Here is a 144,179-nt window from a genome sequence, read left to right as displayed (position 1 = left end):
CACTAAATGAGGGACTAATATGTGTGAGGGTACCCCAAGAGAGTTCCAAATGTGTGTGGCAAGTATATATATGCCACGCGGGTAAAACTGAAAAAAGTTGAAAAAATTTTTTTTTTGGACTTAGTGATTTTTCTGGCGTTTATCAGACTTTCAGATAGGGGAAATATCAGTGAGCGTTCCGATTTCCGTTCCAGAGCAATTCGCCCAATGACTCCTTGTTATTTAGTCGTTTTCAGCCAATTTTCTGGATTTTTGAAAATGTCACTTTTTTGTGAAAATATCCACTAAATGAGGGAATAATATGTGTGAGGGTACCCCAGGAGAGTTCCAAATGTGTGTGGGTAGAATATATATCCCATTGGGGTAAAATTGAAAAAAGTTTAAAAAAAATTTTTTTTGGACTTAGTCATTTTTCTGGCATTTATCAGACTTTCAGATAGGGGAAATGTCAGTGAGCATTCCGATTTCAGCTCCAGAGCGATTCGCCCAATGAGTCGTTTTCAGCCAATTTTCTGGATTTTTGAAAATGTCACTTTTTTGTGAAAATATCCACTAAATGAGGGAATAATATGTGTGAGGGTACCCCAGGAGAGTTCCAAATGTGTGTAGGAAGAATATATATCCCACGCGGGTAAAATTGAAAAAAGTTTAAAAAAATTTTTTTTTGGACTTAGTGATTTTTCTGGCGTTTATCAGACTTTCAGATAGGGGAAATGTCAGTGAGCGTTCCGATTTCAGTTCCAGAGTGATTCGCCCAATGACTTCTTGTTATTTAGTCGTTTTCAGCCAATTTTCTGGATTTTTGAAAATTTCACTTTTTTGTGAAAATATCCACTAAATGAGGGAATAATATGTGTTAGGGTACCCCAGGAGAGTTCCAAATGTGTGTGGGTAGAATATATATCACATTGGGGTAAAATTGAAAAAAGTTGAAAAAAATTTTTTTTGGACTTAGTCATTTTTCTGCCGTTTATCAGACTTTCAGATAGGGCAAATGTCAGTGAGCGTTCCAATTTCAGTTCCAGAGCGATTCGCCCAATGAGTCCTTGTTATTTAGTCGTTTTCAGCCAATTTTCTGGATTTTTGAAAATGTCACTTTTTTGTGAAAATATCCACTAAATGAGGGAAAAATATGTGTGAGGGTACACCAGGAGAGTTCCAAATGTGTGTGGATAGAATATATATCCCACGGGGGTAAAATTGAAAAAAATAAAAAAATAAAATTTTTTTTGGACTTAGTGATTTTTCTGGCGTTTATCAGACTTTCAGATAGGGCAAATGTCAGTGAGCGTTCCGATTTCAGTTCCAGAGCGATTCGCCCAATGAGTCCTTGATATTTAGTCGTTTTCAGCCAAGTTTTTGGATTTTTGAAAATTTCACTTTTTTGTCATAATATCCACTAAATGAGGGAATAATATGTGTGAGGGTACCCCAGGAGAGTTCCAAATGTGTGTGGGTAGAATATATATCAAACGGGGGTAAAATTGAAAAAAGTTTAAAAAAAATTTTTTTTGGACTTAGTCATTTTTCTGGCGTTTATCAGACTTTCAGATAGGGAAAATGTCAGTGAGCATTCCGATTTCAGTTCCAGAGTGATTCACCCAATGAGTCCTTGTTATTTAGTCGTTTTCAGCCATTTTTCTGGATTTTTGAAAATGTCACTTTTTTGTGAAAATATCCACTAAATGAGGGAATAATATGTGTGAGGGTACCCCAGGAGAGTTCCAAATGTGTGTGGGAAGTATATATATGCCACGCGGGTAAAATTGAAAAAAGTTGAAAAAATTTTTTTTTTGGACTTAGTGATTTTTCTGGCGTTTATCAGACTTTCAGATAGGGGAAATATCAGTGAGCGCTCCGATTTCCGTTCCAGAGCCATTAGCCCAATGACTCCTTGTTATTTAGTCGTTTTCAGCCAATTTTCTGGATTTTTGAAAATGTCACTTTTTTGTGAAAATATCCACTAAATGAGGGAATAATATGTGTGAGGGTACCACAGGAGAGTTCCAAATGTGTGTGGGTAGAATATATATCCCATTGGGGTAAAATTGAAAAAAGTTTAAAAAAATTTTTTTTTGGACTTAGTCATTTTTCTGCCGTTTATCAGACTTTCAGATAGGGGAAATGTCAGTGAGCGTTCCGATTTCAGTTCCAGAGTGATTCTCCCAATGAGTCCTTGTTATTTAGTCGTTTTCAGCCAATTTTCTGGATTTTTGAAAATGTCACTTTTTTGTGAAAATATCCACTAAATGAGGGAATAATATGTGTGAGGGTACCCCAGGAGAGTTCCAAATGTGTGTAGGAAGAATATATATCCCACGGGGGTAAAATTGAAAAAAGTTTAAAAAAATTTTTTTTTGGACTTAGTGATTTTTCTGGCGTTTATCAGACTTTCAGATAGGGGAAATGTCAGTGAGCGTTCCGATTTCAGTTCCAGAGTGATTCGCCCAATGACTTCTTGTTATTTAGTCGTTTTCAGCCAATTTTCTGGATTTTTGAAAATTTCACTTTTTTGTGAAAATATCCACTAAATGAGGGAATAATATGTGTTAGGGTACCCCAGGAGAGTTCCAAATGTGTGTGGGTAGAATATATATCACATTGGGGTAAAATTGAAAAAAGTTGAAAAAAATTTTTTTTGGACTTAGTCATTTTTCTGCCGTTTATCAGACTTTCAGATAGGGCAAATGTCAGTGAGCGTTCCAATTTCAGTTCCAGAGCAATTCGCCCAATGAGTCCTTGTTATTTAGTCGTTTTCAGCCAATTTTCTGGATTTTTGAAAATGTCACTTTTTTGTGAAAATATCCACTAAATGAGGGAAAAATATGTGTGAGGGTACACCAGGAGAGTTCCAAATGTGTGTGGATAGAATATATATCCCACGGGGGTAAAATTGAAAAAAATAAAAAAATAAAATTTTTTTTGGACTTAGTGATTTTTCTGGCGTTTATCAGACTTTCAGATAGGGCAAATGTCAGTGAGCGTTCCGATTTCAGTTCCAGAGCGATTCGCCCAATGAGTCCTTGATATTTAGTCGTTTTCAGCCAAGTTTTTGGATTTTTGAAAATTTCACTTTTTTGTCATAATATCCACTAAATGAGGGAATAATATGTGTGAGGGTACCCCAGGAGAGTTCCAAATGTGTGTGGGTAGAATATATATCAAACGGGGGTAAAATTGAAAAAAGTTTAAAAAAAATTTTTTTTGGACTTAGTCATTTTTCTGGCGTTTATCAGACTTTCAGATAGGGAAAATGTCAGTGAGCATTCCGATTTCAGTTCCAGAGTGATTCACCCAATGAGTCCTTGTTATTTAGTCGTTTTCAGCCATTTTTCTGGATTTTTGAAAATGTCACTTTTTTGTGAAAATATCCACTAAATGAGGGAATAATATGTGTGAGGGTACCCCAGGAGAGTTCCAAATGTGTGTGGGAAGTATATATATGCCACGAGGGTAAAATTGAAAAAAGTTGAAAAAATTTTTTTTTTGGACTTAGTGATTTTTCTGGCGTTTATCAGACTTTCAGATAGGGGAAATATCAGTGAGCGCTCCGATTTCCGTTCCAGAGCCATTCGCCCAATGACTCCTTGTTATTTAGTCGTTTTCAGCCAATTTTCTGGATTTTTGAAAATGTCACTTTTTTGTGAAAATATCCACTAAATGAGGGAATAATATGTGTGAGGGTACCACAGGAGAGTTCCAAATGTGTGTGGGTAGAATATATTTCCCATTGGGGTAAAATTGAAAAAAGTTTAAAAAAATTTTTTTTTGGACTTAGTCATTTTTCTGCCGTTTATCAGACTTTCAGATAGGGGAAATGTCAGTGAGCGTTCCGATTTCAGTTCCAGAGTGATTCTCCCAATGAGTCCTTGTTATTTAGTCGTTTTCAGCCAATTTTATGGATTTTTGAAAATTTCACTTTTTTGTGAAAATATCCACTAAATGAGGGAATAATATGTGTGAGGGGACCCCAGGAGAGTTCCAAATGTGTGTGGGAAGAATATATATCCCACGGGGGTAAAATTGAAAAAAGTTTAAAAAAATTTTTTTTTGGACTTAGTCATTTTTCTGGCATTTATCAGACTTTTAGATAGGGGAAATGTCAGTGAGCATTCCGATTTCAGCTCCAGAGCGATTCGCCCAATGAGTCCTTGATATTTAGTCGTTTTCAGCCAATTTTCTGGATTTTTGAAAATTTCACTTTTTTGTGAAAATATCCACTAAATGAGGGAATAATATGTGTGAGGGTACCCCAGGAGAGTTCCAAATGTGTGTGGGTAGAATATATATCCCACGGGGGTAAAATTGAAAAAAGTTGAAAAAAATTTTTTTTTGGACTTCGTCATTTTTCTGCCGTTTATCAGACTTTCAGATAGGGGAAATGTCAGTGAGCGTTCCGATTTCAGTTCTAGAGTGATTCTCCTAATGAGTCCTTGTTATTTAGTCATTTTCAGCCAATTTTATGGATTTTTGAAAATTTCACTTTTTTGTGAAAATATCCACTAAATGAGGGAATAATATGTGTGAGGGTACCCCAGGAGAGTTCCAAATGTGTGTGCGTAGAATATATATCCCATGGGGGAAAAATTGAAAAAAGTTGAAAAAATTTTTTTTTTGGACTTAGTCATTTTTCCAGCGTTTATCAGACTTTCAGATAGGGGGAATGTCAATGAGCATTCCGATTTCAGTTAGAGAGCGATTTGCCCAATGATTCCTTGATATTTAGTCGTTTTCAGCCAATTTTTTGGATTTTTGAAAATTTCACTTTTTTGTGAAAATATCCACTAAATGAGGGAATAATATGTGTGAGGGTACCCCAGGAGAGTTCCAAATGTGTGTGGGTAGAATATATATCCCACGGAGGAAAAATTGAAAAAAGTTGAAAAATTTTTTTTTGGACTTAGTCATTTTTCCGGCGTTTATCAGACTCTCAGATAGGGGAAATGTCAGTGAGAGTTCCGATTTTAGTTCCAGAGCGATTCGCCCAATGTGTCCTTGATATTTAGTCGTTTTCAGCCAGTTTTCTGGATTTTTGAAAATGTCACTTTTTTGTGAAAATATCCACTAAATGAGGGAATAATATGTGTGAGGGTACCCCAGGAGAGTTCCAAATGTGTGTGCGTAGAATATATATCCCACGGGGAAAAAATTGAAAAAAGTTGAAAAAATTTTTTTTTTGGACTTAGTCATTTTTCCAGCGTTTATCAGATTTTCAGATAGGGGAAATGTCAATGAGCATTCCGATTTCAGTTCCAGAGCGATTCGCCCAATGAGTCCTTGATATTTAGTCGTTTTCAGCCAATTTTCTGGATTTTTGAAAATTTCACTTTTTTGTGAAAATATCCACTAAATGAGGGAATAATATGTGTGAGGGTACCCCAGGAGAGTTCCAAATGTGTGTGGGAAGAATATATATCCCACGGGGGTAAAATTGAAAAAAGTTGAAAATTTTTTTTTGGGACTTAGTCATTTTTCCGGCGTTTATCAGACTTTCAGATAGGGGAAATGTCAGTGAGCGTTCAGATTTCAGTTCCAGAGTGATTTGCCCAATGAGTCCTTGTTATTTAGTCATTTTCAGCCAATTTTCTGGATTTTTGAAAATTTCACTTTTTTGTGAAAATATCCAGTAAATGAGGGATTAATATGTGTGAGGGTACCCCAGGAGAGTTCCAAATGTCTGTGGGTAGAATATAAATCCCACGGGGGTAAAATTGAAAAAAGTTGAAAAAAAATTTTTTTTGGACTTAGTCATTTTTCTGGCATTTATCAGACTTTCAGATAGGGGAAATGTCAGTGAGCGTTGCGATTTCAGTTCCAGAGCGATTCGCCCAATGAGTCATTGTTATTTAGTCGTTTTCAGCAAATTTTCTGGATTTTTGAAAATTTCACTTTTTTGTGAAAATATCCACTAAATGAGGGAATAATATGTGTGAGGGTACCCCAGGAGAGTTCCAAATGTGTGTGGGAAGAATATATATCCCACGGGGGTAAAATTGAAAAAAGTTGAAAACATTTTTTTTCTGGACTTAGTCATTTTTCCGGCGTTTATCAGACTCTCAGATAGGGGAAATGTCAGTGAGCGTTCCGATTTCAGTTCCAGAGCGATTCGCCCAATGAGTCCTTGATATTTAGTCATTTTCAGCCCATTTTCTGGATTTTTGAAAATTTCACTTTTTTGTGAAAATATCCACTAAATGAGGGAATAATATGTGTGAGGGTACCCCAGGAGAGTTCCAAATGCCTGTGGGAAGAATATATATCCCACGGGGGTAAAATTGAAAGAAGTAGAAAACATTTTTTTTTTGGACTTAGTCATTTTTCCGGCGTTTATCAGACTTTCAGATAAGGGAAATGTCAGTGAGCGTTCCGATTTCAGTTCCAGAGCGATTCACCCAATGAGTCCTTGTTATTTAGTCGTTTTCAGCCAATTTTCTGGATTTTTGAAAATTTCACTTTTTTGTGAAAATATCCACTAAATGAGGGAATAATATGTGTGAGGGTACCCCAGGAGAGTTCCAAATGTGTGTGGGTAGAATATACAGTGCCTACAAGTAGTATTCAACCCCCTGCAGATTTAGCTGGTTTGATAAGATGCAAATAAGTTAGAGCCTTCAAACTGCAAACGAGAGTAGGATTTATGAACAGAATCATAAATCTTACAAACCAAAAAGTTTGTTGCACAGTTAAATTTTATTAAATTTTAAACATAAAAGTGTGGGTCAATTATTATACAACCCCTATGTTTAATATTTTGTGGAATAACCCTTGTTTGCAATTACAGCTAATAATCGTCTTTTATAAGACCTGATCAGGCCGGCACAGGTCTGTGGAGTTATCTTGGCCCACTCCTCCATGCAGATCTTCTCCAAGTTATCTAGGTTCTTTGGGTGTCTCATGTGGACTTTATTCTTGAGCTCCTTCCACAAGTTTTCAATTGGGTTAAGGTCAGGAGACTGACTAGGCCACTCCAACACCTTGACTTTTTCCCTCTTGAACCAGGCTTTGGTTTTCTTGGCTGTATGCTTTAGGTCGTTGTCTTGTTGGAAGATGAAATTACGACCCATCTTAAGATCCTTGATGGAGGAGCGGAGGTTCTTGGCCAAAATATCCAGGTAGGCCGTGCTATCCATCTTCCCATGGATGCGGACCAGATGGCCAGGCCCCTTGGCTAAGAAATAGCCCCACAGCATGATGCTGCCACCACCATGCTTGACTGTAGGGATGGCATTCTTGGGGTCGTATGCAGTGCCATCCAGTCTCCAAACATCACGTGTGTGGTTGGCACCAAAGATCTCGATCTTGGTCTCATCAGACCATAGAACCTTGAACCAGTCTGTCTCAGAGTCCTCCAAGTGATCATGAGCAAACTGTAGACGAGCCTTGACATGACGCTTTGAAAGTAAAGGTACCTTACGGGTTCGTCTGGAATGGAGACCATTGCGGTGGAGTACGTTACTTATGGTATTGACTGAAACCAATGTCCCCATTGCCATGAGATCTTCCCGGAGCTCCTTCCTTGTTGTCCTTGGGTTAGCCTTGACTCTTCGGACAAGCCTGGCCTCGGCACGGGAGGACACTTTCAAAGGCTGTCCAGGCCGTGGAAGGCTAACAGTAGTTCCATAAGCCTTCCACTTACGGATGATGCTCCCAACAGTGGAGACAGGTAGGCCCAACTCCTTGGAAAGGGTTTTGTACCCCTTGCCAGCCTTGTGACCCTCCACGATCTTGTCTCTGATGGCCTTGGAATGCTCCTTTGTCTTTCCCATGTTGACCATGTCTGAGTGCTGTTCACAAGTTTGGGGAGGGTCTTAAATAGTCAGAAAAGGCTGGCAAAAGAGATCTTTAATCCACACATGTGAAGCTCATTATTCTTGGTGCCTGTACTACTTCTTAATACTTTAGGGGGACCAAACAGAATTCTTGTGGTTTGAGGAGTTGAATAATAAATGACACTCTGAATTAACTTTTAACGTTTTAAAAAAAAAATAAATAAATATTTGCTGCAGTGCATTTCCCACTTCCAGAATGATCTACAGTACAAATGTCACAATGCCAAGTTAATTCCGCATGGGTCAACCAGCTAAATCTGCAGGGGGTTGAATACTACTTGTAGGCTCTGTATATCCCATGGGGGTAAAATTGAAAAAAGTTGAAAAAAATTTTTTTTTTGGACTTAGTCATTTTTCCTGCGTTTATCAGACTTTCAGATAGGGGAAATGTCAGTGAGCATTCAGATTTCAGTTCCACAGTGATTCACCCAATGAGTCCTTGATATTTAGTCGTTTTCAGACAATTTTTTGGATTTTTGAAAATTTCACTTTTTTGTGAAAATATCCACTAAATGAGGGAATAATATGTGTGAGGGTACCCCAGGAGAGTTCCAAATGTGTGTGGGTAGAATATATATCCCACGGAGGTAAAATTGAAAAAAGTTAAAAAAAATTTTTTTTGGGACTTAGTCATTTTTCTGGCGTTTATCAGACTTTCAGATAGGGGAAATGTCAGTGATCGTTCCGATTTTAGTTCCAGAGTGATTCGCCCAATGAGTCCTTGATATTTAGTCGTTTTCAGCCAATTTTCTGGATTTTTGAAAATTTCACTTTTTTGTGAAAATATCCACTAAATGAGGGAAAAATATGTGTGAGGGTACACCAGGAGAGTACCAAATGTGTGTGGGTAGAATATATATCCCACGGGGGTAAAATTGAAAAAAGTTGAAAAAAATTTTTTTTTGGACTTGGTCATTTTTCTGGCGTTTATCAGACTTTAAGATAGGGGAAATGTCAGTGAGCGTTCCGATTTCAGTTCCAGAGTGATTCGCCAAGGAGTCTTTGATGTTTAGTCGTCTTCAGCCAATTTTCTGGATTTTTGAAAATTTCACTTTTTTGTGAAAATATCCACTAAATGAGGGAATAATATGTGTGAGGGTACCCCAGGAGAGTTCCAAATGTGTGTGGGTAGAATATATATCCCACGGGGGTAAAATTGAAAACATTATTTTTTTTGGACTTAGTCATTTTTCCGACGTTTATTAGACTTTCAGATAGGGGAAATGTCAGTGAGCGTTCCGATTTCTGTTCCAGAGTGATTCGCCCAGTCAGTCCTTGATATTTAGTCGTCTTCAGCCAATTTTCTGAATTTTTGAAAATTTCACTTTTTTGTCAAAATATCCACTAAATGAGGGAATAATATGTGTGAGGGTACCCCAGGAGAGTTCTAAATGTGTGTGGGAAGAATATATATCCCACAAGGGTAAAATTGAAAAAAGTTGAAAAAAATTTTTTTTTGGACTTAGTTATTTTTCCGACGTTTATCAGACTTTCATATAGGGGAAATGTCAGTGAGCGTTCCGATTTCAGTTCCAGAGTGATTCGCCCAATGAGTCCTTGATATTTAGTCGTTTTCAGCCAATTTTCTGGATTTTTGAAAACTTCACTTTTTTGTGAAAATATCCACTAAATGAGGGAATAATATGTATGAGGGTACCCCAGGAGAGTTCCAAATGTGTGTGGGTAGAATATATATCCCACGGGGGTAAAATTGAAAAAAGTTGAAAAAAATTTTTTTTTGGACTTGGTCATTTTTCTGGCGTTTATCAGACTTTAAGATAGGGGAAATGTCAGTGAGCGTTCCGATTTCAGTTCCAGAGCGATTTGCCCAATGAGTCCTTGATATTTAGTCGTTTTCAGCCAATTTTCTGGATTTTTGAAAATTTCACTTTTTTGTGAAAATATCCACTAAATGAGGGAATAATATGTGTGAGGGTACACCAGGAGAGTTCCAAATGTGTGTGGGTAGAATATATATCCCACGTGGGTAAAATTGAAAAAAGTTGAAAAAAATTTTTTTTTGGACTTAGTTATTTTTCCGACGTTTATCAGACTTTCATATAGGGGAAATGTCAGTGAGCGTTCCGATTTCAGTTCCAGAGTGATTCGCCCAATGAGTCCTTGATATTTAGTCGTTTTCAGCCAATTTTCTGGATTTTTGAAAACTTCACTTTTTTGTGAAAATATCCACTAAATGAGGGAATAATATGTATGAGGGTACCCCAGGAGAGTTCCAAATGTGTGTGGGTAGAATATATATCCCACGGGGGTAAAATTGAAAAAAGTTGAAAAAAATTTTTTTTTGGACTTGGTCATTTTTCTGGCGTTTATCAGACTTTAAGATAGGGGAAATGTCAGTGAGCGTTCCGATTTCAGTTCCAGAGCGATTTGCCCAATGAGTCCTTGATATTTAGTCGTTTTCAGCCAATTTTCTGGATTTTTGAAAATTTCACTTTTTTGTGAAAATATCCACTAAATGAGGGAATAATATGTGTGAGGGTACACCAGGAGAGTTCCAAATGTGTGTGGGTAGAATATATATCCCACGTGGGTAAAATTGAAAAAAGTTGAAAAAAATTTTTTTTTGGACTTGGTCATTTTTCTGGCGTTTATCAGACTTTAAGATAGGGGAAATGTCAGTGAGCGTTCCGATTTCAGTTCCAGAGTGATTCGCCCAATGAGTCTTTGATATTTAGTCGTCTTCAGCCAATTTTCTGGATTTTTGAAAATTTCACTTTTTTGTGAAAATATCCACTAAATGAGGGAATAATATGTGTGAGGGTACCCCAGGAGAGTTCCAAATGTGTGTGGGTAGAATATATATCCCACGGGGGTAAAATTGAAAACATTATTTTTTTTGGACTTAGTCATTTTTCCGACGTTTATTAGACTTTCAGATAGGGGAAATGTCAGTGAGCGTTCCGATTTCTGTTCCAGAGTGATTCGCCCAGTCAGTCCTTGATATTTAGTCGTCTTCAGCCAATTTTCTGAATTTTTGAACATTTCACTTTTTTGTGAAAATATCCACTAAATGAGGGAATAATATGTATGAGGGTACCCCAGGAGAGTTCTAAATGTGTGTGGGAAGAATATATATCCCACAAGGATAAAATTGAAAAAAGTTGAAAAAAATTTTTTTTTGGACTTAGTTATTTTTCCGGCGTTTATCAGACTTTCATATAGGGGAAATGTCAGTGAGCGTTCCGATTTCAGTTCCAGACTGATTCGCCCAATGAGTCCTTGATATTTAGTCGTTTTCAGCCAATTTTGTGGATTTTTGAAAACTTCACTTTTTTGTGAAAATATCCACTAAATGAGGGAATAATATGTATGAGGGTACCCCAGGAGAGTTCCAAATGTGTGTGGGTAGAATATTTATCTGACGGGGGTAAAATTGAAAAAAGTTGAAAAAAAATTTTTTTTGGACTTGGTCATTTTTCTGCCGTTTATCAGACTTTAAGATAGGGGAAATGTCAGTGAGCATTCCGATTTCAGTTCCAGAGTGATTCGCCCAATGAGTCTTTGATATTTAGTCGTCTTCAGCCAATTTTCTGGATTTTTGAAAATTTCACTTTTTTGTGAAAATATCCACTAAATGAGGGAATAATATGTGTGAGGGTACCCCAGGAGAGGTCCAAATGTGTGTGGGTAGAATATATATCTGAAGGGGGTAAAATTGAAAAAAGTTGAAAAAAAATTTTTTTTGGACTTAGTCATTTTTCCGGCGTTTATCAGACTTTCAGATAGGGGAAATGTCAGTGAGCATTCCGATTTCAGTTCCAGAGTAATTTGCCCAATGAGTCTTTGATATTTAGTCGTCTTCAGCCAATTTTCTGGATTTTTGAAAATTTCACTTTTTTGTCAAAATATCCACTAAATGAGGGAATAATATGTGTGAGGGTACCCCAGGAGAGTTCTAAATGTGTGTGGGAAGAATATATATCCCACAAGGGTAAAATTGAAAAAAGTTGAAAAAAATTTTTTTTTGGACTTAGTTATTTTTCCGGCGTTTATCAGACTTTCAGATAGGGGAAATGTCAGTGAGCGTTCCGATTTCAGTTCCAGAGTGATTCGCCCAATGAGTCCTTGATATTTAGTCATTTTCAGCCAATATTCTGGATTTTTGAAAACTTCACTTTTTTGTGAAAATATCCACTAAATGAGGGAATAATATGTATGAGGGTACCCCAGGAGAGTTCCAAATGTGTGTGGGTAGAATATATATCCCACGGGGGTAAAATTGAAAACATTTTTTTTTTGGACTTAGTGATTTTTCCGGCGTTTATCAGACTTTAAGATAGGGGAAATGTCAGTGAGCGTTCCGATTTCAGTTCCAGAGCGATTCGCCCAATGAGTCTTTGATATTTAGTCGTTTTCAGCCAATTTTCTGGATTTTTGAAAATTTCACTTTTTTGTGAAAATATCCACTAAATGAGGGAATAATATGTATGAGGGTACCCCAGGAGAGTTCCAAATGTGTGTGGGTAGAATATATATCAAACGGGGGTAAAATTGAAAAAAGTTTAAAAAATTTTTTTTTTGGACTTAGTCATTTTTCTGGCGTTTATCAGACTTTCAGATAGGGCAAATGTCAGTGAGCGTTCTGATTTCAGTTCCAGAGCGATTTACCCAATGAGTCCTTGATATTTAGTCGTTTTCAGCCAATTTTTTGGATTTTTTAAAATGTCACTTTTTTGTGAAAATATCCACTAAATGAGGGAATAATATGTGTGAGGGTACCCCAGGAGAGTTCTAAATGTGTGTGGGAAGAATATATATCCCACGGGGGTAAAATTGAAAAAAGTTGAAAAAAAATTTTTTTTGGACTTAGTCATTTTTCCGGCGTTTATCAGACTTTCAGATAGGGGAAATGTCAGTGAGCGTTCCGATATCAGTTCCAGAGTGATTCGCTCAATGAGTCTTTGATATTTAGTCGTCTTCAGCCAATTTTCTGAATTTTTGAAAATTTCACTTTTTTGTCAAAATATCCACTAAATGAGGGAATAATATGTGTGAGGGTACCCCAGGAGAGTTCTAAATGTGTGTGGGAAGAATATATATCCCACAAGGGTAAAATTGAAAAAAGTTGAAAAAAATTTTTTTTTGGACTTAGTTATTTTTCCGGCGTTTATCAGACTTTCATATAGGGGAAATGTCAGTGAGCGTTCCGATTTCAGTTCCAGAGTGATTCGCCCAATGAGTCCTTGATATTTAGTCGTTTTCAGCCAATTTTCTGGATTTTTGAAAACTTCACTTTTTTGTGAAAATATCCACTAAATGAGGGAATAATATGTATGAGGGTACCCCAGGAGAGTTCCAAATGTGTGTGGGTAGAATATATATCCCACGGGGGTAAAATTGAAAAAAGTTGAAAAAAATTTTTTTTTGTACTTGGTCATTTTTCTGGCGTTTATCAGACTTTAATATAGGGGAAATGTCAGTGAGCGTTCCGATTTCAGTTCCAGAGCGATTCGCCCAATGAGTCTTTGATATTTAGTCGTTTTCAGCCAATTTTCTGGATTTTTGAAAATTTCACTTTTTTGTGAAAATATCCATTAAATGAGGGAATAATATGTATGAGGGTACCCCAGGAGAGTTCCAAATGTGTGCGGGTAGAATATATATCCCACGGGGGTAAAATTGAAAAAAGTTGAAATAAATTTTTTTGGACATAGTCATTTTTCCGGCGTTTATCAGACTTTCAGATAGGGGAAATGTCAGTGAGCATTCTGATTTCAGTTCCAGAGTGATTCACCCAATGAGTCCTTGATATTTAGTCGTTTTCAGCCAATTTTCTGGATTTTTGAAAATTTCACTTTTTTGTGAAAATATCCACTAAATGAGGGAATAATATATGTGATGGTACCCCAGGAGAGTTCTAAATGTGTGTGGGAAGAATATATATCCCACGGGGGTAAAATTGAAAAAAGTTTTAAAAAATTTTTTTTTGGACTTAGTCATTTTTCCGACATTTATCAGACTTTCAGATAGGGAAATGTGAGTGAGCGTTCCGATTTCAGTTCCAGAGTGATTCGCCAAGGAGTCTTTGATATTTAGTCGTCTTCAGCCAATTTTCTGGATTTTTGAAAATTTCACTTTTTTGTGAAAATATCCACTAAATGAGGGAATAATATGTGTGAGGGTACCCCAGGAGAGTACCAAATGTGTGTGGGTAGAATATATATCCCACGGGGGTAAAATTGAAAACATTTTTTTTTTTGGACTTAGTCATTTTTCCGACGTTTATTAGACTTTCAGATAGGGGAAATGTCAGTGAGCGTTCCGATTTCTGTTCCAGAGTGATTCGCCCAGTCAGTCCTTGATATTTAGTCGTCTTCAGCCAATTTTCTGAATTTTTGAAAATTTCACTTTTTTGTCAAAATATCCACTAAATGAGGGAATAATATGTGTGAGGGTACCCCAGGAGAGTTCTAAATGTGTGTGGGAAGAATATATATCCCACAAGGGTAAAATTGAAAAAAGTTGAAAAAAATTTTTTTTTGGACTTAGTTATTTTTCCGACGTTTATCAGACTTTCATATAGGGAAATGTCAGTGAGCGTTCCGATTTCAGTTCCAGAGTGATTCGCCCAATGAGTCCTTGATATTTAGTCGTTTTCAGCCAATTTTCTGGATTTTTGAAAACTTCACTTTTTTGTGAAAATATCCACTAAATGAGGGAATAATATGTATGAGGGTACCCCAGGAGAGTTTCAAATGTGTGTGGGTAGAATATATATCCCACGGGGGTAAAATTGAAAAAAGTTGAAAAAAATTTTTTTTTGGACTTGGTCATTTTTCTGGCGTTTATCAGACTTTAAGATAGGGGAAATGTCAGTGAGCATTCCGATTTCAGTTCCAGAGCGATTTGCCCAATGAGTCCTTGATATTTAGTCGTTTTCAGCCAATTTTCTGGATTTTTGAACATTTCACTTTTTTGTGAAAATATCCACTAAATAAGGGAATAATATGTATGAGGGTACCCCAGGAGAGTTCCAAATGTGTGTGGGTAGAATATATATCCCATGGGGGAAAAATTCAAAAAAGTTGAAAAATTTTTTGGGGGGGATTTAGTCATTTTTCTGGCGTTTATCAGACTTTAAGATAGGGGAAATGTCAGTGAGCATTCCGATTTCAGTTCCAGAGCGATTCGCCCAATGAGTCTCTGATATTTAGTCGTTTTCAGCCAATTTTCTGGATTTTTGAAAATTTCACTTTTTTGTGAAAATATCCACTAAATGAGGGAATAATATGTGTGAGGGTACACCAGGAGAGTTCCAAATGTGTGTGGGTAGAATATATATCCCACGTGGGTAAAATTGAAAAAAGTTTAAAAAAATTTTTTTTTGTACTTGGTCATTTTTCTGGCGTTTATCAGACTTTAATATAGGGGAAATGTCAGTGAGCGTTCCGATTTCAGTTCCAGAGCGATTCGCCCAATGAGTCTTTGATATTTAGTCGTTTTCAGCCAATTTTCTGGATTTTTGAAAATTTCACTTTTTTGTGAAAATATCCACTAAATGAGGGAATAATATGTATGAGGGTACCCCAGGAGAGTTCCAAATGTGTGCGGGTAGAATATATATCCCACGGGGGTAAAATTGAAAAAAGTTGAAAAAAATTTTTTTTGGACTTGGTCATTTTTCTGCCGTTTATCAGACTTTAAGATAGGGGAAATGTCAGTGAGCATTCCGATTTCAGTTCCAGAGTGATTCGCCCAATGAGTCTTTGATATTTAGTCGTCTTCAGCCAATTTTCTGGATTTTTTAAAATTTCACTTTTTTGTGAAAATATCCACTAAATGAGGGAATAATATGTGTGAGGTACCCCAGGAGAGGTCCAAATGTGTGTGGGTAGAATATATATCTGAAGGGGGTAAAATTGAAAAAAGTTGAAAAAAATTTTTTTTTGGACTTAGTTATTTTTCCGGCGTTTATCAGACTTTCAGATAGGGGAAATGTCAGTGAGCATTCCGATTTCAGTTCCAGAGTAATTTGCCCAAGGAGTCTTTGATATTTAGTCGTCTTCAGCCAATTTTCTGGATTTTTGAAAATTTCACTTTTTTGTCAAAATATCCACTAAATGAGGGAATAATATGTATGAGGGTACCCCAGGAGAGTTCCAAATGTGTGTGGGTAGAATATATATCCCACGGGGGTAAAATTGAAAAAAGTTGAAAAAAATTTTTTTTTGTACTTGGTCATTTTTCTGGCGTTTATCAGACTTTAATATAGGGGAAATGTCAGTGAGCGTTCCGATTTCAGTTCCAGAGCGATTCGCCCAATGAGTCTTTGATATTTAGTCGTTTTCAGCCAATTTTCTGGATTTTTGAAAATTTCACTTTTTTGTGAAAATATCCACTAAATGAGGGAATAATATGTATGAGGGTACCCCAGGAGAGTTCCAAATGTGTGTGGGTAGAATATTTATCTGACGGGGGTAAAATTGAAAAAAGTTGAAAAAAAATTTTTTTTGGACTTGGTCATTTTTCTGCCGTTTATCAGACTTTAAGATAGGGGAAATGTCAGTGAGCATTCCGATTTCAGTTCCAGAGTGATTCGCCCAATGAGTCTTTGATATTTAGTCGTCTTCAGCCAATTTTCTGGATTTTTTAAAATTTCACTTTTTTGTGAAAATATCCACTAAATGAGGGAATAATATGTCTGAGGGTACCCCAGGAGAGGTCCAAATGTGTGTGGGTAGAATATATATCTGAAGGGGGTAAAATTGAAAAAAGTTGAAAAAAAATTTTTTTTGGACTTAGTCATTTTTCCGGCGTTTATCAGACTTTCAGATAGGGGAAATGTCAGTGAGCATTCCGATTTCAGTTCCAGAGTAATTTGCCCAATGAGTCTTTGATATTTAGTCGTCTTCAGCCAATTTTCTGGATTTTTGAAAATTTCACTTTTTTGTCAAAATATCCACTAAATGAGGGAATAATATGTGTGAGGGTACCCCAGGAGAGTTCTAAATGTGTGTGGGAAGAATATATATCCCACAAGGGTAAAATTGAAAAAAGTTGAAAAAAATTTTTTTTTGGACTTGGTTATTTTTCCGGCGTTTATCAGACTTTCAGATAGGGGAAATGTCAGTGAGCGTTCCGATTTCAGTTCCAGAGCGATTTGCCCAATGAGTCCTTGATATTTAGTCGTTTTCAGCCAATTTTCTGGATTTTTGAACATTTCACTTTTTTGTGAAAATATCCACTAAATGAGGGAATAATATGTGTGAGGGTACCCAAGGAGAGTTCCAAATGTGTGTGGGTAGAATATATATCCCATGGGGGTAAAATTCAAAAAAGTTGAAAAATTTTTTTTGGGGGATTTAGTCATTTTTCTGGCGTTTATCAGACTTTAAGATAGCGGAAATGTCAGTGAGCATTCCGATTTCAGTTCCAGAGCGATTCGCCCAATGAGTCTCTGATATTTAGTCGTTTTCAGCCAATTTTCTGGATTTTTGAAAATTTCACTTTTTTGTGAAAATATCCACTAAATGAGGGAATAATATGTGTGAGGGTACACCAGGAGAGTTCCAAATGTGTGTGGGTAGAATATATATCCCACGTGGGTAAAATTGAAAAAAGTTGAAAAAAATTTTTTTTGGGACTTGGTCATTTTTCTGGCGTTTATCAGACTTTAAGATAGGGGAAATGTCAGTGAGCATTCCGATTTCAGTTCCAGAGTGATTCGCCCAATGAGTCTTTGATATTTAGTCGTCTTCAGCCAATTTTCTGGATTTTTGAAAATTTCACTTTTTTGTGAAAATATCCACTAAATGAGGGAATAATATGTGTGAGGGTACCCCAGGAGAGGTCCAAATGTGTGTGGGTAGAATATATATCTGACGGGGGTAAAATTGAAAAAAGTTGAAAAAAAATTTTTTTTGGACTTAGTCATTTTTCCGGCGTTTATCAGACTTTCAGATAGGGGAAATGTCAGTGAGCGTTCCGATTTCAGTTCCAGAGTGATTCGCCCAATGAGTCTTTGATATTTAGTCATCTTCAGATAATTTTCTGAATTTTTGAAAATTTCACTTTTTTGTCAAAATATCCACTAAATGAGGGAATAATATGTGTGAGGGTACCCCAGGAGAGTTCTAAATGTGTGTGGGAAGAATATATATCCCACAAGGGTAAAATTGAAAAAAGTTGAAAAAAATTTTTTTTTGGACTTAGTTATTTTTCCGGCTTTTATCAGACTTTCATATAGGGGAAATGTCAGTGAGCGTTCCGATTTCAGTTCCAGAGTGATTCGCCCAATGAGTCCTTGATATTTAGTCGTTTTCAGCCAATTTTCTGGATTTTTGAAAACTTCACTTTTTTGTGAAAATATCCACTAAATGAGGGAATAATATGTATGAGGGTACCCCAGGAGAGTTCCAAATGTGTGTGGGTAGAATATATATCCCACGGGGGTAAAATTGAAAAAAGTTGAAAAAAATTTTCTTTTGGACTTGGTCATTTTTCTGGCGTTTATCAGACTTTAAGACAGGGGAAATGTCAGTGAGCGTTCCGATTTCAGTTCCAGAGTGATTCGCCAAGGAGTCTTTGATATTTAGTCGTCTTCAGCCAATTTTCTGGATTTTTGAAAATTTCACTTTTTTGTGAAAATATCCACTAAATGAGGGAATAATATGTGTGAGGGTACCCCAGGAGAGTACCAAATGTGTGTGGGTAGAATATATATCCCACGGGGGTAAAATTGAAAACATTTTTTTTTTTGGACTTAGTCATTTTTCCGACGTTTATTAGACTTTCAGATAGGGGAAATGTCAGTGAGCGTTCCGATTTCTGTTCCAGAGTGATTCGCCCAGTCAGTCCTTGATATTTAGTCGTCTTCAGCCAATTTTCTGAATTTTTGAAAACTTCACTTTTTTGTGAAAATATCCAGTAAATGAGGGAATAATATGTATGAGGGTACCCCAGGAGAGTTCCAAATGTGTGTGGGTAGAATATATATCCCACGGGGGTAAAATTGAAAAAAGTTGAAAAAAATTTTTTTTTGGACTTGGTTATTTTTCTGGCGTTTATCAGACTTTAAGATAGGGGAAATGTCAGTGAGCATTCCGATTTCAGTTCCAGAGCGATTCGCCCAATGAGTCTCTGATATTTAGTCGTTTTCAGCCAATTTTCTGGATTTTTGAAAATTTCACTTTTTTGTGAAAATATCCACTAAATGAGGGAATAATATGTGTGAGGGTACACCAGGAGAGTTCCAAATGTGTGTGGGTAGAATATATATCCCACGTGGGTAAAATTGAAAAAAGTTGAAAAAAATTTTTTTTTGTACTTGGTCATTTTTCTGGCGTTTATCAGACTTTAATATAGGGGAAATGTCAGTGAGCGTTCCGATTTCAGTTCCAGAGCGATTCGCCCAATGAGTCTTTGATATTTAGTCGTTTTCAGCCAATTTTCTGGATTTTTGAAAATTTCACTTTTTTGTGAAAATATCCACTAAATGAGGGAATAATATGTATGAGGGTACCCCAGGAGAGTTCCAAATGTGTGCGGGTAGAATATATATCCCACGGGGGTAAAATTGAAAAAAGTTGAAAAAAATTTTTTTTGGACTTAGTCATTTTTCCGGCGTTTATCAGACTTTCAGATAGGGGAAATGTCAGTGAGCATTCTGATTTCAGTTCCAGAGTGATTCACCCAATGAGTCCTTGATATTTAGTCGTTTTCAGCCAATTTTCTGGATTTTTGAAAATTTCACTTTTTTGTGAAAATATCCACTAAATGAGGGAATAATATGTATGAGGGTACCCCAGGAGAGTTCCAAATGTGTGTGGGTAGAATATTTATCTGACGGGGGTAAAATTGAAAAAAGTTGAAAAAAAATTTTTTTGGGACTTGGTCATTTTTCTGCCGTTTATCAGACTTTAAGATAGGGGAAATGTCAGTGAGCATTCCGATTTCAGTTCCAGAGTGATTCGCCCAATGAGTCTTTGATATTTAGTCGTCTTCAGCCAATTTTCTGGATTTTTTAAAATTTCACTTTTTTGTGAAAATATCCACTAAATGAGGGAATAATATGTGTGAGGGTACCCCAGGAGAGGTCCAAATGTGTGTGGGTAGAATATATATCTGAAGGGGGTAAAATTGAAAAAAGTTGAAAAAAATTTTTTTTTGGACTTAGTTATTTTTCCGGCGTTTATCAGACTTTCAGATAGGGGAAATGTCAGTGAGCATTCCGATTTCAGTTCCAGAGTAATTTGCCCAATGAGTCTTTGATATTTAGTCGTCTTCAGCCAATTTTCTGGATTTTTGAAAATTTCACTTTTTTGTCAAAATATCCACTAAATGAGGGAATAATATGTATGAGGGTACCCCAGGAGAGTTCCAAATGTGTGTGGGTAGAATATATATCCCACGGGGGTAAAATTGAAAAAAGTTGAAAAAAATTTTTTTTTGTACTTGGTCATTTTTCTGGCGTTTATCAGACTTTAATATAGGGGAAATGTCAGTGAGCGTTCCGATTTCAGTTCCAGAGTGATTCACCCAATGAGTCCTTGATATTTAGTCGTTTTCAGCTAATTTTCTGGATTTTTGAAAATTTCTCTTTTTTGTGAAAATATCCACTTAATGAGGGAATAATATGTATGAGGGTACCCCAGGAGAGTTCCAAATGTGTGTGGGTAGAATATTTATCTGACGGGGGTAAAATTGAAAAAAGTTGAAAAAAAATTTTTTTTGGACTTGGTCATTTTCTGCCGTTTATCAGACTTTAAGATAGGGGAAATGTCAGTGAGCATTCCGATTTCAGTTCCAGAGTGATTCGCCCAATGAGTCTTTGATATTTAGTCGTCTTCAGCCAATTTTCTGGATTTTTTAAAATTTCACTTTTTTGTGAAAATATCCACTAAATGAGGGAATAATATGTCTGAGGGTACCCCAGGAGAGGTCCAAATGTGTGTGGGTAGAATATATATCTGAAGGGGGTAAAATTGAAAAAAGTTGAAAAAAAATTTTTTTTGGACTTAGTCATTTTTCCGGCGTTTATCAGACTTTCAGATAGGGGAAATGTCAGTGAGCATTCCGATTTCAGTTCCAGAGTAATTTGCCCAATGAGTCTTTGATATTTAGTCGTCTTCAGCCAATTTTCTGGATTTTTGAAAATTTCACTTTTTTGTCAAAATATCCACTAAATGAGGGAATAATATGTGTGAGGGTACCCCAGGAGAGTTCTAAATGTGTGTGGGAAGAATATATATCCCACAAGGGTAAAATTGAAAAAAGTTGAAAAAAATTTTTTTTTGGACTTAGTTATTTTTCCGGCGTTTATCAGACTTTCAGATAGGGGAAATGTCAGTGAGCGTTCCGATTTCAGTTCCAGAGCGATTTGCCCAATGAGTCCTTGATATTTAGTCGTTTTCAGCCAATTTTCTGGATTTTTGAACATTTCACTTTTTTGTGAAAATATCCACTAAATGAGGGAATAATATGTGTGAGGGTACCGAAGGAGAGTTCCAAATGTGTGTGGGAAGAATATATATCCCACGGGGGTAAAATTGAAAAAAGTTGAAAAAAATTTTTTTTTGGACTTGGTCATTTTTCTGGCGTTTATCAGACTTTAAGATAGGGGAAATGTCAGTGAGCGTTCCGATTTCAGTTCCAGAGCGATTTGCCCAATGAGTCCTTGATATTTAGTCGTTTTCAGCCAATTTTCTGGATTTTTGAACATTTCACTTTTTTGTGAAAATATCCACTAAATGAGGGAATAATATGTATGAGGGTACCCCAGGAGAGTTCCAAATGTGTGTGGGTAGAATATATATCCCATGGGGGTAAAATTCAAAAAAGTTAAAAAAATTTTTTTGGGGGATTTAGTTATTTTTCTGGCGTTTATCAGACTTTAAGATAGGGGAAATGTCAGTGAGCATTCCGATTTCAGTTCCAGAGCGATTCGCCCAATGAGTCTCTGATATTTAGTCGTTTTCAGCCAATTTTCTGGATTTTTGAAAATTTCACTTTTTTGTGAAAATATCCACTAAATGAGGGAATAATATGTGTGAGGGTACACCAGGAGAGTTCCAAATGTGTGTGGGTAGAATATATATCCCACGGGGGTAAAATTGAAAACATTTTTTTTTTGGACTTAGTTATTTTTCCGGCGTTTATCAGACTTTCATATAGGGGAAATGTCAGTGAGCGTTCCGATTTCAGTTCCAGAGTGATTCGCCCAATGAGTCCTTGATATTTAGTCGTTTTCAGCCAATTTTCTGGATTTTTGAACATTTCACTTTTTTGTGAAAATATCCACTAAATGAGGGAATAATATGTATGAGGGTACCCCAGGAGAGTTCCAAATGTGTGTGGGTAGAATATATATCCCACGGGGGTAAAATTAAAAAAAGTTGAAAAAAATTTTTTTTTGTACTTGGTCATTTTTCTGGCGTTTATCAGACTTTAATATAGGGGAAATGTCAGTGAGCGTTCCGATTTCAGTTCCAGAGCGATTCGCCCAATCAGTCTTTGATATTTAGTCGTTTTCAGCCAATTTTCTGGATTTTTGAAAATTTCACTTTTTTGTGAAAATATCCACTAAATGAGGGAATAATATGTATGAGGGTACCCCAGGAGAGTTCCAAATGTGTGCGGGTAGAATATATATCCCACGGGGGTAAAATTGAAAACATTTTTTTTTTTGGACTTAGTCATTTTTCCGACGTTTATTAGACTTTCAGATAGGGGAAATGTCAGTGAGCGTTCCGATTTCTGTTCCAGAGTGATTCGCCCAGTCAGTCCTTGATATTTAGTCGTCTTCAGCCAATTTTCTGAATTTTTGAAAATTTCACTTTTTTGTCAAAATATCCACTAAATGAGGGAATAATATGTGTGAGGGTACCCCAGGAGAGTTCTAAATGTGTGTGGGAAGAATATATATCCCACAAGGGTAAAATTGAAAAAAGTTGAAAAAAATTTTTTTTTGGACTTAGTTATTTTTCCGACGTTTATCAGACTTTCATATAGGGAAATGTCAGTGAGCGTTCCGATTTCAGTTCCAGAGTGATTCGCCCAATGAGTCCTTGATATTTAGTCGTTTTCAGCCAATTTTCTGGATTTTTGAAAACTTCACTTTTTTGTGAAAATATCCACTAAATGAGGGAATAATATGTATGAGGGTACCCCAGGAGAGTTCCAAATGTGTGTGGGTAGAATATATATCCCACGGGGGTAAAATTGAAAAAAGTTGAAAAAAATTTTTTTTTGGACTTGGTTATTTTTCTGGCGTTTATCAGACTTTAAGATGGGGGAAATGTCAGTGAGCGTTCCGATTTCAGTTCCAGAGCGATTTGCCCAATGAGTCCTTGATATTTAGTCGTTTTCAGCCAATTTTCTGGATTTTTGAACATTTCACTTTTTTGTGAAAATATCCACTAAATGAGGGAATAATATGTATGAGGGTTCCCCAGGAGAGTTCCAAATGTGTGTGGGTAGAATATATATCCCATGGGGGTAAAATTCAAAAAAGTTGAAAAAATTTTTTTGGGGGATTTAGTCATTTTTCTGGCGTTTATCAGACTTTAAGATAGGGGAAATGTCAGTGAGCATTCCGATTTCAGTTCCAGAGCGATTCGCCCAATGAGTCTCTGATATTTAGTCGTTTTCAGCCAATTTTCTGGATTTTTGAAAATTTCACTTTTTTGTGAAAATATCCACTAAATGAGGGAATAATATGTGTGAGGGTACACCAGGAGAGTTCCAAATGTGTGTGGGTAGAATATATATCCCACGTGGGTAAAATTGAAAAAAGTTGAAAAAAATTTTTTTTTGTACTTGGTCATTTTTCTGGCGTTTATCAGACTTTAATATAGGGGAAATGTCAGTGAGCGTTCCGATTTCAGTTCCAGAGCGATTCGCCCAATGAGTCTTTGATATTTAGTCGTTTTCAGCCAATTTTCTGGATTTTTGAAAATTTCACTTTTTTGTGAAAATATCCACTAAATGAGGGAATAATATGTATGAGGGTACCCCAGGAGAGTTCCAAATGTGTGCGGGTAGAATATATATCCCACGGGGGTAAAATTGAAAAAAGTTGCAAAAAATTTTTTTTGGACTTAGTCATTTTTCCGGCGTTTATCAGACTTTCAGATAGGGGAAATGTCAGTGAGCATTCTGATTTCAGTTCCAGAGTGATTCACCCAATGAGTCCTTGATATTTAGTCGTTTTCAGCCAATTTTCTGGATTTTTGAAAATTTCACTTTTTTGTGAAAATATCCACTAAATGAGGGAATAATATGTATGAGGGTACCCCAGGAGAGTTCCAAATGTGTGTGGGTAGAATATTTATCTGACGGGGGTAAAATTGAAAAAAGTTGAAAAAAAATTTTTTTTGGACTTGGTCATTTTTCTGCCGTTTATCAGACTTTAAGATAGGGGAAATGTCAGTGAGCATTCCGATTTCAGTTCCAGAGTGATTCGCCCAATGAGTCTTTGATATTTAGTCGTCTTCAGCCAATTTTCTGGATTTTTTAAAATTTCACTTTTTTGTGAAAATATCCACTAAATGAGGGAATAATATGTGTGAGGGTACCCCAGGAGAGGTCCAAATGTGTGTGGGTAGAATATATATCTGAAGGGGGTAAAATTGAAAAAAGTTGAAAAAAATTTTTTTTTGGACTTAGTTATTTTTCCGGCGTTTATCAGACTTTCAGATAGGGGAAATGTCAGTGAGCATTCCGATTTCAGTTCCAGAGTAATTTGCCCAATGAGTCTTTGATATTTAGTCGTCTTCAGCCAATTTTCTGGATTTTTGAAAATTTCACTTTTTTGTCAAAATATCCACTAAATGAGGGAATAATATGTATGAGGGTACCCCAGGAGAGTTCCAAATGTGTGTGGGTAGAATATATATCCCACGGGGGTAAAATTGAAAAAAGTTGAAAAAAATTTTTTTTTGTACTTGGTCATTTTTCTGGCGTTTATCAGACTTTAATATAGGGGAAATGTCAGTGAGCATTCCGATTTCAGTTCCAGAGCGATTCGCCCAATGAGTCTTTGATATTTAGTCATTTTCAGCCAATTTTCTGGATTTTTGAAAATTTCACTTTTTTGTGAAAATATCCACTAAATGAGGGAATAATATGTATGAGGGTACCCCAGGAGAGTTCCAAATGTGTGCGGGTAGAATATATATCCCACGGGGGTAAAATTGAAAAAAGTTGAAAAAAATTTTTTTTGGACTTAGTCATTTTTCCGGCGTTTATCAGACTTTCAGATAGGGGAAATGTCAGTGAGCATTCTGATTTCAGTTCCAGAGTGATTCACCCAATGAGTCCTTGATATTTAGTCGTTTTCAGCTAATTTTCTGGATTTTTGAAAATTTCACTTTTTTGTGAAAATATCCACTAAATGAGGGAATAATATGTATGAGGGTACCCCAGGAGAGTTCCAAATGTGTGTGGGTAGAATATTTATCTGACGGGGGTAAAATTGAAAAAAGTTGAAAAAAAATTTTTTTTGGACTTGGTCATTTTTCTGCCGTTTATCAGACTTTAAGATAGGGGAAATGTCAGTGAGCATTCCGATTTCAGTTCCAGAGTGATTCGCCCAATGAGTCTTTGATATTTAGTCGTCTTCAGCCAATTTTCTGGATTTTTTAAAGTTTCACTTTTTTGTGAAAATATCCACTAAATGAGGGAATAATATGTCTGAGGGTACCCCAGGAGAGGTCCAAATGTGTGTGGGTAGAATATATATCTGAAGGGGGTAAAATTGAAAAAAGTTGAAAAAAAATTTTTTTTGGACTTAGTCATTTCTCCGGCGTTTATCAGACTTTCAGATAGGGGAAATGTCAGTGAGCATTCCGATTTCAGTTCCAGAGTAATTTGCCCAATGAGTCTTTGATATTTAGTCGTCTTCAGCCAATTTTCTGGATTTTTGAAAATTTCACTTTTTTGTCAAAATATCCACTAAATGAGGGAATAATATGTGTGAGGGTACCCCAGGAGAGTTCTAAATGTGTGTGGGAAGAATATATATCCCACAAGGGTAAAATTGAAAAAAGTTGAAAAAATTTTTTTTTTGGACTTAGTTATTTTTCCGGCGTTTATCAGACTTTCAGATAGGGGAAATGTCAGTGAGCGTTCCGATTTCAGTTCCAGAGCGATTTGCCCAATGAGTCCTTGATATTTAGTCGTTTTCAGCCAATTTTCTGGATTTTTGAACATTTCACTTTTTTGTGAAAATATCCACTAAATGAGGGAATAATATGTATGAGGGTACCCCAGGAGAGTTCCAAATGTGTGTGGGTAGAATATATATCCCATGGGGGTAAAATTCAAAAAAGTTGAAAATTTTTTTTAGGGGGATTTAGTCATTTTTCTGGCGTTTATCAGACTTTAAGATAGGGGAAATGTCAGTGAGCATTCCGATTTCAGTTCCAGAGCGATTCGCCCAATGAGTCTCTGATATTTAGTCGTTTTCAGCCAATTTTCTGGATTTTTGAAAATTTCACTTTTTTGTGAAAATATCCACTAAATGAGGGAATAATATGTGTGAGGGTACACCAGGAGAGTTCCAAATGTGTGTGGGTAGAATATATATCCCACGTGGGTAAAATTGAAAAAAGTTGAAAAAAATTTTTTTTTGGACTTGGTCATTTTTCTGGCGTTTATCAGACTTTCAGATAGGGGAAATGTCAGTGAGCGTTCCGATTTTAGTTCCAGAGCGATTTGCCCAATGAGTCCTTGATATTTAGTCGTTTTCAGCCAATTTTCTGGATTTTTGAAAATTTCACTTTTTTGTGAAAATATCCACTAAATGAGGGAATAATATGTGTGAGGGTACACCAGGAGAGTTCCAAATGTGTGTGGGTAGAATATATATCCCACGGGGGTAAAATTGAAAAAAGTTGAAAAAAATTTTCTTTTGGACTTGGTCATTTTTCTGGCGTTTATCAGACTTTAAGATAGGGGAAATGTCAGTGAGCGTTCCGATTTCAGTTCCAGAGTGATTCGCCAAGGAGTCTTTGATATTTAGTCGTCTTCAGCCAATTTTCTGGATTTTTGAAAATTTCACTTTTTTGTGAAAATATCCACTAAATGAGGGAATAATATGTGTGAGGGTACCCCAGGAGAGTACCAAATGTGTGTGGGTAGAATATATATCCCACGGGGGTAAAATTGAAAACATTTTTTTTTTTGGACTTAGTCATTTTTCCGACGTTTATTAGACTTTCAGATAGGGGAAATGTCAGTGAGCGTTCCGATTTCTGTTCCAGAGTGATTCGCCCAGTCAGTCCTTGATATTTAGTCGTCTTCAGCCAATTTTCTGAATTTTTGAAAATTTCACTTTTTTGTCAAAATATCCACTAAATGAGGGAATAATATGTGTGAGGGTACCCCAGGAGAGTTCTAAATGTGTGTGGGATGAATATATATCCCACAAGGGTAAAATTGAAAAAAGTTGAAAAAAATTTTTTTTTGGACTTAGTTATTTTTCCGACGTTTATCAGACTTTCATATAGGGAAATGTCAGTGAGCGTTCCGATTTCAGTTCCAGAGTGATTCGCCCAATGAGTCCTTGATATTTAGTCGTTTTCAGCCAATTTTCTGGATTTTTGAAAACTTCACTTTTTTGTGAAAATATCCACTAAATGAGGGAATAATATGTATGAGGGTACCCCAGGAGAGTTCCAAATGTGTGTGGGTAGAATATATATCCCACGGGGGTAAAATTGAAAAAAGTTGAAAAAAATTTTTTTTTGGACTTGGTTATTTTTCTGGCGTTTATCAGACTTTAAGATAGGGGAAATGTCAGTGAGCGTTCCGATTTCAGTTCCAGAGCGATTTGCCCAATGAGTCCTTGATATTTAGTCGTTTTCAGCCAATTTTCTGGATTTTTGAACATTTCACTTTTTTGTGAAAATATCCACTAAATGAGGGAATAATATGTATGAGGGTACCCCAGGAGAGTTCCAAATGTGTGTGGGTAGAATATATATCCCATGGGGGTAAAATTCAAAAAAGTTGAAAAAATTTTTTTGGGGGATTTAGTCATTTTTCTGGCGTTTATCAGACTTTAAGATAGGGGAAATGTCAGTGAGCATTCCGATTTCAGTTCCAGAGCGATTCGCCCAATGAGTCTCTGATATTTAGTCGTTTTCAGCCAATTTTCTGGATTTTTGAAAATTTCACTTTTTTGTGAAAATATCCACTAAATGAGGGAATAATATGTGTGAGGGTACACCAGGAGAGTTCCAAATGTGTGTGGGTAGAATATATATCCCACGTGGGTAAAATTGAAAAAAGTTGAAAAAAATTTTTTTTTGTACTTGGTCATTTTTCTGGCGTTTATCAGACTTTAATATAGGGGAAATGTCAGTGAGCGTTCCGATTTCAGTTCCAGAGCGATTCGCCCAATGAGTCTTTGATATTTAGTCGTTTTCAGCCAATTTTCTGGATTTTTGAAAATTTCACTTTTTTGTGAAAATATCCACTAAATGAGGGAATAATATGTATGAGGGTACCCCAGGAGAGTTCCAAATGTGTGTGGGTAGAATATTTATCTGACGGGGGTAAAATTGAAAAAAGTTGAAAAAAAATTTTTTTTGGACTTGGTCATTTTTCTGCCGTTTATCAGACTTTAATATAGGGGAAATGTCAGTGAGCGTTCCGATTTCAGTTCCAGAGCGATTTGCCCAATGAGTCCTTGATATTTAGTCGTTTTCAGCCAATTTTCTGGATTTTTGAAAATTTCACTTTTTTGTGAAAATATCCACTAAATGAGGGAATAATATGTGTGAGGGTACCCAAGGAGACTTCCAAATGTGTGTGGGAAGAATATATATCCCACGGGGTTAAAATTGAAAAAAGTTGAAAAAAATTTTTTTTTGGACTTAGTCATTTTTCCGGCGTTTATCAGACTTTCAGATAGGGGAAATGTCAGTAAGCGTTCCGATTTCAGTTCCAGAGCGATTCGCCCAATGAGTCCTTGATATTTATTCGTTTTCAGCCAATTTTCTGGATTTTTGAAAATTTCACTTTTTTGTCAAAATATCCACTAAGTGAGGGAATAATATGTGTGAGGGTACCCCAGGAGAGTTCTAAATGTGTGTGGGTAGAATATATATCCCACAGGGGTAAAATTTAAAAAAGTTTAAAAAAATTTTTTTTTGGACTTAGTCATTTTTCCGGCGTTTATCAGACTTTCAGATAGAGGAAATGTCAGTGAGCGTTCCGATTTCTGTTCCAGAGTGATTCGCCCAATGAGTCCTTGATATTTAGTCGTTTTCAGCCAATTTTCTGGATTTTTGAAAATTTCACTTTTTTGTGAAAATATCCACTAAATGAGGGAATAATATGTATGAGGGTACCCCAGGAGAGTTCCAAATGTGTGTGGGTAGAATATATATCCCATGGGGGTAAAATTGAAAAAAGCTTAAAAATTTTTTTTTTGGAATTTAGTCATTTTTCTGGCGTTTATCAGACTTTAAGATAGGGGAAATGTCAGTGAGCGTTCCGATTTCAGTTCCAGAGCGATTCGCCCAATGAGTCTTTGATATTTAGTCGGTTTCAGCCAATTTTCTGGATTTTTGAAAATTTCACTTTTTTGTGAAAATATCCACTAAATGAGGTAATAATATGTATGAGGGTACCCCAGGAGAGTTCCAAATGTGTGTGTGTAGAATATATATCCCACGGGGGTAAAATTGCAAAAAGTTGAAAAAAATTTTTTTTGGAGTTAGTCATTTTTCCGGCGTTTATCAGACTTTCAGATAGGGGAAATGTCAGTGAGCATTCTGATTTCAGTTCCAGAGTGATTCGCCCAATGAGTCCTTGATATTTAGTCGTTTTCAGCCAATTTTCTGGATTTTTGAAAATTTCACTTTTTTGTGAAAATATCCACTAAATGAGGGAATAATATGTATGAGGGTACCCCAGGAGAGTTCCAAATGTGTGTGGGTAGAATATTTATCTGACGGGGGTAAAATTGAAAAAAGTTGAAAAAAAATTTTTTTTGGACTTAGTCATTTTTCCGACGTTTATCAGACTTTCAGATAGGGGAAATGTCAGTGAGCATTCCGATTTCAGTTCCAGAGTGATTCGCCCAATGAGTCCTTGATATTTAGTCGTTTTCAGCCAATTTTCTGGATTTTTGAAAATTTCACTTTTTTGTGAAAATATCCACTAAATGAGGGAATAATATGTATGAGGGTACCCCAGGAGAGTTCCAAATGTGTGTGGGTAGAATATATATCCCACGGGGGTAAAATTGAAAACTTTTTTTTTTGGGAATTTAGTCATTTTTCTGGCGTTTATCAGACTTTAAGATAGGGGAAATGTCAGTGAGCGTTCCGATTTCAGTTCCAGAGCGATTCGCCCAATGAGTCCTTGATATTTATTCGTTTTCAGCCAATTTTCTGGATTTTTGAAAATTTCACTTTTTTGTCAAAATATCCACTAAGTGAGGGAATAATATGTGTGAGGGTACCCCAGGAGAGTTCTAAATGTGTGTGGGTAGAATATATATCCCACAGGGGTAAAATTTAAAAAAGTTTAAAAAAATTTTTTTTTGGACTTAGTCATTTTTCCGGCGTTTATCAGACTTTCAGATAGAGGAAATGTCAGTGAGCGTTCCGATTTCTGTTCCAGAGTGATTCGCCCAATGAGTCCTTGATATTTAGTCGTTTTCAGCCAATTTTCTGGATTTTTGAAAATTTCACTTTTTTGTGAAAATATCCACTAAATGAGGGAATAAAATGTATGAGGGTACCCCAGGAGAGTTCCAAATGTGTGTGGGTAGAATATATATCCCATGGGGGTAAAATTCAAAAAAGTTGAAAAAATTTTTTTGGGGGATTTAGTCATTTTTCTGGCATTTATCAGACTTTAAGATAGGGGAAATGTCAGTGAGCATTACGATTTCAGTTCCAGAGTGATTCGCCCAATGAGTCTTTGATATTTAGTCGTTTTCAGCCAATTTTCTGGATTTTTGAAAATTTCACTTTTTTGTGAAAATATCCACTAAATGAGGGAATAATATGTATGAGGGTACCCCAGGAGAGTTCCAAATGTGTGTGGGTAGAATATATATCCCATGGGGGTAAAATTGAAAAAAGCTTAAAAATTTTTTTTTTGGAATTTAGTCATTTTTCTGGCGTTTATCAGACTTTAAGATAGGGGAAATGTCAGTGAGCGTTCCGATTTCAGTTCCAGAGCGATTCGCCCAATGAGTCTTTGATATTTAGTCGGTTTCAGCCAATTTTCTGGATTTTTGAAAATTTCACTTTTTTGTGAAAATATCCACTAAATGAGGGAATAATATGTATGAGGGTACCCCAGGAGAGTTCCAAATGTGTGTGTGTAGAATATATATCCCACGGGGGTAAAATTGCAAAAAGTTGAAAAAAATTTTTTTTGGAGTTAGTCATTTTTCCGGCGTTTATCAGACTTTCAGATAGGGGAAATGTCAGTGAGCATTCTGATTTCAGTTCCAGAGTGATTCGCCCAATGAGTCCTTGATATTTAGTCGTTTTCAGCCAATTTTCTGGATTTTTGAAAATTTCACTTTTTTGTGAAAATATCCACTAAATGAGGGAATAATATGTATGAGGGTACCCCAGGAGAGTTCCAAATGTGTGTGGGTAGAATATTTATCTGACGGGGGTAAAATTGAAAAAAGTTGAAAAAAAATTTTTTTTGGACTTAGTCATTTTTCCGACGTTTATCAGACTTTCAGATAGGGGAAATGTCAGTGAGCATTCCGATTTCAGTTCCAGAGTGATTCGCCCAATGAGTCCTTGATATTTAGTCGTTTTCAGCAAATTTTCTGGATTTTTGAAAATTTCACTTTTTTGTGAAAATATCCACTAAATGAGGGAATAATATGTATGAGGGTACCCCAGGAGAGTTCCAAATGTGTGTGGGTAGAATATATATCCCACGGGGGTAAAATTGAAAACATTTTTTTTTGGGAATTTAGTCATTTTTCTGGCGTTTATCAGACTTTAAGATAGGGGAAATGTCAGTGAGCGTTCCGATTTCAGTTCCAGAGCGATTTGCCCAATGAGTCCTTGATATTTAGTCGTTTTCAGCCAATTTTCTGGATTTTTGAAAACTTCACTTTTTTGTGAAAATATCCACTAAATGAGGGAATAATATGTGTGAGGGTACACCAGGAGAGTTCCAAATGTGTGTGGGTAGAATATATATCCCACGGGGGTAAAATTGAAAACATTTTTTTTTGGGAATTTAGTCATTTTTCTGGCGTTTATCAGACTTTAAGATAGGGGAAATGTCAGTGAGCGTTCCGATTTCAGTTCCAGAGCGATTCGCCCAATGAGTCCTTGATATTTAGTCGGTTTCAGCCAATTTTCTGGATTTTTGAAAATTTCACTTTTTTGTGAAAATATCCACTAAATGAGGGAATAATATGTATGAGGGTACCCCAGGAGAGTTCCAAATGTGTGTGTGTAGAATATATATCCCACGGGGGTAAAATTGCAAAAAGTTGAAAAAATTTTTTTTTGGACTTAGTCATTTTTCCGGCGTTTATCAGACTTTCAGATAGGGGAAATGTCAGTGAGCATTCTGATTTCAGTTCCAGAGTGATTCGCCCAATGAGTCCTTGATATTTAGTCGTTTTCAGCCAATTTTCTGGATTTTTGAAAATTTCACTTTTTTGTGAAAATATCCACTAAATGAGGGAATAATATGTATGAGGGTACCCCAGGAGAGTTCCAAATGTGTGTGGGTAGAATATATATCCCACGGGGGTAAAATTGAAAACATTTTTTTTTTTGGACTTAGTGATTTTTCCGGCGTTTATCAGACTTTAAGATAGGGGAAATGTCAGTGAGCGTTCCGATTTCAGTTCCAGAGCGATTCGTCCAATGAGTCTTTGATATTTAGTCGTTTTCACCCAATTTTCTGGATTTTTGAAAATTTCACTTTTTTGTGAAAATATCCACTAAATGAGGGAATAATATGTGTGAGGGTACCCCAGGAGAGGTCCAAATGTGTGTGGGTAGAATATATATCTGACGGGGGTAAAATTGAAAAAAGTTGAAAAAAAATTTTTTTTGGACTTAGTCATTTTTCCGGCGTTTATCAGACTTTAAGATAGGGGAAATGTCAGTGAGCATTCCGATTTCAGTTCCAGAATGATTCGCCCAATGAGTCTTTGATATTTAGTCGTCTTCAGCCAATTTTCTGGATTTCTGAAAATTTCACTTTTTTGTCAAAATATCCACTAAATGAGGGAATAATATGTGTGAGGGTACCCCAGGAGAGTTCTAAATGTGTGTGGGAAGAATATATATCCCACAAGGGTAAAATTGAAAAAAGTTGAAAAAAATTTTTTCTTGGACTTAGTTATTTTTCCGGCGTTTATCAGACTTTCAGATAGGGGAAATGTCAGTGAGTGTTCCGATTTCAGTTCCAGAGTGATTCGCCCAATGAGTCCTTGATATTTAGTCGTTTTCAGCCAATATTCTGGATTTTTGAAAACTTCACTTTTTTGTGAAAATATCCACTAAATGAGGGAATAATATGTATGAGGTTACCCCAGGAGAGTTCCAAATGTGTGTGGGTAGAATATATATCCCACGGGGGTAAAATTGAAAACATTTTTTTTTTTGGACTTAGTGATTTTTCCGGCGTTTATCAGACTTTAAGATAGGGGAAATGTCAGTGAGCGTTCCGATTTCAGTTCCAGAGCGATTCGCCCAATGAGTCTTTGATATTTAGTCGTTTTCAGCCAATTTTCTGGATTTTTGAAAATTTCACTTTTTTGTGAAAATATCCACTAAATGAGGGAATAATATGTGTGAGGGTACCCCAGGAGAGTTCCAAATGTGTGTGGGTAGAATATATATCCCATGGGGGTAAAATTGAAAAAAGTTTAAAAATTTTTTTGGGGGAATTTAGTCATTTTTCTGGCGTTTATCAGACTTTAAGATAGGGGAAATGTCAGTGAGCGTTCCGATTTCAGTTCCAGAGCAATTCGCCCAATGAGTCTTTGATATTAAGTCGTTTTCAGCCAATTTTCTGGATTTTTGAAAATTTCACTTTTTTGTCAAAATATCCACTAAATGAGGGAATAATATGTGTGAGGGTACCCCAGGAGAGTTCTAAACGTGTGTGGGAAGAATATATATCCCACAAGGGTAAAATTTAAAAAAGTTGAAAAAAAATTTTTTTTGGACTTATTTTTCCGGCGTTTATCAGACTTTCAGATAGGGGAAATGTCAGTGAGCGTTCCGATTTCAGTTCCAGAGTGATTCGCCCAATGAGTCCTTGATATTTAGTCGTTTTCAGCCAATTTTCTGGATTTTTGAAAACTTCACTTTTTTGTGAAAATATCCACTAAATGAGGGAATAATATGTATGAGGGTACCCCAGGAGAGTTCTAAATGTGTGTGGGTAGAATATATATCCCACAGGGGTAAAATTTAAAAAAGTTTAAAAAAATTTTTTTTTGGACTTAGTCATTTTTCCGGCGTTTATCAGACTTTCAGATAGAGGAAATGTCAGTGAGCGTTCCGATTTCTGTTCCAGAGTGATTCGCCCAATGAGTCCTTGATATTTAGTCGTTTTCAGCCAATTTTCTGGATTTTTGAAAATTTCACTTTTTTGTGAAAATATCCACTAAATGAGGGAATAAAATGTATGAGGGTACCCCAGGAGAGTTCCAAATGTGTGTGGGTAGAATATATATCCCATGGGGGTAAAATTCAAAAAAGTTGAAAAAATTTTTTTGGGGGATTTAGTCATTTTTCTGGCGTTTATCAGATTTTAAGATAGGGGAAATGTCAGTGAGCGTTCCGATTTCAGTTCCAGAGCGATTTGCCCAATGAGTCCTTGATATTTAGTCGTTTTCAGCCAATTTTCTGGATTTTTGAACATTTCACTTTTTTGTGAAAATATCCACTAAATGAGTGAATAATATGTGTGAGGGTACCCCAGGAGAGTTCTAAATGTGTGTGGGTAGAATATATATCCCAAGGGGGTAATATTGAAAAAAGTTGAAAAATTTTTTTTTTTGGACTTAGTCATTTTTCCGGTGTTTATCAGACTTTCAGATAGGGGAAATGTCAGTGAGCGTTCCGATTTCAGTTCCAGAGCGATTCGCCCAATGAGTCCTTGATATTTAGTCGTTTTCAGCCAATTTTCTGGATTTTTGAAAATTTCACTTTTTTGTGAAAATATCCACTAAATGAGGGAATAATATGTGTGAGGGTACCCCAGGAGAGGTCCAAATGTGTGTGGGTAGAATATATATCTGCCAGGGGTAAAATTGAAAAAAGTTGAAAAAAAATTTTTTTTGGACTTAGTCATTTTTCCGACGTTTATTAGACTTTCAGATAGGGGAAATGTCAGTGAGCATTCTGATTTCAGTTCCAGAGTGATTCGCCCAATGAGTCCTTGATATTTAGTCGTTTTCAGCCAATTTTCTGGATTTTTGAAAATTTCACTTTTTTGTGAAAATATCCACTAAATGAGGGAATAATATGTATGAGGGTACCCCAGGAGAGTTCCAAATGTGTGTGAGTAGAATATATATCCCATGGGGGTAAAATTGAAAAAAGTTTAAAAAATTTTTTTTTGGAATTTAGTCATTTTTCTGGCGTTTATCAGACTTTAAGATAGGGGAAATGTCAGTGAGCATTCCGATTTCAGTTCCAGAGCGATTCGCCCAATGAGTCTTTGATATTTAGTCGTTTTCAGTCCAATTTTCTGGATTTTTGAAAATTTCACTTTTTTGTGAAAATATCCACTAAATGAGGGAATAATATGTATGAGGGTACCCCAGTAGAGTTCCAAATGTGTGTTGGTAGAATTTATATCCCACGGGGGTAAAATTGAAAAAATGTGAAAAAATTTTTTTTTTGGACTTAGTCATTTTTCCGCCTTTTATCAGACTTTCAGACAGGGGAAATGTCAGTGAGCGTTACCATTTCAGTTCCAGAGCGATTCGTCCAATGAGTCCTTGTTATTTTGTCATTTTCAGCCAATTTCTGGATTTTTGAAAATTTCACTTTTTTTGTGAAAATATCCACTAAATGAGGGAATAATATGTATGATGGTACCCCAGGAGAGTTCCAAATGTGTGTGGGTAGAATATATATCCCATGAGGGTAAAATTCAAAAAAGTTGAAAAAAATTTTTTTTTTGATTTAGTCATTTTTCTGGCGTTTATCAGACTTTAAGATAGGGGAAATGTCAGTGAGCGTTCCGATTTCAGTTCCAGAACGATTCGCCCAATGAGTCTTTGATATTTAGTCGTTTTCAGCCAATTTTCTGGATTTTTGAAAATTTCACTTTTTTGTGAAAATATCCACTAAATGAGGGAATAATATGTATGAGGGTACCCCAGGAGAGTTCCAAATGTGTGTGGGTAGACTATATATCCCACGGGGGTAAAATTGAAAAAAGTTGAAAAGAATTTTTTTGGGACTTAGTCATTTTTCCGGCGTTTATCAGACTTTCAGATAGGGGAAATGTCAGTGAGCATTCTGATTTCAGTTCCAGAGCGATTCGCCCATTGAGTCCTTGTTATTTAGTCGTTTTCAGCCAATTTTCTGGATTTTTGAAAATTTCACTTTTTTGTGAAAATATCCGCTAAATGAGGGAATAATATGTGTGAGGGTACCCCAGGAGAGTTCTAAATTTGTGTGGGAAGAATATATATCTCACGGGGGTAAAATTGAAAAAAGTTGAAAATCAATTTTTTTTGGACTTAGTCATTTTTCCGGCGTTTATCAGACTTTCAGATAGGGGAAATGTCAGTGAGCGTTCCGATTTCAGTTCCAGAGCGATTCTACCAATGAGTCCTTGATATTTAGTTGGTGTCAGCCAATATTTTGGATTTTTGAATATTTCACTTTTTGTGAAAATATCCACTAAATGAGGGAATAATAAGTGTGAGGGTACCACAGGAGAGTTAAAAATGTGTGTGGGAAGAATATATATCCCACGGGGGTAAAATTGAAAAAGTTGAAAAAATTTTTTTTTTGGACTTAGTCATTTTTCCGCCGTTTATCAGACTTTCAGATAGGGGAAATGTCAGTGAGCATTCCGATTTCAGTTCCAGAGCGATTCGCCCAGTGAGTCCTTGATATTTAGTCGTTTTCAGCCATTTTTCTTAATTTTTGAAAATTTCACTTTTTTGTGAAAATATCCACTAAATGAGGGAATAATAAGTGTGAGGGTACCCCAGGAGAGTTCCAAATGTGTGTGGGAGAAATATATATCCCACGGGGGTAAAATTGAAAAAAGTTAAAAAAAAAATTTTTTTGCACTTAGTCATTTTTCTGGCGTTTATCAGACTTTCAGATAGGGGAAATGTCAGTGAGTGTTCCGATTTCAGTTCCAGAGTGATTCGCCCAATGAGTCCTTGATATTTAGTCGTTTTCAGCCAATTTTTTGGATTTTTCAAAATTTCACTTTTTTGTGAAAATATCCACTAAATGAGGGAATAATATGTGTGAGGGTACCCCACTAGAGTTCCAAATGTGTGTGGGTAGAATATATATCCCATGGGGGTAAAATTGAAAAAAGTTGAAAAAAATTTTTTTTTGGACTTAGTCATTTTTCCGACGTTTATCAGACTTTCAGATAGGAGAAATGTCAGTGAGCGTTTCGATTTCAGTTCCAGAGCGATTCGCCCAATAAGTCCTTGATATTTAGTCGTTTTCAGCCAATTTTCTTGATTTTTGAAAATTTCACTTTTTTGTGAAAATATCCACTAAATGAGGGAATAATATGTGTGAGGGTGCCGAAGAAGAGTTCCAAATGTGTGTGGGTAGAACATATATCCCACGGGGGTAAAATTGAAAAAAGTTGAAAAAATTTTTTTTTTGGACTTAGTCATTTTTCCGACGTGTATCAGACTTTCAGATAGGAGAAATGTCAGTGAGCGTTTCGATTTCAGTTCCAGAGCGATTCGCCCAATAAGTCCTTGATATTTAGTCGTTTTCAGCCAATTTTCTTGATTTTTGAAAATTACACTTTTTTGTGAAAATATCCACTAAATGAGGGAATAATATGTGTGAGGGTACCGAAGGAGAGTTCCAAATGTGTGTGGGTAGAATATATATCCCACGGGGGTAAAATTGAAAAAAGTTGAAAAATTTTTTTTTTGGACTTAGTCATTTTTCCGGCGTTTATCAGACTTTCAGATAGGGGAAATGTCAGTGAGCGTTCCGATTTCAGTTCCAGAGCGATTCGCCCGATGAGTCCTTGATAATTTGTCGTTTTCAGCCAATTTTCTGGATTTTTGAAAATTTCACTTTTTTGTGAAAATATCCACTAAATGAGGGAATAATATGTGTGAGGGTACCGAAGGAGAGTTCCAAATGTGTGTGGGTAGAATATATATCCCACGGGGGTAAAATTGAAAAAAGTTTAAAAAATTTTTTTTTGGACTTAGTCATTTTTCTGGCGTTTATCAGACTTTAAGATATGGGAAATGTCAGTGAGCGTTCCGATTTCAGTTCCAGAGCGATTCGCCTAATGAGTCCTTGTTATTTAGTTGTTTTCAGCCAATTTTCTGGATTTTTGAAAATTTCACTTTTTTGTGACAATATCCACTAAATGAGGGAATAATATGTATGAGGGTACCCCAGGAGAGTTCCAAATGTGTGTGAGTAGAATATATATCCCATGGGGGTAAAATTGAAAAAAGTTTAAAAATTTTTTTTTTGGAATTTAGTCATTTTTCTGGCGTTTATCAGACTTTAAGATAGGGGAAATGTCAGTGAGCATTCCGATTTCAGTTCCAGAGCGATTCGCCCAATGAGGCTTTGATATTTAGTCGTTTTCAGCCAATTTTCTGGATTTTTGAAAATTTCACTTTTTTGTGAAAATATCCACTAAATGAGGGAATAATATGTATGAGGGTACCCCAGTAGAGTTCCAAATGTGTGTTGGTAGAATTTATATCCCACGGGGGTAAAATTGAAAAAATGTGAAAAAATTTTTTTTTTGGACTTAGTCATTTTTCCGCCTTTTATCAGACTTTCAGACAGGGGAAATGTCAGTGAGCGTTACCATTTCAGTTCCAGAGCGATTCGCCCAATGAGTCCTTGTTATTTTGTCATTTTCAGCCAATTTTCTGGATTTTTGAAAATTTCACTTTTTTTGTGAAAATATCCACTAAATGAGGGAATAATATGTGTGAGGGTACCCCACTAGAGTTCCAAATGTGTGTGGGTAGAATATATATCCCATGGGGGTAAAATTGAAAAAAGTTGAAAAAAATTTTTTTTTGGACTTAGTCATTTTTCCGACGTTTATCAGACTTTCAGATAGGAGAAATGTCAGTGAGCGTTTCAATTTCAGTTCCAGAGCGATTCGCCCAATAAGTCCTTGATATTTAGTCGTTTTCAGCCAATTTTCTTGATTTTTGAAAATTACACTTTTTTGTGAAAATATCCACTAAATGAGGGAATAATATGTGTGAGGGTACCGAAGGAGAGTTCCAAATGTGTGTGGGTAGAATATATATCCCACGGGGGTAAAATTGAAAAAAGTTGAAAAAATTTTTTTTTGGACTTAGTCATTTTTCCGGCGTTTATCAGACTTTCAGATAGGGGAAATGTCAGTGAGCGTTCCGATTTCAGTTCCAGAGCGATTCGCCCGATGAGTCCTTGATAATTAGTCGTTTTCAGCCAATTTTCTGGATTTTTGAAAATTTCACTTTTTTGTGAAAATATCCACTAAATGAGGGAATAATATGTGTGAGGGTACCGAAGGAGAGTTCCAAATGTGTTTGGGTAGAATATATATCCCACGGGGGTAAAATTGAAAAAAGTTGAAAAAATTTTTTTATTGGACTTAGTCATTTTTCCGGCGTTTATCAGACTTTCAGATAGGGGAAATGTCAGTGAGCGTTCCGATTTCAGTTCCAGAGCGATTCGCCCGATGAGTCCTTGATAATTAGTCGTTTTCAGCCAATTTTCTGGATTTTTGAAAATTTCACTTTTTTGTGAAAATATCCACTAAATGAGGGAATAATATGTATGAGGGTACCCCAGGAGAGTTCCAAATGTGTGTGGGTAGAATATATATCTCACGGGGGTAAAATTGAAAAAAGTTTAAAAAATTTTTTTTTGGACTTAGTCATTTTTCTGGCGTTTATCAGACTTTCAGATAGGGGAAATGTCAGTGATCATTCCCATTTCAGTTCCAGAGCGATTCGCCCAATGAGTCCTTGTTATTTAGTTGTTTTCAGCCAATTTTCTGGATTTTTGAAAATTTCACTTTTTTGTGAAAATATCCACTAAATGAGGGAATAATATGTGTGAGGGTACCGAAGGAGAGTCCCATATGTGTGTGGGTAGAATATATATCCCACGGGGGTAAAATTGAAAAAAGTTGAAAAAAATTTTTTTTGGGACTTAGTCATTTTTCCGGCGTTTATCAGACTTTCAGATAGGGGAAATGTCAGTGAGCATTCTGATTTCAGTTTCAGAGTGATTCGCCCAATGAGTCCTTGATATTTAGTCGTTTTCAGCCAATTTTCTGGATTTTTGAAAATTTCACTTTTTTGTGAAAATATCCACTAAATGAGGGAATAATATGTGTGAGGGTACCCCACTAGAGTTCCAAATGTGTGTGGGTAGAATATATATCCCATGGGGGTAAAATTGAAAAAAGTTGAAAAAAATTTTTTTTTGGACTTAGTCATTTTTCCGACGTTTATCAGACTTTCAGATAGGAGAAATGTCAGTGAGCGTTTCAATTTCAGTTCCAGAGCGATTCGCCCAATAAGTCCTTGATATTTAGTCGTTTTCAGCCAATTTTCTTGATTTTTGAAAATTACACTTTTTTGTGAAAATATCCACTAAATGAGGGAATAATATGTGTGAGGGTACCGAAGGAGAGTTCCAAATGTGTGTGGGTAGAATATATATCCCACGGGGGTAAAATTGAAAAAAGTTGAAAAAATTTTTTTTTGGACTTAGTCATTTTTCCGGCGTTTATCAGACTTTCAGATAGGGGAAATGTCAGTGAGCGTTCCGATTTCAGTTCCAGAGCGATTCGCCCGATGAGTCCTTGATAATTAGTCGTTTTCAGCCAATTTTCTGGATTTTTGAAAATTTCACTTTTTTGTGAAAATATCCACTAAATGAGGGAATAATATGTGTGAGGGTACCGAAGGAGAGTTCCAAATGTGTGTGGGTAGAATATATATCCCACGGGGGTAAAATTGAAAAAAGTTGAAAAATTTTTTTTATTGGACTTAGTCATTTTTCCGGCGTTGATCAGACTTTCAGATAGGGGAAATGTCAGTGAGCGTTCCGATTTCAGTTCCAGAGCGATTCGCCCGATGAGTCCTTGATAATTAGTCGTTTTCAGCCAATTTTCTGGATTTTTGAAAATTTCACTTTTTTGTGAAAATATCCACTAAATGAGGGAATAATATGTATGAGGGTACCCCAGGAGAGTTCCAAATGTGTGTGGGTAGAATATATATCCCACGGGGGTAAAATTGAAAAAAGTTTAAAAAATTTTTTTTTGGACTTAGTCATTTTTCTGGCGTTTATCAGACTTTAAGATAGGGGAAATGTCAGTGATCATTCCCATTTCAGTTCCAGAGCGATTCGCCCAATGAGTCCTTGTTATTTAGTTGTTTTCAGCCAATTTTCTGGATTTTTGAAAATTTCACTTTTTTGTGAAAATATCCACTAAATTAGGGAATAAAAAGTGTGAGGGTACCCCAGGAGAGTTCCAAATGTGTGTGGGAAGAATATATATCCCACGGGGGTAAAATTGAAAAAGTTGAAAAAAATTTTTTTTTGGACTTAGTCATTTTTCCGCCGTTTATCAGACTTTCAGATAGGGGAAATGTCAGTGAGCGTTCCGATTTCAGTTCCACAGCGATTCGCCCAATGAATCCTTGATATTTAGTCGTTTTCAGCCAATTTTTTGGATTTTTCAAAATTTCACTTTTTTGTGAAAATATCCACTAAATGAGGGAATAATATGTGTGAGGGTACCCCACTAGAGTTCCAAATGTGTGTGGGTAGAATATATATCCCATGGGGGTAAAATTGAAAAAAGTTGAAAAAAATTTTTTTTTGGACTTAGTCATTTTTCCGACGTTTATCAGACTTTCAGATAGGAGAAATGTCAGTGAGCGTTTCGATTTCAGTTCCAGAGCGATTCGCCCGATGAGTCCTTGATAATTAGTCGTTTTCAGCCAATTTTCTGGATTTTTGAAAATTTCACTTTTTTGTGAAAATATCCACTAAATGAGGGAATAATATGTGTGAGGGTACCGAAGGAGAGTTCCAAATGTGTGTGGGTAGAATATATATCCCACGGGGGTAAAATTGAAAAAAGTTGAAAAAATTTTTTTTTTGGACTTAGTCATTTTTCTGGCGTTTATCAGACTTTAAGATAGGGGAAATGTCAGTGATCATTCCCATTTCAGTTCCAGAGCGATGCGCCCAATGAGTCCTTGTTATTTAGTTGTTTTCAGCCAATTTTCTGGATTTTTGAAAATTTCACTTTTTTGTGACAATATCCACTAAATGAGGGAATAATATGTGTGAGGGTACCCCAGGAAAGTTCCAAATGTGTGTGGGTAGAATATATATCCCACGGGGGTAAAATTTAAAAAAGTTTAAAAAAATATTTTTTTGGACTTAGTCATTTTTCCGGCGTTTATCAGACTTTCAGATAGGGAAAATGTCAGTGAGCGTTCCGATTTTAGTTCCAGAGCGATTCGCCCAATGAGTCCTTGTTAATTAGTTGTTTTCAGCCAATTTTCTGGATTTTTGAAAATTTCACTTTTTTGTGAAAATATCCACTAAATGAGGGAATAATATGTGTGAGGGTACCCCAGGAGAGTTCCAAATGTGTGTGGGAAGAATATATATCCCACGGGGGTAAAATTGAAAAAAGTTGAAAAAAATTTTTTTTTGGACTTAGTCATTTTTCTGGGGTTTATCAGACTTTAAGATAGGGGAAATGTCAGTGAGCATTCCCATTTCAGTTCCAGAGCGATTCGCCCAATGAGTCCTTGATATTTAGTCGTTTTCAGCCAATTTTCTGGATTTTTGAAAATTTCACTTTTTTGTGAAAATATCCACTAAAAGAGGGAATAATATGTATGAGGGTACCCCAGGAGAGTTCCAAATGTGTGTGGGTAGAATATATATCCCACGGGGGTAAAATTGAAAAAAGTTGAAAAGAATTTTTTTGGGACTTAGTCATTTTTCCGGCGTTTATCAGACTTTCAGATAGGGGAAATGTCAGTGAGCATTCTGATTTCAGTTTCAGAGTGATTCGCCCAATGAGTCCTTGATATTTAGTCGTTTTCAGCCAATTTTCTGGATTTTTGAAAATTTCACTTTTTTGTGAAAATATCCACTAAATGAGGGAATAATATGTGTGAGGGTATCGCAGGAGAGGTCCAAATGTGTGTGGGAAGAATATATATCCCACGGGGGTAAAATTGAAAAAATGTGAAAAAATTTTTTTTTTGGACTTAGTCATTTTTCTGGGGTTTATCAGACTTTAAGATAGGGGAAATGTCAGTGAGCATTCCCATTTCAGTTCCAGAGCGATTCGCCCAATGAGGCTTTGATATTTAGTCGTTTTCAGCCAATTTTCTGGATTTTTGAAAATTTCACTTTTTTGTGAAAATATCCACTAAATGAGGGAATAATATGTATGAGGGTACCCCAGTAGAGTTCCAAATGTGTGTTGGTAGAATTTATATCCCACGGGGGTAAAATTGAAAAAATGTGAAAAAATTTTTTTTTTGGACTTAGTCATTTTTCCGCCTTTTATCAGACTTTCAGACAGGGGAAATGTCAGTGAGCGTTACCATTTCAGTTCCAGAGCGATTCGCCCAATGAGTCCTTGTTATTTTGTCATTTTCAGCCAATTTTCTGGATTTTTGAAAATTTCACTTTTTTTGTGAAAATATCCACTAAATGAGGGAATAATATGTGTGAGGGTACCCCACTAGAGTTCCAAATGTGTGTGGGTAGAATATATATCCCATGGGGGTAAAATTGAAAAAAGTTGAAAAAAATTTTTTTTTGGACTTAGTCATTTTTCCGACGTTTATCAGACTTTCAGATAGGAGAAATGTCAGTGAGCGTTTCAATTTCAGTTCCAGAGCGATTCGCCCAATAAGTCCTTGATATTTAGTCGTTTTCAGCCAATTTTCTTGATTTTTGAAAATTACACTTTTTTGTGAAAATATCCACTAAATGAGGGAATAATATGTGTGAGGGTACCGAAGGAGAGTTCCAAATGTGTGTGGGTAGAATATATATCCCACGGGGGTAAAATTGAAAAAAGTTGAAAAAATTTTTTTTTGGACTTAGTCATTTTTCCGGCGTTTATCAGACTTTCAGATAGGGGAAATGTCAGTGAGCGTTCCGATTTCAGTTCCAGAGCGATTCGCCCGATGAGTCCTTGATAATTAGTCGTTTTCAGCCAATTTTCTGGATTTTTGAAAATTTCACTTTTTTGTGAAAATATCCACTAAATGAGGGAATAATATGTGTGAGGGTACCGAAGGAGAGTTCCAAATGTGTTTGGGTAGAATATATATCCCACGGGGGTAAAATTGAAAAAAGTTGAAAAAATTTTTTTATTGGACTTAGTCATTTTTCCGGCGTTTATCAGACTTTCAGATAGGGGAAATGTCAGTGAGCGTTCCGATTTCAGTTCCAGAGCGATTCGCCCGATGAGTCCTTGATAATTAGTCGTTTTCAGCCAATTTTCTGGATTTTTGAAAATTTCACTTTTTTGTGAAAATATCCACTAAATGAGGGAATAATATGTATGAGGGTACCCCAGGAGAGTTCCAAATGTGTGTGGGTAGAATATATATCTCACGGGGGTAAAATTGAAAAAAGTTTAAAAAATTTTTTTTTGGACTTAGTCATTTTTCTGGCGTTTATCAGACTTTCAGATAGGGGAAATGTCAGTGATCATTCCCATTTCAGTTCCAGAGCGATTCGCCCAATGAGTCCTTGTTATTTAGTTGTTTTCAGCCAATTTTCTGGATTTTTGAAAATTTCACTTTTTTGTGAAAATATCCACTAAATGAGGGAATAATATGTGTGAGGGTACCGAAGGAGAGTCCCATATGTGTGTGGGTAGAATATATATCCCACGGGGGTAAAATTGAAAAAAGTTGAAAAAAATTTTTTTTGGGACTTAGTCATTTTTCCGGCGTTTATCAGACTTTCAGATAGGGGAAATGTCAGTGAGCATTCTGATTTCAGTTTCAGAGTGATTCGCCCAATGAGTCCTTGATATTTAGTCGTTTTCAGCCAATTTTCTGGATTTTTGAAAATTTCACTTTTTTGTGAAAATATCCACTAAATGAGGGAATAATATGTGTGAGGGTACCCCACTAGAGTTCCAAATGTGTGTGGGTAGAATATATATCCCATGGGGGTAAAATTGAAAAAAGTTGAAAAAAATTTTTTTTTGGACTTAGTCATTTTTCCGACGTTTATCAGACTTTCAGATAGGAGAAATGTCAGTGAGCGTTTCAATTTCAGTTCCAGAGCGATTCGCCCAATAAGTCCTTGATATTTAGTCGTTTTCAGCCAATTTTCTTGATTTTTGAAAATTACACTTTTTTGTGAAAATATCCACTAAATGAGGGAATAATATGTGTGAGGGTACCGAAGGAGAGTTCCAAATGTGTGTGGGTAGAATATATATCCCACGGGGGTAAAATTGAAAAAAGTTGAAAAAATTTTTTTTTGGACTTAGTCATTTTTCCGGCGTTTATCAGACTTTCAGATAGGGGAAATGTCAGTGAGCGTTCCGATTTCAGTTCCAGAGCGATTCGCCCGATGAGTCCTTGATAATTAGTCGTTTTCAGCCAATTTTCTGGATTTTTGAAAATTTCACTTTTTTGTGAAAATATCCACTAAATGAGGGAATAATATGTGTGAGGGTACCGAAGGAGAGTTCCAAATGTGTGTGGGTAGAATATATATCCCACGGGGGTAAAATTGAAAAAAGTTGAAAAATTTTTTTTATTGGACTTAGTCATTTTTCCGGCGTTGATCAGACTTTCAGATAGGGGAAATGTCAGTGAGCGTTCCGATTTCAGTTCCAGAGCGATTCGCCCGATGAGTCCTTGATAATTAGTCGTTTTCAGCCAATTTTCTGGATTTTTGAAAATTTCACTTTTTTGTGAAAATATCCACTAAATGAGGGAATAATATGTATGAGGGTACCCCAGGAGAGTTCCAAATGTGTGTGGGTAGAATATATATCCCACGGGGGTAAAATTGAAAAAAGTTTAAAAAATTTTTTTTTGGACTTAGTCATTTTTCTGGCGTTTATCAGACTTTAAGATAGGGGAAATGTCAGTGATCATTCCCATTTCAGTTCCAGAGCGATTCGCCCAATGAGTCCTTGTTATTTAGTTGTTTTCAGCCAATTTTCTGGATTTTTGAAAATTTCACTTTTTTGTGAAAATATCCACTAAATTAGGGAATAAAAAGTGTGAGGGTACCCCAGGAGAGTTCCAAATGTGTGTGGGAAGAATATATATCCCACGGGGGTAAAATTGAAAAAGTTGAAAAAAATTTTTTTTTGGACTTAGTCATTTTTCCGCCGTTTATCAGACTTTCAGATAGGGGAAATGTCAGTGAGCGTTCCGATTTCAGTTCCACAGCGATTCGCCCAATGAATCCTTGATATTTAGTCGTTTTCAGCCAATTTTTTGGATTTTTCAAAATTTCACTTTTTTGTGAAAATATCCACTAAATGAGGGAATAATATGTGTGAGGGTACCCCACTAGAGTTCCAAATGTGTGTGGGTAGAATATATATCCCATGGGGGTAAAATTGAAAAAAGTTGAAAAAAATTTTTTTTTGGACTTAGTCATTTTTCCGACGTTTATCAGACTTTCAGATAGGAGAAATGTCAGTGAGCGTTTCGATTTCAGTTCCAGAGCGATTCGCCCGATGAGTCCTTGATAATTAGTCGTTTTCAGCCAATTTTCTGGATTTTTGAAAATTTCACTTTTTTGTGAAAATATCCACTAAATGAGGGAATAATATGTGTGAGGGTACCGAAGGAGAGTTCCAAATGTGTGTGGGTAGAATATATATCCCACGGGGGTAAAATTGAAAAAAGTTGAAAAAATTTTTTTTTTGGACTTAGTCATTTTTCTGGCGTTTATCAGACTTTAAGATAGGGGAAATGTCAGTGATCATTCCCATTTCAGTTCCAGAGCGATGCGCCCAATGAGTCCTTGATATTTAGTCGTTTTCAGCTAATTTTCTGGATTTTTGAAAATTTCACTTTTTTGTGAAAATATCCACTAAATGAGGGAATAATATGTGTGAGGGTACCGAAGGAGAGTCCCATATGTGTGTGGGTAGAATATATATCCCACGGGGGTAAAATTGAAAAAAGTTGAAAAAAATTTTTTTTGGGACTTAGTCATTTTTCCGGCGTTTATCAGACTTTCAGATAGGGGAAATGTCAGTGAGCATTCTGATTTCAGTTTCAGAGTGATTCGCCCAATGAGTCCTTGATATTTAGTCGTTTTCAGCCAATTTTCTGGATTTTTGAAAATTTCACTTTTTTGTGAAAATATCCACTAAATGAGGGAATAATATGTGTGAGGGTACCCCACTAGAGTTCCAAATGTGTGTGGGTAGAATATATATCCCATGGGGGTAAAATTGAAAAAAGTTGAAAAAAATTTTTTTTTGGACTTAGTCATTTTTCCGACGTTTATCAGACTTTCAGATAGGAGAAATGTCAGTGAGCGTTTCAATTTCAGTTCCAGAGCGATTCGCCCAATAAGTCCTTGATATTTAGTCGTTTTCAGCCAATTTTCTTGATTTTTGAAAATTACACTTTTTTGTGAAAATATCCACTAAATGAGGGAATAATATGTGTGAGGGTACCGAAGGAGAGTTCCAAATGTGTGTGGGTAGAATATATATCCCACGGGGGTAAAATTGAAAAAAGTTGAAAAAATTTTTTTTTGGACTTAGTCATTTTTCCGGCGTTTATCAGACTTTCAGATAGGGGAAATGTCAGTGAGCGTTCCGATTTCAGTTCCAGAGCGATTCGCCCGATGAGTCCTTGATAATTAGTCGTTTTCAGCCAATTTTCTGGATTTTTGAAAATTTCACTTTTTTGTGAAAATATCCACTAAATGAGGGAATAATATGTGTGAGGGTACCGAAGGAGAGTTCCAAATGTGTGTGGGTAGAATATATATCCCACGGGGGTAAAATTGAAAAAAGTTGAAAAATTTTTTTTATTGGACTTAGTCATTTTTCCGGCGTTGATCAGACTTTCAGATAGGGGAAATGTCAGTGAGCGTTCCGATTTCAGTTCCAGAGCGATTCGCCCGATGAGTCCTTGATAATTAGTCGTTTTCAGCCAATTTTCTGGATTTTTGAAAATTTCACTTTTTTGTGAAAATATCCACTAAATGAGGGAATAATATGTATGAGGGTACCCCAGGAGAGTTCCAAATGTGTGTGGGTAGAATATATATCCCACGGGGGTAAAATTGAAAAAAGTTTAAAAAATTTTTTTTTGGACTTAGTCATTTTTCTGGCGTTTATCAGACTTTAAGATAGGGGAAATGTCAGTGATCATTCCCATTTCAGTTCCAGAGCGATTCGCCCAATGAGTCCTTGTTATTTAGTTGTTTTCAGCCAATTTTCTGGATTTTTGAAAATTTCACTTTTTTGTGAAAATATCCACTAAATTAGGGAATAAAAAGTGTGAGGGTACCCCAGGAGAGTTCCAAATGTGTGTGGGAAGAATATATATCCCACGGGGGTAAAATTGAAAAAGTTGAAAAAAATTTTTTTTTGGACTTAGTCATTTTTCCGCCGTTTATCAGACTTTCAGATAGGGGAAATGTCAGTGAGCGTTCCGATTTCAGTTCCACAGCGATTCGCCCAATGAATCCTTGATATTTAGTCGTTTTCAGCCAATTTTTTGGATTTTTCAAAATTTCACTTTTTTGTGAAAATATCCACTAAATGAGGGAATAATATGTGTGAGGGTACCCCACTAGAGTTCCAAATGTGTGTGGGTAGAATATATATCCCATGGGGGTAAAATTGAAAAAAGTTGAAAAAAATTTTTTTTTGGACTTAGTCATTTTTCCGACGTTTATCAGACTTTCAGATAGGAGAAATGTCAGTGAGCGTTTCGATTTCAGTTCCAGAGCGATTCGCCCGATGAGTCCTTGATAATTAGTCGTTTTCAGCCAATTTTCTGGATTTTTGAAAATTTCACTTTTTTGTGAAAATATCCACTAAATGAGGGAATAATATGTGTGAGGGTACCGAAGGAGAGTTCCAAATGTGTGTGGGTAGAATATATATCCCACGGGGGTAAAATTGAAAAAAGTTGAAAAAATTTTTTTTTTGGACTTAGTCATTTTTCTGGCGTTTATCAGACTTTAAGATAGGGGAAATGTCAGTGATCATTCCCATTTCAGTTCCAGAGCGATGCGCCCAATGAGTCCTTGTTATTTAGTTGTTTTCAGCCAATTTTCTGGATTTTTGAAAATTTCACTTTTTTGTGACAATATCCACTAAATGAGGGAATAATATGTGTGAGGGTACCCCAGGAAAGTTCCAAATGTGTGTGGGTAGAATATATATCCCACGGGGGTAAAATTTAAAAAAGTTTAAAAAAATATTTTTTTGGACTTAGTCATTTTTCCGGCGTTTATCAGACTTTCAGATAGGGAAAATGTCAGTGAGCGTTCCGATTTTAGTTCCAGAGCGATTCGCCCAATGAGTCCTTGTTAATTAGTTGTTTTCAGCCAATTTTCTGGATTTTTGAAAATTTCACTTTTTTGTGAAAATATCCACTAAATGAGGGAATAATATGTGTGAGGGTACCCCAGGAGAGTTCCAAATGTGTGTGGGAAGAATATATATCCCACGGGGGTAAAATTGAAAAAAGTTGAAAAAAATTTTTTTTTGGACTTAGTCATTTTTCTGGGGTTTATCAGACTTTAAGATAGGGGAAATGTCAGTGAGCATTCCCATTTCAGTTCCAGAGCGATTCGCCCAATGAGTCCTTGATATTTAGTCGTTTTCAGCCAATTTTCTGGATTTTTGAAAATTTCACTTTTTTGTGAAAATATCCACTAAAAGAGGGAATAATATGTATGAGGGTACCCCAGGAGAGTTCCAAATGTGTGTGGGTAGAATATATATCCCACGGGGGTAAAATTGAAAAAAGTTGAAAAGAATTTTTTTGGGACTTAGTCATTTTTCCGGCGTTTATCAGACTTTCAGATAGGGGAAATGTCAGTGAGCATTCTGATTTCAGTTTCAGAGTGATTCGCCCAATGAGTCCTTGATATTTAGTCGTTTTCAGCCAATTTTCTGGATTTTTGAAAATTTCACTTTTTTGTGAAAATATCCACTAAATGAGGGAATAATATGTGTGAGGGTATCGCAGGAGAGGTCCAAATGTGTGTGGGAAGAATATATATCCCACGGGGGTAAAATTGAAAAAATGTGAAAAAATTTTTTTTTTGGACTTAGTCATTTTTCTGGGGTTTATCAGACTTTAAGATAGGGGAAATGTCAGTGAGCATTCCCATTTCAGTTCCAGAGCGATTCGCCCAATGAGTCCTTGATATTTAGTCGTTTTCAGCCAATTTTCTGGATTTTTGAAAATTTCACTTTTTTGTGAAAATATCCACTAAAAGAGGGAATAATATGTATGAGGGTACCCCAGGAGAGTTCCAAATGTGTGTGGGTAGAATATATATCCCACGGGGGTAAAATTGAAAAAAGTTGAAAAGAATTTTTTTGGGACTTAGTCATTTTTCCGGCGTTTATCAGACTTTCAGATAGGGGAAATGTCAGTGAGCATTCTGATTTCAGTTTCAGAGTGATTCGCCCAATGAGTCCTTGATATTTAGTCGTTTTCAGCCAATTTTCTGGATTTTTGAAAATTTCACTTTTTTGTGAAAATATCCACTAAATGAGGGAATAATATGTGTGAGGGTATCGCAGGAGAGGTCCAAATGTGTGTGGGAAGAATATATATCCCACGGAGGTAAAATTGAAAAAATGTGAAAAAATTTTTTTTTTGGACTTAGTCATTTTTCCGCCTTTTATCAGACTTTCAGATAGGGGAAATGTCAGTGAACGTTCCGATTTCAGTTCCAGAGCGATTCGCCCAATGAGTCCTTGTTATTTTGTCGTTTTCAGCCAATTTTCTGGATTTTTGAAAATTTCACTTTTTTGTGAAAATATCCACTAAATTAGGGAATAAAAAGTGTGAGGGTACCCCAGGAGAGTTCCAAATGTGTGTGGGAAGAATATATATCCCACGGGGGTAAAATTGAAAAAGTTGAAAAAAATTTTTTTTTGGACTTAGTCATTTTTCCGCCGTTTATCAGACTTTCAGATAGGGGAAATGTCAGTGAGCGCTCCGATTTCAGTTCCAGAGCGATTCGCCCAATGAGTCCTTGTTATTTAGTTGTTTTCAGCCAATTTTCTGGATTTTTGAAAATTTCACTTTTTTGTGACAATATCCACTAAATGAGGGAATAATATGTGTGAGGGTACCCCAGGAGAGTTCCAAATGTGTGTGGGAAGAATATATATCCCACGGGGGTAAAATTGAAAAAAGTTGAAAAAAATTTTTTTTTGGACTTAGTCATTTTTCCGCCTTTTATCAGACTTTCAGATAGGGGAAATGTCAGTGAACGTTCCGATTTCAGTTCCAGAGCGATTCGCCCAATGAGTCCTTGTTATTTTATCGTTTTCAGCCAATTTTCTGGATTTTTGAAAATTTCACTTTTTTGTGAAAATATCCACTAAATTAGGGAATAAAAAGTGTGAGGGTACCCCAGGAGAGTTCCAAATGTGTGTGGGTAGAATATATATCCCACGGGGGTAAAATTGAAAAAAGTTGAAAAAATTTTTTTTTGGACTTAGTCATTTTTCCGACGTTTATCAGACTTTCAGATAGGAGAAATGTCAGTGAGCATTTCGATTTCAGTTCCAGAGCGATTCGCCCAATAAGTCCTTGATATTTAGGCGTTTTCAGCCAATTTTCTTGATTTTTGAAAATTTCACTTTTTTGTGAAAATATCCACTAAATGAGGGAATAATATGTGTGAGGGTACCGAAGGAGAGTTCCAAATTTGTGTGGGTAGAATATATATCCCACGGGGGTAAAATTGAAAAAAGTTTAAAAAAAATTTTTTTTGGACTTAGTCATTTTTCCGACGTTTATCAGACTTTCAGATAGGGGAAATGTCAGTGAGCGTTCCGATTTCAGTTCCAGAGCGATTCGCCCAATGAGTCCTTGATAATTAGTCGTTTTCAGCCAATTTTCTGGATTTTTGAAAATTTCACTTCTTTGTGAAAATATCCACTAAATGAGGGAATAATATGTGTGAGGGTACCCCAGGAGAGTTCCAAATGTGTGTGGGTAGAATATATATCCCACGGGGGTAAAATTGAAAAAAGTTTAAAAAAATTTTTTTTTGGACTTAGTCATTTTTCCGGCGTTTATCAGACTTTCAGATAGGGCAAATATCAGTGAGCATTCCGATTTCAGTTCCAGAGCGATTCGCCCAATGAGTCCTTGATGTTTAGTCGTTTTCAGCCAATTTTCTGGATTCTTGAAAATTTCACTTTTTTGTGAAAATATCCACTAAATGAGGGAATAATATGTATGAGGGTACCCCAGGAGAGTTCCAAATGTGTGTGGGTAACATATATATCCCATGGGGGTAAAATTGAAAAAAGTTGAAAAAAATTTTTTTTTGGACTTAGTAATTTTTCCGGCGTTTATCAGACTTTCAGATAGGGGAAATGTCAGTGAGCATTCTGATTTCAGTTCCAGAGCGATTCGCCCAATGAGTCTTTGATATTTAGTTGTTTTCAGCCAATTTTCTGGATTTTTGAAAATTTCACTTTTTTGTGAAAATATCCACTAAATGAGGGAATAATATGTGTGAGGGTACCGAAGGAGAGTTCCAAATGTGTGTGGGTAAAATATATATCCCACGGCGGTAAAATTGAAAAAAGTTAAAAAAAATTTTTTTTTGCACTTAGTCATTTTTCTGGCGTTTATCAGACTTTCAGATAGGGGAAATGTCAGTGAGTGTTACGATTTCAGTTCCAGAGCGATTCGCCCAATGAGTCCTTGATATTTAGTCGTTTTCAGCCAATTCTCTGGATTTTTGAAAATTTCACTTTTTTGTGAAAATATCCACTAAATGAGGGAATAATATGTGTGAGGGTACCCCAGGAGAGGTCCAAATGTGTGTGGGTAGAATATATATCTGCCAGGGGTAAAATTGAAAAAAGTTGAAAAAAAATTTTTTTTGGACTTAGTCATTTTTCCGGCGTTTATCAGACTTTCAGATAGGGGAAATGTCAGTGAGCATTCCGATTTCAGTTCCAGAGTGATTCGCCCAATGAGTCCTTGATATTTAGTCGTTTTCAGCCAATTTTCTGGATTTTTGAAAATTTCACTTTTTTGTGAAAATATCCACTAAATGAGGGAATAATATGTATGAGGGTACCCCAGGAGAGTTTCAAATGTGTGTGGGTAGAATATATATCCCACGGGGGTAAAATTGAAAAAAGTTGAAAAAATTTTTTTTTGGATTTAGTCATTTTTCTGGCGTTTATCAGACTTTAAGACAGGGGAAATGTCAGTGAGTGTTCTGATTTCAGTTCCAGAGTGCCCAATGAGTCCTTGATATTTAGTAGTTTTCAGCCAATTTTCTGGATTTTTGAAAATTTCACTTTTTTGTGAAAATATCCACTAAATGAGGGAATAATATGTGTGAGGGTACCCCAGGAGAGTTCTAAATGTGTGTGGGTAGAATATATATCCCACAGGGGTAAAATTTAAAAAAGTTTAAAAAAATTTTTTTTTGGACTTAGTCATTTTTCCGGCGTTTATCAGACTTTCAGATAGGGGAAATGTCAGTGAGCGTTCCAATTTCAGTTCCAGAGCGATTCGCCCAATGAGTCCTTGATATTTAGTCGTTTTCAGCCAATTTTCTGGATTTTTGAAAATTTCACTTTTTTTGTGAAAATATCCACTAAATGAGGGAATAATATGTATGATGGTAACCCAGGAGAGTTCCAAATGTGTGTGGGTAGAATATATATCCCACGGGTGTAAAATTGAAAACATTTTTTTTTTTGGACTTAGTCATTTTTCCGCCTTTTATCAGACTTTCAGACAGGGGAAATGTCAGTGAGCATTACGATTTCAGTTCCAGAGCGATTCGCCCAATGAGTCCTTGTTATTTTGTCGTTTTCAGCCAATTTTCTGGATTTTTGAAAATTTCACTTTTTTTGTGAAAATATCCACTAAATGAGGGAATAATATGTATGATGGTACCCCAGGAGAGTTCCAAATGTGTGTGGGTAGAATATATATCCCATGGGGGTAAAATTCAAAAAAGTTGAAAAAAATTTTTTTTTTGATTTAGTCATTTTTCTGGCGTTTATCAGACTTTAAGATAGGGGAAATGTCAGTGAGCGTTCCGATTTCAGTTCCAGAACGATTCGCCCAATGAGTCTTTGATATTTAGTCGTTTTCAGCCAATTTTCTGGATTTTTGAAAATTTCACTTTTTTGTGAAAATATCCACTAAATGAGGGAATAATATGTATGAGGGTACCCCAGGAGAGTTCCAAATGTGTGTGAGTAGAATATATATCCCATGGGGGTAAAATTGAAAAAAGTTTAAAAAAATTTTTTTTTGGAATTTAGTCATTTTTCTGGCGTTTATCAGACTTTAAGATAGGGGAAATGTCAGTGAGCATTCCGATTTCAGTTCCAGAGCGATTCGCCCAATGAGTCTTTGATATTTAGTCGTTTTCAGCCAATTTTCTGGATTTTTGAAAATTTAACTTTTTTGTGAAAATATCCACTAAATGAGGGAATAATATGTATGAGGGTACCCCAGTAGAGTTCCAAATGTGTGTTGGTAGAATATATATCCCACGGGGGTAAAATTGAAAAAATGTGCAAAAATTTTTTTTTTGGACTTAGTCATTTTTCCGCCTTTTATCAGACTTTCAGACAGGGGAAATGTCAGTGAGCATTACGATTTCAGTTCCAGAGCGATTCGCCCAATGAGTCCTTGTTATTTTGTCGTTTTCAGCCAATTTTCTGGATTTTTGAAAATTTCACTTTTTTTGTGAAAATATCCACTAAATGAGGGAATAATATGTATGATGGTACCCCAGGAGAGTTCCAAATGTGTGTGGGTAGAATATATATCCCATGGGGGTAAAATTCAAAAAAGTTGAAAAAAATTTTTTTTTTGATTTAGTCATTTTTCTGGCGTTTATCAGACTTTAAGATAGGGGAAATGTCAGTGAGCGTTCCGATTTCAGTTCCAGAACGATTCGCCCAATGAGTCTTTGATATTTAGTCGTTTTCAGCCAATTTTCTGGATTTTTGAAAATTTCACTTTTTTGTGAAAATATCCACTAAATGAGGGAATAATATGTATGAGGGTACCCCAGGAGAGTTCCAAATGTGTGTGGGTAGAATATATATCCCACGGGGGTAAAATTGAAAAAAGTTGAAAAGAATTTTTTTGGGACTTAGTCATTTTTCCGGCGTTTATCAGACTTTCAGATAGGGGAAATGTCAGTGAGCGTTCCGATTTCAGTTCCAGAGCGATTCGCCCAATGAGTCCTTGTTATTTTGTCATTTTCAGCCAATTTTCTGGATTTTTGAAAATTTCACTTTTTTGTGAAAATATCCACTAAATTATGGAATAATAAGTGTGAGGGTACCCCAGGAGAGTTCCAAATGTGTGTGGGAAGAATATATATCCCACGGGGGTAAAATTGAAAAAATGTGAAAAAATTTTTTTTTTGGACTTAGTCATTTTTCCGCCTTTTATCAGACTTTCAGACAGGGGAAATGTCAGTGAGCATTACGATTTCAGTTCCAGAGCGATTCGCCCAATGAGTCCTTGTTATTTTGTCGTTTTCAGCCAATTTTCTGGATTTTTGAAAATTTCACTTTTTTTGTGAAAATATCCACTAAATGAGGGAATAATATGTATGATGGTACCCCAGGAGAGTTCCAAATGTGTGTGGGTAGAATATATATCCCATGGGGGTAAAATTCAAAAAAGTTGAAAAAAATTTTTTTTTTTATTTAGTCATTTTTCTGGCGTTTATCAGACTTTAAGATAGGGGAAATGTCAGTGAGCGTTCCGATTTCAGTTCCAGAACGATTCGCCCAATGAGTCTTTGATATTTAGTCGTTTTCAGCCAATTTTCTGGATTTTTGAAAATTTCACTTTTTTGTGAAAATATCCACTAAATGAGGGAATAATATGTATGAGGGTACCCCAGGAGAGTTCCAAATGTGTGTGGGTAGAATATATATCCCACGGGGGTAAAATTGAAAAAAGTTGAAAAGAATTTTTTTGGGACTTAGTCATTTTTCCGGCGTTTATCAGACTTTCAGATAGGGGAAATGTCAGTGAGCGTTCCGATTTCAGTTCCAGAGCGATTCGCCCAATGAGTCCTTGTTATTTTGTCATTTTCAGCCAATTTTCTGGATTTTTGAAAATTTCACTTTTTTGTGAAAATATCCACTAAATTAGGGAATAATAAGTGTGAGGGTACCCCAGGAGAGTTCCAAATGTGTGTGGGAAGAATATATATCCCACGGGGGTAAAATTGAAAAAGTTGAAAAAAATTTTTTTTGGGACTTAGTCATTTTTCCGCCGTTTATCAGACTTTCAGATAGGGGAAATGTCAGTGAGCGTTCCGATTTCAGTTCCAGAGCGATTCGCCCAGTGAGTCCTTGATATTTAGTCGTTTTCAGCCAATTTTCTTGATTTTTGAAAATTTCACTTTTTTGTGAAAATATCCACTAAATGAGGGAATAATAAGTGTGAGGGTACCCCAGGAGAGTTCCAAATGTGTGTGGGAGAAATATATATCCCACGGGGGTAAAATTGAAAAAATGTGAAAAAATTTTTTTTTGGACTTAGTCATTTTTCCGGCGTTTATCAGACTTTCAGATAGGGGAAATGTCAGTGAGCATTGCGATTTCAGTTCCAGAGCGATTCGCCCAATAAGTCCATGATATTTAGTCGTTTTCAGCCAATTTTCTGGATTTTTGAAAATTTCACTTTTTTGTGAAAATATCCACTAAATGAGGGAATAATATGTATGAGGGTACCCCAGGAGAGTTCCAAATGTGTGTGGGTAGAATATATATCCCACGGGGGTAAAATTGAAAAAAGTTGAAAAGAATTTTTTTGGGACTTAGTCATTTTTCCGGCGTTTATCAGACTTTCAGATAGGGGAAATGTCAGTGAGCATTCTGATTTCAGTTTCAGAGTGATTCGCCCAATGAGTCCTTGATATTTAGTCCTTTTCAGCCAATTTTCTGGATTTTTGAAAATTTCACTTTTTTGTGAAAATATCCACTAAATGAGGGAATAATATGTGTGAGGGTATCGCAGGAGAGGTCCAAATGTGTGTGGGAAGAATATATATCCCACGGGGGTAAAATTGAAAAAATGTGAAACAAATTTTTTTTGGGACTTAGTCATTTTTCCGCCTTTTATCAGACTTTCAGATAGGGGAAATGTCAGTGAGCGTTCCGATTTCAGTTCCAGAGCGATTCGCCCAATGAGTCCTTGTTATTTTGTCATTTTCAGCCAATTTTCTGGATTTTTGAAAATTTCACTTTTTTGTGAAAATATCCACTAAATTAGGGAATAATAAGTGTGAGGGTACCCCAGGAGAGTTCCAAATGTGTGTGGGAAGAATATATATCCCACGGGGGTAAAATTGAAAAAGTTGAAAAAAATTTTTTTTGGGACTTAGTCATTTTTCCGCCGTTTATCAGACTTTCAGATAGGGGAAATGTCAGTGAGCGTTGCGATTTCAGTTCCAGAGCGATTCGCCCAGTGAGTCCTTGATATTTAGTCGTTTTCAGCCAATTTTCTTGATTTTTGAAAATTTCACTTTTTTCTATAAATATCCACTAAATGAGGGAATAATAAGTGTGAGGGTACCCCAGGAGAGTTCCAAATGTGTGTGGGAGAAATATATATCCCACGGGGGTAAAATTGAAAAAATGTGAAAAAATTTTTTTTTGGACTTAGTCATTTTTCCGGCGTTTATCAGACTTTCAGATAGGGGAAATGTCAGTGAGCATTGCGATTTCAGTTCCAGAGCGATTCGCCCAATAAGTCCATGATATTTAGTCGTTTTCAGCCAATTTTCTTGATTTTTGAAAATTTCACTTTTTTGTGAAAATATCCACTAAATGAGGGAATTATATGTGTGAGGGTACCCCAGGAGAGTTCCAAATGTGTGTGGGTAAAATATATAGACCACGGGGGTAAAATTGAAAAAAGTTAAAAAAAAATTTTTTTGCACTTAGTCATTTTTCTGGCGTTTATCAGACTTTCAGATAGGGGAAATGTCAGTGAGTGTTCCGATTTCAGTTCCAGAGTGATTCGCCCAATGAGTCCTTGATATTTAGTCGTTTTCAGCCAATTTTTTGGATTTTTCAAAATTTCACTTTTTTGTGAAAATATCCACTAAATGAGGGAATAATATGTGTGAGGGTACCGAAGGATAGTTCCAAATGTGTGTGGGTAGAATATATATCCCACGGGGGTAAAATTGAAAAAAGTTGAAAAAATTTTTTTTTTGGACTTAGTCATTTTTCCGACGTTTATCAGACTTTCAGATAGGAGAAATGTCAGTGAGCGTTTCGATTTCAGTTCCAGAGCGATTCGCCCAATAAGTCCTTGATATTTAGTCGTTTTCAGCCAATTTTCTGGATTTTTGAAAATTTCACTTTTTTGTGAAAATATCCACTAAATGAGGGAATAATATGTGTGAGGGTACCGAAGGAGAGTTCCAAATTTGTGTGGGTAGAATATATATCCCACGGGGGTAAAATTGAAAAAAGTTTAAAAAAAATTTTTTTTGGACTTAGTCATTTTTCCGGCGTTTATCAGACTTTCAGATAGGGGAAATGTCAGTGAGCGTTCCGATTTCAGTTCCAGAGCGATTCGCCCGATGAGTCCTTGATAATTAGTCGTTTTCAGCCAATTTTCTGGATTTTTGAAAATTTCACTTTTTTGTGACAATATCCACTAAATGAGGGAATAATATGTTTGAGGGTACCCCAGGAGAGTTCCAAATGTGTGTGGGAAGAATATATATCCCACGGGGGTAAAATTGAAAAAAGTTGAAAAAACTTTTTTTTTGGACTTAGTCATTTTTCTGGCGTTTATCAGACTTTCAGATAGGGGAAATGTCAGTGAGCATTCTGATTTCAGTTTCAGAGTGATTCGCCCAATGAGTCCTTGATATTTAGTCGTTTTCAGCCAATTTTCTGGATTTTTGAAAATTTCACTTTTTTGTGAAAATATCCACTAAATGAGGGAATAATATGTGTGAGGGTACCCCAGGAGAGTTCCAAATGTGTGTGGGAAGAATATATATCCCACGGGGGTAAAATTGAAAAAATGTGAAAAAAATTTTTTTTTGGACTTAGTCATTTTTCCGCCTTTTATCAGACTTTCAGATAGGGGAAATGTCAGTGAACGTTCAGATTTCAGTTCCAGAGCGATTCGCCCAATGAGTCCTTGTTATTTTGTCGTTTTCAGCCAATTTTCTGGATTTTTGAAAATTTCACTTTTTTGTGAAAATATCCACTAAATTAGGGAATAATAAGTGTGAGGGTACCCCAGGAGAGTTCCAAATGTGTGTGGGAAGAATATATATCCCACGGGGGTAAAATTGAAAAAGTTAAAAAAAATTTTTTTTTGGACTTAGTCATTTTTCCGCCGTTTATCAGACTTTCAAATAGGGGAAATGTCAGTGAGTGTTCCGATTTCAGTTCCACAGCGATTCGCCCAATGAATCCTTGATATTTAGTCGTTTTCAGCCAATTTTCTGGATTTTTGAAAATTTCACTTTTTTGTGAAAATATCCACTAAATGAGGGAATAATATGTATGAGAGTACCCCAGGAGAGTTCCAAATGTGTGTGGGTAGAATATATATCCCACGGGGGTAAAATTGAAAAAAGTTGAAAAAATTTTTTTTTTGGACTTAGTCATTTTTCCGACGTTTATCAGACTTTCAGATAGGAGAAATGTCAGTGAGCGTTTTGATTTCAGTTCCAGAGCGATTCGCCCAATAAGTCCTTGATATTTAGTCGTTTTCAGCCAATTTTCTGGATTTTTGAAAATTTCACTTTTTTGTGAAAATATCCACTAAATGAGGGAATAATATGTGTGAGGGTACCGAAGGAGAGTTCCAAATTTGTGTGGGTAGAATATATATCCCACGGGGGTAAAATTGAAAAAAGTTTAAAAAAAATTTTTTTTGGACTTAGTCATTTTTCTGGCGTTTATCAAACTTTAAGATAGGGGAAATGTCAGTGAGCATTCCCATTTCAGTTCCAGAGCGATTCGCCCAATGAGTCCTTGTTATTTAGTTGTTTTCAGCCAATTTTCTGGATTTTTGAAAATTTCACTTTTTTGTGAAAATATCCACTAAATGAGGGAATAATATGTGTGAGGGTACCGAAGGAGAGTCCCAAATGTGTGTGGGTAGAATATATATCCCACGGGGGTAAAATTGAAAAAAGTTGAAAAAAATTTTTTTTGGGACTTAGTAATTTTTCCGGCGTTTATCAGACTTTCAGATAGGGGAAATGTCAGTGAGCGTTCCGATTTCAGTTCCAGAGCGATTCGTCCAATGAGTCCTTGTTATTTAGTTGTTTTCAGCCAATTTTCTGGATTTTTGAAAATTTCACTTTTTTGTGAAAATATCCACTAAATGAGGGAATAATATGTGTGAGGGTACCGAAGGAGAGTTCCAAATGTGTGTGGGTAGAATATATATCCCACGGGGGTAAAATTGAAAAAAGTTGAAAAAAATTTTTTTTTGGACTTAGTCATTTTTCTGGGGTTTATCAGACTTTAAGATAGGGGAAATGTCAGTGAGCATTCCCATTTCAGTTCCAGAGCGATTCGCCCAATAAGTCCTTGATATTTAGTCGTTTTCAGCCAATTTTCTGGATTTTTGAAAATTTCACTTTTTTGTGAAAATATCCACTAAATGAGGGAATAATATGTATGAGCGTACCCCAGGAGAGTTCCAAATGTGTGTGGGTAGAATATATATCCCACGGGGGTAAAATTGAAAAAAGTTGAAAAGAATTTTTTTGGGACTTAGTCATTTTTCCGGCGTTTATCAGACTTTCAGATAGGGGAAATGTCAGTGAGCATTCTGATTTCAGTTTCAGAGTGATTCGCCCAATGAGTCCTTGATATTTAGTCGTTTTCAGCCAATTTTCTGGATTTTTGAAAATTTCACTTTTTTGTGAAAATATCCACTAAATGAGGGAATAATATGTGTGAGGGTATCGCAGGAGAGGTCCAAATGTTTGTGGGAAGAATATATATCCCACGGGGGTAAAATTGAAAAAATGTGAAAAAATTTTTTTTTTGGACTTAGTCATTTTTCCGCCTTTTATCAGACTTTCAGATAGGGGAAATGTCAGTGAACGTTCCGATTTCAGTTCCAGAGCGATTCGCCCAATGAGTCCTTGTTATTTTGTCGTTTTCAGCCAATTTTCTGGAATTTTGAAAATTTCACTTTTTTGTGAAAATATCCACTAAATTAGGGAATAATAAGTGTGAGGGTACCCCAGGAGAGTTCCAAATGTGTGTGGGAAGAATATATATCCCACGGGGGTAAAATTGAAAAAGTTGAAAAAAATTTTTTTTTGGACTTAGTCATTTTTCCGCCGTTTATCAGACTTTCAGATAGGGGAAATGTCAGTGAGTGTTCCGATTTCAGTTCCACAGCGATTCTCCCAATGAATCCTGGATATTTAGTCGTTTTCAGCCAATTTTCTTGATTTTTGAAAATTTCACTTTTTTGTGAAAATATCCACTAAATGAGGGAATAATATGTGTGAGGGTACCCCAGGAGAGTTCCAAATGTGTGTGGGTAACATATATATCCCATGGGGGTAAAATTGAAAAAAGTTGAAAAAAATTTTTTTTTGGACTTAGTCATTTTTCCGGCGTTTATCAGACTTTCAGATAGGGGAAATGTCAGTGAGCATTGCGATTTCAGTTCCAGAGCGATTCGCCCAGTAAGTCCTTGATATTTAGTCGTTTTCAGAGAATTTTTCTTGATTTTTGAAAATTTCACTTTTTTGTGAAAATATCCACTAAATGAGGGAATAATATGTGTGAGGGTACCCCACTAGAGTTCCAAATGTGTGTGGGTAGAATATATATTCCACGGGGGTAAAATTGAAAAAAGTTGAAAAAAATTTTTTTTGGACTTAGTCATTTTTCCGACGTTTATCAGACTTTCAGATAGGAGAAATGTCAGTGAGCGTTTCGATTTCAGTTCCAGAGCGATTCGCCCAATAAGTCCTTGATATTTAGTCGTTTTCAGCCAATTTTCTGGATTTTTGAAAATTTGACTTTTTTGTGAAAATATCCACTAAATGAGGGAATAATATGTGTGAGGGTACCGAAGGAGAGTTCCAAACGTGTGTGGGTAGAATATATATCCCACGGGGGTAAAATTGAAAAAAGTTGAAAAAATTTTTTTTTTGGACTTAGTCATTTTTCCGGCGTTTATCAGACTTTCAGATAGGGGAAATGTCAGTGAGCATTCTGATTTCAGTTTCAGAGTGATTCGCCCAATGAGTCCTTGTTATTTTGTCGTTTTCAGCCAATTTTCTGGATTTTTGAAAATTTCACTTTTTTGTGAAAATATCCACTAAATTAGGGAATAATAAGTGTGAGGGTACCCCAGGAGAGTTCCAAATGTGTGTGGGAAGAATATATATCCCACGGGGGTAAAATTGAAAAAGTTGAAAAAAATTTTTTTTTGGACTTAGTCATTTTTCCGCCGTTTATCAGACTTTCAGATAGGGGAAATGTCAGTGAGTGTTCCGATTTCAGTTCCACAGCGATTCTCCCAATGAATCCGTGATATTTAGTCGTTTTCAGCCAATTTTCTTGATTTTTGAAAATTTCACTTTTTTGTGAAAATATCCACTAAATGAGGGAATAATATGTGTGAGGGTACCCCACTAGAGTTCCAAATGTGTGTGGGTAGAATATATATCCCACGGGGGTAAAATTGAAAAAAGTTGAAAAAATTTTTTTTTGGACTTAGTCATTTTTCCGACGTTTATCAGACTTTCAGATAGGAGAAATGTCAGTGAGCGTTTCGATTTCAGTTCCAGAGCGATTCGCCCAATAAGTCCTTGATATTTAGTCGTTTTCAGCCAATTTTCTGAATTTTTGAAAATTTCACTTTTTTGTGAAAATATCCACTAAATGAGGGAATAATATGTGTGAGGGTACCCCAGGAGAGTTCCAAATGTGTGTGGGTAACATATATATCCCATGGGGGTAAAATTGAAAAAAGTTGAAAAAAATTTTTTTTTGGACTTAGTCATTTTTCCGGCGTTTATCAGACTTTCAGATAGGGGAAATGTCAGTGAGCATTCCCATTTCAGTTCCAGAGCGATTCGCCCAATGAGTCCTTGTTATTTAGTTGTTTTCAGCCAATTTTCTGGATTTTTGAAAATTTCACTTTTTTGTGAAAATATCCACTAAATGAGGGAATAATATGTGTGAGGGTACCGAAGGAGAGTTCCAAATGTGTGTGGGTAGAATATATATCCCACGGGGGTAAAATTGAAAAAAGTTGAAAAAAATTTTTTTTGGGACTTAGTAATTTTTCCGGCGTTTATCAGACTTTCAGATAGGGGAAATGTCAGTGAGCGTTCCGATTTCAGTTCCAGAGCGATTCGCCCAATGAGTCCTTGTTATTTAGTTGTTTTCAGCCAATTTTCTGGATTTTTGAAAATTTCACTTTTTTGTGACAATATCCACTAAATGAGGGAATAATATGTGTGAGGGTACCCCAGGAGAGTTCCAAATGTGTTTGGGAAGAATATATATCCCACGGGGGTAAAATTGAAAAAAGTTGAAAAAAATTTTTTTTTGGACTTAGTCATTTTTCTGGGGTTTATCAGACTTTAAGATAGGGGAAATGTCAGTGAGCATTCCCATTTCAGTTCCAGAGCGATTCGCCCAATAAGTCCTTGATATTTAGTCGTTTTCAGCCAATTTTCTGGATTTTTGAAAATTTCACTTTTTTGTGAAAATATCCACTAAATGAGGGAATAATATGTATGAGCGTACCCCAGGAGAGTTCCAAATGTGTGTGGGTAGAATATATATCCCACGGGGGTAAAATTGAAAAAAGTTGAAAAGAATTTTTTTGGGACTTAGTCATTTTTCCGGCGTTTATCAGACTTTCAGATAGGGGAAATGTCAGTGAGCATTCTGATTTCAGTTTCAGAGTGATTCGCCCAATGAGTCCTTGATATTTAGTCGTTTTCAGCCAATTTTCTGGATTTTTGAAAATTTCACTTTTTTGTGAAAATATCCACTAAATGAGGGAATAATATGTGTGAGGGTATCGCAGGAGAGGTCCAAATGTTTGTGGGAAGAATATATATCCCACGGGGGTAAAATTGAAAAAATGTGAAAAAAATTTTTTTTTGGACTTAGTCATTTTTCCGCCTTTTATCAGACTTTCAGATAGGGGAAATGTCAGTGAACGTTCCGATTTCAGTTCCAGAGCGATTCGCCCAATGAGTCCTTGTTATTTTGTCGTTTTCAGCCAATTTTCTGGAATTTTGAAAATTTCACTTTTTTGTGAAAATATCCACTAAATTAGGGAATAATAAGTGTGAGGGTACCCCAGGAGAGTTCCAAATGTGTGTGGGAAGAATATATATCCCACGGGGGTAAAATTGAAAAAGTTGAAAAAAATTTTTTTTTGGACTTAGTCATTTTTCCGCCGTTTATCAGACTTTCAGATAGGGGAAATGTCAGTGAGTGTTCCGATTTCAGTTCCACAGCGATTCTCCCAATGAATCCTGGATATTTAGTCGTTTTCAGCCAATTTTCTTGATTTTTGAAAATTTCACTTTTTTGTGAAAATATCCACTAAATGAGGGAATAATATGTGTGAGGGTACCCCAGGAGAGTTCCAAATGTGTGTGGGTAACATATATATCCCATGGGGGTAAAATTGAAAAAAGTTGACAAAAATTTTTTTTTGGACTTAGTCATTTTTCCGGCGTTTATCAGACTTTCAGATAGGGGAAATGTCAGTGAGCATTGCGATTTCAGTTCCAGAGCGATTCGCCCAGTAAGTCCTTGATATTTAGTCGTTTTCAGAGAATTTTTCTTGATTTTTGAAAATTTCACTTTTTTGTGAAAATATCCACTAAATGAGGGAATAATATGTGTGAGGGTACCCCACTAGAGTTCCAAATGTGTGTGGGTAGAATATATATTCCACGGGGGTAAAATTGAAAAAAGTTGAAAAAAATTTTTTTTGGACTTAGTCATTTTTCCGACGTTTATCAGACTTTCAGATAGGAGAAATGTCAGTGAGCGTTTCGATTTCAGTTCCAGAGTGATTCGCCCAATAAGTCCTTGATATTTAGTCGTTTTCAGCCAATTTTCTGGATTTTTGAAAATTTGACTTTTTTGTGAAAATATCCACTAAATGAGGGAATAATATGTGTGAGGGTACCGAAGGAGAGTTCCAAACGTGTGTGGGTAGAATATATATCCCACGGGGGTAAAATTGAAAAAAGTTGAAAAAATTTTTTTTTTGGACTTAGTCATTTTTCCGGCGTTCATCAGACTTTCAGATAGGGGAAATGTCAGTGAGCATTCTGATTTCAGTTTCAGAGTGATTCGCCCAATGAGTCCTTGTTATTTTGTCGTTTTCAGCCAATTTTCTGGATTTTTGAAAATTTCACTTTTTTGTGAAAATATCCACTAAATTAGGGAATAATAAGTGTGAGGGTACCCCAGGAGAGTTCCAAATGTGTGTGGGAAGAATATATATCCCACGGGGGTAAAATTGAAAAAGTTGAAAAAAATTTTTTTTTGGACTTAGTCATTTTTCCGCCGTTTATCAGACTTTCAGATAGGGGAAATGTCAGTGAGTGTTCCGATTTCAGTTCCACAGCGATTCTCCCAATGAATCCGTGATATTTAGTCGTTTTCAGCCAATTTTCTTGATTTTTGAAAATTTCACTTTTTTGTGAAAATATCCACTAAATGAGGGAATAATATGTGTGAGGGTACCCCACTAGAGTTCCAAATGTGTGTGGGTAGAATATATATCCCACGGGGGTAAAATTGAAAAAAGTTGAAAAAATTTTTTTTTGGACTTAGTCATTTTTCCGACGTTTATCAGACTTTCAGATAGGAGAAATGTCAGTGAGCGTTTCGATTTCAGTTCCAGAGCGATTCGCCCAATAAGTCCTTGATATTTAGTCGTTTTCAGCCAATTTTCTGGATTTTTGAAAATTTCACTTTTTTGTGAAAATATCCACTAAATGAGGGAATAATATGTGTGAGGGTACCGAAGGAGAGTTCCAAATTTGTGTGGGTAGAATATATATCCCACGGGGGTAAAATTGAAAAAAGTTTAAAAAAAATTTTTTTTGGACTTAGTCATTTTTCCGACGTTTATCAGACTTTCAGATAGGGGAAATGTCAGTGAGCGTTCTGATTTCAGTTCCAGAGCGATTCGCCCAATGAGTCCTTGATGTTTAGTCGTTTTCAGCCAATTTTCTGGATTCTTGAAAATTTCACTTTTTTGTGAAAATATCCACTAAAGGAGGGAATAATATGTATGAGGGTACCCCAGGAGAGTTCCAAATGTGTGTGGGTAGAATATATATCCCACGGGGTAAAATTGAAAAAAGTTGAAAAAATTTTTTTTTGGACTTAGTCATTTTTCTGGCATTTATCAGACTTTCAGATAGGGGAAATGTCAGTGAGCGTTCCGATTTCAGTTCCACAGCGATTCTCCCAATGAATCCGTGATATTTAGTCGTTTTCAGCCAATTTTCTTGATTTTTGAAAATTTCACTTTTTTGTGAAAATATCCACTAAATGAGGGAATAATATGTGTGAGGGTACCCCACTAGAGTTCCAAATGTGTGTGGGTAGAATATATATCCCACGGGGGTAAAATTGAAAAAAGTTGAAAAAATTTTTTTTTGGACTTAGTCATTTTTCCGACGTTTATCAGACTTTCAGATAGGAGAAATGTCAGTGAGCGTTTCGATTTCAGTTCCAGAGCGATTCGCCCAATAAGTCCTTGATATTTAGTCGTTTTCAGCCAATTTTCTGAATTTTTGAAAATTTCACTTTTTTGTGAAAATATCCACTAAATGAGGGAATAATATGTGTGAGGGTACCCCAGGAGAGTTCCAAATGTGTTTGGGAAGAATATATATCCCACGGGGGTAAAATTGAAAAAAGTTGAAAAAAATTTTTTTTTGGACTTAGTCATTTTTCTGGGGTTTATCAGACTTTAAGATAGGGGAAATGTCAGTGAGCATTCCCATTTCAGTTCCAGAGCGATTCGCCCAATAAGTCCTTGATATTTAGTCGTTTTCAGCCAATTTTCTGGATTTTTGAAAATTTCACTTTTTTGTGAAAATATCCACTAAATGAGGGAATAATATGTATGAGCGTACCCCAGGAGAGTTCCAAATGTGTGTGGGTAGAATATATATCCCACGGGGGTAAAATTGAAAAAAGTTGAAAAGAATTTTTTTGGGACTTAGTCATTTTTCCGGCGTTTATCAGACTTTCAGATAGGGGAAATGTCAGTGAGCATTCTGATTTCAGTTTCAGAGTGATTCGCCCAATGAGTCCTTGATATTTAGTCGTTTTCAGCCAATTTTCTGGATTTTTGAAAATTTCACTTTTTTGTGAAAATATCCACTAAATGAGGGAATAATATGTGTGAGGGTATCGCAGGAGAGGTCCAAATGTTTGTGGGAAGAATATATATCCCACGGGGGTAAAATTGAAAAAATGTGAAAAAAATTTTTTTTTGGACTTAGTCATTTTTCCGCCTTTTATCAGACTTTCAGATAGGGGAAATGTCAGTGAACGTTCCGATTTCAGTTCCAGAGCGATTCGCCCAATGAGTCCTTGTTATTTTGTCGTTTTCAGCCAATTTTCTGGAATTTTGAAAATTTCACTTTTTTGTGAAAATATCCACTAAATTAGGGAATAATAAGTGTGAGGGTACCCCAGGAGAGTTCCAAATGTGTGTGGGAAGAATATATATCCCACGGGGGTAAAATTGAAAAAGTTGAAAAAAATTTTTTTTTGGACTTAGTCATTTTTCCGCCGTTTATCAGACTTTCAGATAGGGGAAATGTCAGTGAGTGTTCCGATTTCAGTTCCACAGCGATTCTCCCAATGAATCCTGGATATTTAGTCGTTTTCAGCCAATTTTCTGGATTTTTGAAAATTTGACTTTTTTGTGAAAATATCCACTAAATGAGGGAATAATATGTGTGAGGGTACCCCAGGAGAGTTCCAAATGTGTGTGGGTAACATATATATCCCATGGGGGTAAAATTGAAAAAAGTTGAAAAAATTTTTTTTTTGGACTTAGTCATTTTTCCGGCGTTTATCAGACTTTCAGATAGGGGAAATGTCAGTGAGCATTCTGATTTCAGTTTCAGAGTGATTCGCCCAATGAGTCCTTGTTATTTTGTCGTTTTCAGCCAATTTTCTGGATTTTTGAAAATTTCACTTTTTTGTGAAAATATCCACTAAATTAGGGAATAATAAGTGTGAGGGTACCCCAGGAGAGTTCCAAATGTGTGTGGGAAGAATATATATCCCACGGGGGTAAAATTGAAAAAGTTGAAAAAAATTTTTTTTTGGACTTAGTCATTTTTCCGCCGTTTATCAGACTTTCAGATAGGGGAAATGTCAGTGAGTGTTCCGATTTCAGTTCCACAGCGATTCTCCCAATGAATCCGTGATATTTAGTCGTTTTCAGCCAATTTTCTTGATTTTTGAAAATTTCACTTTTTTGTGAAAATATCCACTAAATGAGGGAATAATATGTGTGAGGGTACCCCACTAGAGTTCCAAATGTGTGTGGGTAGAATATATATCCCACGGGGGTAAAATTGAAAAAAGTTGAAAAAATTTTTTTTTGGACTTAGTCATTTTTCCGACGTTTATCAGACTTTCAGATAGGAGAAATGTCAGTGAGCGTTTCGATTTCAGTTCCAGAGCGATTCGCCCAATAAGTCCTTGATATTTAGTCGTTTTCAGCCAATTTTCTGGATTTTTGAAAATTTCACTTTTTTGTGAAAATATCCACTAAATGAGGGAATAATATGTGTGAGGGTACCGAAGGAGAGTTCCAAATTTGTGTGGGTAGAATATATATCCCACGGGGGTAAAATTGAAAAAAGTTTAAAAAAAATTTTTTTTGGACTTAGTCATTTTTCCGACGTTTATCAGACTTTCAGATAGGGGAAATGTCAGTGAGCGTTCTGATTTCAGTTCCAGAGCGATTCGCCCAATGAGTCCTTGATGTTTAGTCGTTTTCAGCCAATTTTCTGGATTCTTGAAAATTTCACTTTTTTGTGAAAATATCCACTAAAGGAGGGAATAATATGTATGAGGGTACCCCAGGAGAGTTCCAAATGTGTGTGGGTAGAATATATATCCCACGGGGTAAAATTGAAAAAAGTTGAAAAAATTTTTTTTTGGACTTAGTCATTTTTCTGGCATTTATCAGACTTTCAGATAGGGGAAATGTCAGTGAGCGTTCCGATTTCAGTTCCAGAGCGATTCGCCCAATGAGTCCTTGTTATTTAGTTGTTTTCAGCCAATTTTCTGGATTTTTGAAAATTTCACTTTTTTGTGACAATATTCACTAAATGAGGGAATAATATGTGTGAGGGTACCCCAGGAGAGTTCCAAATGTGTGTGGGAAGAATATATATCCCACGGGGGTAAAATTGAAAAAAGTTGAAAAAAATTTTTTTTTGGACTTAGTCATTTTTCTGGGGTTTATCAGACTTTAAGATAGGGGAAATGTCAGTGAGCATTCCCATTTCAGTTCCAGAGAGATTCGCCCTATGAGTCCTTGATATTTAGTCGTTTTCAGCCAATTTTCTGGATTTTTGAAAATTTCACTTTTTTGTGAAAATATCCACTAAATGAGGGAATAATATGTATGAGGGTACCCCAGGAGAGTCCCAAATGTGTGTGGGTAGAATATATATCCCACGGGGGTAAAATTGAAAAAAGTTGAAAAGAATTTTTTTGGGACTTAGTCATTTTTCCGGCGTTTATCAGACTTTCAGATAGGGGAAATGTCAGTGAGCATTCTGATTTCAGTTTCAGAGTGATTCGCCCAATGAGTCCTTGTTATTTTGTCGTTTTCAGCCAATTCTCTGGATTTTTGAAAATTTCACTTTTTTGTGAAAATATCCACTAAATTAGGGAATAATAAGTGTGAGGGTACCCCAGGAGAGTTCCAAATGTGTGTGGGTAACATATATATCCCATGGGGGTAAAATTGAAAAAAGTTGAAAAAAATTTTTTTTTGGACTTAGTCATTTTTCCGGCGTTTATCAGACTTTCAGATAGGGGAAATGTCAGTGAGCATTCTGATTTCAGTTCCAGAGCGATTCGCCCAATGAGTCTTTGATATTTAGTCGTTTTCAGCCAATTTTCTGGATTTTTGAAAATTTCACTTTTTTGTGAAAATATCCACTAAATGAGGGAATAATATGTGTGAGGGTACCGAAGGAGAGTTCCAAATGTGTGTGGGTAAAATATATATCCCACGGCGGTAAAATTGAAAAAGTTGAAAAAAATTTTTTTTTGGACTTAGTCATTTTTCCGGCGTTTATCAGACTTTCAGATAGGGGAAATGTCAGTGAGCGTTGCGATTTCAGTTCCAGAGCGATTCGCCCAATAAGTCCTTGATATTTAGTCGTTTTCAGAGAAGTTTTCTTGATTTTTGAAAATTTCACTTTTTTGTGAAAATATCCACTAAATGAGGGAATAATATGTGTGAGGGTACCCCACTAGAGTTCCAAATGTGTGTGGGTAGAATATATATCCCACGGGGGTAAAATTGAAAAAAGTTGAAAAAATTTTTTTTTGGACTTAGTCATTTTTCCGACGTTTATCAGACTTTCAGATAGGAGAAATGTCAGTGAGCGTTTTGATTTCAGTTCCAGAGCGATTCGCCCAATAAGTCCTTGATATTTAGTCGTTTTCAGCCAATTTTCTGGATTTTTGAAAATTTCACTTTTTTGTGAAAATATCCACTAAATGAGGGAATAATATGTGTGAGGGTACCGAAGGAGAGTTCCAAATGTGTGTGGGTAGAATATATATCCCACGGGGGTAAAATTGAAAAAAGTTGAAAAAATTTTTTTTTGGACTTAGTCATTTTTCCGGCGTTTATCAGACTTTAAGGCAGGGGAAATGTCAGTGAGCATTCCCATTTCAGTTCCAGAGCGATTCGCCAAATGAGTCTTTGATATTTAGTCGTTTTCAGCCAATTTTCTGGATTTTTGAAAATTTCACTTTTTTGTGAAAATATCCACTAAATGAGGGAATAATATGTGTGAGGGTACCGAAGGAGAGTTCCAAATTTGTGTGGTTAGAATATATATCCCACGGGGGTAAAATTGAAAAAAGTTTAAAAAAAATTTAATTTGGACTTAGTCATTTTTCCGACGTTTATCAGACTTTCAGATAGGGGAAATGTCAGTGAGCGTTCCGATTTCAGTTCCAGAGCGATTCGCCCAATGAGTCCTTGATAATTAGTCGTTTTCAGCCAATTTTCTGGATTTTTGAAAATTTCACTTCTTTGTGAAAATATCCACTAAATGAGGGAATAATATGTGTGAGGGTACCCCAGGAGAGTTCCAAATGTGTGTGGGTAGAATATATATCCCACGGGGGTAAAATTGAAAAAAGTTTAAAAAAATTTTTTTTTGGACTTAGTCATTTTTCTGGCATTTATCAGACTTTCAGATAGGGGAAATGTCAGTGAGCGTTCCGATTTCAGTTCCAGAGCGATTCGCCCAATGAGTCCTTGTTATTTAGTTGTTTTCAGCCAATTTTTTGGATTTTTCAAAATTTCACTTTTTTGTGAAAATATCCACTAAATGAGGGAATAATATGTGTGAGGGTACCCCACTAGAGTTCCAAATGTGTGTGGGTAGAATATATATCCCATGGGGGTAAAATTGAAAAAAGTTGAAAAAATTTTTTTTTGGACTTAGTCATTTTTCCGACGTTTATCAGACTTTCAGATAGGAGAAATGTCAGTGAGCATTTCGATTTCAGTTCCAGAGCGATTCGCCCAATAAGTCCTTGATATTTAGTCGTTTTCAGCCAATTTTCTTGATTTTTGAAAATTTCACTTTTTTGTGAAAATATCCACTAAATGAGGGAATAATATGTGTGAGGGTACCGAAGGAGAGTTCCAAATTTGTGTGGGTAGAATATATATCCCACGGGGGTAAAATTGAAAAAAGTTTAAAAAAATTTTTTTTTGACTTAGTCATTTTTCCGACGTTTATCAGACTTTCAGATAGGGGAAATGTCAGTGAGCGTTCCGATTTCAGTTCCAGAGCGATTCGCCCAATGAGTCTTTGATATTTAGTCGTTTTCAGCAAATTTTGTGGATTTTTGAAAATTTCACTTTTTTGTGAAAATATCCACTAAATGAGGGAATAATATGTGTGAGGGTACCGAAGGAGAGTTCCAAATTTGTGTGGGTAGAATATATATCCCACGGGGGTAAAATTGAAAAAAGTTTAAAAAAATTTTTTTTTGACTTAGTCATTTTTCCGACGTTTATCAGACTTTCAGATAGGGGAAATGTCAGTGAGCGTTCCGATTTCAGTTCCAGAGCGATTCGCCCAATGAGTCCTTGATAATTAGTCGTTTTCAGCCAATTTTCTGGATTTTTGAAAATTTCACTTCTTTGTGAAAATATCCACTAAATGAGGGAATAATATGTGTGAGGGTACCCCAGGAGAGTTCCAAATGTGTGTGGGTAGAATATATATCCCACGGGGGTAAAATTGAAAAAAGTTTAAAAAATTTTTTTTTTGGACTTAGTCATTTTTCCGGCGTTTATCAGACTTTAAGATAGGGGAAATGTCAGTGAGCATTTCCATTTCAGTTCCAGAGCGATTCGCCCAATGAGTCCTTGATAATTAGTCGTTTTCAGCCAATTTTCTGGATTTTTGAAAATTTCACTTTTTTGTGAAAATATCCACTAAATGAGGGAATAATATGTGTGAGGGTACCCCAGGAGAGTTCCAAATGTGTGTGGGTAGAATATATATCCCACGGGGGTAAAATTAAAAAAAGTTGAAAAAAATTTTTTTTTGGACTTAGTCATTTTTCCGGCGTTTATCAGACTTTCAGATAGGGGAAATGTCAGTGAGCGTTCCGATTTTAGTTCCAGAGCGATTCGCCCAATGAGTCCTTGTTATTTAGTTGTTTTCAGCCAATTTTCTGGATTTTTGAAAATTTCACTTTTTTGTTAAAATATCCACTAAATGAGGGAATAATATGTGTGAGGGTACCCCAGGAGAGTTCCAAATGTGTGTGGGTAGAATATATATCCCACGGGGGTAAAATTGAAAAAAGTTGAAAAAAAATTTTTTTTGGACTTAGTCATTTTTCCGGCGTTTATCAGACTTTCAGATAGGGGAAATGTCAGTGAGCGTTCCGATTTCAGTTCCAGAGCGATTCGCCCAATGAGTCCTTGATATTTAGTCGTTTTCAGCCAATTTTCTGGATTTTTGAAAATTTCACTTTTTTGTGAAAATATCCACTAAATGAGGGAATAATATGTGTGAGGGTTCCGAAGGAGAGTTCCAAATTTGTGTGGGTAGAATATATATCCCACAGGGGTAAAATTGAAAAAAGTTTAAAAAAATTTTTTTGGGGACTTAGTCATTTTTCTGGCGTTTATCAGACTTTCAGATAGGGGAAATGTCAGTGAGCATTCCCATTTCAGTTCCAGAGCGATTCGCCCAATGAGTCTTTGATATTTAGTCGTTTTCAGCCAATTTTCTGGATTTTTGAAAATTTCACTTTTTTGTGAAAATATCCACTAAATGAGGGAATAATATGTGTGAGGGTACCCCAGGAGAGTTCCAAATGTGTGTGGGTAGAATATATATCCCACGGGGGTAAAATTGAAAAAAGTTGAAAAGAATTTTTTTGGGACTTAGTCATTTTTCCGGCGTTTATCAGACTTTCAGATAGGGGAAATGTCAGTGAGCATTCTGATTTCAGTTTCAGAGTGATTCGCCCAATGAGTCCTTGATATTTAGTCATTTTCAGCCAATTTTCTGGATTTTTGAAAATTTCACTTTTTTGTGAAAATATCCACTAAATGAGGGAATAATATGTGTGAGGGTATCGCAGGAGAGGTCCAAATGTGTGTGGGAAGAATATATATCCCACGGGGGTAAAATTGAAAAAATGTGAAAAAAATTTTTTTTTGGACTTAGTCATTTTTCCGCCTTTTATCAGACTTTCAGATAGGGGAAATGTCAGTGAGCGTTCCGATTTCAGTTCCAGAGCGATTCGCCCAATGAGTCCTTGTTATTTTGTCGTTTTCAGCCAATTTTCTGGATTTTTAAAAATTTCACTTTTTTGTGAAAATATCGACTAAATTAGGGAATAATAAGTGTGAGGGTACCCCAGGAGAGTTCCAAATGTGTGTGGGTAACATATATATCCCATGGGGGTAAAATTGAAAAAAGTTAAAAAAAATTTTTTTTTGGACTTAGTCATTTTTCCGACGTTTATCAGACTTTCAGATAGGAGAAATGTCAGTGAGCATTTCGATTTCAGTTCCAGAGCGATTCGCCCAATAAGTCCTTGATATTTAGTCGTTTTCAGCCAATTTTCTTGATTTTTCAAAATTTCACTTTTTTGTGAAAATATCCACTAAATGAGGGAATAATATGTGTGAGGGTACCGAAGGAGAGTTCCAAATGTGTGTGGGTAGAATATATATCCCACGGGGGTAAAATTGAAAAAAGTTGAAAAAATTTTTTTTTTGGACTTAGTCATTTTTCCGGCGTTTATCAGACTTTAAGGCAGGGGAAATGTCAGTGAGCATTCCCATTTCAGTTCCAGAGCGATTCGCCAAATGAGTCTTTGATATTTAGTCGTTTTCAGCCAATTTTCTGGATTTTTGAAAATTTCACTTTTTTGTGAAAATATCCACTAAATGAGGGAATAATATGTGTGAGGGTACCCCAGGAGAGTTCCAAATGTGTGTGGGTAGAATATATATCCCACGGGGGTAAAATTGAAAAAAGTTTAAAAAAATTTTTTTTTGGACTTAGTCATTTTTCCGGCGTTTATCAGACTTTCAGATAGGGCAAATATCAGTGAGCATTCCGATTTCAGTTCCAGAGCGATTCGCCCAATGAGTCCTTGATGTTTAGTCGTTTTCAGCCAATTTTCTGGATTCTTGAAAATTTCACTTTTTTGTGAAAATATCCACTAAATGAGGGAATAATATGTATGAGGGTACCCCAGGAGAGTTCCAAATGTGTGTGGGTAGAATATATATCCCACGGGGGTAAAATTGAAAAAAGTTGAAAAAATTTTTTTTTGGACTTAGTCATTTTTCTGGCGTTTATCACACTTTCAGATAGGGGAAATGTCAGTGAGCGTTCCGATTTTAGTTCCAGAGCGTTTCGCCCAATGAGTCCTTGTTATTTAGTTGTTTTCAGCCAATTTTCTGGATTTTTGAAAATTTCACTTTTTTGTGAAAATATCCACTAAATGAGGGAATAATATGTCTGAGGGTACCCCAGGAGAGTTCCAAATGTGTGTGGGTAGAATATATATCCCACGGGGGTAAAATTGAAAAAAGTTGAAAAAAAATTTTTTTTGGACTTAGTCATTTTTCCGGCGTTTATCAGACTTTCAGGTAGGGGAAATGTCAGTGAGCGTTCCGATTTTAGTTCCAGAGCGATTCGCCCAATGAGTCCTTGTTATTTAGTTGTTTTCAGTCAATTTTCTGGATTTTTGAAAATTTCACTTTTTTGTGAAAATATCCACTAAATGAGGGAATAATATGTGTGAGGGTACCCCAGGAGAGTTCCAAATGTGTGTGGGTAGAATATCTATCCCACGGGGGTAAAATTGAAAAAAGTTGAAAAAAAATTTTTTTTGGACTTAGTCATTTTTCCGGCGTTTATCAGACTTTCAGATAGGGGAAATGTCAGTGAGCGTTCCGATTTCAGTTCCAGAGCGATTCGCCCAATGAGTCCTTGATATTTAGTCGTTTTCAGCCAATTTTCTGGATTTTTGAAAATTTCACTTTTTTGTGAAAATATCCACTAAATGAGGGAATAATATGTGTGAGGGTTCCGAAGGAGAGTTCCAAATTTGTGTGGGTAGAATATATATCCCACAGGGGTAAAATTGAAAAAAGTTTAAAAAAATTTTTTTTGGGACTTAGTCATTTTTCCGGCGTTTATCAGACTTTCAGATAGGGGAAATGTCAGTGAGCGTTCCGATTTCAGTTCCAGAGCGATTCGCCCAATGAGTCCTTGTTATTTAGTTGTTTTCAGCCAATTTTCTGGATTTTTGAAAATTTCACTTTTTTGTGAAAATATCCACTAAATGAGGGAATAATATGTGTGAGGGTACGCCAGGAGAGTTCCAAATGTGTGTGGGTAGAATATATATCCCACGGGGGTAAAATTGAAAAAAGTTGAAAAGAATTTTTTTGGGACTTAGTCATTTTTCCGGCGTTTATCAGACTTTCAGAAAGGGGAAATGTCAGTGAGCATTCTGATTTCAGTTTCAGAGTGATTCGCCCAATGAGTCCTTGATATTTAGTCGTTTTCAGCCAATTTTCTGGATTTTTGAAAATTTCACTTTTTTGTGAAAATATCCACTAAATGAGGGAATAATATGTGTGAGGGTATCGCAGGAGAGGTCCAAATGTGTGTGGGAAGAATATATATCCCACGGGGGTAAAATTGAAAAAATGTGAAAAAAATTTTTTTTTGGACTTAGTCATTTTTCCGCCTTTTATCAGACTTTCAGATAGGGGAAATGTCAGTGAGCGTTCCGATTTCAGTTCCAGAGCGATTCGCCCAATGAGTCCTTGTTATTTTGTCGTTTTCAGCCAATTTTCTGGATTTTTGAAAATTTCACTTTTTTGTGACAATATTCACTAAATGAGGGAATAATATGTGTGAGGGTACCCCAGGAGAGTTCCAAATGTGTGTGGGAAGAATATATATCCCACGGGGGTAAAATTGAAAAAAGTTGAAAAAAATTTTTTTTTGGACTTAGTCATTTTTCTGGGGTTTATCAGACTTTAAGATAGGGGAAATGTCAGTGAGCATTCCCATTTCAGTTCCAGAGCGATTCGCCCAATGAGTCCTTGATATTTAGTCGTTTTCAGCCAATTTTCTGGATTTTTGAAAATTTCACTTTTTTGTGAAAATATCCACTAAATGAGGGAATAATATGTATGAGGGTACCCCAGGAGAGTCCCAAATGTGTGTGGGTAGAATATATATCCCACGGGGGTAAAATTGAAAAAAGTTGAAAAGAATTTTTTTGGGACTTAGTCATTTTTCCGGCGTTTATCAGACTTTCAGATAGGGGAAATGTCAGTGAGCATTCTGATTTCAGTTTCAGAGTGATTCGCCCAATGAGTCCTTGTTATTTTGTCGTTTTCAGCCAATTCTCTGGATTTTTGAAAATTTCACTTTTTTGTGAAAATATCCACTAAATTAGGGAATAATAAGTGTGAGGGTACCCCAGGAGAGTTCCAAATGTGTGTGGGTAACATATATATCCCATGGGGGTAAAATTGAAAAAAGTTGAAAAAAATTTTTTTTTGGACTTAGTCATTTTTCCGGCGTTTATCAGACTTTCAGATAGGGGAAATGTCAGTGAGCATTCTGATTTCAGTTCCAGAGCGATTCGCCCAATGAGTCTTTGATATTTAGTCGTTTTCAGCCAATTTTCTGGATTTTTGAAAATTTCACTTTTTTGTGAAAATATCCACTAAATGAGGGAATAATATGTGTGAGGGTACCGAAGGAGAGTTCCAAATGTGTGTGGGTAAAATATATATCCCACGGCGGTAAAATTGAAAAAGTTGAAAAAAATTTTTTTTTGGACTTAGTCATTTTTCCGGCGTTTATCAGACTTTCAGATAGGGGAAATGTCAGTGAGCGTTGCGATTTCAGTTCCAGAGCGATTCGCCCAATAAGTCCTTGATATTTAGTCATTTTCAGAGAAGTTTTCTTGATTTTTGAAAATTTCACTTTTTTGTGAAAATATCCACTAAATGAGGGAATAATATGTGTGAGGGTACCCCACTAGAGTTCCAAATGTGTGTGGGTAGAATATATATCCCACGGGGGTAAAATTGAAAAAAGTTGAAAAAATTTTTTTTTGGACTTAGTCATTTTTCCGACGTTTATCAGACTTTCAGATAGGAGAAATGTCAGTGAGCGTTTTGATTTCAGTTCCAGAGCGATTCGCCCAATAAGTCCTTGATATTTAGTCGTTTTCAGCCAATTTTCTGGATTTTTGAAAATTTCACTTTTTTGTGAAAATATCCACTAAATGAGGGAATAATATGTGTGAGGGTACCGAAGGAGAGTTCCAAATGTGTGTGGGTAGAATATATATCCCACGGGGGTAAAATTGAAAAAAGTTGAAAAAATTTTTTTTTTGGACTTAGTCATTTTTCCTGCGTTTATCAGACTTTAAGGCAGGGGAAATGTCAGTGAGCATTCCCATTTCAGTTCCAGAGCGATTCGCCAAATGAGTCTTTGATATTTAGTCGTTTTCAGCCAATTTTCTGGATTTTTGAAAATTTCACTTTTTTGTGAAAATATCCACTAAATGAGGGAATATTATGTGTGAGGGTACCCCAGGAGAGTTCCAAATGTGTGTGGGTAGAATATATATCCCACGGGGGTAAAATTGAAAAAAGTTTAAAAAAAATTTAATTTGGACTTAGTCATTTTTCCGACGTTTATCAGACTTTCAGATAGGGGAAATGTCAGTGAGCGTTCCGATTTCAGTTCCAGAGCGATTCGCCCAATGAGTCCTTGATAATTAGTCGTTTTCAGCCAATTTTCTGGATTTTTGAAAATTTCACTTCTTTGTGAAAATATCCACTAAATGAGGGAATAATATGTGTGAGGGTACCCCAGGAGAGTTCCAAATGTGTGTGGGTAGAATATATATCCCACGGGGGTAAAATTGAAAAAAGTTTAAAAAAATTTTTTTTTGGACTTAGTCATTTTTCTGGCATTTATCAGACTTTCAGATAGGGGAAATGTCAGTGAGCGTTCCGATTTCAGTTCCAGAGCGATTCGCCCAATGAGTCCTTGTTATTTAGTTGTTTTCAGCCAATTTTTTGGATTTTTCAAAATTTCACTTTTTTGTGAAAATATCCACTAAATGAGGGAATAATATGTGTGAGGGTACCCCACTAGAGTTCCAAATGTGTGTCGGTAGAATATATATCCCATGGGGGTAAAATTGAAAAAAGTTGAAAAAATTTTTTTTTGGACTTAGTCATTTTTCCGACGTTTATCAGACTTTCAGATAGGAGAAATGTCAGTGAGCATTTCGATTTCAGTTCCAGAGCGATTCGCCCAATAAGTCCTTGATATTTAGTCGTTTTCAGCCAATTTTCTTGATTTTTCAAAATTTCACTTTTTTGTGAAAATATCCACTAAATGAGGGAATAATATGTGTGAGGGTACCGAAGGAGAGTTCCAAATGTGTGTGGGTAGAATATATATCCCACGGGGGTAAAATTGAAAAAAGTTGAAAAAAATTTTTTTTTGGACTTAGTCATTTTTCCGGCGTTTATCAGACTTTAAGGCAGGGGAAATGTCAGTGAGCATTCCCATTTCAGTTCCAGAGCGATTCGCCAAATGAGTCTTTGATATTTAGTCGTTTTCAGCCAATTTTCTGGATTTTTGAAAATTTCACTTTTTTGTGAAAATATCCACTAAATGAGGGAATAATATGTGTGAGGGTACCGAAGGAGAGTTCCAAATTTGTGTGGGTAGAATATATATCCCACGGGGGTAAAATTGAAAAAAGTTTAAAAAAATTTTTTTTTGACTTAGTCATTTTTCCGACGTTTATCAGACTTTCAGATAGGGGAAATGTCAGTGAGCGTTCCGATTTCAGTTCCAGAGCGATTCGCCCAATGAGTCCTTGATAATTAGTCGTTTTCAGCCAATTTTCTGGATTTTTGAAAATTTCACTTCTTTGTGAAAATATCCACTAAATGAGGGAATAATATGTGTGAGGGTACCCCAGGAGAGTTCCAAATGTGTGTGGGTAGAATATATATCCCACGGGGGTAAAATTGAAAAAAGTTTAAAAAAATTTTTTTTTGGACTTAGTCATTTTTCCGGCGTTTATCAGACTTTAAGATAGGGGAAATGTCAGTGAGCATTTCCATTTCAGTTCCAGAGCGATTCGCCCAATGAGTCCTTGATAATTAGTCGTTTTCAGCCAATTTTCTGGATTTTTGAAAATTTCACTTCTTTGTGAAAATATCCACTAAATGAGGGAATAATATGTGTGAGGGTACCCCAGGAGAGTTCCAAATGTGTGTGGGTAGAATATATATCCCACGGGGGTAAAATTGAAAAAAGTTTAAAAAAATTTTTTTTTGGACTTAGTCATTTTTCCGGCGTTTATCAGACTTTCAGATAGGGGAAATGTCAGTGAGCGTTCCGATTTTAGTTCCAGAGCGATTCGCCCAATGAGTCCTTGTTATTTAGTTGTTTTCAGCCAATTTTCTGGATTTTTGAAAATTTCACTTTTTTGTTAAAATATCCACTAAATGAGGGAATAATATGTGTGAGGGTACCCCAGGAGAGTTCCAAATGTGTGTGGGTAGAATATATATCCCACGGGGGTAAAATTGAAAAAAGTTGAAAAAAAATTTTTTTTGGACTTAGTCATTTTTCCGGCGTTTATCAGACTTTCAGATAGGGGAAATGTCAGTGAGCGTTCCGATTTCAGTTCCAGAGCGATTCGCCCAATGAGTCCTTGATATTTAGTCGTTTTCAGCCAATTTTCTGGATTTTTGAAAATTTCACTTTTTTGTGAAAATATCCACTAAATGAGGGAATAATATGTGTGAGGTTCCGAAGGAGAGTTCCAAATTTGTGTGGGTAGAATATGTATCCCACAGGGGTAAAATTGAAAAAAGTTTAAAAAAATTTTTTTGGGGACTTAGTCATTTTTCTGGCGTTTATCAGACTTTCAGATAGGGGAAATGTCAGTGAGCATTCCCATTTCAGTTCCAGAGCGATTCTCCCAATGAGTCTTTGATATTTAGTCGTTTTCAGCCAATTTTCTGGATTTTTGAAAATTTCACTTTTTTGTGAAAATATCCACTAAATGAGGGAATAATATGTGTGAGGGTACCCCAGGAGAGTTCCAAATGTGTGTGGGTAGAATATATATCCCACGGGGGTAAAATTAAAAAAAGTTTAAAAAAAAATTTTTTTGGACTTAGTCATTTTTCCGGCGTTTATCAGACTTTCAGATAGGGGAAATGTCAGTGAGCGTTCCGATTTTAGTTCCAGAGCGATTCGCCCAATGAGTCCTTGTTATTTAGTTGTTTTCAGCCAATTTTCTGGATTTTTGAAAATTTCACTTTTTTGTTAAAATATCCACTAAATGAGGGAATAATATGTGTGAGGGTACCCCAGGAGAGTTCCAAATGTGTGTGGGTAGAATATATATCCCACGGGGGTAAAATTGAAAAAAGTTTAAAAAAATTTTTTTTTGGACTTAGTCATTTTTCCGGCGTTTATCAGACTTTAAGATAGGGGAAATGTCAGTGAGCATTTCCATTTCAGTTCCAGAGCGATTCGCCCAATGAGTCCTTGATAATTAGTCGTTTTCAGCCAATTTTCTGGATTTTTGAAAATTTCACTTCTTTGTGAAAATATCCACTAAATGAGGGAATAATATGTGTGAGGGTACCCCAGGAGAGTTCCAAATGTGTGTGGGTAGAATATATATCCCACGGGGGTAAAATTGAAAAAAGTTTAAAAAAATTTTTTTTTGGACTTAGTCATTTTTCCGGCGTTTATCAGACTTTAAGATAGGGGAAATGTCAGTGAGCATTTCCATTTCAGTTCCAGAGCGATTCGCCCAATGAGTCTTTGATATTTAGTCGTTTTCAGCCAATTTTCTGGATTTTTGAAAATTTCACTTTTTTGTGAAAATATCCACTAAATGAGGGAATAATATGTGTGAGGGTACCCCAGGAGAGTTCCAAATGTGTGTGGGTAGAATATATATCCCACGGGGGTAAAATTAAAAAAAGTTGAAAAAAATTTTTTTTTGGACTTAGTCATTTTTCCGGCGTTTATCAGACTTTCAGATAGGGGAAATGTCAGTGAGCGTTCCGATTTTAGTTCCAGAGCGATTCGCCCAATGAGTCCTTGTTATTTAGTTGTTTTCAGCCAATTTTCTGGATTTTTGAAAATTTCACTTTTTTGTTAAAATATCCACTAAATGAGGGAATAATATGTGTGAGGGTACCCCAGGAGAGTTCCAAATGTGTGTGGGTAGAATATATATCCCACGGGGGTAAAATTGAAAAAAGTTGAAAAAAAATTTTTTTTGGACTTAGTCATTTTTCCGGCGTTTATCAGACTTTCAGATAGGGGAAATGTCAGTGAGCGTTCCGATTTCAGTTCCAGAGCGATTCGCCCAATGAGTCCTTGATATTTAGTCGTTTTCAGCCAATTTTCTGGATTTTTGAAAATTTCACTTTTTTGTGAAAATATCCACTAAATGAGGGAATAATATGTGTGAGGTTCCGAAGGAGAGTTCCAAATTTGTGTGGGTAGAATATATATCCCACAGGGGTAAAATTGAAAAAAGTTTAAAAAAATTTTTTTGGGGACTTAGTCATTTTTCTGGCGTTTATCAGACTTTCAGATAGGGGAAATGTCAGTGAGCATTCCCATTTCAGTTCCAGAGCGATTCTCCCAATGAGTCTTTGATATTTAGTCGTTTTCAGCCAATTTTCTGGATTTTTGAAAATTTCACTTTTTTGTGAAAATATCCACTAAATGAGGGAATAATATGTGTGAGGGTACCCCAGGAGAGTTCCAAATGTGTGTGGGTAGAATATATATCCCACGGGGGTAAAATTAAAAAAAGTTTAAAAAAAAATTTTTTTGGACTTAGTCATTTTTCCGGCGTTTATCAGACTTTCAGATAGGGGAAATGTCAGTGAGCGTTCCGATTTTAGTTCCAGAGCGATTCGCCCAATGAGTCCTTGTTATTTAGTTGTTTTCAGCCAATTTTCTGGATTTTTGAAAATTTCACTTTTTTGTTAAAATATCCACTAAATGAGGGAATAATATGTGTGAGGGTACCCCAGGAGAGTTCTAAATGTGTGTGGGAAGAATATATATCCCACGGGGGTAAAATTGAAAAAAGTTGAAAAGAATTTTTTTGGGACTTAGTCATTTTTCCGGCGTTTATCAGACTTTCAGATAGGGGAAATGTCAGTGAGCATTCTGATTTCAGTTTCAGAGTGATTCGCCCAATGAGTCCTTGATATTTAGTCGTTTTCAGCCAATTTTCTGGATTTTTGAAAATTTCACTTTTTTGTGAAAATATCCACTAAATGAGGGAATAATATGTGTGAGGGTATCGCAGGAGAGGTCCAAATGTGTGTGGGAAGAATATATATCCCACGGGGGTAAAATTGAAAAAATGTGAAAAAAATTTTTTTTTGGACTTAGTCATTTTTCCGCCTTTTATCAGACTTTCAGATAGGGGAAATGTCAGTGAGCGTTCCGATTTCAGTTCCAGAGCGATTCGCCCAATGAGTCCTTGTTATTTTGTCGTTTTCAGCCAATTTTCTGGATTTTTAAAAATTTCACTTTTTTGTGAAAATATCCACTAAATTAGGGAATAATAAGTGTGAGGGTACCCCAGGAGAGTTCCAAATGTGTGTGGGTAACATATATATCCCATGGGGGTAAAATTGAAAAAAGTTAAAAAAAATTTTTTTTTGGACTTAGTCATTTTTCCGACGTTTATCAGACTTTCAGATAGGAGAAATGTCAGTGAGCATTTCGATTTCAGTTCCAGAGCGATTCGCCCAATAAGTCCTTGATATTTAGTCGTTTTCAGCCAATTTTCTTGATTTTTCAAAATTTCACTTTTTTGTGAAAATATCCACTAAATGAGGGAATAATATGTGTGAGGGTACCGAAGGAGAGTTCCAAATGTGTGTGGGTAGAATATATATCCCACGGGGGTAAAATTGAAAAAAGTTGAAAAAATTTTTTTTTTGGACTTAGTCATTTTTCCGGCGTTTATCAGACTTTAAGGCAGGGGAAATGTCAGTGAGCATTCCCATTTCAGTTCCAGAGCGATTCGCCAAATGAGTCTTTGATATTTAGTCGTTTTCAGCCAATTTTCTGGATTTTTGAAAATTTCACTTTTTTGTGAAAATATCCACTAAATGAGGGAATAATATGTGTGAGGGTACCGAATGAGAGTTCCAAATTTGTGTGGGTAGAATATATATCCCACGGGGGTAAAATTGAAAAAAGTTTAAAAAAAATTTTTTTTGACTTAGACATTTTTCCGACGTTTATCAGACTTTCAGATAGGGGAAATGTCAGTGAGCGTTCCGATTTCAGTTCCAGAGCGATTCGCCCAATGAGTCCTTGATAATTAGTCGTTTTCAGCCAATTTTCTGGATTTTTGAAAATTTCACTTCTTTGTGAAAATATCCACTAAATGAGGGAATAATATGTGTGAGGGTACCCCAGGAGAGTTCCAAATGTGTGTGGGTAGAATATATATCCCACGGGGGTAAAATTGAAAAAAGTTTAAAAAAATTTTTTTTTGGACTTAGTCATTTTTCCGGCGTTTATCAGACTTTCAGATAGGGCAAATATCAGTGAGCATTCCGATTTCAGTTCCAGAGCGATTCGCCCAATGAGTCCTTGATGTTTAGTCGTTTTCAGCCAATTTTCTGGATTCTTGAAAATTTCACTTTTTTGTGAAAATATCCACTAAATGAGGGAATAATATGTCTGAGGGTGCCCCAGGAGAGTTCCAAATGTGTGTGGGTAGAATATATATCCCACGGGGGTAAAATTGAAAAAAGTTGAAAAAAAATTTTTTTTGGACTTAGTCATTTTTCCGGCGTTTATCAGACTTTCAGATAGGGGAAATGTCAGTGAGCGTTCCGATTTTAGTTCCAGAGCGATTCGCCCAATGAGTCCTTGTTATTTAGTTGTTTTCAGTCAATTTTCTGGATTTTTGAAAATTTCACTTTTTTGTGAAAATATCCACTAAATGAGGGAATAATATGTGTGAGGGTACCCCAGGAGAGTTCCAAATGTGTGTGGGTAGAATATATATCCCACGGGGGTAAAATTGAAAAAAGTTGAAAAAAAATTTTTTTTGGACTTAGTCATTTTTCCGGCGTTTATCAGACTTTCAGATAGGGGAAATGTCAGTGAGCGTTCCGATTTCAGTTCCAGAGCGATTCGCCCAATGAGTCCTTGATATTTAGTCGTTTTCAGCCAATTTTCTGGATTTTTGAAAATTTCACTTTTTTGTGAAAATATCTACTAAATGAGGGAATAATATGTGTGAGGGTTCCGAAGGAGAGTTCCAAATTTGTGTGGGTAGAATATATATCCCACAGGAGTAAAATTGAAAAAAGTTTAAAAAATTTTTTTCTTGGACTTAGTCATTTTTCCGGCGTTTATCAGACTTTCAGAAAGGGGAAATGTCAGTGAGCATTCTGATTTCAGTTTCAGAGTGATTCGCCCAATGAGTCCTTGATATTTAGTCGTTTTCAGCCAATTTTCTTAATTTTTGAAAATTTCACTTTTTTGTGAAAATATCCACTAAATGAGGGAATAATATGTGTGAGGGTACCCCAGGAGAGGTCCAAATGTGTGTGGGAAGAATATATATCCCACGGGGGTAAAATTGAAAAAATGTGAAAAAAATTTTTTTTTGGACTTAGTCATTTTTCCGCCTTTTATCAGACTTTCAGATAGGGGAAATGTCAGTGAGCGTTCCGATTTCAGTTCCAGAGCGATTCGCCCAATGAGTCCTTGTTATTTTGTCGTTTTCAGCCAATTTTCTGGATTTTTGAAAATTTCACTTTTTTGTGAAAATATCCACTAAATTAGGGAATAATAAGTGTGAGGGTACCCCAGGAGAGTTCCAAATGTGTGTGGGTAACATATATATCCCATGGGGGTAAAATTGAAAAAAGTTGAAAAAAATTTTTTTTTGGACTTAGTCATTTTTCCGGCGTTTATCAGACTTTCAGATAGGGGAAATGTCAGTGAGCATTCTGATTTCAGTTCCAGAGCGATTCGCCCAATGTGTCTTTGATATTTAGTCGTTTTCAGCCAATTTTCTGGATTTTTGAAAATTTCACTTTTTTGTGAAAATATCCACTAAATGAGGGAATAATATGTGTGAGGGTACCGAAGGAGAGTTCCAAATGTGTGTGGGTAAAATATATATCCCACGGCGGTAAAATTGAAAAAGTTGAAAAAAATTTTTTTTTGGACTTAGTCATTTTTCCGGCGTTTATCAGACTTTCAGATAGGGGAAATGTCAGTGAGCGTTGCGATTTCAGTTCCAGAGCGATTCGCCCAATAAGTCCTTGATATTTAGTCGTTTTCAGAGAAATTTTCTTGATTTTTGAAAATTTCACTTTTTTGTGAAAATATCCACTAAATGAGGGAATAATATGTGTGAGGGTACCCCAGGAGAGTTCCAAATGTGTGTGGGTAAAATATATATCCCACGGGGGTAAAATTGAAAAAAGCTAAAAAAAAATTTTTTTTGCACTTAGTCATTTTTCTGGCGTTTATCAGACTTTCAGATAGGGGAAATGTCAGTGAGTGTTCCGATTTCAGTTCCAGAGCGATTCGCCCAATGAGTCCTTGATATTTAGTCGTTTTCAGCCAATTTTTTGGATTTTTCAAAATTTCACTTTTTTGTGAAAATATCCACTAAATGAGGGAATAATATGTGTGAGGGTACCCCACTAGAGTTCCAAATGTGTGTGGGTAGAATATATATCCCATGGGGGTAAAATTGAAAAAAGTTGAAAAAATTTTTTTTTGGACTTAGTCATTTTTCCGACGTTTATCAGACTTTCAGATAGGAGAAATGTCAGTGAGCATTTCGATTTCAGTTCCAGAGCGATTCGCCCAATAAGTCCTTGATATTTAGTCGTTTTCAGCCAATTTTCTTGATTTTTGAAAATTTCACTTTTTTGTGAAAATATCCACTAAATGAGGGAATAATATGTGTGAGGGTACCGAAGGAGAGTTCCAAATGTGTGTGGGTAGAATATATATCCCACGGGGGTAAAATTGAAAAAAGTTGAAAAAATTTTTTTTTTGGACTTAGTCATTTTTCCTTCGTTTATCAGACTTTCAGATAGGGGAAATGTCAGTGAGCGTTCCGATTTTAGTTCGAGAGCGATTCGCCCAATGAGTCCTTGTTATTTAGTTGTTTTCAGCCAATTTTCTGGATTTTTGAAAATTTCACTTTTTTGTTAAAATATCCACTAAATGAGGGAATAATATGTGTGAGGGTACCCCAGGAGAGTTCTAAATGTGTGTGGGAAGAATATATATCCCACGGGGGTAAAATTGAAAAAAGTTGAAAAGAATTTTTTTGGGACTTAGTCATTTTTCCGGCGTTTATCAGACTTTCAGATAGGGGAAATGTCAGTGAGCATTCTGATTTCAGTTTCAGAGTGATTCGCCCAATGAGTCCTTGATATTTAGTCGTTTTCAGCCAATTTTCTGGATTTTTGAAAATTTCACTTTTTTGTGAAAATATCCACTAAATGAGGGAATAATATGTGTGAGGGTATCGCAGGAGAGGTCCAAATGTGTGTGGGAAGAATATATATCCCACGGGGGTAAAATTGAAAAAAGTTGAAAAAAATTTGTTGTTGGACTTAGTCATTTTTCCGGCGTTTATCAGACTTTCAGATAGGGGAAATGTCAGTGAGCGTTCCGATTTTAGTTCCAGAGCGTTTCGCCCAATGAGTCCTTGTTATTTAGTTGTTTTCAGCCAATTTTCTGGATTTTTGAAAATTTCACTTTTTTGTGAAAATATCCACTAAATGAGGGAATAATATGTGTGAGGGTACCCCAGGAGAGTTCCAAATGTGTGTGGGTAGAATATATATCCCACGGGGGTAAAATTGAAAAAAGTTGAAAAAAAATTTTTTTTGGACTTAGTCATTTTTCCGGCGTTTATCAGACTTTCAGATAGGGGAAATGTCAGTGAGCGTTCCGATTTCAGTTCCAGAGCGATTCGCCCAATGAGTCCTTGATATTTAGTCGTTTTCAGCCAATTTTCTGGATTTTTGAAAATTTCACTTTTTTGTGAAAATATCTACTAAATGAGGGAATAATATGTGTGAGGGTTCCGAAGGAGAGTTCCAAATTTGTGTGGGTAGAATATATATCCCACAGGAGTAAAATTGAAAAAAGTTTAAAAAATTTTTTTCTTGGACTTAGTCATTTTTCCGGCGTTTATCAGACTTTCAGAAAGGGGAAATGTCAGTGAGCATTCTGATTTCAGTTTCAGAGTGATTCGCCCAATGAGTCCTTGATATTTAGTCGTTTTCAGCCAATTTTCTTAATTTTTGAAAATTTCACTTTTTTGTGAAAATATCCACTAAATGAGGGAATAATATGTGTGAGGGTACCCCAGGAGAGGTCCAAATGTGTGTGGGAAGAATATATATCCCACGGGGGTAAAATTGAAAAAATGTGAAAAAAATTTTTTTTTGGACTTAGTCATTTTTCCGCCTTTTATCAGACTTTCAGATAGGGGAAATGTCAGTGAGCGTTCCGATTTCAGTTCCAGAGCGATTCGCCCAATGAGTCCTTGTTATTTTGTCGTTTTCAGCCAATTTTCTGGATTTTTGAAAATTTCACTTTTTTGTGAAAATATCCACTAAATTAGGGAATAATAAGTGTGAGGGTACCCCAGGAGAGTTCCAAATGTGTGTGGGTAACATATATATCCCATGGGGGTAAAATTGAAAAAAGTTGAAAAAAATTTTTTTTTGGACTTAGTCATTTTTCCGGCGTTTATCAGACTTTCAGATAGGGGAAATGTCAGTGAGCATTCTGATTTCAGTTCCAGAGCGATTCGCCCAATGTGTCTTTGATATTTAGTCGTTTTCAGCCAATTTTCTGGATTTTTGAAAATTTCACTTTTTTGTGAAAATATCCACTAAATGAGGGAATAATATGTGTGAGGGTACCGAAGGAGAGTTCCAAATGTGTGTGGGTAAAATATATATCCCACGGCGGTAAAATTGAAAAAGTTGAAAAAAATTTTTTTTTGGACTTAGTCATTTTTCCGGCGTTTATCAGACTTTCAGATAGGGGAAATGTCAGTGAGCGTTGCGATTTCAGTTCCAGAGCGATTCGCCCAATAAGTCCTTGATATTTAGTCGTTTTCAGAGAAATTTTCTTGATTTTTGAAAATTTCACTTTTTTGTGAAAATATCCACTAAATGAGGGAATAATATGTGTGAGGGTACCCCAGGAGAGTTCCAAATGTGTGTGGGTAAAATATATATCCCACGGGGGTAAAATTGAAAAAAGCTAAAAAAAAATTTTTTTTGCACTTAGTCATTTTTCTGGCGTTTATCAGACTTTCAGATAGGGGAAATGTCAGTGAGTGTTCCGATTTCAGTTCCAGAGCGATTCGCCCAATGAGTCCTTGATATTTAGTCGTTTTCAGCCAATTTTTTGGATTTTTCAAAATTTCACTTTTTTGTGAAAATATCCACTAAATGAGGGAATAATATGTGTGAGGGTACCCCACTAGAGTTCCAAATGTGTGTGGGTAGAATATATATCCCATGGGGGTAAAATTGAAAAAAGTTGAAAAAATTTTTTTTTGGACTTAGTCATTTTTCCGACGTTTATCAGACTTTCAGATAGGAGAAATGTCAGTGAGCATTTCGATTTCAGTTCCAGAGCGATTCGCCCAATAAGTCCTTGATATTTAGTCGTTTTCAGCCAATTTTCTTGATTTTTGAAAATTTCACTTTTTTGTGAAAATATCCACTAAATGAGGGAATAATATGTGTGAGGGTACCGAAGGAGAGTTCCAAATGTGTGTGGGTAGAATATATATCCCACGGGGGTAAAATTGAAAAAAGTTGAAAAAATTTTTTTTTTGGACTTAGTCATTTTTCCTTCGTTTATCAGACTTTCAGATAGGGGAAATGTCAGTGAGCGTTCCGATTTTAGTTCGAGAGCGATTCGCCCAATGAGTCCTTGTTATTTAGTTGTTTTCAGCCAATTTTCTGGATTTTTGAAAATTTCACTTTTTTGTTAAAATATCCACTAAATGAGGGAATAATATGTGTGAGGGTACCCCAGGAGAGTTCTAAATGTGTGTGGGAAGAATATATATCCCACGGGGGTAAAATTGAAAAAAGTTGAAAAGAATTTTTTTGGGACTTAGTCATTTTTCCGGCGTTTATCAGACTTTCAGATAGGGGAAATGTCAGTGAGCATTCTGATTTCAGTTTCAGAGTGATTCGCCCAATGAGTCCTTGATATTTAGTCGTTTTCAGCCAATTTTCTGGATTTTTGAAAATTTCACTTTTTTGTGAAAATATCCACTAAATGAGGGAATAATATGTGTGAGGGTATCGCAGGAGAGGTCCAAATGTGTGTGGGAAGAATATATATCCCACGGGGGTAAAATTGAAAAAAGTTGAAAAAAATTTGTTGTTGGACTTAGTCATTTTTCCGGCGTTTATCAGACTTTCAGATAGGGGAAATGTCAGTGAGCGTTCCGATTTTAGTTCCAGAGCGTTTCGCCCAATGAGTCCTTGTTATTTAGTTGTTTTCAGCCAATTTTCTGGATTTTTGAAAATTTCACTTTTTTGTGAAAATATCCACTAAATGAGGGAATAATATGTCTGAGGGTACCCCAGGAGAGTTCCAAATGTGTGTGGGTAGAATATATATCCCACGGGGGTAAAATTGAAAAAAGTTGAAAAAATTTTTTTTTTGGACTTAGTCATTTTTCCGGCGTTTATCAGACTTTAAGGCAGGGGAAATGTCAGTGAGCATTCCCATTTCAGTTCCAGAGTGATTCGCCAAATGAGTCTTTGATATTTAGTCGTTTTCAGCCAATTTTCTGGATTTTTGAAAATTTCACTTTTTTGTGAAAATATCCACTAAATGAGGGAATAATATGTGTGAGGGTACCGAAGGAGAGTTCCAAATTTGTGTGGGTAGAATATATATCCCACGGGGGTAAAATTGAAAAAAGTTTAAAAAAAATTTTTTTTGGACTTAGTCATTTTTCCGGCGTTTATCAGACTTTCAGATAGGGCAAATATCAGTGAGCATTCCGATTTCAGTTCCAGAGCGATTCGCCCAATGAGTCCTTGATGTTTAGTCGTTTTCAGCCAATTTTCTGGATTCTTGAAAATTTCACTTTTTTGTGAAAATATCCACTAAATGAGGGAATAATATGTATGAGGGTACCCCAGGAGAGTTCCAAATGTGTGTGGGTAGAATATATATCCCACGGGGGTAAAATTGAAAAAAGTTGAAAAAATTTTTTTTTGGACTTAGTCATTTTTCTGGCGTTTATCAGACTTTAATATAGGGGAAATGTCAGTGAGCATTCCCATTTCAGTTCCAGAGCGATTCGCCCAATGAGTCTTTGATATTTAGTCGTTTTCAGCCAATTTTCTGGATTTTTGAAAATTTCACTTTTTTGTGAAAATATCCACTAAATGAGGGAATAATATGTGTGAGGGTACCCCAGGAGAGTTCCAAATGTGTGTGGGTAGAATATATATCCCACGGGGGTAAAATTAAAAAAAGTTGAAAAAAATTTTTTGTTGGACTTAGTCATTTTTCCAGCGTTTATCAGACTTTCAGATAGGGGAAATGTCAGTGAGCGTTCCGATTTTAGTTCCAGAGCGTTTCGCCCAATGAGTCCTTGTTATTTAGTTGTTTTCAGCCAATTTTCTGGATTTTTGAAAATTTCACTTTTTTGTGAAAATATCCACTAAATGAGGGAATAATATGTCTGAGGGTACCCCAGGAGAGTTCCAAATGTGTGTGGGTAGAATATATATCCGACGGGGGTAAAATTGAAAAAAGTTGAAAAAAAATTTTTTTTGGACTTAGTCATTTTTCCGGCGTTTATCAGACTTTCAGATAGGGGAAATGTCAGTGAGCGTTCCGATTTTAGTTCCAGAGCGATTCGCCCAATGAGTCCTTGTTATTTAGTTGTTTTCAGTCAATTTTCTGGATTTTTGAAAATTTCACTTTTTTGTGAAAATATCCACTAAATGAGGGAATAATATGTATGAGGGTACCCCAGGAGAGTTCCAAATTTGTGTGGGTAGAATATATATCCCACGGGGGTAAAATTGAAAAAAGTTTAAAAAAAATTTTTTTTGGAGTTAGTCATTTTTCCGACGTTTATCAGACTTTCAGATAGGGGAAATGTCAGTGAGCGTTCCGATTTCAGTTCCAGAGCGATTCGCCCAATGAGTCCTTGATAATTAGTCGTTTTCAGCCAATTTTCTGGATTTTTGAAAATTTCACTTCTTTGTGAAAATATCCACTAAATGAGGGAATAATATGTGTGAGGGTACCCCAGGAGAGTTCCAAATGTGTGTGGGTAGAATATATATCCCACGGGGGTAAAATTGAAAAAAGTTTAAAAAAAATTTTTTTTGGACTTAGTCATTTTTCCGGCATTTATCAGACTTTCAGATAGGGCAAATATCAGTGAGCATTCCGATTTCAGTTCCAGAGCGATTCGCCCAATGAGTCCTTGATGTTTAGTCGTTTTCAGCCAATTTTCTGGATTCTTGAAAATTTCACTTTTTTGTGAAAATATCCACTACATGAGGGAATAATATGTATGAGGGTACCCCAGGAGAGTTCCAAATGTGTGTGGGTAGAATATATATCCCACGGGGGTAAAATTGAAAAAAGTTTAAAAAATTTTTTTTTGGACTTAGTCATTTTTCTGGCGTTTATCAGACTTTAAGATAGGGGAAATGTCAGTGAGCATTCCCATTTCAGTTCCAGAGCGATTCGCCCAATGAGTCTTTGATATTTAGTCGTTTTCAGCCAATTTTCTGGATTCTTGAAAATTTCACTTTTTTGTGAAAATATCCACTAAATGAGGGAATAATATGTATGAAGGTACCCCCGGAGAGTTCCAAATGTGTGTGGGTAGAATATATATCCCACGGGGGTAAAATTAAAAAAAGTTGAAAAAAATTTTTTTTTGGACTTAGTCATTTTTCCGGCGTTTATCAGACTTTCAGATAGGGCAAATGTCAGTGAGCGTTCCGATTTCAGTTCCAGAGCGATTCGCCCAATGAGTCCTTGTTATTTAGTTGTTTTCAGTCAATTTTCTGGATTTTTGAAAATTTCACTTTTTTGTGAAAATATCCACTAAATGAGGGAATAATATGTGTGAGGGTACGCCAGGAGAGTTCCAAATGTGTGTGGGTAGAATATATATCCCACGGGGTAAAATTGAAAAAAGTTGAAAAAAAATTTTTTTTGGACTTAGTCATTTTTCCGGCGTTTATCAGACTTTCAGATAGGGGAAATGTCAGTGAGCATTCCGATTTCAGTTCCAGAGCGATTCGCCCAATGAGTCCGTGATATTTAGTCGTTTTCAGTCAATTTTCTGGATTTTTGAAAATTTCACTTTTTTGTGAAAATATCCACTAAATGAGGGAATAATATGTGTGAGGGTACCCCAGGAGAGTTCCAAATGTGTGTGGGTAGAATATATATCCCACGGGGGTAAAATTGAAAAAAGTTGAAAAAAAATTTTTTTTGGACTTAGTCATTTTTCCGGCGTTTATCAGACTTTCAGATAGGGGAAATGTCAGTGAGCGTTCCGATTTCAGTTCCAGAGCGATTCGCCCAATGAGTCCTTGTTATTTAGTTGTTTTCAGCCAATTTTCTGGATTTTTGAAAATTTCACTTTTTTGTGAAAATATCCACTAAATGAGGGAATAATATGTGTGAGGGTACGCCAGGAGAGTTCCAAATTTGTGTGGGTAGAATATATATCCCACGGGGGTAAAATTGAAAAAAGTTGAAAAGAATTTTTTTGGGACTTAGTCATTTTTCCGGCGTTTATCAGACTTTCAGAAAGGGGAAATGTCAGTGAGCATTCTGATTTCAGTTTCAGTGTGATTCGCCCAATGAGTCCTTGATATTTAGTCGTTTTCAGCCAATTTTCTTAATTTTTGAAAATTTCACTTTTTTGTGAAAATATCCACTAAATGAGGGAATAATATGTGTGAGGGTACCCCAGGAGAGGTCCAAATGTGTGTGGGAAGAATATATATCCCACGGGGGTAAAATTGAAAAAATGTGAAAAAAATTTTTTTTTGGACTTAGTCATTTTTCCGCCTTTTATCAGACTTTCAGATAGGGGAAATGTCAGTGAGCGTTCCGATTTCAGTTCCAGAGCGATTCGCCCAATGAGTCCTTGTTATTTTGTCGTTTTCAGCCAATTTTCTGGATTTTTGAAAATTTCACTTTTTTGTGAAAATATCCACTAAATTAGGGAATAATAAGTGTGAGGGTACCCCAGGAGAGTTCCAAATGTGTGTGGGTAACATATATATCCCATGGGGGTAAAATTGAAAAAAGTTGAAAAAAATTTTTTTTTGGACTTAGTCATTTTTCCGGCGTTTATCAGACTTTCAGATAGGGGAAATGTCAGTGAGCATTCTGATTTCAGTTCCAGAGCGATTCGCCCAATGTGTCTTTGATATTTAGTCGTTTTCAGCCAATTTTCTGGATTTTTGAAAATTTCACTTTTTTGTGAAAATATCCACTAAATGAGGGAATAATATGTGTGAGGGTACCGAAGGAGAGTTCCAAATGTGTGTGGGTAAAATATATATCCCACGGCGGTAAAATTGAAAAAGTTGAAAAAAATTTTTTTTTGGACTTAGTCATTTTTCCGGCGTTTATCAGACTTTCAGATAGGGGAAATGTCAGTGAGCGTTGCGATTTCAGTTCCAGAGCGATTCGCCCAATAAGTCCTTGATATTTAGTCGTTTTCAGAGAAATTTTCTTGATTTTTGAAAATTTCACTTTTTTGTGAAAATATCCACTAAATGAGGGAATAATATGTGTGAGGGTACCCCAGGAGAGTTCCAAATGTGTGTGGGTAAAATATATATCCCACGGGGGTAAAATTGAAAAAAGCTAAAAAAAAATTTTTTTTGCACTTAGTCATTTTTCTGGCGTTTATCAGACTTTCAGATAGGGGAAATGTCAGTGAGTGTTCCGATTTCAGTTCCAGAGCGATTCGCCCAATGAGTCCTTGATATTTAGTCGTTTTCAGCCAATTTTTTGGATTTTTCAAAATTTCACTTTTTTGTGAAAATATCCACTAAATGAGGGAATAATATGTGTGAGGGTACCCCACTAGAGTTCCAAATGTGTGTGGGTAGAATATATATCCCATGGGGGTAAAATTGAAAAAAGTTGAAAAAATTTTTTTTTGGACTTAGTCATTTTTCCGACGTTTATCAGACTTTCAGATAGGAGAAATGTCAGTGAGCATTTCGATTTCAGTTCCAGAGCGATTCGCCCAATAAGTCCTTGATATTTAGTCGTTTTCAGCCAATTTTCTTGATTTTTGAAAATTTCACTTTTTTGTGAAAATATCCACTAAATGAGGGAATAATATGTGTGAGGGTACCGAAGGAGAGTTCCAAATGTGTGTGGGTAGAATATATATCCCACGGGGGTAAAATTGAAAAAAGTTGAAAAAATTTTTTTTTTGGACTTAGTCATTTTTCCTTCGTTTATCAGACTTTCAGATAGGGGAAATGTCAGTGAGCGTTCCGATTTTAGTTCGAGAGCGATTCGCCCAATGAGTCCTTGTTATTTAGTTGTTTTCAGCCAATTTTCTGGATTTTTGAAAATTTCACTTTTTTGTTAAAATATCCACTAAATGAGGGAATAATATGTGTGAGGGTACCCCAGGAGAGTTCTAAATGTGTGTGGGAAGAATATATATCCCACGGGGGTAAAATTGAAAAAAGTTGAAAAGAATTTTTTTGGGACTTAGTCATTTTTCCGGCGTTTATCAGACTTTCAGATAGGGGAAATGTCAGTGAGCATTCTGATTTCAGTTTCAGAGTGATTCGCCCAATGAGTCCTTGATATTTAGTCGTTTTCAGCCAATTTTCTGGATTTTTGAAAATTTCACTTTTTTGTGAAAATATCCACTAAATGAGGGAATAATATGTGTGAGGGTACGCCAGGAGAGTTCCAAATTTGTGTGGGTAGAATATATATCCCACGGGGGTAAAATTGAAAAAAGTTGAAAAGAATTTTTTTGGGACTTAGTCATTTTTCCGGCGTTTATCAGACTTTCAGAAAGGGGAAATGTCAGTGAGCATTCTGATTTCAGTTTCAGAGTGATTCGCCCAATGAGTCCTTGATATTTAGTCGTTTTCAGCCAATTTTCTTAATTTTTGAAAATTTCACTTTTTTGTGAAAATATCCACTAAATGAGGGAATAATATGTGTGAGGGTACCCCAGGAGAGGTCCAAATGTGTGTGGGAAGAATATATATCCCACGGGGGTAAAATTGAAAAAATGTGAAAAAAATTTTTTTTTGGACTTAGTCATTTTTCCGCCTTTTATCAGACTTTCAGATAGGGGAAATGTCAGTGAGCGTTCCGATTTCAGTTCCAGAGCGATTCGCCCAATGAGTCCTTGTTATTTTGTCGTTTTCAGCCAATTTTCTGGATTTTTGAAAATTTCACTTTTTTGTGAAAATATCCACTAAATTAGGGAATAATAAGTGTGAGGGTACCCCAGGAGAGTTCCAAATGTGTGTGGGTAACATATATATCCCATGGGGGTAAAATTGAAAAAAGTTGAAAAAAATTTTTTTTTGGACTTAGTCATTTTTCCGGCGTTTATCAGACTTTCAGATAGGGGAAATGTCAGTGAGCATTCTGATTTCAGTTCCAGAGCGATTCGCCCAATGTGTCTTTGATATTTAGTCGTTTTCAGCCAATTTTCTGGATTTTTGAAAATTTCACTTTTTTGTGAAAATATCCACTAAATGAGGGAATAATATGTGTGAGGGTACCGAAGGAGAGCTCCAAATGTGTGTGGGTAAAATATATATCCCACGGCGGTAAAATTGAAAAAGTTGAAAAAAATTTTTTTTTGGACTTAGTCATTTTTCCGGCGTTTATCAGACTTTCAGATAGGGGAAATGTCAGTGAGCGTTGCGATTTCAGTTCCAGAGCGATTCGCCCAATAAGTCCTTGATATTTAGTCGTTTTCAGAGAAATTTTCTTGATTTTTGAAAATTTCACTTTTTTGTGAAAATATCCACTAAATGAGGGAATAATATGTGTGAGGGTACCCCAGGAGAGTTCCAAATGTGTGTGGGTAAAATATATATCCCACGGGGGTAAAATTGAAAAAAGCTAAAAAAAAATTTTTTTTGCACTTAGTCATTTTTCTGGCGTTTATCAGACTTTCAGATAGGGGAAATGTCAGTGAGTGTTCCGATTTCAGTTCCAGAGCGATTCGCCCAATGAGTCCTTGATATTTAGTCGTTTTCAGCCAATTTTTTGGATTTTTCAAAATTTCACTTTTTTGTGAAAATATCCACTAAATGAGGGAATAATATGTGTGAGGGTACCCCACTAGAGTTCCAAATGTGTGTGGGTAGAATATATATCCCATGGGGGTAAAATTGAAAAAAGTTGAAAAAATTTTTTTTTGGACTTAGTCATTTTTCCGACGTTTATCAGACTTTCAGATAGGAGAAATGTCAGTGAGCATTTCGATTTCAGTTCCAGAGCGATTCGCCCAATAAGTCCTTGATATTTAGTCGTTTTCAGCCAATTTTCTTGATTTTTGAAAATTTCACTTTTTTGTGAAAATATCCACTAAATGAGGGAATAATATGTGTGAGGGTACCGAAGGAGAGTTCCAAATGTGTGTGGGTAGAATATATATCCCACGGGGGTAAAATTGAAAAAAGTTGAAAAAATTTTTTTTTTGGACTTAGTCATTTTTCCTTCGTTTATCAGACTTTCAGATAGGGGAAATGTCAGTGAGCGTTCCGATTTTAGTTCGAGAGCGATTCTCCCAATGAGTCCTTGTTATTTAGTTGTTTTCAGCCAATTTTCTGGATTTTTGAAAATTTCACTTTTTTGTTAAAATATCCACTAAATGAGGGAATAATATGTGTGAGGGTACCCCAGGAGAGTTCTAAATGTGTGTGGGAAGAATATATATCCCACGGGGGTAAAACTGAAAAAAGTTGAAAAGAATTTTTTTGGGACTTAGTCATTTTTCCGGCGTTTATCAGACTTTCAGATAGGGGAAATGTCAGTGAGCATTCTGATTTCAGTTTCAGAGTGATTCGCCCAATGAGTCCTTGATATTTAGTCGTTTTCAGCCAATTTTCTGGATTTTTGAAAATTTCACTTTTTTGTGAAAATATCCACTAAATGAGGGAATAATATGTGTGAGGGTATCGCAGGAGAGGTCCAAATGTGTGTGGGTAGAATATATATCCCACGGGGGTAAAATTGAAAAAAGTTTAAAAAAAATTTTTTTTGGACTTAGTCATTTTTCCGACGTTTATCAGACTTTCAGATAGGGGAAATGTCAGTGAGCGTTCCGATTTCAGTTCCAGAGCGATTCTCCCAATGAGTCCTTGATAATTAGTCGTTTTCAGCCAATTTTCTGGATTTTTGAAAATTTCACTTCTTTGTGAAAATATCCACTAAATGAGGGAATAATATGTGTGAGGGTACCCCAGGAGAGTTCCAAATGTGTGTGGGTAGAATATATATCCCACGGGGGTAAAATTGAAAAAAGTTTAAAAAAATTTTTTTTTGGACTTAGTCATTTTTCCGGCGTTTATCAGACTTTCAGATAGGGCAAATATCAGTGAGCATTCCGATTTCAGTTCCAGAGCGATTCGCCCAATGAGTCCTTGATGTTTAGTCGTTTTCAGCCAATTTTCTGGATTTTTGTAAATTTCACTTTTTTGTGAAAATATCCACTAAATGAGGGAATAATATGTGTGAGGGTACCGAAGGAGAGTTCCAAATTTCTGTGGGTAGAATATATATCCCACGGGGGTAAAATTGAAAAAAGTTTAAAAAAAATTTTTTTTGGACTTAGTCATTTTTCCGACGTTTATCAGACTTTCAGATAGGGGAAATGTCAGTGAGCGTTCCGATTTCAGTTCCAGAGCGATTCGCCCAATGAGTCCTTGATAATTAGTCGTTTTCAGCCAATTTTCTGGATTTTTGAAAATTTCACTTCTTTGTGAAAATATCCACTAAATGAGGGAATAATATGTGTGAGGGTACCCCAGGAGAGTTCCAAATGTGTGTGGGTAGAATATATATCCCACGGGGGTAAAATTAAAAAAAGTTGAAAAAAATTTGTTGTTGGACTTAGTCATTTTTCCGGCGTTTATCAGACTTTCAGATAGGGGAAATGTCAGTGAGCGTTCCGATTTTAGTTCCAGAGCGTTTCGCCCAATGAGTCCTTGTTATTTAGTTGTTTTCAGCCAATTTTCTGGATTTTTGAAAATTTCACTTTTTTGTGAAAATATCCACTAAATGAGGGAATAATATGTCTGAGGGTACCCCAGGAGAGTTCCAAATGTGTGTGGGTAGAATATATATCCCACGGGGGTAAAATTGAAAAAAGTTGAAAAAATTTTTTTTTTGGACTTAGTCATTTTTCCGGCGTTTATCAGACTTTAAGATAGGGCAAATATCAGTGAGCATTCCGATTTCAGTTCCAGAGCGATTCGCCCAATGAGTCCTTGATGTTTAGTCGTTTTCAGCCAATTTTCTGGATTCTTGAAAATTTCACTTTTTTGTGAAAATATCCACTAAATGAGGGAATAATATGTATGAGGGTACCCCAGGAGAGTTCCAAATGTGTGTGGGTAGAATATATATCCCACGGGGGTAAAATTGAAAAAAGTTGAAAAAATTTTTTTTTGGACTTAGTCATTTTTCTGGCGTTTATCAGACTTTAATATAGGGGAAATGTCAGTGAGCATTCCCATTTCAGTTCCAGAGCGATTCGCCCAATGAGTCTTTGATATTTAGTCGTTTTCAGCCAATTTTCTGGATTTTTGAAAATTTCACTTTTTTGTGAAAATATCCACTAAATGAGGGAATAATATGTGTGAGGGTACCCCAGGAGAGTTCCAAATGTGTGTGGGTAGAATATATATCCCACGGGGGTAAAATTAAAAAAAGTTGAAAAAAATTTTTTGTTGGACTTAGTCATTTTTCCGGCGTTTATCAGACTTTCAGATAGGGGAAATGTCAGTGAGCGTTCCGATTTTAGTTCCAGAGCGTTTCGCCCAATGAGTCCTTGTTATTTAGTTGTTTTCAGCCAATTTTCTGGATTTTTGAAAATTTCACTTTTTTGTGAAAATATCCACTAAATGAGGGAATAATATGTCTGAGGGTACCCCAGGAGAGTTCCAAATGTGTGTGGGTAGAATATATATCCGACGGGGGTAAAATTGAAAAAAGTTGAAAAAAAATTTTTTTTGGACTTAGTCATTTTTCCGGCGTTTATCAGACTTTCAGATAGGGGAAATGTCAGTGAGCGTTCCGATTTTAGTTCCAGAGCGATTCGCCCAATGAGTCCTTGTTATTTAGTTGTTTTCAGTCAATTTTCTGAATTTTTGAAAATTTCACTTTTTTGTGAAAATATCCACTAAATGAGGGAATAATATGTATGAGGGTACCCCAGGAGAGTTCCAAATTTGTGTGGGTAGAATATATATCCCACGGGGGTAAAATTGAAAAAAGTTTAAAAAAAATTTTTTTTGGAGTTAGTCATTTTTCCGATGTTTATCAGACTTTCAGATAGGGGAAATGTCAGTGAGCGTTCCGATTTCAGTTCCAGAGCGATTCGCCCAATGAGTCCTTGATAATTAGTCGTTTTCAGCCAATTTTCTGGATTTTTGAAAATTTCACTTCTTTGTGAAAATATCCACTAAATGAGGGAATAATATGTGTGAGGGTACCCGAGGAGAGTTCCAAATGTGTGTGGGTAGAATATATATCCCACGGGGGTAAAATTGAAAAAAGTTTAAAAAAAATTTTTTTTGGACTTAGTCATTTTTCCGGCATTTATCAGACTTTCAGATAGGGCAAATATCAGTGAGCATTCCGATTTCAGTTCCAGAGCGATTCGCCGAATGAGTCCTTGATGTTTAGTCGTTTTCAGCCAATTTTCTGGATTCTTGAAAATTTCACTTTTTTGTGAAAATATCCACTAAATGAGGGAATAATATGTATGAGGGTACCCCAGGAGAGTTCCAAATGTGTGTGGGTAGAATATATATCCCACGGGGGTAAAATTGAAAAAAGTTTAAAAAATTTTTTTTTGGACTTAGTCATTTTTCTGGCGTTTATCAGACTTTAAGATAGGGGAAATGTCAGTGAGCATTCCCATTTCAGTTCCAGAGCGATTCGCCCAATGAGTCTTTGATATTTAGTCGTTTTCAGCCAATTTTCTGGATTCTTGAAAATTTCACTTTTTTGTGTAAATATCCACTAAATGAGGGAATAATATGTATGAAGGTACCCCAGGAGAGTTCCAAATGTGTGTGGGTAGAATATATATCCCACGGGGGTAAAATTAAAAAAAGTTGAAAAAAATTTTTTTTTGGACTTAGTCATTTTTCCGGCGTTTATCAGACTTTCAGATAGGGCAAATGTCAGTGAGCGTTCCGATTTCAGTTCCAGAGCGATTCGCCCAATGAGTCCTTGTTATTTAGTTGTTTTCAGTCAATTTTCTGGATTTTTGAAAATTTCACTTTTTTGTGAAAATATCCACTAAATGAGGGAATAATATGTGTGAGGGTACCCCAGGAGAGTTCCAAATGTGTGTGGGTAGAATATATATCCCACGGGGTAAAATTGAAAAAAGTTGAAAAAAAATTTTTTTTGGACTTAGTCATTTTTCCGGCGTTTATCAGACTTTCAGATAGGGGAAATGTCAGTGAGCATTCCGATTTCAGTTCCAGAGCGATTCGCCCAATGAGTCCGTGATATTTAGTCGTTTTCAGCCAATTTTCTGGATTTTTGAAAATTTCACTTTTTTGTGAAAATATCCACTAAATGAGGGAATAATATGTGTGAGGGTTCCGAAGGAGAGTTCCAAATTTGTGTGGGTAGAATATATATCCCACGGGGGTAAAATTGAAAAAAGTTTAAAAAAAATTTTTTTGGGACTTAGTCATTTTTCCGGCGTTTATCAGACTTTCAGATAGGGGAAATGTCAGTGAGCGTTCCGATTTCAGTTCCAGAGCGATTCGCCCAATGAGTCCGTGATATTTAGTCGTTTTCAGCCAATTTTCTGGATTTTTGAAAATTTCACTTTTTTGTGAAAATATCCACTAAATGAGGGAATAATATGTGTGAGGGTTCCGAAGGAGAGTTCCAAATTTGTGTGGGTAGAATATATATCCCACGGGGGTAAAATTGAAAAAAGTTTAAAAAAAATTTTTTTGGGACTTAGTCATTTTTCCGGCGTTTATCAGACTTTCAGATAGGGGAAATGTCAGTGAGCGTTCCGATTTCAGTTCCAGAGCGATTCGCCCAATGAGTCCTTGTTATTTAGTTGTTTTCAGTCAATTTTCTGGATTTTTGAAAATTTCACTTTTTTGTGAAAATATCCACTAAATGAGGGAATAATATGTGTGAGGGTACCCCAGGAGAGTTCCAAATGTGTGTGGGTAGAATATATATCCCACGGGGGTAAAATTGAAAAAAGTTTAAAAAAAAATTTTTTTGGACTTAGTCATTTTTCCGGCGTTTATCAGACTTTCAGATAGGGGAAATGTCAGTGAGCGTTCCGATTTTAGTTCCAGAGCGATTCGCCCAATGAGTCCTTGTTATTTAGTTGTTTTCAGCCAATTTTCTGGATTTTTGAAAATTTCACTTTTTTGTTAAAATATACACTAAATGAGGGAATAATATGTGTGAGGGTACCCCAGGAGAGTTCTAAATGTGTGTGGGAAGAATATATATCCCACGGGGGTAAAATTGAAAAAAGTTGAAAAAATTTTTTTTTTGGACTTAGTCATTTTTCCGGCGTTTATCAGACTTTTAGATAGGGGAAATGTCAGTGAGCATTCCGATTTCAGTTCCAGAGTGATTCGCCCAATGAGTCCTTGATATTTAGTCGTTTTCAGCCAATTTTCTGGATTTTTGAAAATTTCACTTTTTTGTGAAAATATCCACTAAATGAGGGAATAATATGTGTGAGGGTACCCCAGGAGAGTTCCAAATGTGTGTGGGTAGAATTTATATCCCACGGGGGTAAAATTGAAAAAAGCTGAAAAAATTTTTTTTTGGACTTAGTCATTTTTCCGGCGTTTATCAGACTTTCAGATAGGGCAAATATCAGTGAGCATTTCGGTTTCAGTTCCAGAGCGATTCGCCCAATGAGTCTTTGATGTTTAGTAGTTTTCAGCCAATTTTCTGGATTTTTGAAAATTTCACTTTTTTGTGAAAATATCCACTAAATGAGGGAATAATATGTGTGAGGGCACTGAAGGAGAGTTCCAAATGGGTGTGGGTAGAATATATATCCGACGGTGGTAAAATTGAAAAAAGTTGAAAAAATTTTTTTTTTTGGACTTAGTCATTTTTCCGGCGTTTATCAGACTTTCAGATAGGGCAAATGTCAGTGAGCGTTCCGATTTCAGTTCCAGAGCTATTCGCCCAATGAGTCTTTGATATTTAGTCGTTTTCAGCCAATTTTCAGTACTTTTTAAAATTTCACTTTTTTGTGAAAATATCCACTAAATGAGGGAATAATATGTGTGAGGGTACCCCAGGAGAGTTCCAAATGTGTGTGGGTAGAATATATATCCCACGGGGGTAAAATTGAAAAAAGTTGAAAATATTTTTTTTTGGACTTAGACATTTTTCCGGCGTGTATCAGTCTTTCAGATAGAGGAAATATCAGTGAGCATTCCAATTTCAGTTCCAGAGCGATTCGCCCAATGAGTCCTTGTTATTTAGTTGTTTTCAGCCAATTTTCTGTATTTTTGAAAATTTCACTTCTTTGTGAAAATATCCACTAAATGAGGGAATAATATGTGTGAGGGTACCGAAGGAGAGTTCCAAATGTGAGAGGGTAGGATATATATCCCACGGGGGTAAAATTGAAAAAAGCTGAAAAAATTTTTTTTTGGACTTAGTCATTTTTCCGGCGTTTATCAGACTTTCAGATAGGGCAAATATCAGTGAGCATTTCGGTTTCAGTTCCAGAGCGATTCGCCCAATGAGTCTTTGATGTTTAGTAGTTTTCAGCCAATTTTCTGGATTTTTGAAAATTTCACTTTTTTGTGAAAATATCCACTAAATGAGGGAATAATATGTGTGAGGGCACTGAAGGAGAGTTCCAAATGGGTGTGGGTAGAATATATATCCGACGGGGGTAAAATTGAAAAAAGTTGAAAAAATTTTTTTTTTTGGACTTAGTCATTTTTCCGGCGTTTATCAGACTTTCAGATAGGGCAAATGTCAGTGAGCGTTCCGATTTCAGTTCCAGAGCGATTCGCCCAATGAGTCCTTGATATTTATTCGTTTTCAGCCAATTTTCTGGATTTTTGAAAATGTCACTTTTTTGTGAAAATATCCACTAAATGAGGGAATAATATGTGTGAGGGTACCCCAGGAGAGTTCCAAATGTGTGTGGGTAAAATATATATCCCACGGGGGTAAAATTGAAAAAAGTTGAAAATATTTTTTTTTGGACTTAGTCATTTTTCCGGCGTTTATCAGACTTTCAGATACGAGAAATGTCAGTGAGCGTTCCGATTTCAGCTCCAGAGCGATTCGCCCAATGAGTCCTTGATATTTAGTCGTTTTCAGCCAATTTTCTGGATTTTTGAGAATTTCACTTTTTTGTGAAAATATCCACTAAATGGGGGATAATATGTGTGAGGGTACCGAAGGAGAGTTCCAAATTTGTGTGGGTAGAACATATATCCCACGGGGGTAAAATTGAAAAAAGTTGAAAAATTTTTTTTTAGGACTTAGTCATTTTTCCGGCGTTTAGCAGACTTTCAGATAGGGGAAATGTCAGTGAGCATTCCGATTTCATTTCCAGAGCGATTCGCCCAATGAGTCCTTGATATTTAGTTGTTTTCAACCAATTTTCTGGATTTTTGAAAATGTCACTTTTTTGTGAAAATATTCACTAAATGAGGGAATAATATGTGTGAGGGTACCCCAGGAGAGTTCCAAATGTGTGTGGGTAGAATATATATCCCACGGGGGTAAAATTGAAAAAAGTTGAAAAAAATTTTTTTTTGGACTTAGTCATTTTTCTGGCGTTTATCAGACTTTAAGATAGGGTAAATGTCAGTGAGCATTCCCATTTCAGTTCCAGAGCGATTCGCCGAATGAGTCTTTGATATTTAGTCGTTTTCAGCCAATTTTCTGGATTTTTGAAAATTTCACTTTTTTGTGAAAGTATCCACTAAATGGGGGAATAATATGTGTGAGGGTACCGAAGGAGAGTTCCAAATGTGTGTGGGTAGAATATATATCCGACGGGGGTAAAATTGAAAAAAGTTTAAAAAAATTTTTTTTTGGACTTAGTCATTTTTCCGGCGTGTATCAGTCTTTCAGATAGGGGAAATATCATTGAGCGTTCCGATTTCAGTTCCACAGCGATTCGCCCAATTAGTCCTTGATAATTAGTCGTTTTCAGCCAATTTTCTGGATTTTTGAAAATTTCACTTCTTTGTGAAAATATCCACTAAATGAGGGAATAATATGTGTGAGGGTACCGAATGAGAGTTCCAAATGTGAGTGGGTAGAATATATATCCCACGGGGGTAAAATTGAAAAAAGTTGAAAAATTTTTTTAGGACTTAGTCATTTTTCGGCGTTTATCAGACTTTCAGATAGGGCAAATGTCAGTGAGGGTTCCGATTTCAGTTCCAGATCGATTCGCCCAATGAGTCCTTGATATTTAGTCGTTTTCAGCCAATTTTCTGGATTTTTGAAAATGTCACTTTTTTATGAAAATATCCACTAAATGAGGGAATAATATGTATGAGGGTACCCCAGGAGAGTTCCAAATGTGTGTGGGTAGAATATATATCCCACGGGGGTAAAATTGAAAAAAGTTGAAAAAATTTTTTTTTTTGGACTTAGTCATTTTTCCGGCGTTTATCAGAATTTCAGATAGGGCAAATGTCAGTGAGCGTTCCGATTTCAGTTCCAGAGCGATTCGCCCAATGAGTCTTTGATATTTAGTCGTTTTCAGCCAATTTTCAGTACTTTTTAAAATTTCACTTTTTTGTGAAAATATCCACTAAATGAGGGAATAATATGTGTGAGGGTACCCCAGGAGAGTTCCAAATGTGTGTGGGTAGAATATATATCCCACGGGGGTAAAATTGAAAAAAGTTGAAAATATTTTTTTTTGGACTTAGACATTTTTCCGGCGTGTATCAGTCTTTCAGATAGAGGAAATATCAGTGAGCATTCCAATTTCAGTTCCAGAGCGATTCGCCCAATGAGTCCTTGTTATTTAGTTGTTTTCAGCCAATTTTCTGTATTTTTGAAAATTTCACTTCTTTGTGAAAATATCCACTAAATGAGGGAATAATATGTGTGAGGGTACCGAAGGAGAGTTCCAAATGTGAGAGGGTAGGATATATATCCCACGGGGGTAAAATTGAAAAAAGCTGAAAAAATTTTTTTTTGGACTTAGTCATTTTTCCGGCGTTTATCAGACTTTCAGATAGGGGAAATGTCAGTGAGCATTCCCATTTCAGTTCCAGAGCGATTCGCCGAATGAGTCTTTGATATTTAGTCGTTTTCAGCCAATTTTCTGGATTTTTGAAAATTTCACTTTTTTGTGAAAATATCCACTAAGTGAGGGAATAATATGTGTGAGGGTACCGAAGGAGAGTTCCAAATTTGTGTGGGTAGAACATATATCCCACGGGGCTAAAATTGAAAAAAGTTGAAAAAATTTTTTTTAGGACTTAGTCATTTTTCCGGCGTTTAGCAGACTTTCAGTTAGGGGAAATGTCAGTGAGCGTTCCGATTTCATTTCCAGAGCGATTCGCCCAATGAGTCCTTGATATTTAGTTGTTTTCAGCCAATTTTCTGGATTTTTGAAAATGTCACTTTTTTGTGAAAATATTCACTAAATGAGGGAATAATATGTGTGAGGGTACCCCAGGAGAGTTCCAAATGTGTGTGGGTAGAATATATATCCCACGGGGGTAAAATTGAAAAAAGTTGAAAAAAATTTTTTTTTGGACTTAGTCATTTTTCTGGCGTTTATCAGACTTTAAGATAGGGGAAATGTCAGTGAGCATTCCCATTTCAGTTCCAGAGTGATTCGCCGAATGAGTCTTTGTTATTTAGTCGTTTTCAGCCAATTTTCTGGATTTTTGAAAATTTCACTTTTTTGTGAAAATATCCACTAAATGAGGGAATAATATGTGTGAGGGTATCCCAGGAGAGTTCCAAATGTGTGTGGGTAGAATATATATCCGACGGGGGTAAAATTGAAAAAAGTTGAAAAAAATTTTTTTTTGGACTTAGTCATTATTCCTGCGTTTATCAGACTTTCAGATAGGGCAAATGTCAGTGATCGTTCTGATTTCATTTCCAGAGCGATTCGCCCAATGAGTCCTTGATATTTAGTTGTTTTCAGCCAATTTTCTGGATTTTTGAAAATTTCACTTTTTTGTGAAAATATCCACTAAATGAGGGAATAATATGTGTGAGGGTACCCCAGGAGAGTTCCAAATGTGTGTGGGTAGAATATATATCCCACGGGGGTAAAATTGAAAAAAGTTGAAAAAAAATTTTTTTGGGAGTTAGTCATTTTTCTGGCGTTTATCAGACTTTAAGATAGGGAAATGTCAGTGAGCATTCCCATTTCAGTTCCAGAGCGATTCGCCCAATGAGTCCTTGTTATTTAGTTGTTTTCAGCCAATTTTCTGGATTTTTGAAAATTTCACTTTTTTGTGAAAATATCCACTAAATGAGGGAATAATATGTGTGAGGGTACCCCAGGAGAGTTCCAAATTTTTGTGGGTAGAATATATATCCCACGGGTGTAAAATTGAAAAAAGTTGAAAAAAATTATATTTGGGACTTAGTCATTTTTCCGGCGTTTATCAGACTTTCAGATAGGGGAAATGTCAGTGAGCGTTCCGATTTTAGTTCCAGAGCGATTCGCCCAATGAGTCCTTGTTATTTAGTCTTTTTCAGCCAATTTTCTGGATTTTTGACAATTTCACTTTTTTGTTAAAATATCCACTAAATGAGGGAATAATATGTATGAGGGTACCCCAGGAGAGTTCCAAATGTGTGTGGGTAGAATATATATCCCACGGGGGTAAAATTGAAAAAAGTTGAAAAAAAATTTTTTTTGGACTTAGTCATTTTTCTGGCATTTATCAGACTTTAAGATAGGGGAAATGTCAGTGAGCATTCCCATTTCAGTTCCAGAGCGATTCGCCCAATGAGTCTTTGATATTTACTCGTTTTCAGCCAATTTTCTGGATTTTTGAAAATTTCACTTTTTTGTGAAAATATCCAATAAATGAGGGAATAATATGTGTGAGGTTACCCCAGGAGAGTTCTAAATGTGTGTGGGAAGAATATATATCCCACGGGGGTAAAATTGAAAAAAGTTGAAAAAATTTTTTTTTTGGACTTAGTCATTTTTCCGGCGTTTATCAGACTTTCAGATAGGGGAAATGTCAGTGAGCGTTCCGATTTCAGTTCCAGAGCGATTCGTCCAATGAGTCCTTGTTATTTAGTTGTTTTCAGCCAATTCTCTGGATTTTTGAAAATGTCACTTTTTTGTGAAAATATCCACTAAATGAGGGAATAATATGTATGAGGGTACCCCAGGAGAGTTCCAAATGTGTGTGGGTAGAATATATATCCCACGGGGGTAAAATTGAAAAAAGTTGAAAAAAAATTTTTTTGGGAGTTAGTCATTTTTCTGGCGTTTATCAGACTTTAAGATAGGGAAATGTCAGTGAGCATTCCCATTTCAGTTCCAGAGCGATTCACCCAATGAGTCCTTGTTATTTAGTTGTTTTCAGCCAATTTTCTGGATTTTTGAAAATTTCACTTTTTTGTGAAAATATCCACTAAATGAGGGAATAATATGTGTGAGGGTACCCCAGGAGAGTTCCAAATTTTTGTGGGTAGAATATATATCCCACGGGTGTAAAATTGAAAAAAGTTGAAAAAATTTTTATTTGGGACTTAGTCATTTTTCCGGCGTTTATCAGACTTTCAGATAGGGGAAATGTCAGTGAGCGTTCCGATTTTAGTTCCAGAGCGATTCGCCCAATGAGTCCTTGTTATTTAGTCTTTTTCAGCCAATTTTCTGGATTTTTGAAAATTTCACTTTTTTGGGAAAATATCCACTAAATGAGGGAATAATATGTATGAGGGTACCCCAGGAGAGTTCCAAATGTGTGTGGGTAGAATATATATCCCACGGGGGTAAAATTGAAAAAAGTAGAAAAAAAATTTTTTTTGGACTTAGTCATTTTTCTGGCATTTATCAGACTTTAAGATAGGGGAAATGTCAGTGAGCATTCCCATTTCAGTTCCAGAGCGATTCGCCCAATGAGTCTTTGATATTTAGTCGTTTTCAGCCAATTTTCTGGATTTTTGAAAATTTCACTTTTTTGTGAAAATATCCAATAAATGAGGGAATAATATGTGTGAGGTTACCCCAGGAGAGTTCTAAATGTGTGTGGGAAGAATATATATCCCACGGGGGTAAAATTGAAAAAAGTTTAAAAAAATTTTTTTTTTGGACTTAGTCATTTTTCCGGCGTTTATCAGACTTTCAGATAGGGGAAATGTCAGTGAGCATTCCGATTTCAGTTCCAGAGCGATTCGCCCAATGAGTCCTTGTTATTTAGTTGTTTTCAGCCAATTTTCTGGATTTTTGAAAATTTCACTTTTTTGTGAAAATATCCACTAAATGAGGGAATAATATGTATGAGGGTACCCCAGGAGAGTTCCAAATGTGTGTGGGTAGAATATATATCCCACGGGGGTAAAATTGAAAAAAGTAGAAAAAAAATTTTTTTTGGACTTAGTCATTTTTCTGGCATTTATCAGACTTTAAGATAGGGGAAATGTCAGTGAGCATTCCCATTTCAGTTCCAGAGCGATTCGCCCAATGAGTCTTTGATATTTAGTCGTTTTCAGCCAATTTTCTGGATTTTTTAAAATTTCACTTTTTTGTGAAAATATCCAATAAATGAGGGAATAATATGTGTGAGGTTACCCCAGGAGAGTTCTAAATGTGTGTGGGAAGAATATATATCCCACGGGGGTAAAATTGAAAAAAGTTTAAAAAAATTTTTTTTTGGACTTAGTCATTTTTCCGGCGTTTATCAGACTTTCAGATAGGGGAAATATCAGTGAGCGTTCCGATTTCAGTTCCACAGCGATTCGCCCAATTAGTCCTTGATAATTAGTCGTTTTCAGCCAATTTTCTGGATTTTTGAAAATTTCACTTTTTTGTGAAAATATTCACTAAATGAGGGAATAATATGTGTGAGGGTACCCCAGGAGAGTTCCAAATGTGTGTGGGTAGAATATATATCCCACGGGGGTAAAATTGAAAAAAGTTGAAAAAAAATTTTTTTTGGACTTAGTCATTTTTCTGGCGTTTATCAGACTTTAAGATAGGGGAAATGTCAGTGAGCATTCCCATTTCAGTTCCAGAGCGATTCGCCGAATGAGTCTTTGATATTTAGTCGTTTTCAGCCAATTTTCTGGATTTTTGAAAATTTCACTTTTTTGTGAAAATATCCACTAAGTGAGGGAATAATATGTGTGAGGGTACCGAAGGAGAGTTCCAAATTTGTGTGGGTAGAACATATATCCCACGGAGGTAAAATTGAAAAAAGTTGAAAAAATTTTTTTTAGGACTTAGTCATTTTTCCGGCGTTTATCAGACTTTCAGATAGGGCAAATGTAAGTGAGCGTTCCGATTTCAGTTCCAGAACAATTTGCCCAATGAGTCCTTGATATTTAGTCGTTTTCAGCCAATTTTCTGGATTTTTGAAAATTTCACTTTTTTGTGAAAATATCCACTAAATGAGGGAATAATATGTGTGAGGGTACCCCAGGAGAGTTCCAAATGTGTGTGGGTAGAATATATATCCCACGGGGGTAAAATTGAAAAAAGTTGAAAAAAAATTTTTTTGGACTTAGTCATTTTTCCGGCGTTTATCAGACTTTAAGATAGGGGAAATGTCAGTGAGCATTCCGATTTCAGTTCCAGAGCGATTCGCCCAATGAGTCTTTGATATTTAGTCGTTTTCAGCCAATTTTCTGGATTTTTGAAAATGGCACTTTTTTGTGAAAATATCCACAAAATGGGGGAATAATATGTGTGAGGGTACCGAAGGAGAGTTCCAAATTTGTGTGGGTAGAACATATATCCCACGGGGGTAAAATTGAAAAAAGTTGAAAAAATTTTTTTTTGGACTTAGTCATTTTTCCGGCGTTTAGCAGACTTTCAGTTAGGGGAAATGTCAGTGAGCGTTCCGATTTCATTTCCAGAGCGATTCGCCCAATGAGTCCTTGATATTTAGTTGTTTTCAGCCAATTTTCTGGATTTTTGAAAATGTCACTTTTTTGTGAAAATATTCACTAAATGAGGGAATAATATGTGTGAGGGTACCCCAGGAGAGTTCCAAATGTGTGTGGGTAGAATATATATCCCACGGGGGTAAAATTGAAAAAAGTTGAAAACAATTTTTTTTTGGACTTAGTCATTTTTCTGGCGTTTATCAGACTTTAAGATAGGGGAAATGTCAGTGAGCATTCACATTTCAGTTCCAGAGCGATTCGCCGAATGAGTCTTTGTTATTTAGTCGTTTTCAGCCAATTTTCTGGATTTTTGAAAATTTCACTTTTTTGTGAAAATATCCACTAAATGAGGGAATAATATGTGTGAGGGTATCCCAGGAGAGTTCCAAATGTGTGTGGGTAGAATATATATCCGACGGGGGTAAAATTGAAAAAAGTTTAAAAAAATTTTTTTTTGGACTTAGTCATTTTTCCGGCGTTTATCAGACTTTCAGATACGAGAAATGTCAGTGAGCGTTCCGATTTCAGCTCCAGAGCGATACTCCCAATGAGTCTTTGATATTTAGTCGTTTTCAGCCAATTTTCTGGATTTTTGAAAATGGCACTTTTTTGTGAAAATATCCACTAAATGAGGGAATAATATGTGTGAGGGTACCCCAGGAGAGTTCCAAATGTGTGTGGGTAGAATATAAATCCGACGGGGGTAAAATTGAAAAAAGTTGAAAAAAATTTTTTTTTGGACTTAGTCATTATTCCTGCGTTTATCAGACTTTCAGATAGGGCAAATGTCAGTGAGCGTTCCGATTTCAGTTCCAGATCGACTCGCCCAATGAGTCCTTGATATTTAGTCGTTTTCAGCCAATTTTCTGGATTTTTGAAAATTTCACTTTTTTGTGAAAATATCCACTAAATGAGGGAATAATATGTATGAGGGTACCCCAGGAGAGTTCCAAATGTGTGTGGGTAGAATATATATCCCACGGGGGTAAAATTGAAAAAAGTTGAAAACATTTTTTTTTGGACTTAGTCATTTTCCCGGCGTGTATCAGTCTTTCAGATAGGGGAAATATCAGTGAGCATTCTGATTTCAGTTCCAGAGCGATTCGCCCAATGAGTCCTTGTTATTTAGTCGTTTTCAGCCAATTTTCTTGATTTTTGAAAATTTCACTTTTTTTTGAAAATATCCACTAAATGAGGGAATAATATGTGTGAGGGTACCCCAGGAGAGTTCCAAATGTGTGTGAGTAGAATATAAATCCGACGGGGATAAAAAAGAAAAAAGTTGAAAAAAATTTTTTTTTGGACTTAGTCATTATTCCTGCGTTTATCAGACTTTAAGATAGGGGAAATGTCAGTGAGCATTCCCATTTCAGTTCCAGAGCGATTCACCCAATGAGTCCTTGATATTTAGTCATTTTCAGCCAATTTTCTGCATTTTTGAAAATTTCACTTTTTTGTGAAAATATCCACTAAATGAGGGAATAATATGTGTGAGGGTACCGAAGGAGAGTTCCAAATTTGTGTGGGTAGAATATATATCCCACGGGGGTAAAATTGAAAAAAGTTGAAAAAATTTTTTTTTTGGACTTAGTCATTTTTCCGGCGTTTATCAGACTTTCAGATAGGGCAAATGTCAGTGAGCGTTCCGATTTCAGTTCCAGAGCGATTCGCCCAATGAGTCCTTGTTATTTAGTCGTTTTCAGCCAATTTTCTTGATTTTTGAAAATTTCACTTTTTTTTTAAAATATCCACTAAATGAGGGAATAATATGTGTGAGGGTACCCCAGGAGAGTTCCAAATGTGTGTGGGTAGAATATATATCCCACGGGGGTAAAATTGAAAAAAGTTGAAAACATTTTTTTTTGGACTTAGTCATTTTCCCGGCGTGTATCAGTCTTTCAGATAGGGGAAATATCAGTGAGCGTTCTGATTTCAGTTCCAGAGCGATTCGCCCAATGAGTCCTTGTTATTTAGTCGTTTTCAGCCAATTTTCTTGATTTTTGAAAATTTCACTTTTTTTTGAAAATATCCACTAAATGAGGGAATAATATGTGTGAGGGTACCCCAGGAGAGTTCCAAATGTGTGTGAGTAGAATATAAATCCGACGGGGATAAAAAAGAAAAAAGTTGAAAAAAATTTTTTTTTGGACTTAGTCATTATTCCTGCGTTTATCAGACTTTAAGATAGGGGAAATGTCAGTGAGCATTCCCATTTCAGTTCCAGAGCGATTCACCCAATGAGTCCTTGATATTTAGTCATTTTCAGCCAATTTTCTGCATTTTTGAAAATTTCACTTTTTTGTGAAAATATCCACTAAATGAGGGAATAATATGTGTGAGGGTACCGAAGGAGAGTTCCAAATTTGTGTGGGTAGAATATATATCCCACGGGGGTAAAATTGAAAAAAGTTGAAAAAATTTTTTTTTTGGACTTAGTCATTTTTCCGGCGTTTATCAGACTTTCAGATAGGGCAAATGTCAGTGAGCGTTCCGATTTCAGTTCCAGAGCGATTCGCCCAATGAGTCCTTGTTATTTAGTCGTTTTCAGCCAATTTTCTTGATTTTTGAAAATTTCACTTTTTTTTTAAAATATCCACTAAATGAGGGAATAATATGTGTGAGGGTACCCCAGGAGAGTTCCAAATGTGTGTGGGTAGAATATATATCCCACGGGGGTAAAATTGAAAAAAGTTGAAAAAAATTTTTTTTTGGACTTAGTCATTTTTCTGACGTTTATCAGACTTTAAGATAGGGGAAATGTCAGTGAGCATTCCCATTTCAGTTCCAGAGCGATTCGCCCAATGAGTCTTTGATATTTAGTCGTTTTCAGCCAATTTTCTGGATTTTTGAAAATTTCACTTTTTTGTGAAAATATCCAATAAATGAGGGAATAATATGTGTGAGGGTACCGTAGGAGAGTTCCAAATTTGTGTGCATAGAATATATATCCCACGGGTGTAAAATTGAAAAAAGTTGAAAAAATATTTATTTGGGACTTAGTCATTTTTCCGGCGTTTATCAGACTTTCAGATAGGGCAAATGTCAGTGAGCATTCCGATTTCAGTTCCAGATCGACTCGCCCAATGAGTCCTTGATATTTAGTCGTTTTCAGCCAATTTTCTGGATTTTTGAAAATTTCACATTTTTATGAAAATATCCACTAAATGAGGGAATAATATGTATGAGGGTACCCCAGGAGAGTTCCAAATTTGTGTGGGTAGAATATATATCCCACGGGGGTAAAATTGAAAAAGTTGAAAAAATTTTTTTTTTGGACTTAGTCATTTTTCTGGCATTTATCAGACTTTAACATAGGGGAAATGTCAGTGAGCATTCCCATTTCAGTTCCAGAGCGATTCGCCCAATGAGTCTTTGATATTTAGTCGTTTTCAGCCAATTTTCTGGATTTTTGAAAATTTCACTTTTTTGTGAAAATATCCACTAAATGAGGGAATAATATGTGTGAGGGTACCCCAGGAGAGTTCTAAATGTGTGTGGGAAGAATATATATCCCACGGGGGTAAAATTGAAAAAAGTTGAAAAAATTTTTTTTTTGGACTTAGTCATTTTTCCGGCGTTTATCAGACTTTCAGATAGGGCAAATGTCAGTGAGCGTTCCGATTTCAGTTCCAGAACAATTCGCCCAATGAGTCCTTGATATTTAGTCGTTTTCAGCCAATTTTCTGGATTTTTGAAAATTTCACTTTTTTGTGAAAATATCCACTAAATGAGGGAATAATATGTGTGAGGGTACCCCAGGAGAGTTCCAAATGTGTGTGGGTAGAATATATATCCCACGGGGGTAAAATTGAAAAAAGTTGAAAAAAATTTTTTTTTGGACTTAGTCATTTTTCCGGCGTTTATCAGACTTTCAGATAGGGGAAATGTCAGTGAGCGTTCTGATTTTAGTTCCAGAGCGATTCGCCCAATGAGTCCTTGTTATTTAGTCGTTTTCAGCCAATTTTCTGGATTTTTGAAAATTTCACTTTTTTGTGAAAATATCCACTAAATGAGGGAATAATATGTGTGAGGGTACCGAAGGAGAGTTCCAAATTTGTGTGGGTAGAATATATATCCCACGGGTGTAAAATTGAAAAAAGTTGAAAAAATTTTTATTTGGGACTAAGTCATTTTTCCGGCGTTTATCAGACTTTCAGATAGGGCAAATGTCAGTGAGCGTTCCGATTTCAGTTCCAGATCGACTCGCCCAATGAGTCCGTGATATTTAGTCGTTTTCAGCCAATTTTCTGGATTTTTGAAAATTTCACTTTTTTGTGAAAATATCCACTAAATGAGGGAATAATATGTATGAGGGTACCCCAGGAGAGTGCCAAATGTGTGTGGGTAGAATATATATCCCACGGGGGTAAAATTGAAAAAAGTTGAAAAAAATTTTTTTTTGGACTTAGTCATTTTTCCGGCGTTTATCAGACTTTCAGATAGGGGAAAAGTCAGTGAGCGTTACGATTTCAGTTCCAGAGCGATTCGCCCAATGAGTCCTTGTTATTTAGTTGTTTTCAGCCAATTTTCTGGATTTTTGAAAATTTCACTTTTTTGTGAAAATATCCACTAAATGAGGGAATAATATGTATGAGGGTACCCCAGGAGAGTTCTAAATGTGTGTGGGAAGAATATATATCCCACGGGGGTAAAATTGAAAAAAGTTGAAAAAATTTTTTTTTTGGACTTAGTCATTTTTCCGGCGTTTATCAGACTTTCAGATAGGGCAAATGTCAGTGAGCGTTCCGATTTCAGTTCCAGAGCGATTCGCCCAATGAGTCCTTGTTATTTAGTCGTTTTCAGCCAATTTTCTTGATTTTTGAAAATTTCACTTTTTTTTGAAAATATCCACTAAATGAGGGAATAATATGTGTGAGGGTACCCCAGGAGAGTTCCAAATGTGTGTGGGTAGATTATATATCCCACGGGGGTAAAATTGAAAAAAGTTGAAAAAATTTTTTTTTGGACTTAGTCATTTTTCCGGCGTTTATCAAACTTTCATATACGAGAAATGTCAGTGAGCATTCCGATTTCAGCTCCAGAGCGATTCGCCCAATGAGTCCTTGATATTTAGTCGTTTTCAGCCAATTTTCTGGATTTTTGAAAATTTCACTTTTTTGTGAAAATATCCACTAAATGAGGGAATAATATGTGTGAGGGTACCCCAGGAGAGTTCCAAATTTGTGTGGGTAGAATATATATCCCACGGGTGTAAAATTGAAAAAAGTTGAAAAAAATTTTATTTGGGACTTAGTCATTTTTCCGGCGTTTATCAGACTTTCAGATAGGGGAAATGTCAGTGAGCGTTCCGATTTCATTTCCAGAGCGATTCGCCCAATGAGTCTTTGATATTTAGTCGTCTTCAGCCAATTTTCTGGATTTTTGAAAATTTCACTTTTTTGTGAAAATATCCACTAAATGAGGGAATAATATGTGTGAGGGTACCGAAGGAGAGTTCCAAATTTGTGTGGGTAGAATATATATCCCACGGGTGTAAAATTGAAAAAAGTTGAAAAAAATTTTATTTGGGACTTAGTCATTTTTCCGGCGTTTATCAGACTTTCAGATAGGGGAAATGTCAGTGAGCGTTCCGATTTTAGTTCCAGAGCGATTCGCCCAATGAGTCCTTGTTATTTAGTCTTTTTCAGCCAATTTTCTGGATTTTTGAAAATTTCACTTTTTTGTGAAAATATCCACTAAATGAGGGAATAATATGTATGAGGGTACCCCAGGAGAGTTCCAAATGTGTGTGGGTAGAATATATATCCCACGGGGGTAAAATTGAAAAAAGTTGAAAAAAAATTTTTTTTGGACTTAGTCATTTTTCCGGCGTTTATCAGACTTTCAGATAGGGCAAATGTCAGTGAGCGTTCCGATTTCAGTTCCAGAGCGATTCGCCCAATGAGTCCTTGTTATTTAGTCGTTTTCAGCCAATTTTCTTGATTTTTGAAAATTTCACTTTTTTTTTTAAATATCCACTAAATGAGGGAATAATATGTGTGAGGGTACCCCAGGAGAGTTCCAAATGTGTGTGGGTAGAATATATATCCCACGGGGGTAAAATTGAAAAAAGTTGAAAAAAATTTTTTTTTGGACTTAGTCATTTTTCTGACGTTTATCAGACTTTAAGATAGGGGAAATGTCAGTGAGCATTCCCATTTCAGTTCCAGAGCGATTCGCCCAATGAGTCTTTGATATTTAGTCGTTTTCAGCCAATTTTCTGGATTTTTGAAAATTTCACTTTTTTGTGAAAATATCCAATAAATGAGGGAATAATATGTGTGAGGGTACCGTAGGAGAGTTCCAAATTTGTGTGCATAGAATATATATCCCACGGGTGTAAAATTGAAAAAAGTTGAAAAAATATTTATTTGGGACTTAGTCATTTTTCCGGCGTTTATCAGACTTTCAGATAGGGCAAATGTCAGTGAGCATTCCGATTTCAGTTCCAGATCGACTCGCCCAATGAGTCCTTGATATTTAGTCGTTTTCAGCCAATTTTCTGGATTTTTGAAAATTTCACATTTTTATGAAAATATCCACTAAATGAGGGAATAATATGTATGAGGGTACCCCAGGAGAGTTCCAAATTTGTGTGGGTAGAATATATATCCCACGGGGGTAAAATTGAAAAAGTTGAAAAAATTTTTTTTTTGGACTTAGTCATTTTTCTGGCATTTATCAGACTTTAACATAGGGGAAATGTCAGTGAGCGTTCCGATTTCAGTTCCAGAGCGATTCGCCCAATGAGTCCTTGTTATTTAGTTGTTTTCAGCCAATTTTCTGGATTTTTGAAAATTTCACTTTTTTGTGAAAATATCCACTAAATGAGGGAATAATATGTGTGAGGGTACCCCAGGAGAGTTCTAAATGTGTGTGGGAAGAATATATATCCCACGGGGGTAAAATTGAAAAAAGTTGAAAAAATTTTTTTTTTGGACTTAGTCATTTTTCCGGCGTTTATCAGACTTTCAGATAGGGCAAATGTCAGTGAGCGTTCCGATTTCAGTTCCAGAACAATTCGCCCAATGAGTCCTTGATATTTAGTCGTTTTCAGCCAATTTTCTGGATTTTTGAAAATTTCACTTTTTTGTGAAAATATCCACTAAATGAGGGAATAATATGTGTGAGGGTACCCCAGGAGAGTTCCAAATGTGTGTGGGTAGAATATATATCCCACGGGGGTAAAATTGAAAAAAGTTGAAAAAAATTTTTTTTTGGACTTAGTCATTTTTCCGGCGTTTATCAGACTTTCAGATAGGGGAAATGTCAGTGAGCGTTCTGATTTTAGTTCCAGAGCGATTCGCCCAATGAGTCCTTGTTATTTAGTCGTTTTCAGCCAATTTTCTGGATTTTTGAAAATTTCACTTTTTTGTGAAAATATCCACTAAATGAGGGAATAATATGTGTGAGGGTACCGAAGGAGAGTTCCAAATTTGTGTGGGTAGAATATATATCCCACGGGTGTAAAATTGAAAAAAGTTGAAAAAATTTTTATTTGGGACTAAGTCATTTTTCCGGCGTTTATCAGACTTTCAGATAGGGCAAATGTCAGTGAGCGTTCCGATTTCAGTTCCAGATCGACTCGCCCAATGAGTCCGTGATATTTAGTCGTTTTCAGCCAATTTTCTGGATTTTTGAAAATTTCACTTTTTTGTGAAAATATCCACTAAATGAGGGAATAATATGTATGAGGGTACCCCAGGAGAGTGCCAAATGTGTGTGGGTAGAATATATATCCCACGGGGGTAAAATTGAAAAAAGTTGAAAAAAATTTTTTTTTGGACTTAGTCATTTTTCCGGCGTTTATCAGACTTTCAGATAGGGGAAAAGTCAGTGAGCGTTACGATTTCAGTTCCAGAGCGATTCGCCCAATGAGTCCTTGTTATTTAGTTGTTTTCAGCCAATTTTCTGGATTTTTGAAAATTTCACTTTTTTGTGAAAATATCCACTAAATGAGGGAATAATATGTATGAGGGTACCCCAGGAGAGTTCTAAATGTGTGTGGGAAGAATATATATCCCACGGGGGTAAAATTGAAAAAAGTTGAAAAAATTTTTTTTTTGGACTTAGTCATTTTTCCGGCGTTTATCAGACTTTCAGATAGGGCAAATGTCAGTGAGCGTTCCGATTTCAGTTCCAGAGCGATTCGCCCAATGAGTCCTTGTTATTTAGTCGTTTTCAGCCAATTTTCTTGATTTTTGAAAATTTCACTTTTTTTTGAAAATATCCACTAAATGAGGGAATAATATGTGTGAGGGTACCCCAGGAGAGTTCCAAATGTGTGTGGGTAGATTATATATCCCACGGGGGTAAAATTGAAAAAAGTTGAAAAAATTTTTTTTTGGACTTAGTCATTTTTCCGGCGTTTATCAAACTTTCATATACGAGAAATGTCAGTGAGCATTCCGATTTCAGCTCCAGAGCGATTCGCCCAATGAGTCCTTGATATTTAGTCGTTTTCAGCCAATTTTCTGGATTTTTGAAAATTTCACTTTTTTGTGAAAATATCCACTAAATGAGGGAATAATATGTGTGAGGGTACCGAAGGAGAGTTCCAAATTTGTGTGGGTAGAATATATATCCCACGGGTGTAAAATTGAAAAAAGTTGAAAAAAATTTTATTTGGGACTTAGTCATTTTTCCGGCGTTTATCAGACTTTCAGATAGGGGAAATGTCAGTGAGCGTTCCGATTTTAGTTCCAGAGCGATTCGCCCAATGAGTCCTTGTTATTTAGTCTTTTTCAGCCAATTTTCTGGATTTTTGAAAATTTCACTTTTTTGTGAAAATATCCACTAAATGAGGGAATAATATGTATGAGGGTACCCCAGGAGAGTTCCAAATGTGTGTGGGTAGAATATATATCCCACGGGGGTAAAATTGAAAAAAGTTGAAAAAAAATTTTTTTTGGACTTAGTCATTTTTCTGGCATTTATCAGACTTTAAGATAGGGGAAATGTCAGTGAGCATTCCCATTTCAGTTCCAGAGCGATTCGCCCAATGAGTCTTTGATATTTAGTCGTTTTCAGCCAATTTTCTGGATTTTTGAAAATTTCACTTTTTTGTGAAAATATCCAATAAATGAGGGAATAATATGTGTGAGGTTACCCCAGGAGAGTTCTAAATGTGTGTGGGAAGAATATATATCCCACGGGGGTAAAATTGAAAAAAGTTGAAAAAATTTTTTTTTGGACTTAGTCATTTTTCCGGCGTTTATCAGACTTTCAGATAGGGGAAATGTCAGTGAGCGTTCCGATTTCAGTTCCAGAGCGATTCGCCCAATGAGTCCTTGTTATTTAGTTGTTTTCAGCCAATTTTCTGGATTTTTGAAAATTTCACTTTTTTGTGAAAATATCCACTAAATGAGGGAATAATATGTGTGAGGGAACCCCAGGAGAGTTCTAAATGGGTGTGGGAAGAATATATATCCCACGTGGGTAAAATTGAAAAAAGTTGAAAAAAATTTTTTTTTTGGACTTAGTCATTTTTCTGGCGTTTATCAGACTTTAAGATAGGGGAAATGTCAGTGAGCATTCCCATTTCAGTTCCAGAGCGATTCGCCCAATGAGTCTTTGATATTTAGTCGTTTTCAGCCAATTTTCTGGATTTTTGAAAATTTCACTTTTTTGTGAAAATATCCACTAAATGAGGGAATAATATGTGTGAGGTTACCCCAGGAGAGTTCTAAATGTGTGTGGGTAGAATATATATCCCACAGGGGTAAAATTGAAAAAAGTCTAAAAAAAATTTTTTTTGGACTTAGTCATTTTTCCGGTGTTTATCAGACTTTCAGATAGGGGAAATGTGTGTGAGCGTTCCGATTTTAGTTCCAGAGCGATTCGCCCAATGAGTCCTTGTTATTTAGTTGTTTTCAGCCAATTTTCTGGATTTTTGAAAATTTCACTTTTTTGTGAAAATATCCACTAAATGAGGGAATAATATGTGTGAGGGTACCCCAGGAGAGTTCTAAATGTGTGTGGGAAGAATATATATCCCACGGGGTTAAAATTGAAAAAAGTTGAAAAAAATTTTTTTTTTGGAGTTAGTCATTTTTCTGGCGTTTATCAGACTTTAAGATAGGGGAAATGTCAGTGAGCATTCCTATTTCAGTTCCAGAGCGATTCGCCCAATGAGTCTTTGATATTTAGTCGTTTTCAGCCAATTTTCTGGATTTTTGAAAATTTCACTTTTTTGTGAAAATATCCACTAAATGAGGGAATAATATGTGTGAGGGTACCCCAGGAGAGTTCTAAATGGGTGTGGGAAGAATATATATCCCACGGGGGTAAAATTGAAAAAAGTTGAAAAAATTTTTTTAGGACTTAGTCATTTTTCCGGCGTTTAGCAGACTTTCAGATAGGGGAAATGTCAGTGAGCGTTCCGATTTCATTTCCAGAGCGATTCGCCCAATGAGTCTTTGATATTTAGTCGTCTTCAGCCAATTTTCTGGATTTTTGAAAATTTAACTTTTTTGTGAAAATATCCACTAAATGAGGGAATAATATGTGTGAGGGTACCGAAGGAGAGTTCCAAATTTGTGTGGGTAGAATATATATCCCACGGGTGTAAAATTGAAAAAAGTTGAAAAAATTTTTATTTGGGACTTAGTCATTTTTCCGGCGTTTATCAGACTTTCAGATAGGGGAAATGTCAGTGAGCGTTCCGATTTTAGTTCCAGAGCGATTCGCCCAATGAGTCCTTGTTATTTAGTCTTTTTCAGCCAATTTTCTGGATTTTTGAAAATTTCACTTTTTTGTGAAAATATCCACTAAATGAGGGAATAATATGTATGAGGGTACCCCAGGAGAGTTCCAAATGTGTGTGGGTAGAATATATATCCCACGGGGGTAAAATTGAAAAAAGTTGAAAAAAAATTTTTTTTGGACTTAGTCATTTTTCTGGCATTTATCAGACTTTAAGATAGGGGAAATGTCAGTGAGCATTCCCATTTCAGTTCCAGAGCGATTCGCCCAATGAGTCTTTGATATTTAGTCGTTTTCAGCCAATTTTCTGGATTTTTGAAAATTTCACTTTTTTGTGAAAATATCCAATAAATGAGGGAATAATATGTGTGAGGTTACTCCAGGAGAGTTCTAAATGTGTGTGGGAAGAATATATATCCCACGGGGGTAAAATTGAAAAAAGTTGAAAAAATTTTTTTTTGGACTTAGTCATTTTTCCGGCGTTTATCAGACTTTCAGATAGGGGAAATGTCAGTGAGCGTTCCGATTTCAGTTCCAGAGCGATTCGCCCAATGAGTCCTTGTTATTTAGTTGTTTTCAGCCAATTTTCTGGATTTTTGAAAATTTCACTTTTTTGTGAAAATATCCACTAAATGAGGGAATAATATGTGTGAGGGTACCCCAGGAGAGTTCTAAATGGGTGTGGGAAGAATATATATCCCACGTGGGTAAAATTGAAAAAAGTTGAAAACATTTTTTTTTTGGACTTAGTCATTTTTCCGGCGTTTATCAGACTTTCAGATAGGGCAAATGTCAGTGAGCGTTCCGATTTCAGTTCCAGAACAATTCGCCCAATGAGTCCTTGATATTTAGTCGTCTTCAGCCAATTTTCTGGACTTTTGAAAATTTCACTTTTTTGTGAAAATATCCACTAAATGAGGGAATAATATGTGTGAGGGTACCGAAGGAGAGTTCCAAATTTGTGTGGGTAGAATATATATCCCACGGGTGTAAAATTGAAAAAAGTTGAAAAAAATTTTATTTGGGACTTAGTCATTTTTCCGGCGTTTATCAGACTTTCAGATCGGGGAAATGTCAGTGAGCGTTCCGATTTCAGTTCCAGAGCGATTCGCCCAATGAGTCCTTGATACTTAGTCGTTTTCAGCCAATTTTCTGGATTTTTGAAAATTTCACTTCTTTGTGAAAATATCCACTAAATGAGGGAATGATATGTGTGAGGGTACCCCAGGAGATTTCCAAATGTGTGTGGGTAGAATATATATCCCACGGGGGTAAAATTGAAAAAAGTTGAAAAAAATTTTTTTTTGGACTTAGTCATTTTTCCCGTGTTTATCAGACTTTCAGATAGGGGAAATGTGTGTGAGCGTTCCGATTTTAGTTCCAGAGCGATTCGCCCAATGAGTCATTGTTATTTAGTTGTTTTCAGCCAATTTTCTGGATTTTTGAAAATTTCACTTTTTTGTGAAAATATCCACTAAATGAGGGAATAATATGTGTGAGGGTACCCCAGGAGAGTTCTAAATGTGTGTGGGAAGAATATATATCCCACGGGGGTAAAATTGAAAAAAGTTGAAAAAAATTTTTTTTTTGGAGTTAGTCATTTTTCTGGCGTTTATCAGACTTTAAGATAGGGAAATGTCAGTGAGCATTCCCATTTCAGTTCCAGAGCGATTCGCCCAATGAGTCTTTGATATTTAGTCGTTTTCAGCCAATTTTCTGGATTTTTGAAAATTTCACTTTTTTGTGAAAATATCCACTAAATGAGGGAATAATATGTGTGAGGGTACCGAAGGAGAGTTCCAAATTTGTGTGGGTAGAATATATATCCCACGGGTGTAAAATTGAAAAAAGTTGAAAAAAATTTTTTTTTGGACTTAGTCATTTTTCCGGCGTTTATCAGACTTTCAGATAGGGGAAATGTCAGTGAGCGTTCCGATTTCAGTTCCAGAGCGATTCGCCCAATGAGTCCTTGTTATTTAGTTGTTTTCAGCCAATTTTCTGGATTTTTGAAAATTTCACTTTTTTGTGAAAATATCCACTAAATGAGGGAATAATATGTGTGAGGGTACCCCAGGAGAGTTCCAAATGTGTGTGGGTAGAATATATATCCCACGGGGGTAAAATTGAAAAAAGTCTAAAAAAATTTTTTTTTGGGACTAAGTCATTTTTCCGACGTTTATCAGACTTTCAGATAGGGGAGATGTCAGTGAGCGTTCCGATTTCAGTTCCAGAGCGATTCGCCCAATGAGTCCTTGTTATTTAGTCTTTTTCAGCCAATTTTCTGGATTTTTGAAAATTTCACTTTTTTGTGAAAATATCCACTAAATGAGGGAATAATATGTATGAGGGTACCCCAGGAGAGTTCCAAATGTGTGTGGGTAGAATATATATCCCACGGGGGTAAAATTGAAAAAAGTTGAAAAAAAATTTTTTTTGGAGTTAGTCATTTTTCTGGCGTTTATCAGACTTTAAGATAGGGGAAATGTCAGTGAGCATTACCATTTCAGTTCCAGAGCGATTCGCCCAATGAGTCTTTGATATTTAGTCGTTTTCAGCCAATTTTCTGGATTTTTGAAAATTTCACTTTTTTGTGAAAATATCCACTAAATGAGGGAATAATATGTGTGAGGGTACCCCAATAGAGTTCTAAATGGGTGTGGGAAGAATATATATCCCACGGGGGTAAAATTGAAAAAAGTTGAAAAAATTTTTTTTTTGGACTTAGTCATTTTTCCGGCGTTTATCAGACTTTCAGATAGGGCAAATGTCAGTGAGCGTTCCGATTTCAGTTCCAGAACAATTCGCCCAATGAGTCCTTGATATTTAGTCGTCTTCAGCCAATTTTCTGGATTTTTGAAAATTTCACTTTTTTGTGAAAATATCCACTAAATGAGGGAATAATATGTGTGAGGGTACCGAAGGAGAGTTCCAAATTTGTGTGGGTAGAATATATATCCCACGGGTGTAAAATTGAAAAAAGTTGAAAAAAATTTTTTTTTGGACTTAGTCATTTTTCCGGCGTTTATCAGACTTTCAGATAGGGGAAATGTCAGTGAGCGTTCCGATTTCAGTTCCAGAGCGATTCGCCCAATGAGTCCTTGTTATTTAGTTGTTTTCAGCCAATTTTCTGGATTTTTGAAAATTTCACTTTTTTGTGAAAATATCCACTAAATGAGGGAATAATATGTGTGAGGGTACCCCAGGAGAGTTCCAAATGTGTGTGGGTAGAATATATATCCCACGGGGGTAAAATTGAAAAAAGTCTAAAAAAATTTTTTTTTGGGACTAAGTCATTTTTCCGACGTTTATCAGACTTTCAGATAGGGGAGATGTCAGTGAGCGTTCCGATTTCAGTTCCAGAGCGATTCGCCCAATGAGTCCTTGATACTGAGTCGTTTTCACCCAATTTTCTGGATTTTTGAAAATTTCACTTCTTTGTGAAAATATCCACTAAATGAGGGAATAATATGTATGAGGGTACCCCAGGAGAGTTCCAAATGTGTGTGGCTAGAATATATATCCCACGGGGGTAAAATTGAAAAAAGTTGAAAAAAATTTTTTTTTGGACTTAGTCATTTTTCTGGCGTTTATCAGACTTTAAGATAGGGGAAATGTCAGTGAGCATTCCCATTTCAGTTCCAGAGCGATTCGCCCAATGAGTTTTTGATATTTAGACGTTTTCAGCCAATTATCTGGATTTTTTAAAATTTCACTTTTTTGTGAAAATATCCACTAAATGAGGGAATAATATGTGTGAGGGTACCCCAGGAGAGTTCCAAATGTGTGTGGGTAGAATATATATCCCACGGGGGTAAAATTGAAAAAAGTCTAAAAAAATTTTTTTTTGGGACTTCGTCATTTTTCCGGCGTTTATCAGACTTTCAGATAGGGGAGATGTCAGTGAGCGTTCCGATTTCAGTTCCAGAGCGATTCGCCCAATGAGTCCTTGATACTTAGTCGTTTTCACCCAATTTTCTGGATTTTTGAAAATTTCACTTCTTTGTGAAAATATCCACTAAATGAGGGAATAATATGTATGAGGGTACCCCAGGAGAGTTCCAAATGTGTGTGGCTAGAATATATATCCCACGGGGGTAAAATTGAAAAAAGTTGAAAAAAATTTTTTTTTGGACTTAGTCATTTTTCTGGCGTTTATCAGACTTTAAGATAGGGGAAATGTCAGTGAGCATTCCCATTTCAGTTCGAGAGCGATTCGCCCAATGAGTCTTTGATATTTAGTCGTTTTCAGCCAATTTTCTGGATTTTTGAAAATTTCACTTTTTTGTGAAAATATCCACTAAATGAGGGAATAATATGTGTGAGGGTACCGAAGGAGAGTTCCAAATTTGTGTGGGTAGAATATATATCCCACGGGGGTAAAATTGAAAAAAGTCTAAAAAAATTTTTTTTTGGGACTTCGTCATTTTTCCGGCGTTTATCAGACTTTCAGATAGGGCAAATGTCAGTGAGCGTTCCGATTTCCAGTTCCAGAACAATTCGCCCAATGAGTCCTTGATATTTAGTCGTCTTCAGCCAATTTTCTGGATTTTTGAAAATTTCACTTTTTTGTGAAAATATCCACTAAATGAGGGAATAATATGTATGAGGGTACCCCAGGAGAGTTCCAAATGTGTGTGGGTAGAATATATATCCCACGGGGGTAAAATTGAAAAAAGTTGAAAAAAAATTTTTTTTGGACTTAGTCATTTTTCTGGCATTTATCAGACTTTAAGATAGGGGAAATGTCAGTGAGCATTCCCATTTCAGTTCCAGAGCGATTCGCCCAATGAGTCTTTGATATTTAGTCGTTTTCAGCCAATTTTCTGGATTTTTGAAAATTTCATTTTTTTGTGAAAATATCCACTAAATGAGGGAATAATATGTGTGAGGGTACCCCAGGAGAGTTCTAAATGGGTGTGGGAAGAATATATATCCCACGTGGGTAAAATTGAAAAAAGTTGAAAAAAATTTTTTTTTGGACTTAGTCATTTTTCTGGCGTTTATCAGACTTTAAGATAGGGGAAATGTCAATGAGCATTCCCATTTCAGTTCCAGAGCGATTCGCCCAATGAGTCTTTGATATTTAGTCGTTTTCAGCCAATTTTCTGGATTTTTGAAAATTTCACTTTTTTGTGAAAATATCCACTAAATGAGGGAATAATATGTGTGAGGTTACCCCAGGAGAGTTCTAAATGTGTGTGGGTAGAATATATATCCCACAGGGGTAAAATTGAAAAAAGTCTAAAAAAAATTTTTTTTGGACTTAGTCATTTTTCCGGTGTTTATCAGACTTTCAGATAGGGGAAATGTGTGTGAGCATTCCGATTTTAGTTCCAGAGCGATTCGCCCAATGAGTCCTTGTTATTTAGTTGTTTTCAGCCAATTTTCTGGATTTTTGAAAATTTCACTTTTTTGTGAAAATATCCACTAAATGAGGGAATAATATGTGTGAGGGTACCCCAGGAGAGTTCTAAATGTGTGTGGGAAGAATATATATCCCACGGGGTTAAAATTGAAAAAAGTTGAAAAAAATTTTTTTTTTGGAGTTAGTCATTTTTCTGGTGTTTATCAGACTTTAAGATAGGGGAAATGTCAGTAAGCATTCCCATTTCAGTTCCAGAGCGATTCGCCCAATGAGTCTTTGATATTTAGTCGTTTTCAGCCAATTTTCTGGATTTTTGAAAATTTCACTTTTTTGTGAAAATATCCACTAAATGAGGGAATAATGTGTGTGAGGGTACCCCAGGAGAGTTCTAAATGGGTGTGGGAAGAATATATATCCCACGGGGGTAAAATTGAAAAAAGTTGAAAAAATTTTTTTAGGACTTAGTCATTTTTCCGGCGTTTAGCAGACTTTCAGATAGGGGAAATGTCAGTGAGCGTTCCGATTTCATTTCCAGAGCGATTCGCCCAATGAGTCTTTGATATTTAGTCGTCTTCAGCCAATTTTCTGGATTTTTGAAAATTTAACTTTTTTGTGAAAATATCCACTAAATGAGGGAATAATATGTGTGAGGGTACCGAAGGAGAGTTCCAAATTTGTGTGGGTAGAATATATATCCCACGGGTGTAAAATTGAAAAAAGTTGAAAAAATTTTTATTTGGGACTTAGTCATTTTTCCGGCGTTTATCAGACTTTCAGATAGGGGAAATGTCAGTGAGCGTTCCGATTTTAGTTCCAGAGCGATTCGCCCAATGAGTCCTTGTTATTTAGTCTTTTTCAGCCAATTTTCTGGATTTTTGAAAATTTCACTTTTTTGTGAAAATATCCACTAAATGAGGGAATAATATGTATGAGGGTACCCCAGGAGAGTTCCAAATGTGTGTGGGTAGAATATATATCCCACGGGGGTAAAATTGAAAAAAGTTGAAAAAAAATTTTTTTTGGACTTAGTCATTTTTCTGGCATTTATCAGACTTTAAGATAGGGGAAATGTCAGTGAGCATTCCCATTTCAGTTCCAGAGCGATTCGCCCAATGAGTCTTTGATATTTAGTCGTTTTCAGCCAATTTTCTGGATTTTTGAAAATTTCACTTTTTTGTGAAAATATCCAATAAATGAGGGAATAATAAGTGTGAGGTTACCCCAGGAGAGTTCTAAATGTGTGTGGGAAGAATATATATCCCACGGGGGTAAAATTGAAAAAAGTTGAAAAAATTTTTTTTTGGACTTAGTCATTTTTCCGGCGTTTATCAGACTTTCAGATAGGGGAAATGTCAGTGAGCGTTCCGATTTCAGTTCCAGAGCGATTCGCCCAATGAGTCCTTGTTATTTAGTTGTTTTCAGCCAATTTTCTGGATTTTTGAAAATTTCACTTTTTTGTGAAAATATCCACTAAATGAGGGAATAATATGTGTGAGGGTACCCCAGGAGAGTTCTAAATGGGTGTGGGAAGAATATATATCCCACGTGGGTAAAATTGAAAAAAGTTGAAAACATTTTTTTTTTGGACTTAGTCATTTTTCCGGCGTTTATCAGACTTTCAGATAGGGCAAATGTCAGTGAGCGTTCCGATTTCAGTTCCAGAACAATTCGCCCAATGAGTCCTTGATATTTAGTTGTCTTCAGCCAATTTTCTGGACTTTTGAAAATTTCACTTTTTTGTGAAAATATCCACTAAATGAGGGAATAATATGTGTGAGGGTACCCCAGGAGAGTTCTAAATGTGTGTGGGTAGAATATATATCCCACGGGGGTAAAATTGAAAAAAGTTGAAAAAAATTTTTTTTTGGACTTAGTCATTTTTCTGGCGTTTATCAGACTTTAAGATAGGGGAAATGTCAGTGAGCATTCCGATTTCAGTTCCAGAGCGATTCGCCCAATGAGTCCTTGTTATTTAGTTGTTTTCAGCCAATTTTCTGGATTTTTGAAAATTTCACTTTTTTGTGAAAATATCCACTAAATGAGGGAATAATATGTGTGCGGGTACCCCAGGAGAGTTCTAAATGTGTGTGGGAAGAATATATATCCCACAGGGGAAAAATTGAAAAAAGTTGAAAAAAATTTTTTTTTTGGAGTTAGTCATTTTTCTGGCGTTTATCAGACTTTAAGATAGAGGAAATGTCAGTGAGCATTCCCATTTCAGTTCCAGAGCGATTCGCCCAATGAGTCTTTGATATTTAGTCATTTTCAGCCAATTTTCTGGATTTTTGAAAATTTCACTTTTTTGTGAAAATATCCACTAAATGAGGGAATAATATGTGTGAGGGTACCGAAGGAGAGTTCCAAATTTGTGTGGGTAGAATATATATCCCACGGGGGTAAAATTGAAAAAAGTCTAAAAAAATTTTTTTTTGGGACTTCGTCATTTTTCCGGCGTTTATCAGACTTTCAGATAGGGCAAATGTCAGTGAGCGTTCCGATTTCCAGTTCCAGAACAATTCGCCCAATGAGTCCTTGATATTTAGTCGTCTTCAGCCAATTTTCTGGATTTTTGAAAATTTCACTTTTTTGTGAAAATATCCACTAAATGAGGGAATAATATGTGTGAGGGTACCCCAGGAGAGTTCCAAATGTGTGTGGGTAGAATATATATCCCACGGGGGTAAAATTGAAAAAAGTCTAAAAAAATTTTTTTTTGGGACTAAGTCATTTTTCCGGCGTTTATCAGACTTTCAGATAGGGGAGATGTCAGTGAGCGTTCCGATTTCAGTTCCAGAGCGATTCGCCCAATGAGTCCTTGATACTGAGTCGTTTTCACCCAATTTTCTGGATTTTTGAAAATTTCACTTCTTTGTGAAAATATCCACTAAATGAGGGAATAATATGTATGAGGGTACCCCAGGAGAGTTCCAAATGTGTGTGGCTAGAATATATATCCCACGGGGGTAAAATTGAAAAAAGTTGAAAAAAATTTTTTTTTGGACTTAGTCATTTTTCTGGCGTTTATCAGACTTTAAGATAGGGGAAATGTCAGTGAGCATTCCCATTTCAGTTCCAGAGCGATTCGCCCAATGAGTTTTTGATATTTAGACGTTTTCAGCCAATTATCTGGATTTTTTAAAATTTCACTTTTTTGTGAAAATATCCACTAAATGAGGGAATAATATGTGTGAGGGTACCCCAGGAGAGTTCCAAATGTGTGTGGGTAGAATATATATCCCACGGGGGTAAAATTGAAAAAAGTCTAAAAAAATTTTTTTTTGGGACTTCGTCATTTTTCCGGCGTTTATCAGACTTTCAGATAGGGGAGATGTCAGTGAGCGTTCCGATTTCAGTTCCAGAGCGATTCGCCCAATGAGTCCTTGATACTTAGTCGTTTTCACCCAATTTTCTGGATTTTTGAAAATTTCACTTCTTTGTGAAAATATCCACTAAATGAGGGAATAATATGTATGAGGGTACCCCAGGAGAGTTCCAAATGTGTGTGGCTAGAATATATATCCCACGGGGGTAAAATTGAAAAAAGTTGAAAAAAATTTTTTTTTGGACTTAGTCATTTTTCTGGCGTTTATCAGACTTTAAGATAGGGGAAATGTCAGTGAGCATTCCCATTTCAGTTCCAGAGCGATTCGCCCAATGAGTCTTTGATATTTAGTCGTTTTCAGCCAATTTTCTGGATTTTTGAAAATTTCACTTTTTTGTGAAAATATCCACTAAATGAGGGAATAATATGTGTGAGGGTACCGAAGGAGAGTTCCAAATTTGTGTGGGTAGAATATATATCCCACGGGGGTAAAATTGAAAAAAGTTGAAAAAATTTTTTTTTCGGACATAGTCATTTTTCCGGCGTTTATCAGACTTTCAGATAGGGGAAATGTCAGTGAGCGTTCCGATTTCAGTTCCAGAGCGATTTGCCCAATGAGTCCTTGATACTTAATCGTTTTCAGCCAATTTTCTGGATTGTTGAAAATTTCACTTCTTTGTGAAAATGTCCAATAAATGAGGGAATAATATGTGTGAGGGTACCCCAGGAGAGTTCCAAATGTGTGTGGGTAGAATATATATCCCACGGGGGTAAAATTGAAAAAAGTTGAAAAAAATTTTTTTTTGGACTTAGTCATTTTTCCGGCGTTTATCAGACTTTCAGATAGGGGAAATGTCAGTGAGCATTCCGATTTCAGTTCCAGAGCGATTCGCCCAATGAGTCCTTGTTATTTAGTTGTTTTCAGCCAATTTTCTGGATTTTTGAAAATTTCACTTTTTTGTGAAAATATCCACTAAATGAGGGAATAATATGTGTGCGGGTACCCCAGGAGAGTTCTAAATGTGTGTGGGAAGAATATATATCCCACAGGGGAAAAATTGAAAAAAGTTGAAAAAAATTTTTTTTTTGGAGTTAGTCATTTTTCTGGCGTTTATCAGACTTTAAGATAGAGGAAATGTCAGTGAGCATTCCCATTTCAGTTCCAGAGCGATTCGCCCAATGAGTCTTTGATATTTAGTCGTTTTCAGCCAATTTTCTGGATTTTTGAAAATTTCACTTTTTTGTGAAAATATCCACTAAATGAGGGAATAATATGTGTGAGGGTACCGAAGGAGAGTTCCAAATTTGTGTGGGTAGAATATATATCCCACGGGGGTAAAATTGAAAAAAGTCTAAAAAATTTTTTTTTTGGGACTTCGTCATTTTTCCGGCGTTTATCAGACTTTCAGATAGGGCAAATGTCAGTGAGCGTTCCGATTTCCAGTTCCAGAACAATTCGCCCAATGAGTCCTTGATATTTAGTCGTCTTCAGCCAATTTTCTGGATTTTTGAAAATTTCATTTTTTTGTGAAAATATCCACTAAATGAGGGAATAATATGTGTGAGGGTACCCCAGGAGAGTTCCAAATGTGTGTGGGTAGAATATATATCCCACGGGGGTAAAATTGAAAAAAGTCTAAAAAAATTTTTTTTGGGGACTTCGTCATTTTTCCGGCGTTTATCAGACTTTCAGATAGGGGAGATGTCAGTGAGCGTTCCGATTTCAGTTCCAGAGCGATTCGCCCAATGAGTCCTTGATACTTAGTCGTTTTCACCCAATTTTCTGGATTTTTGAAAATTTCACTTCTTTGTGAAAATATCCACTAAATGAGGGAATAATATGTATGAGGGTACCCCAGGAGAGTTCCAAATGTGTGTGGCTAGAATATATATCCCACGGGGGTAAAATTGAAAAAAGTTGAAAAAAATTTTTTTTTGGACTTAGTCATTTTTCTGGCGTTTATCAGACTTTAAGATAGGGGAAATGTCAGTGAGCATTCCCATTTCAGTTCCAGAGCGATTCGCCCAATGAGTCTTTGATATTTAGTCGTTTTCAGCCAATTTTCTGGATTTTTGAAAATTTCACTTTTTTGTGAAAATATCCACTAAATGAGGGAATAATATGTGTGAGGGTACCGAAGGAGAGTTCCAAATTTGTGTGGGTAGAATATATATCCCACGGGGGTAAAATTGAAAAAAGTTGAAAAAATTTTTTTTTCGGACTTAGTCATTTTTCCGGCGTTTATCAGACTTTCAGATAGGGGAAATGTCAGTGAGCGTTCCGATTTCAGTTCCAGAGCGATTCGCCCAATGAGTCCTTGATACTTAATCGTTTTCAGCCAATTTTCTGGATTGTTGAAAATTTCACTTCTTTGTGAAAATGTCCAATAAATGAGGGAATAATATGTGTGAGGGTACCCCAGGAGAGTTCCAAATGTGTGTGGGTAGAATATATATCCCACGGGGGTAAAATTGAAAAAAGTTGAAAAAAATTTTTTTTTGGACTTAGTCATTTTTCCGGCGTTTATCAGACTTTCAGATAGGGGAAATGTCAGTGAGCATTCCGATTTCAGTTCCAGAGCGATTCGCCCAATGAGTCCTTGTTATTTAGTTGTTTTCAGCCAATTTTCTGGATTTTTGAAAATTTCACTTTTTTGTGAAAATATCCACTAAATGAGGGAATAATATGTGTGCGGGTACCCCAGGAGAGTTCTAAATGTGTGTGGGAAGAATATATATCCCACAGGGGAAAAATTGAAAAAAGTTGAAAAAAATTTTTTTTTTGGAGTTAGTCATTTTTCTGGCGTTTATCAGACTTTAAGATAGAGGAAATGTCAGTGAGCATTCCCATTTCAGTTCCAGAGCGATTCGCCCAATGAGTCTTTGATATTTAGTCGTTTTCAGCCAATTTTCTGGATTTTTGAAAATTTCACTTTTTTGTGAAAATATCCACTAAATGAGGGAATAATATGTGTGAGGGTACCGAAGGAGAGTTCCAAATTTGTGTGGGTAGAATATATATCCCACGGGGGTAAAATTGAAAAAAGTCTAAAAAAATTTTTTTTTGGGACTTCGTCATTTTTCCGGCGTTTATCAGACTTTCAGATAGGGCAAATGTCAGTGAGCGTTCCGATTTCCAGTTCCAGAACAATTCGCCCAATGAGTCCTTGATATTTAGTCGTCTTCAGCCAATTTTCTGGATTTTTGAAAATTTCACTTTTTTGTGAAAATATCCACTAAATGAGGGAATAATATGTGTGAGGGTACCCCAGGAGAGTTCCAAATGTGTGTGGGTAGAATATATATCCCACGGGGGTAAAATTGAAAAAAGTTGAAAAAATTTTTTTTTTGGACTTAGTCATTTTTCCGGCGTTTATCAGACTTTCAGATAGGGCAAATGTCAGTGAGCGTTCCGATTTCAGTTCCAGAGCAATTCGCCCAATGAGTCTTTGATATTTAGTCGTTTTCAGCAAATTTTCTGGATTTTTGAAAATTTCACTTTTTTGCGAAAATATCCACTAAATGAGGGAATAATATGTGTGAGGGTACCCCAGGAGAGTTCCAAATGTGTGTGGGTAGAATATATATCCCACGGGGGTAAAATTGAAAAAAGTCTAAAAAAATTTTTTTTTGGGACTAAGTCATTTTTCCGGCGTTTATCAGACTTTCAGATAGGGGAGATGTCAGTGAGCGTTCCGATTTCAGTTCCAGAGCGATTCGCCCAATGAGTCCTTGATACTTAGTCGTTTTCACCCAATTTTCTGGATTTTTGAAAATTTCACTTCTTTGTGAAAATATCCACTAAATGAGGGAATAATATGTATGAGGGTACCCCAGGAGAGTTCCAAATGTGTGTGGCTAGAATATATATCCCACGGGGGTAAAATTGAAAAAAGTCTAAAAAAATTTTTTTTTGGGACTAAGTCATTTTTCCGGCGTTTATCAGACTTTCAGATAGGGGAGATGTCAGTGAGCGTTCCGATTTCAGTTCCAAAGCGATTCGCCCAATGAGTCCTTGATACTGAGTCGTTTTCACCCAATTTTCTGGATTTTTGAAAATTTCACTTCTTTGTGAAATTATCCACTAAATGAGGGAATAATATGTATGAGGGTACCCCAGGAGAGTTCCAAATGTGTGTGGCTAGAATATATATCCCACGGGGGTAAAATTGAAAAAAGTTGAAAAAAATTTTTTTTGGGACTTAGTCATTTTTCTGGCGTTTATCAGACTTTAAGATAGGGGAAATGTCAGTGAGCATTCCCATTTCAGTTCCAGAGCGATTCGCCCAATGAGTCTTTGATATTTAGACGTTTTCAGCAAATTATCTGGATTTTTTAAAATTTCACTTTTTTGTGAAAATATCCACTAAATGAGGGAATAATATGTGTGAGGGTACCCCAGGAGAGTTCCAAATGTGTGTGGGTAGAATATATATCCCACGGGGGTAAAATTGAAAAAAGTCTAAAAAAATTTTTTTTTGGGACTTCGTCATTTTTCCGGCGTTTATCAGACTTTCAGATAGGGGAGATGTCAGTGAGCGTTCCGATTTCAGTTCCAGAGCGATTCGCCCAATGAGTCCTTGATACTTAGTCGTTTTCACCCAATTTTCTGGATTTTTGAAAATTTCACTTCTTTGTGAAAATATCCACTAAATGAGGGAATAATATGTATGAGGGTACCCCAGGAGAGTTCCAAATGTGTGTGGCTAGAATATATATCCCACGGGGGTAAAATTGAAAAAAGTTGAAAAAAATTTTTTTTTGGACTTAGTCATTTTTCTGGCGTTTATCAGACTTTAAGATAGGGGAAATGTCAGTGAGCATTCCCATTTCAATTCCAGAGCGATTCGCCCAATGAGTCTTTGATATTTAGTCGTTTTCAGCCAATTTTCTGGATTTTTGAAAATTTCACTTTTTTGTGAAAATATCCACTAAATGAGGGAATAATATGTGTGAGGGTACCCCAGGAGAGTTTCAAATGTGTGTGGGTAGAATATATATCCCACGGGGGTAAAATTGAAAAAAGTTGAAAAAAATTTTTTTTTGGACTTAGTCATTTTTCCGGCGTTTATCAGACTTTCAGATAGGGGAAATTTCAGTGAGCATTCCGATTTCAGTTCCAGAGCGATTCGCCCAATGAGTCCTTGTTATTTAGTTGTTTTCAGCCAATTTTCTGGATTTTTGAAAATTTCACTTTTTTGTGAAAATATCCACTAAATGAGGGAATAATATATGTGCGGGTACCCCAGGAGAGTTCTAAATGTGTGTGGGAAGAATATATATCCCACAGGGGAAAAATTGAAAAAAGTTGAAAAAAATTTTTTTTTTGGAGTTAGTCATTTTTCTGGCGTTTATCAGACTTTAAGATAGAGGAAATGTCAGTGAGCATTCCCATTTCAGTTCCAGAGCGATTCGCCCAATGAGTCTTTGATATTTAGTCGTTTTCAGCCAATTTTCTGGATTTTTGAAAATTTCACTTTTTTGTGAAAATATCCACTAAATGAGGGAATAATATGTGTGAGGGTACCGAAGGAGAGTTCCAAATTTGTGTGGGTAGAATATATATCCCACGGGGGTAAAATTGAAAAAAGTCTAAAAAAATTTTTTTTTGGGACTTCGTCATTTTTCCGGCGTTTATCAGACTTTCAGATAGGGGAAATGTCAGTGAGCGTTCCGATTTCAGTTCCAGAGCGATTTGCCTAATGAGTCCTTGATACTTAGTCGTTTTCAGCCAATTTTCTGGATTTTTGAAAATTTCACTTCTTCGTGAAAATATCCACTAAATGAGGGAATAATATGTGTGAGGGTACCCCAGGAGAGTTCCAAATGTGTGTGGGTAGAATATATATCCCACGGGGGTAAAATTGAAAAAAGTCTAAAAAAATTTTTTTTTGGACTTAGTCATTTTTCCGGCGTTTATCAGACTTTCAGATAGGGGAAATGTCAGTGAGCGTTCCGATTTCAGTTCTTGAGAGATTCGCCCAATGAGTCCTTGATACTTAGTCGTTTTCAGCCAATTTTCTGGATTTTTGAAAATTTCACTTCTTCGTGAAAATATCCACTAAATGAGGGAATAATATGTGTGAGGGTACCCCAGGAGAGTTCCAAATGTCTGTGGGTAGAATATATATCCCACGGGGGTAAAATTGAAAAAAGTCTAAAAAAATTTTTTTTTGGACTTAGTCATTTTTCCGGCGTTTATCAGACTTTCAGATAGGGGAAATGTCAGTGAGCGTTCCGATTTCAGTTCCAGAGCGATTCGCCCAATGAGTCCTTGTTATTTAGTTGTTTTCAGCCAATTTTCTGGATTTTTGAAAATTTCACTTCTTTGTGAAAATATCCACTAAATGAGGGAATAATATGTGTGAGGGTACCCCAGGAGAGTTCCAAATGTGTGTGGGTAGGATATATATTCCACGGGGGTAAAATTGAAAAAAGTCTAAAAAAATTTTTTTTTGGGACTTCGTCATTTTTCCGGCATTTATCAGACTTTCAGATAGGGGAAATGTCAGTGAGCGTTCTGATTTCAGTTCTTGAGCGATTCGCCCAATGAGTCCTTGTTATTTAGTCTTTTTCAGCCAATTTTCTTGATTTTTGAAAATTTCACTTTTTTGTGAAAATATCCACTAAATGAGGGAATAATATGTATGAGGGTACCCCAGGAGAGTTCCAAATGTGTGTGGGTAGAATATATATCCCACGGGGGTAAAATTGAAAAAAGTTGAAAAAAATTTTTTTTTGGACTTAGTCATTTTTCTGGCGTTTATCAGACTTTAAGATAGGGGAAATGTCAGTGAGGATTCCCATTTCAGTTCCAGAGCGATTCGCCCAATGAGTCTTTGATATTTAGTCGTTTTCAGCCAATTTTCTGGATTTTTGAAAATTTCACTTTTTTGCGAAAATATCCACTAAATGAGGGAATAAAATGTGTGAGGGTACCGAAGGAGAGTTCCAAATTTGTGTGGGTAGAATATATATCCCACGGGGGTAAAATTGAAAAAAGTTGAAAAAAATTTTTTTTGGGAGTTAGTCATTTTTCTGGCGTTTATCAGACTTTAAGATAGGGGAAATGTCAGTGAGCATTCCCATTTCAGTTCCAGAGCGATTCGCCCAATGAGTCTTTGATATTTAGTCGTTTTCATCCAATTTTCTGGATTTTTGAAAATTTCACTTTTTTGTGAAAATATCCACTAAATGAGGGAATAATATGTGTGAGGGTACCGAAGGAGAGTTCCAAATTTGTGTGGGTAGAATATATATCCCACGGGGGTAAAATTGAAAAAAGTTGCAAAAAATTTTTTTTGGGACTTATTCATTTTTCCGGCGTTTATCAGACTTTCAGATAGGGCAAATGTCAGTGAGCGTTCCGATTTCAGTTCCAGAGCGATTCGCCCAATGAGTCCTTGATACTTAGTCGTTTTCAGCCAATTTTCTGGATTTTTGAAAATTTCACTTCTTTGTGAAAATATCCACTAAATGAGGGAATAATATGTGTGAGGGTACCCCAGGAGAGTTCCAAATGTGTGTGGGTAGAATATATATCCCACGGGGGTAAAATTGAAAAAAGTCTAAAAAAATTTTTTTTTGGACTTAGTTATTTTTCTGGCGTTTATCAGACTTTCAGAAAGGGGAAATGTCAGTGAGCATTCCGATTTCAGTTCCAGAGCGATTCGCCCAATGAGTCCTTGATACTTAGTCTTTTTTAGCCAATTTTCTGGATTTTTTAAAATTTCACTTCTTTGTGAAAATATCCACTAAATGAGGGAATAATATGTGTGAGGTTACCCCAGGAGAGTTCTAAATGTGTGTGGGAAGAATATATATCCCACGGGGGTAAAATTGAAAAAAGTTGAAAAAATTTTTTTTTTGGACTTAGTCATTTTTCCGGCGTTTATCAGACTTTCAAATCGGGGAAATGTCAGTGAGCGTTCCGATTTCAGTTCCAGAGCGATTCGCCCAATGAGTCCTTGATACTTAGTCGTTTTCAGCCAATTTTCTGGATTTTTGAAAATTTCACTTCTTTGTGAAAATATCCACTAAATGAGGGAATGATATGTGTGAGGGTACCCCAGGAGAGTTCCAAATGTGTGTGGGTAGAATATATATCCCACGGGGGTAAAATTGAAAAAAGTTGAAAAAAATTTTTTTTTGGACTTAGTCATTTTTCCGGCGTTTATCAGATTTTCAGATAGGGCAAATGTCAGTGAGCGTTCTGATTTCAGTTCCAGATCAATTCGCCCAATGAGTCTTTGATATTTAGTCGTTTTCAGCCAATTTTCTGGATTTTTGAAAATTTCACTTTTTTGTGAAAATATCCACTAAATGAGGGAATAATATGTGTGAGGGTACCCCAGGAGAGTTCCAAATGTGTGTTGGTAGAATATATATCCCACAGGGGTAAAAATGAAAAAAGTCTAAAAAAATTTTTTTTTGGACTTAGTCATTTTTCCGGCGTTTATCAGACTTTCAGATAGGGGAAATGTCTGTGAGCGTTCCGATTTTAGTTCCAGAGCGATTCGCCCAATGAGTTCTTGTTATTTAGTTGTTTTCAGCCAATTTTCTGGATTTTTGAAAATTTCACTTTTTTGTGAAAATATCCACTAAATGAGGGAATAATATGTGTGAGGGTACCGAAGGAGAGTTCCAAATTTGTGTGGGTAGAATATATATCCCACGGGGGTAAAATTGAAAAAAGTTGCAAAAAATTTTTTTTGGGACTTATTCATTTTTCCGGCGTTTATCAGACTTTCAGATAGGGCAAATGTCAGTGAGCGTTCCGATTTCAGTTCCAGAGCGATTCGCCCAATGAGTCCTTGATATTTAGTCGTTTTCAGCCAATTTTCTGGATTTTTGAAAATTTCACTTTTTTGTGAAAATATCCACTAAATGAGGGAATAACATGTGTGAGGGTACCCCAGGAGAGTTCCAAATGTGTGTGGGTAGAATATATATCCCACGGGGGTAAAATTGAAAAAAGTTGAAAAAAATTTTTTTTTGGACTTAGTCATTTTTACGGCGTTTATCAGACTTTCAGATAGGGGAAATGTCAGTGAGCGTTCCTATTTCAGTTCTTGAGCGATTCGCCCAATGAGTCCTTGTTATTTAGTCTTTTTCAGCCAATTTTCTTGATTTTTGAAAATTTCACTTTTTTGTGAAAATATCCACTAAATGAGGGAATAATATGTATGAGGGTGCCGCAGGAGAGTTCCAAATGTGTGTGGGTAGAATATATATCCCACGGGGGTAAAATTGAAAAAAGTTGAAAAAAAATTTTTTTTGGAGTTAGTCATTTTTCTGGCGTTTATCAGACTTTAAGATAGGGGAAATGTCAGTGAGCATTCCCATTTCAGTTCCAGAGCGATTCGCCCAATGAGTCTTTGATATTTAGTCGTTTTCATCCAATTTTCTGGATTTTTGAAAATTTCACTTTTTTGTGAAAATATCCACTAAATGAGGGAATAATATGTGTGAGGGTACCGAAGGAGAGTTCCAAATTTGTGTGGGTAGAATATATATCCCACGGGGGTAAAATTGAAAAAAGTTGCAAAAAATTTTTTTTGGGACTTATTCATTTTTCCGGCGTTTATCAGACTTTCAGATAGGGCAAATGTCAGTGAGCGTTCCGATTTCAGTTCCAGAGCGATTCGCCCAATGAGTCCTTGATATTTAGTCGTTTTCAGCCAATTTTCTGGATTTTTGAAAATTTCACTTTTTTGTGAAAATATCCACTAAATGAGGGAATAACATGTGTGAGGGTACCCCAGGAGAGTTCCAAATGTGTGTGGGTAGAATATATATCCCACGGGGGTAAAATTGAAAAAAGTTGAAAAAAATTTTTTTTTGGACTTAGTCATTTTTACGGCGTTTATCAGACTTTCAGATAGGGGAAATGTCAGTGAGCGTTCCGATTTCAGTTCTTGAGCGATTCGCCCAATGAGTCCTTGATACTTAGTCGTTTTCAGCCAATTTTCTGGATTTTTGAAAATTTCAGTTCTTTGTGAAAATATCCACTAAATGAGGGAATAATATGTGTGAGGTTACCCCAGGAGAGTTCCAAATGTGTGTGGGTAGAATATATATCCCACGGGGGTAAAATTGAAAAAAGTCTAAAAAAATTTTTTTTTGGACTTAGTCATTTTTCCGGCGTTTATCAGACTTTCACATAGGGGAAATGTCAGTGAGCGTTCCGATTTCAGTTCCAGAGCGATTCGCCCAATGAGTCCTTGTTATTTAGTTGTTTTCAGCCAATTTTCTGGATTTTTGAAAATTTCACTTCTTTGTGAAAATATCCACTAAATGAGGGAATAATATGTGTGAGGGTACCCCAGGAGAGTTCCAAATGTGTGTGGGTAGGATATATAGTCCACGGGGGTAAAATTGAAAAAAGTCTAAAAAAATTTTTTTTTGGGACTTCGTCATTTTTCCGGCATTTATCAGACTTTCAGATAGGGGAAATGTCAGTGAGCGTTCTGATTTCAGTTCTTGAGCGATTCGCCCAATGAGTCCTTGTTATTTAGTCTTTTTCAGCCAATTTTCTTGATTTTTGAAAATTTCACTTTTTTGTGAAAATATCCACTAAATGAGGGAATAATATGTATGAGGGTACCCCAGGAGAGTTCCAAATGTGTGTGGGTAGAATATATATCCCACGGGGGTAAAATTGAAAAAAGTTGAAAAAAATTTTTTTTTGGACTTAGTCATTTTTCTGGCGTTTATCAGACTTTAAGATAGGGGAAATGTCAGTGAGGATTCCCATTTCAGTTCCAGAGCGATTCGCCCAATGAGTCTTTGATATTTAGTCGTTTTCAGCCAATTTTCTGGATTTTTGAAAATTTCACTTTTTTGTGAAAATATCCACTAAATGAGGGAATAAAATGTGTGAGGGTACCGAAGGAGAGTTCCAAATTTGTGTGGGTAGAATATATATCCCACGGGGGTAAAATTGAAAAAAGTTGAAAAAAATTTTTTTTGGGAGTTAGTCATTTTTCTGGCGTTTATCAGACTTTAAGATAGGGGAAATGTCAGTGAGCATTCCCATTTCAGTTCCAGAGCGATTCGCCCAATGAGTCTTTGATATTTAGTCGTTTTCATCCAATTTTCTGGATTTTTGAAAATTTCACTTTTTTGTGAAAATATCCACTAAATGAGGGAATAATATGTGTGAGGGTACCGAAGGAGAGTTCCAAATTTGTGTGGGTAGAATATATATCCCACGGGGGTAAAATTGAAAAAAGTTGCAAAAAATTTTTTTTGGGACTTATTCATTTTTCCGGCGTTTATCAGACTTTCAGATAGGGCAAATGTCAGTGAGCGTTCCGATTTCAGTTCCAGAGCGATTCGCCCAATGAGTCCTTGATACTTAGTCGTTTTCAGCCAATTTTCTGGATTTTTGAAAATTTCACTTCTTTGTGAAAATATCCACTAAATGAGGGAATAATATGTGTGAGGGTACCCCAGGAGAGTTCCAAATGTGTGTGGGTAGAATATATATCCCACGGGGGTAAAATTGAAAAAAGTCTAAAAAAATTTTTTTTTGGACTTAGTTATTTTTCTGGCGTTTATCAGACTTTCAGAAAGGGGAAATGTCAGTGAGCATTCCGATTTCAGTTCCAGAGCGATTCGCCCAATGAGTCCTTGATACTTAGTCTTTTTTAGCCAATTTTCTGGATTTTTTAAAATTTCACTTCTTTGTGAAAATATCCACTAAATGAGGGAATAATATGTGTGAGGTTACCCCAGGAGAGTTCTAAATGTGTGTGGGAAGAATATATATCCCACGGGGGTAAAATTGAAAAAAGTTGAAAAAATTTTTTTTTTGGACTTAGTCATTTTTCCGGCGTTTATCAGACTTTCAAATCGGGGAAATGTCAGTGAGCGTTCCGATTTCAGTTCCAGAGCGATTCGCCCAATGAGTCCTTGATACTTAGTCGTTTTCAGCCAATTTTCTGGATTTTTGAAAATTTCACTTCTTTGTGAAAATATCCACTAAATGAGGGAATGATATGTGTGAGGGTACCCCAGGAGAGTTCCAAATGTGTGTGGGTAGAATATATATCCCACGGGGGTAAAATTGAAAAAAGTTGAAAAAAATTTTTTTTTGGACTTAGTCATTTTTCCGGCGTTTATCAGATTTTCAGATAGGGCAAATGTCAGTGAGCGTTCTGATTTCAGTTCCAGATCAATTCGCCCAATGAGTCTTTGATATTTAGTCGTTTTCAGCCAATTTTCTGGATTTTTGAAAATTTCACTTTTTTGTGAAAATATCCACTAAATGAGGGAATAATATGTGTGAGGGTACCCCAGGAGAGTTCCAAATGTGTGTGGGTAGAATATATATCCCACAGGGGTAAAAATGAAAAAAGTCTAAAAAAATTTTTTTTTGGACTTAGTCATTTTTCCGGCGTTTATCAGACTTTCAGATAGGGGAAATGTCTGTGAGCGTTCCGATTTTAGTTCCAGAGCGATTCGCCCAATGAGTTCTTGTTATTTAGTTGTTTTCAGCCAATTTTCTGGATTTTTGAAAATTTCACTTTTTTGTGAAAATATCCACTAAATGAGGGAATAATATGTGTGAGGGTACCGAAGGAGAGTTCCAAATTTGTGTGGGTAGAATATATATCCCACGGGGGTAAAATTGAAAAAAGTTGCAAAAAATTTTTTTTGGGACTTATTCATTTTTCCGGCGTTTATCAGACTTTCAGATAGGGCAAATGTCAGTGAGCGTTCCGATTTCAGTTCCAGAGCGATTCGCCCAATGAGTCCTTGATATTTAGTCGTTTTCAGCCAATTTTGTGGATTTTTGAAAATTTCACTTTTTTGTGAAAATATCCACTAAATGAGGGAATAACATGTGTGAGGGTACCCCAGGAGAGTTCCAAATGTGTGTGGGTAGAATATATATCCCACGGGGGTAAAATTGAAAAAAGTTGAAAAAAATTTTTTTTTGGACTTAGTCATTTTTACGGCGTTTATCAGACTTTCAGATAGGGGAAATGTCAGTGAGCGTTCCTATTTCAGTTCTTGAGCGATTCGCCCAATGAGTCCTTGTTATTTAGTCTTTTTCAGCCAATTTTCTTGATTTTTGAAAATTTCACTTTTTTGTGAAAATATCCACTAAATGAGGGAATAATATGTATGAGGGTGCCGCAGGAGAGTTCCAAATGTGTGTGGGTAGAATATATATCCCACGGGGGTAAAATTGAAAAAAGTTGAAAAAAATTTTTTTTTGGACTTAGTCATTTTTCTGGCGTTTATCAGACTTT

This window comes from Phyllobates terribilis, unplaced genomic scaffold, assembly GCF_046119375.1.
Source record: "Phyllobates terribilis strain yellow unplaced genomic scaffold, ASM4611937v1 Scaffold_2__4_contigs__length_985480577, whole genome shotgun sequence".
Lineage (NCBI taxonomy): Eukaryota > Metazoa > Chordata > Amphibia > Anura > Dendrobatidae > Phyllobates > Phyllobates terribilis.
This window is presented reverse-complemented; position numbering follows the sequence as displayed.